The 140059-nt window shown below is 36.2% G+C and overlaps 5 protein-coding genes and 1 pseudogene across 5 annotated transcripts; 4 read left to right on the top strand and 2 right to left on the bottom strand.

The window, feature by feature from the left end:
- Positions 1-9429: 9429 nt before the first annotated feature.
- On the bottom strand, positions 9430-10401 carry LOC100029047 (olfactory receptor 11G2-like). The gene has a single exon (XM_016432190.2). It carries the CDS (start codon positions 10399-10401, stop codon positions 9430-9432), a length of 972 nt encoding a protein of 323 aa, XP_016287676.2.
- Positions 10402-25943: 15542 nt separating this feature from the next.
- Positions 25944-26932, bottom strand: LOC100029032 (olfactory receptor 11H6-like). Its single transcript, XM_016428703.2, has one exon. It carries the CDS (start codon positions 26930-26932, stop codon positions 25976-25978), a length of 957 nt encoding a protein of 318 aa, XP_016284189.2. The 3' UTR covers positions 25944-25975.
- A 26193-nt stretch (positions 26933-53125) lies between these two features.
- Positions 53126-64078, top strand: LOC100029019 (olfactory receptor 4Q3). Its single transcript, XM_007480116.2, has 5 exons — positions 53126-54051; positions 57099-57118; positions 60401-60556; positions 62837-62874; positions 64034-64078. Exons 1-5 carry the CDS (start codon positions 53126-53128, stop codon positions 64076-64078), a joined length of 1185 nt encoding a protein of 394 aa, XP_007480178.2.
- A 7171-nt stretch (positions 64079-71249) lies between these two features.
- On the top strand, positions 71250-72185 carry LOC100619599 (olfactory receptor 4S2-like). The gene has a single exon (XM_007480115.1). The coding sequence runs from the start codon at positions 71250-71252 to the stop codon at positions 72183-72185; it is 936 nt and encodes a 311-aa protein (XP_007480177.1).
- Positions 72186-85231: 13046 nt separating this feature from the next.
- On the top strand, positions 85232-86657 carry LOC100619565 (fructose-bisphosphate aldolase A-like; annotated as a pseudogene).
- Positions 86658-121746: 35089 nt separating this feature from the next.
- Positions 121747-123280, top strand: LOC100028975 (olfactory receptor 4M1). The gene has a single exon (XM_001378828.4). It carries the CDS (start codon positions 121768-121770, stop codon positions 122707-122709), a length of 942 nt encoding a protein of 313 aa, XP_001378865.3. The 5' UTR covers positions 121747-121767; the 3' UTR covers positions 122710-123280.
- The last annotated feature ends 16779 nt before the right edge of the window (positions 123281-140059 follow it).

Below are 140059 nucleotides of genomic sequence, written 5' to 3'. Positions count from 1 at the left end.
GCCAGATTTAAACCTAGAATCTCCCATCTCTAGGTCTGGATTTCAATACACTGAGCCACCCAGCTGCTCCCTCAATTTCTTTTTTCTAAGGTGAAATTATTTAAATATTTTATTTTCTGTCAGTCTGGGCAATTCATGCATTTCTTTTAGATAAATTTCTTTATTTTTTAAATCTTTTGCTTTTGCCTTTGAATTGATATTAAGTATTGGTTCCCAGACAGAAGAGTGGTAAGGAATAGGCAACTGGGGTCTGGAGACTTGCCCAGGGTCACATGACTGGAAAGCATCTGAGACCATAGTTGAACCCAAGATCTCACATCTCCAGGTCTGAATTTCTATTCACTGAGTCACTTAGCTATCTTGACAGATTTATTGTCAAAGGGCCAAATATCCTCTAACAATTATTCTAAACTTATCTTCATATGTGGTGAATTTATCTTTTTCAATTTGATACTGGTAACTTGGTTTTCTTTTTTCTTTTTAAAAATAACCAATAATATGTTATTTTTACCCTTAAAACAGCTAATAATTTTATTTATTAGTTCAATTATTTTCTTGCTTTCAATTTTATTTGTCTCTCTTTTGATTTTCATGATTTACAAATTTGGTGTTTAATTTGAGATTTTTAACTTGTTCTTTCTCTAGATTAAAAAAAATTGATTGACCAAATCTTTGGTCTGTTCTTTCTCTACTTTATTAATGTGGACATGTAGAGCTATAAATTTCCCTATAAGTACTATTTTGGCTATATCTGATAGTTTATGGTATTTTGTCATTATTTTCATTCTCTTTAATGAAATTATTGACCATATTTACTGTTTATTCTTTTACTCACTCATTCTTTAGGATAAGATTATTTAGTTTCTAATTAATTTTTAATCTGTTTCCATGGCTTTTTATTGAATATAATTTTTATTGCATTATGGTCTGAAAAAGATGCTTTTTTTTCTATTGAAAAGATGCATGAGTGGCAGGTAGGGATAGTACAGTGGATGGAGTGTATGCCTGGAGACAGGAGGACCAGGGTTCTAGCTTCAGACACTTCCTAATTGGAATTTGGTTTTTAAACCACAATGATGTCTACTTCCATTTTTTGAGTAAGTTCATCCCATTCACATTCAGAATAATGATTATGAACTGTGGATATCCCTCCATCCTATTTCTCTCATGTTTATCCTTCTCTCTTTTTACCTATTCCCTACTCAAAGATTTGCTTTACTTCTGACTACTTTAATTTACCCTCTCTTCTATCAGCTTTCCTCTACTTTTTTTATCCCTATTCTATCCTATTTCCTTATATATGTGACTGAGTATGTCATTCCATCTTTAAGTCAATTCTGATTAAGAGTGAGGTTCAAGTGTTGACCTCCTATCTCATATTCCCCTCTGTTGCAAAAGTCCTTCCTCTTGTTTTTATTTTATGTAAGATAATTTCTCAGTTCTTCCTCCCACTTTCCCCTTTCTCCAGTATATTCATCTTTTTCATCTTTTAATTTTTGTAAATCATTCTATCATAGTCATCTCAAACTCATGATCTCTGTCTATGTATACTCATTTTACTTGTCTAATAATGACAAAATTCTTAAGAGTAAGATAACATACAAACATATAAGATTACATATAGGATTATGGATAATATATCTTTATTGAATCCTTTATGATTGATTTCTATTCCTGTTTGCCTTTTTATTCTTTTCTTGAGTCTTGTATTTTAAAAATATATTTTTAAATCAGCTCTGATCTTTTTATCAGAAATATGTGAAAGTCTTTTATTTGATTAAATATCCATTCCCCTCACTGCAAAAAAAAGGATTATACTCAGTTTTGATGAATAGGTTATTCTTTTTTTTTTTTTAATGTTCAATCTCTTTTGATTACTACCTCTCCAATTCACACCCCTTCCCCCAAATCCTCCTTTATTGTCTCCCTTTTCTCTTCTGGTTCCAAATTGGTTCAACTTTCTAAGGATCTTTCCCTTGTCCTTTATCCCTTATCTTTTAATTCTTATTCTATCTACCGTTCCAAAAATCTCTTCCCTAACACTACAACTATGTTTTCTTACTTCTTGATTTGATTTCCGTTCTGAAAATTTCTTCCCTACCTTGTCCTAAAAGTCCTCCTATCCCCTCACCTTGCCCCCATTCTCTTGATATGTACTCCCCTCCCTAATCCTTCCTGTTTCCCCATCCTCCTTCTTCTAATTATGTATGTTGTTCTCTATCCCAGGTCTGATGAGAGTGGGCTTCTGGTACCACAAGTCCTCCACCTCTTCCTACTCTTTTCTGTGGCACTTCCTCCACTCATTTCTCCTCCATATGAGGTAGCCATTCCACCTTATCTCCTCCTGGTCTATTCTTCTCCCATTTTGACTCATTCATTCCATTCACCTTGACTTTGAACCTTCCCTCCATATTCAACTTTTCAAAATACCGAGGCAATAATGCTTTTCCCAAGGGCAATAAATGATATTTTCCACATAGGAACTCAACAATTTGATCTTTTGGATTGCTTATGTTTAGTCTTTTATTACTTTTTTATGTTTTTTTTAATAGATCAAATTTTCTGTAGAGTTTTGAGTTTTTCTACAGAAATACTTAAAACTCCTCTACTTCATTAAATATCCATTTCCCACCTTTTATAATGATGCTCCTCTTTGCTGAATATATTATTCTTGGTTGTAAGTTTAAGTACAGTTCTTTTGCTCTATGAAATGCTGTATTCCATGTCCTGTGCTCTTTTAATTTTGCTAGTTCTTGTGTTATTTTGATCATAGCTCCACAGTATTTAAATTATTTTTTCTCATTGCTTGTAGTATTTTTTCATTAGTCTGGGAGTTATGGAACTTAGCAATGATGTTTCTGTGCATTTTCATCTTTGTGTCTCTTTGAGATAGTGATTGATGGATTCTTTAAATTTCTATTTTACCTTCTGATTCTAGAATTTCTGGGCAGTTTTCCTTGGTGATTTCTTGGAGTATGGTGTCTAAACGTTTTTATTGTAAATTTCTGAGAGTTCAACTATTCTTATATTGTCTCTCTTTGATCTATTTTCCATGTCAGTTTTTTTTAAATTTTATGTTCTCTTTTATTATTCCATTCTTTTGATTTTGCTTTATTATTTCTTGTTGTTTTAGGAAATTATTAGCACCTCCTAATCCAGTTCTAATTTTTAATACATTATTTTCTTCCATGAGTTTCTGGATTTCTTTTTCCTTTTGAGTGATCTTTCATTAATTTCTTGCTTTTTCTCACATTGGTCTTATTTTTTCTAATTTTTCCTCAGCTACTTTCATTTGTTTTTTAAGCTCTTTCAAAAACTCTTTTTGAGCTAGTGTCTATTGTATTCTTTGCTGTTTTTGAAGTTGGTGTTTTTACTTCATTATCCTCTGAGTTTGAGCTATGATCTTCTCTGCCCTCATAATAGCTATCAATAGGCATGTTCTTTCTCCTTTGTTTGCTCATTTTTATTTATTTATTTTTAAAATTTTAGTGTTTAGGTCAATAGATTTAATTACTGGCTTTTTACTGGATCTCAGCATTCATATTATGCTGAGTCATGTTACCTCAGGTTTAAGGGTTTTTATTGTATTTGTTATTACTTGTGTCCTATTTAGTTTTTCCACTTCTTATTGTCAAAGGTCTGATGTAATCCTGGATTCCCTATTCAAGCCCATATCTGTGTGATTGATCTCTTATATCCAATCAGAACCAATGAGTAGTTTTGTCACTGCTACTGCAAGTATCCAGTCTGCTTCCCCTTGTGGCAGCAAACAGGGACTCCACTCTCTTTGGAGTGACCACAGCTGATGGGGCCTTTGTTCTTCAGTAACTACACTCACCAGTGTGTGCTCCTTCCTCACTCCTCCTCTCCACTGCCATAGACTGGGACAGAGCACATATCTCTATTCTGTATTCCTTGGGCCTTCAAAGTAGCCTGTTCACAAGTAGTAACGCCCAATTCCTTGCCCTCAGGGCCTGAGGCCCATAGACTATATGGTGTCCATTCCTTCAATTTCTAGCAATGAGCCAGTGGGGGGGGGGGGTCCTCTGGAGCTGAGACCACAGCAGACATAGTTGCTCCCAGAGACCTCTGTTTGAGGATTCCTTTACTATTTGCAGGAATGCCAGCAAATAAGGTGAGGTCTTGTCCCTAGAAGTTATCATATTGATTCCATTCTGTTTGCTCTGTTCTTTCCCTGGGGGCTTTGGCAGTGTGGTGAGGCCAGGGAAGTCAAAAACCTTCCTCCCTAGTTTTTTCCAGGCTGTTCAGCTTCATTCCAGATTCCTGTCTTTTGCTGCTTGACAGGTGGTCACTTCTCTTCCAGTCTATGCTCTGTCCTTTACTCAAGAGAGTTCCCCTATGACTACTGGTGCTAGAACTTTTTCTGATTTGGGGATTGTGACTAGGCCCTCTACTTTCTTGCAAACATCATTGCTAGCTCTTCTTTGCCTTGGAATAGAGACCTGGGTTCCTACTTCATATTGAGCAACTACAAGCACTTCTATTCATCCTGAAACCATTAGCTGGTCCCCTACTCCTTGTACCACAAGTTCTATAGCTCCCTTTCAGGCTGAGACTATCACCTGGAGCTGTGTAAAGGTAATATAGTAGGGTCCTGAACATAACAATTGCAAGGGGCCTACTGCAATCTCCTTCTGTTCTGTCTGATCTTCACCTCCATCCATTGACTGAGAACTCCCAGAGCCCTTGCTACAACTAATACAGCTCCCTCAAAGATGCTCTTTGTCTTCCACTCCTGGGGCCCCCAGCCCCTAAGCAAAACTGATCTTTGTCTCCAACCTCCTAAATTGTCTTCTCCTGGATAAAATTTTCATCTAATTTTTGTTAGTTTCACTCCTACAGAATTTAATTTGAGACATTATTTTAGAAATGTTTGGTAGGGAATTTGGGAGATCTCTGCTGAGTGCTTCTCCACCATCTTGACTTTGCCTCTTTGAATATTCAGTGAATTAAATTCAAGCACATATGAGTTTAACATATATTATCTGATTTCTGAAAGCAATTTATTCTGAGTATCTAAGAATCATAGGGTTGTATAATTATGGCTAGAAGGGACCTCATAGGCCATCTTATACCTTTTTATTTTACAGAAGACAAACAGAGGTTTAATGAGTTTAAGTAATGATCTTAATGGTCTCATGGCTAATAAATGGCATAATTGAGATTTGAATCTGGTCTTCTTTTACCAAATCCAGCATGATTTATAGCACACCATGCTGTCCCTCACCTCTGTTACTTATTCATAATCAAGGCCGATAGTTTCTTACTTACATACACTAATTACTCATTTAAAATATTTTCTTTAACACCCATTTCATGTCTGACCCAATTCTTTCTCAGGTAGACCTTTCCACTTCAAATAGGTGATAAACTGCTATTAGTGACATGACATGGGTACCCCCAGAAATCCAGGCCAACTATTATCAGGGAAAACTCCTTTGCCCTTGCATCCTTGTGACTCTTAACCTAGAAACACCCAATGACCCCACCCAGAGTCCTGAGATGTTTACCCTCTTTTGTCCTCTAGATTTAAGGCGGACAAAGAAATGAATCCTTATGCCTCCAGGCAGACCCCAGTCAGATGAGCACCTCATCCCACCAAATGCTTGAGGGACTAACATTCTGGTCATGTCCACACCAGGACATAGCATCTAAAGAGTATATAATCCCCAGAACTGATGTCGTCTGGGGGACAGCCTTTCCATCCATGCTGTCCCCATGGAGGAACAGCCTTTCCTTTCTTGCTGTCCTCCCAGGGAACTGCTCCCCACCTTGCTGTTTTACCTTGCTATCCCCCTGGTCACTCTCAACATTACTTTCTAAATTAATAAATCTCTTTTTGTTTTTAAGCTAAGTTTGGAGCCATTGCATGCTTGCAAAAGGTATCCTTCCCGAACCCCAAAGGGTATCCTTCCACACCCATAACAATTCGTACTTCTTAAATGGAAAAAAAATAAACTATTTGGAGGAGCTAAGTATTGTGAAATATTGTTAAGTGTGGGCTGATCATGAAGACATTTTGCTATGTATCATCATTCCAGTTTTTTCACCTACCATCTTATAATACCAATTAAACACACTTTTGCTCATAATGACACTTTTTAAGAATACCTGATCCATGCAAAATTGTTTTCTTTTTAGTTAATGATTTTATTGACCATACTAAAAATCCCCCATAAAATCTTTCAGAATGTCTATAAGTTCTTTGAAAATTGTAAATGAAATTTAATGTTAAAATGAATTAATTTAATGAAAAGAAATGAATTTTAAAAACTGGACCCAAATTGTTTATACATTCTTTTCCTTCAAAAAAAAAACAACCTTATGTAATTGATCTACATTATCATTTGTCTTGACATTAACTAGTAATGCCACTGGGATGATAGCATTCTTTTCACTGATTGTTTGATTTGAAATAAATTCATGATGTTTTTCAACATCATTACTTTTCTTGCTCAGTTCTTAGCATGTTGGGTAGACCATAAATATTTGAGTATATTGTCTAAATTGATGTCTGTTCAAACTATAAGTTGTCTCTTCTAATTTTTATAGGTTTTAAGTACAGTATAGGCACTCCTTTCTCTAAAATATTATTCAAAAAATAGATTGCACTTCGTGATCCAGATGGTCAATTGGCTACCAGCCAAACACATAAGCACCACATCAATCATTCCTCTGAAACTCAAGCTACTGACATACTTCATTGGTTTCCTTATGTTTACAACAATAAGAGCAACATCACTAAGTGCCTGAGTGAAACATAAAGAAAACTGCTATTTAAAAATGAGAAAGATTCCTGATTCTGATCTGTATTAAATTACTCTTTAACCTTGTAACTAGATGCAAAATGCTTTGTTACCCATCTCCTTAGTAATTATGATTTATTGTGAAAACTGATCAAAAGCAACAATGATTCTCTTAGCTGGTCATCCTGCAGATCAGGGGGAACTGACCCTCTGGATCATCCTGTCTATGTCATTTATCTCTATCACAAATTTTCCTGTTGTAGTAACATGGTAACTAATCGCAGAATGTTGATTAAGCAATTTGTTAATGTGTGACAGATCCAATTACCTGCTAGAAATCATGTATGTTGAAAAATGATTGTGTGCCAGAAAAGCATGTGCTCATTGAAGCTATATAATAAACAGGAGCTCTTTGCCTGGTGGAACAGCCTGGTGATGCCTGAGCACAAAGGTCTGAGCAAGGCAGTTGTCTCCCATCTCATCATTATTCCTCTAAACCACCACACCTAGAGAGAAAGACAACCCTTGGCTTTGAGAGACTGCTTGATCTGGCTTTCAAAACATATGCATTACTATCTAGTCACCAACAGAATACTTTAAAGTGGCTAATACTGATAAATACGAGTACTATATATATACTTAGATTATAGATAGTATACTGAGATGGGGACTGAATAGATGTTACTCCAGGAAGCATGTTGAGGTAAGGGGACTGAATTCAAAGACACACCTTCCTTCTTGTTCTCCCTGCTAGGCAGCCTAATGAAGTTTTGCTTAACAGAGGGTGAGTCACCCCTCCCCAACCTTCTTCTTTGAATATTTTAAATTCTTTCTCCTATTACAAATGTTGAAAGACAATTTCTTATAGTTGAAAGTCTAATTTATTCTCTTTTGGGAAAGGGGGGATAAGGAAATAAAAAGGATAGAGGGAAAGGAATTTCTTCAAGCTATTATCCCCTATCTCTGATAGAAGGCTTCAATTCAAAGTCCCTTCAAAAGAAATAAAGTTGACTTCCCCTGATAGAAAACAGTTTTTTATTCAGCTGGGATTTTCACTGGGCCAGACTCTTTCAATTCAGCCTGGTCAAGGAGGGTAAAAGCCAAGCACTTCTTCAGCCTTCCTCTTTCAGAGAGGTTGGCCAGAGAGAAGTGAAGTCAAGTGGTGAAGTGACCAGACAACTGAAGAAGTGTCCAGAAGGCAGTTTTGGCTAACTGCTCCTCCTTTCCAACTCTCTATAGAATCCTCTCCCTTCCCCTGCTGCATCTGGAGGATATCTATCTTTCTTGAGTTTTTCTTCTTTGCATTTCATCTCTTCTGTCTTTTGCCCATTTCTCTCAATCACAAAGGTAGAAAATAAAAGCTGCTGATGGCAATATTGTTTTAGGGATTGACAACCCTTTTTATCAACTGAAGAAGACATAGGGTCAATTTGTGTGACACAGACAAATATTTTTATTTCTGAAATTTCCTTTTAAATTGTAAAAGTAGATTGATTAGATATATACTACTTCCATTTGAGATAATTGGTTTATCTTTCCCTAAAGACCCTTTCACTCAACAATGGTCTGGAGTGTCTCAATGATAGGATAAGGAAAAATCTCTAGTCTTTCTATCTGCCTTGAATGGTTTAATTCATGTCCTTAGTTATGCTATAAAAAGGATTTTCTTTCATTTGGAAGGATTTGAATATCTTATTTTATAATTGCGTCAAGTTTCAAAACAATACTACAAAAGGATTGAGTAATAAGTCACAAAATGACAAAAAAGTCATCCTAAAAATAGTCAACATAGCACATTTATTAAACTTTACTGATTTTCTCTTTCCCCCAATTCAGTTTCTAGTATCAGACATGATTAAGAGAGATAATAAGAGTGCAATGAGGGATGAAAGTTTCTCAGAAAATAAAAAAAATAGGGTTAAGTGATCAGAAAAACATCAGCTTTTAGTGTTCTTAAATCTCTTAAGGCAGAGGGAAGAGAAATAAATAACGATATGCTTCATTTGTGGAACAGATTAAATCCCCAGTAAGAATGACATTGAAATGAATGAAAAACATTTTATTTTTCTTCTGACTAGAAGGAAAGTTAGAAGTGGTTTTTCCTCCCTTAGAATTCTTTTGAAATGAAGATATTACAGGTATCACACTTAAACATAAAACATGTTTTTTAAATTAACAAATGTTAAAGGAAAAGGGATAATTGCATGGAAATGGATAATATTAAAATAAGTTATAAAGTACTGATATAGAAATAAATTATTACATTAAAACATCTTTAATTGGAATTACATCCTTAGAAAAGAGGGATATATTCTATGAGATCCATGGTCCTTCAAATTTAACCGACCATTTTGATTACCTTTGGTACACAATACAACACAGATTATGTTTTCTATATTTTAGAAAATGAATCACATTGTGAAAAAACCTGCTCAGGGCATATTCATCAGTGAAAAAATTCTAAAATAGAAACTTATTTTACCTTAATTTTTGAAAAAAAAAACCATATTTGCCAATAAAGATGTGGTTCCTAAACTGATCAGTAGATCTAGAGTTGTATAGTTTACTAATGAATTCCACAGAGTTGTAGATATAAATCTCTATCATATCCCCCTTCATTGTAATTTCAGATTGGAGAATGAATAGGCTTTACAATAAGCTTTCATGTCTTATGAGAAGTCCTTGTGGCCACCAGAACTTTCCTCAGAGCAGCCTTCATATCCTTGTTTCTGAGGCTATAGATCAAGGGGTTGAATAGTGGAGTAATAACTGAATAAAACAGTGTCATAACTTTCTGAAATTCTACTGGCTGCTCTGATCCTGGTCCCACATACATAGTCATAACAGAACCAAAGAATAAGATTACTATAGCTAGATGTGAAGCACATGTGGAGAAGGCCTTACGTTTGCCAGCAGCAGAGGGAATCCGCAGTACAGAAAAAATGACTAAGACATAGGAGATGAGGACAAATATAAAAGTACCAACCATAAAGATAGTATTGAATGTAGAGTAAATGAATTTTGTGGTATGGGCTTTGGAACAGGAAAGGGCCATCAATGGGACAGGATCACATATGAAGTGATTAATAATGTTTGGGCCACAATAGTACAACTGTGAGATGAGGACAACTGGTATTACAAAGAGAATAAATCCACTTGACCAGCCAAAGATCACCAAATCAGTGCAGAGATGTGTAGTCATGATGTTTGGATAATGCAATGGACGACAAATAGCAAGGTACCTGTCAAATGCCATGATGCAAAGATAGAAACCTTCATCACAGCCAAAAGAGAAGAAGAAATAAAATTGTACAAAGCAACCAACAAAAGTGATGGTCTTGGTCTCAGAAAGGAAATTAGCTAACATGTTGGGAACAGTTGTGGTGACATAACAGATCTCCAAGAAGGAGAAATTCCCCAGAAGGATGTACATGGGGGTGTGGAGGTGCCGATCCCAGTGTACAGCACAGATAATAGCTGCATTTCCCATTAGTGTTAGTATATAGGTCGTTGAGAACACCACAAAGTAGACCATCTGTATCTCCCTGCTGGAGGGGAAGCCCAAGAGGATGAAGTGACTAACAGAATTGACCATGTTTTCTATATCAGAGGTGTTTCTTTCTTCAGAAGCCATGAATATGATGCTAGGTTGCAAAGCAAAGATTTAATGGAGATTACTGCTTTGGGGTTGTGGTTTTAAAAGATTTCTCTATTACAAAAAAAAATGAATATTTTGGAAATAAGTTTTGAATGATAATACATGTACAACCTAGTGGAATTGCTTGTCATCTATGGAAGGGGGGAGGTAAAAGGGGAGGGAGAACATGAGTCATGTAACCATGGAAAAATACTTAAAAAAATAAAATACACATTACTTAAAGAATCATAATTGAAGTGTTTCAGTAGATGGGTGTGGGAAATATTTTTAGACACAGGAACCTTTTCAGAGGTTATTTATTCACACCATGGTCTTTCACTCCATTTTCCACCTTTGTCTGGGTCCTAACCAGAGCTCACTGAATGACACTATGAATGTTATATATTATGTATAAAATTTGTAATTATCCCTGTTGCCATTTGTGGGGGAGGCAGAAGATACAAGAAATTAAAATATTGAATTGTATAGTAACAAAATTCATTTTGTGTATTCCACTCAAACAAATTATAATAAATGACACATTGCAGATAACAAATTAATTTTTTTTGTTAAGTGGCTGTTTGGTTTCATGTAAATAGCCACAAAACAGGGATGATTATAATGAATATTAGAAATAAGAGGGATTTAGAGATTTTTATGCTCTTTCTGATCCAATCATCTTATTTTACAGAAGAAAATGAGGATAAAGTTTAAGTAAATTTACCAAGATTACAACACTAGTGGCAGAGTTGGTATTGTCTAAACTATTATTTTTTTTTCTATTATAAGAGAGCTGGTATGGCAATCAGGAAGAACTAGATTCAAGTTTTGCTTTTGCTCTATTTGTAATCCTGGAAGTTATTTACTCCAGGGAACTCTTTAAGACTATAAATTGAAGGGCATATATGGAAGGAATTTCTGTAAACATTTTATTTTATCTGATTATTCTTCAGTTATCCTGATAATATCTTGTTCCCAGGTCTTAGCAACATATCTGAAATATGCTGTGGCTCTTTTCCTTCCTATGCTATATGAAAGAACTGTACTGAATCACAACATCTATGGATTGATGTCCTAGAAAACATTCTCCTGGGGAGAGAGTCTCCTGTTCTCCAGGGTAAAATTATATGTACAACAAATTTTGATATTTTATCTGCATTAACACTTTCCTATCACTTTTAAACTATGAGCAAAATCAACATTTCTAGCCAGCACATCCCTAGTAGCATCCAGGGACTTCTCACAAGTAGCCTCAGAGGGAGGACTTTGAATAGTTTATCCACCTGACTTCCCTTAAGTGATCTCTCCCTAATCATTGACACAAGAATTAGGCTCTTTTTTTTTTTTTAATGATTAGACTGCTTCAAACCTCTTTAGCCCTTCTCTGTCCCAATGACTCTGAACCTTAGTCCACTAATGCACAAATTTTAAGCCCTACTGTCAAATGATTGCCTCCTTATTGCTGTCCCCCACAAGGCTCTCCTCCTTGTCTGGCTCTAGATCTGCTTAATTTCTTCCAGTGTTCCCTATGGAAAACCTGTTCCATAATTTAAAATTTTCATTTCATTTTAAACTTCTTCCTCTCTCACTCCTTCAGTCTTTTGTTCCTCACTGCTACATGGTTCAATGATAATCCTACTTTTCTTAGCACCCAGTCTAGTACTGACCATACTCTTTTTTATTATCTCTTACTAATTAGAATGAACATGTAAAAATGCTCATTGCTTTATAAACCACTTGGATTCTCCCTCTTTCATTATCACTAGGCAACCTTTCCTTTGAGGACTACACTATTCAAATTTATCATTCAATTCATACCCTTGTGACTGTTATCTGTCAGCACATTCATTACTAAATGAGCTTCCTGTCTGGCTCACAGTCTTTCTATACATGACAATACCTGCCTTCATTCTAAGAGATTTAGATATACTTTGTTGATACTTCCTTAAATACCTTAACTTCCAAGTTTCTCAACTATTGATTTCCATGGCCAACTCCTCCACTTGACCTCACCTAAACATATCATTGTTCTTACTATCATCCTGAAGTGTTCCACTTCCATGTTTCTGAACTCTAAAAGTATTTTGAAATCATCTTTTATCATTTCCTTCTTTCCCTATTCATTACTTCTAACTCTATGCTTCCTCACCATCCTCATTAATTCCATCTATCCTTCATTTCTTTTCCAGACCATCACTCCTGCACTGTCTACACGTTCCTTTTCTTTGTCTCTCGTTCTCTCTTTCTCTATGTTTGTCTCTGTTTCTCTACCCATTGGTAAATCAGTTCCAACTCTAAACTATCTTCTAAAATAAAATCCCATAATCCCTTTCCTACCCTTAATCATGCCACATCTCATCCCTGGATTACTCCTACCACTTGCCTCCTTTTCTTCTATTCACATGGTGTTGAAATGAGCTGGGAAACAAATCTAAAATGCATCTAATACAAATTTACATTATTTGGTTCCATATTTGGCCCTCAATGCAGTCATGCAATTATTTTGCTCCTCTTTACTCTCCAACACAGTTATTCTTTCTGTCCTCTCAAGTCTTCCTCCACCCTCTCAGTTAATAATCTCAACTTGAAGAGATATCTGTCTAATTCATGGGACAGAGAAAAACAGCTTGGCATAGGAGAAAGAGTATTAGTCTTGGAGTCCAGAAGATCTTGGCTCAAATCGTATCTCAGACATTCATTAGCTACACACAGGTTATTTAACCTTCCTCAGTCTAGTTTCTTTATATGATAGCAATAATAGTTTCTTGACTTTACTGCAAATGGTTGCTGTAAAATCAAATGAGATATTTCTAATGTACTTTATGAATTTTTGAGAACTATTAACGAAAGTTATTATATTTAAGGTTAAGTAGAAAGAAATAGACAAAACGGTAATAATATACCTAGACCTAGGTGATTTAATAAGTGTAAGATGAAGTTTTGATTTTGCTGCTAACTAGTACCATAGATATAGATTCCAAAAGGACCTTAAAGGTAATATGATTCTATTCCCTCATTTTACAAATGAGGAATATGAAGCCCTGAGAAGATGTGAATTGCTCAATATCAATCAGGTAGAAGTGACAAAGTCAGGATTGGAAACCAAATCTTCTGAGTCCAAAGCTAGTGTTTTATGCGCTATGTCATTATATTATCACTCAAATGGCTAGGCAAGGTTTCTTCTCACTCCCCAGGGGCAAAAGAATCCCTCAAATCTTGGATTTGTAGAACTACTACAAATCTGCTTTAGTAAAGGGATATAACCGGTGATTTGCTGGAGCCAGCATATTGTTGAGAGCAAATGAAGTGAGTATTTATACCCTGGAACTTGACAAGCAATACAAACTAGGACTAGATTTATTGGGGTTTTTTTATTGTCTATATGTAAGAAAGTGATATAAAATGTTAAATAATGCAGATTAAAGGATGTCCTTCATTTTTAGTGAGTTGGTTGCTAAACATTTATCTATATATCCCTAGATATATTCCCACACAATGATATATCCAGTCTTGTGATGTCACTTAGACTCTTTCTATGGTCACTGGCACATTCCATTTTCCCTTCACTGGTTAAGTCTACATTTTCAGAATCATTTCAAATCCATATTACTATCTAAGTATTTATACTTACCCTGGTGTAAGCTTCTTTTCCAACTTCTTCTGTGATAATCAGCTGTCCAGAGTGATATACTTAAGTATAACTAAAATACAAATATTAACTAAGGGTTGCTTGTTAATTACGTGGCTGGAATGCACATGAAGACTGTGGCATGAGCATTATTCTTCAGAAAATGAGATGCAAGAAATAGAGGACAGAAACTTACAACTGAAGTAAATGACTTGCCACTTTATACTATAGCATCAATAGAAATTATTGTGGAAGTCATTTTTAAAAAGCTTATGAATTTTTACCTGACATTCTCAACTTGCTTAATAAATATCTAACAGTCTCTTAATACATAATCTCTATTTGAAGTGATAAACAAGTTAGATTAGGAAACAGTACCCCAAGGTTCCCAAAAAACTGTTGGAAATAGCAATAAATCCCTGCTTCTATTGACTTTTGAACATCTATATTCAATATTCCCGGAAATAAGGAGAGAGCACAGATTAGGCTGTCCATTGGACATATTCTGGCCCTGAACAAAGTAGCTATTGCAAGGTTATGGCATGCTTCAATTTAGTCTCTGGGTTTTCTATAAAGACACTGATCAAAGCAAGGCTATAAACCATTTCTCTAGAGCTCGATGAGTTTGAAAGAGGGATAGGATCAATAGAATTGTAGCCTGCCATGAGTTATGGATCTGGTAGGTATTTGACTCCTTAGCTTCTGAGTATTCACTACCAATTTCAAAAGCCCAGGTAAAGGTAAAATAGGTGCTTATTTCCTTCTCTAGCCTTTTGAGATTTTGGACTCTCCTCTTGAGCATTAACTTATTTGTTTATTAAGTACCCTGATTTTTGCTTATTTAGAATGAAATCCCAGGCTTCACTATTCCCAGAAGCCTCTTTCAATTGCTGTAGCTCCTCTCTTCTCCTAAATTCTCATTCTAGATATTTTATGATGTTTCCTGTGGAATAATTTAAAATTGATAAATGTGGTCACAATAATTTAAATAATTAAAACCTTTATTGATAGATTATGAATTCTTACTTTTCCAAAGAACTAAATGAGATGAAATAAATGTTTTTAAATATTTACTACACATTAAATGCTAAAGATACAAAAAAAGTCACAGTCTTAAGACCTCAAATGGTCCCTCATGGTTGATTTGTGTTTGTTTGTTTGTTTGTTTTTGTTTTTTTACTAAAACTGCAATTTTATTCCCATAGCAGAGCTCCAAGTCAGGAAATTCCCTCTACCAATGTATTTTGTCATCTGCTTTTCAATTTGAATTCTTAGTTGCTGGTACACTTTGTTCAGGTTGATGGATTAATAATATAGCTTGGATGAGATATGCATCAACAACACTATTTCTGCCAATCAGATGGGGAACTACAGCCTGTTACTGACTCTTAAGGTCCTCCAGGACTTACTATTTGCAATGATTCTATGCCTTTCAATACTCTTAGCACCATCAAATCACCTGCTTATGTAATTTAAAGACCCCTGAACTTTGTCATTTAGCTCACTGCAATCATCTTATGATATCTGGACATTTCTATTTGCTTTGTAATAATTTTTTTTAATGTGTTGTCTACCTCAAAAATAGTGTAAACTACTTGAAGTTAGACATTCTTATTTTTTTTTATTTATAGCTCCAGCATTTAGCACACTGCTTACAATAATAAGTGTTGAATAAATCTTTTCTTTTATTCATTCATTTATTGAGAGGTTATAGTACTTATTCAGGATCACTTAATTAGTATTCATAAGAGGTGATGCTTGAAGCAGGTCTCATCTCTGAACTAACTGTGGTTTTCCCATTTGAACTTCTTTTTATAGAAAAAGAAATTAAAGTCCAAATATGCTCAATGACTTGTCTACTGTCTACTTGTCTACATAGAAGTTACAAGTAGCAGTTCTCTATATGAACTTGGGTCCTCTGATGCAAAATCTAGTGGGAGTTCTACCATATCTTCCTGTCCCTTAGTGATCCCATACATTTTTTTTTATCTCCACAGACTTTAAACTCGAATAAGTATCAGAAGGCTAGAGGATGTATATAAATGAATAAGATATAAGAAGAATATGAGAGAAGCAAAGGATCTCCAGGCAAGGTAGTATAGGACATTTGTAGTGCTGTCACTTTTAACATTTGACAAAAATTGCTGCAAAAAACCCAGGAGCTATGTATAGACCAAAGTGCATATGAAGAGACCCAACATCTCACACTATATAAAAAGATAAAATCAAAATGAATAAATTACATATATACGTATATATAAAGAGTGATGTCATAAGTAAATCATTGGAGCATAGAAAAATGTATCTGTCAGTTCTATGAATAAGATAAGGGTTTATGACCAAACAAGTGATTGAGAGGATTATGGGAAATAAAACAGATAATTTTGATTACATTAAATTAAAAAAAACTTTTGCAAAAAAACCCCAAAAACAATGTAGTCAGAATTAGATGGAGAGCAGGAAGCAGGGAAAAATTTTCAGCAAATTTCTCTCATAAATACCTCATATCTCAAATATATAGTAACTGAACCAAATTTATAAAATTAAGTCATTACCAAATTGATAAAGGATATGTACAAGCAGTTTTTAGGAGCAGAAATCAAAGCTCTTTATTGTTACATGAAAAAAAATGTTCCAAATCACAATTTATTAGAGAAATGTAAATTAAAATAATGCTGAGATACTACCTCACACCTATCAGATGTTCTAACATGACAAAATGAAAATAACAAATACTGGAAGGAATGTGGAAAAACTGAGACACCAATGCACTGTTGCTGGAATTATGAACTATTTTGATCATTCTGGAGAACGATTTGGAATTATGCCAAGGAACTATAAAATTATGCATGCTCTTTGAACTAGAAATATCACTGCTAGGTCTGTATCCCAGAAAGATAAAAAGAAGGAAAAAGGACTAATTAGTCCAGAAATATTTATAGTAGCTCTTTGGTGGCAAAGAATTGGAAATCAAAGTTCTGTCCATCAGTAAGGGAATAGCTGAACAAGTTGTGGTATATGAAATTCTATTGTGCTATAAGAAATGATGAGCATGATGCTTTCAGCAATTTCTGGGAACACATATGTGCTGAAGTAAAATGAAGTGAGCAGTACCAGTAACCATAGTACAAAGGAATAGCAATATTGTAAAGACAATCAATTGTGGAGGAGTTAGCTACTCTGATCAAGATAATGATCTAAGACAATTCCAAAGGACTCATAATGAAAAATGATATCTATCTCCAGAAAAGGAACTGACAAATCCTGAATACAGATTGAATCATACTTTTAAAAAGATTTTCTTTTTATTTTGTTTTTGTGTGTTTTCTTTTGGGCCATGGTTACTATGGAAAGATGTTTTGTATGATCTCATATGTGTAATCAGAATCAAAGTGCTTGCCATCTCAAGGAGGAAAGGACAGAATTAGGACTTAAAAAGTTTACGAAAGATTGTTGAAACTTTTTATAGTAATTGGGAAATATTTAACAAAATAAATAAAATAATTCTAAAAAGAAAAATGTCATGAATTCTATTTCTAATTTATCCCCTTGGTTCTAATAGATCTGGGATGTTTTGTTTCATTTTTTAAAAACAAGATTTTAAAATTTTGAGGTGGCATCAAGGATTTAATTCAGATTTTTAAAATTCTCTTTCATTGATCTAGAGCTTCCAGTAATATACTACCTAACAGACATAGTAAAAGAAATTAATTTATCACTTCAAACTAAATGTGATATTTAAAAAATATCAATATCTTATTTTTCATATCATCTTCATTTCCTATTATGTCTTTTCTCCCGATTCCTAGATAGCCATTCCTTATAACAGACTAGAGAAAAAGGAAAAAATGTACTTCAACAAAGCAAGTAACACATCAATTGTCTCAAAGTACATGCAATGTTTCATACTCTTATTCAACTATCTCTTTAAAAAGAGGAAGGGGGACATTAATAGCAAGATTGATTATTGAAATATACATTGTTGAGTTTCAAATTTGTAGTTGTTACTTTCCTTTCTATTTATGTTATTGTATTTTTTGTGTATATTTTTCATGCCCTATGTTTCCTTGTATCTTCCATATTCATTGTTTCCAATAGCACAGTAATATTCGGCCAAATTCATGTATTGCATTTTATTTTAGCTATATTTCTGTTATTGGGCACCTTTTTTGTTTTTAGTTCTTTCTCTCCACAAAAAACAAACTAATAGAAATGTTTTGATGTAGACCTTACTTTCTATCTTGGTCTCTTTAGGGTATATATCTAACAGAGGATTTCTGGATCAAATAATATGGTCCTTTTAGGTATTGTCAGCATAATTTTAAATTATTTTCCAGAATTCTTCTTTCACGTGGTAGTCTTCAGGATATTTTAAAATGTTATCACTCCTAACTCTTCATACCATGCAGGTATCACTCCCTATCAGCATATCAAGTAAACTTGTCCATTTTATTTATTCAAATCAAATAAGTTATATATGACAAGTATTACAGATAATATGAATTAAGATTTTAGTTAGTGTTTGCATCTCATGTAAACAGCCACCAAGTCAGGAATAATTATTAAGAATATTAGATTTATATGAGATTTAGAAATATTCTATTATCATTATTGGTCCAATCTTCTAATTTTATAGATAAAAAATTGAGGATCATAGAATTTGAGTAATTTTATCAAGGTCACAAAACTAATAGAAGAATTGGCAGGTGACCTAGTTAATTTTGTTTCTAATAGAGAATTGGTCTATAATCAGGAAGAATTGGGTTCTATTATTTCTTTTGGCACATCCTGTTTCTTTACAAACCTGGGAAGATTATTTAATCTCATTTTGTTCCAAATAACTCTTTAAGGCTCTATATTAAAAAGCATTTATGGGAGTTTCTGCAACATGCCATCTCATCTGATTCTCCTACAGTTGTCCTGATAGGGTCTTGTTCCTAGATCTTGACCACATAACTGAAATATTATGTGGATCCTTTTCTTCTCATGACATTTGAAAGAACTGAACTCCTCCAAGTCTCTGTCCATGGATGTATTAACAAATGTTTAAAAATAAGCTGTCCAGGTCCACTTATCCAGCACCAGTATGAATTATTGTGGCTATTATTTTCCAATGTTTTCTGTGAATTTTTACCTGATATTCTGAACTTCCTTAATAAACATTTAATATTCTTTAATAAAAAATTCCTATTTGAAGTTATAACAAGCTTGGGGACTGGGAAATTATTCTCCAAGATGCCCAATGGGCTACTGAAAAAAAGGAAATTTTATGTTGCTGGTAGGGTATCTCTATTTCATCTTTTCATGACAGAAGATCAAAAAGAGAGCAGAAGGGCAAAAAAAGACCACAGACAGGGTTAACCTTTGTATATATTCTAGTGTCAGGCAAAGTATTTCTTGCAAGTGGTTAATTCATGCTTTTATTTGCTTTTTTTCCCCTGAAGAGACTGGCCAAAGCAAGGAAGTAAAATATTGCTATAGGGCCATGATAGTGACTCTATGTTATATGTGCCAAAAAAGAGAACACAGAGCCTTCTCTGTGGGCACATGAGTTGTTGCCAGCCAGAGTTCATTACTAGAAAGGCAAAGGGACTTAGGGGAGCTGCTCCCTTGCACTGAGGACATTTTTTTCACTTCACCTGCTCCTTTGCCTATCAACACAATGGGAGAACTTCACGTGTGGCAGAGCTAGGAGGGGAGTGGAGAATTCAGGCCATTCCCCTCCTGCTTCCCATGAATGTCCTCACTTTACCCACCCTTCTTCCCAGCAGCCCAATGGGAGTGCTTCCTCATCTGTCTGGGGTAAGTGGGTGAGGTACACAGGGCTGCATGGGGTCTCTGGGGAGGGGCATGTCACAGGGGCTCTAAAAGGTTTGCCATCACTGCTCTAGGGGATGATGGGTATGAAAGAGAGACTAGATCAGTGGCTTTGTAACCTGCCCTGGGTTGTACACTCAATTTGGAAGGAATTTCACTCTGTAGCTCCTTAGTCTTCACTCTTAATTCTGAAAGCCCAGATGAAGGCCCAATAAATGTTTATTTCCTCTCCTACTCTTGAGGTTTGGGACTCTTTTCTTGGGAATTAATGGACTCTTTTATTTAACATCCTGAATTTTGCATGTTTAGAATGAAATCCCAAGTTTCACTATTCCCAGAAGTCTTATTCAATTGCAATAATTTCTCTTTTATTCTCTTCTCTTTCTTCCAAGTATTTCCTAATGATTCTGGGGAATAATTTAAAACTCATAAAGATAGTTACAATGATTAAAATAAAATCTTTATTTGTACATTATATAGTTTTTTTCTCCTAAGGAACTAAATGAAATTCAGACATGCCCACTTTTTTTCTGGATGCTAAAGATACAAAAACAACCAAACACACAAAACAAGTTTGAATCTTCAGACCTCAAATAGATCTTAGAGAACCTCTAGTCAAGCTCCTCCCTCTCTCTTTTCCTGTCTCTTTCTCCAGTGACCTTTGAAAGATGAAAGTATAATCACTTATGAATAAACATGAAAGTCAATCCAAAAAGATAAGCCTTATTTTACTTTATGAACATGTGACAAATTAACTCAAATGGTTTATTTCACAGGTTGTTCTTTTATCTTGTCCATCATACTAAATTTCCAATTACTTTGTACTTTTCCTCAAAATCAAGTCATGCTCAAAGAATAAAGATTTGTTTTATTGAATATATTCAAATTATGTACAAGTGCCACATTCCTGTCTTTCCCAAAGAGGGTTTCTGTTTGCTTCTTTGAACAAAGATAAGTTCACTGTGATAAATGTATAGCCACCCAAAGTGGCCATCTGAAGTACAACTTACATAGAATATTTTCTAAGAAATTATTCACAATAATACTATAACCACTGACTATAAAAAAAAAAAACAGTACCCATTGTGAGAAACTGATTACCACAACAGGGACTTGCAAGCAGATGCAAGGAATGGAAGCTTGAAGGACTGTCAATCAAGGAGAGAAGGGAAGATTCCAGAGAAAAATTTAGTCAGGGAGACAGTTAAGAAAGCCACACAGATGAAACTTCATTTCTGTTCTCATGAATTGTGGGAGAGGAGCCAGCAGACCACTGCTCTGAATTCCTGACTAATAACTTAACTTTGGAAAAGATTGTGCATAGTTCTGAAGATCCTTTTAAGTTATTAACAATATCCCCTCAAAGACAAATCAACCTTATTTCCGAATATTGAATTTTATAATAGATTAGGGAACCCATAAATTCACTCTACTCTATCCCAACTCTTTGACTTCATTCCTTTAAAATAGATTCCCTTTTGACAATAAGATAGCATGAAATTAGTCTATTGAAAACTTCTGTTAACTTACCATCTCTGAAGAGCTGTTAAAATCAACAGAAAGACACAGGAAGTAGATGGGGGGGGGGGGAGGAGTGAGAATCCCAGTTTCTCCTCTAACATTATCCTAGTGTCACCATTCCAACACTTCCCTTACCTTAAATACTCTAGTGAAGGCGCCTCTATTACACCATGAAAATAAGATAGGAAAAGGCATAGAGTGAATACATTGTTATTTCTATTTTATTAATGTTAATACTTTTACTTGAAGGTAATAACATAGTTAAAGCTCCTGATTTTATATAGAATTCAATTTCTGTATGCTATTTAATTGTTGAAAATTTAATTGGTGTTGTAAAAAAATAACATAATTCTTGAGATTTAATTAGCTACAATATCTAAAAGCTTATGACTTCCTAGTTATCAGAGTACAAAGGAGCCAGACCATAAGGAACTCCAGTTTCCCTTAAGATTTTTGACTGGCAGACAAGTAGCAAAAAGAACACAGGTACAGATTTCCTTTACTCAGCTAAGTCCACGTGGTATCTTTGCTAAATATCTCTTCTCTGTTCTGATTATATATTATTCAATTAATCTTTTATTTTTGGAGTGTGTATGTATGTTAGAGAGTGAGATTTTGACACATCGATAGACTAGAACAATAAATCCTAGTAAAATAAAATTTAGTATGGGTAAATAATGTTGTAATCCCAAATTCTATATGGGGAATGTGTGCCTAAGAAAACTTCATGGGAAAAAAAACGTAGCCTGAAAGCTTAAAATGTATTAGCAATGTACAAACATCCAATGCCTTATTAGGGTAGAAAATGGTATCATATTCAGAAGAAGTGACTGTGCTCTGGCCAGAACACATCTGAAATCATATTCAGTTCTGGGAGTTGCCTTTTGGCAACATCTAGACAAGAGCAATATAAGAGGGATCATTTAGTCTGGAGAAGAGTTATGGAGACATGATAGCTAGATTTTTTTAGTTCCTCCATTAGATTGTGAGCTTCTTATGGGAAGGGATTATATTTTGCCTTTCTTTGTATTCTGTAAGAGTTAAAATGGTTGAAGATATAAATTGTGATAGATATAAAGAGTGGATGAGTAAGTTGTGACCGCAGGAAAGATATTTTCACTACAGTGTTTTGTTTTTAAATCAAATATAAGGCAGTCACGAGGGAAATATTCCCAATTATTCAAATATACCCAAGTCAGCTGGGTTTTATAGAGATTTTAATTAATACAAATGAGGAATTAAAGAAAAGGAGAGAAAGAGAGAAAACGGGGAATAATGAGAAAAGGATAAGCCCGCCCTGACCAGTCCTGGCCAACCCAGGCCTAAGCCCTAAGAGAAAAGATCAGTCAGTCCTTAATCACTCACCACAAGATCTGTCCAAGCAAGGATTCTAGTGACACCAGGCCAGCTCCATCTCAGCTGACTTCACCAGCTCAATCCTCAATCTGAATGTTTCAGAATGTTTCTTGAGCTCCTATCTGAGCTCCTATTTAAAGGGCATTTCTCCTATATCACCTCCCCTAAGTCCTTATATATCTACCAATCACAGTAGATGTTTTCCAAAGGACAGCCCATTCTGAATTCACACCTCAGTAGACTAATCCTTTTAGTAATCCACACCTGAGTAGGCTAGAATCTCTGAGTAAGTTTTCACCTCTTTGCTCCTTGTAAGTTCACAAGTTGCTTGACCTTTATAGGTACTTAGCACCTTTTTTGTATTAGTCCTAAAATAGTCATGGCTTAAGTATGGGTTTAAGTACTTTTCATTGTTCAGAAAAGAGTTTACAACTTTATCTTCCCCTAGGGTAGACTTAAGTAGGTGAAGTAGAGTTCTCACATTTCTGATCTAAGTAGAGTTCTCTGCCCAAATGGGGAATGGTCTTAATCCAATCTTATGAAGTAGGGTCTGGGAATTTTTAAGGTTCACAATTCCCAGTGTTTAGCACAATGTCTAGCACATAATAGGTGCTTAATAAATATTTATTGACTGATTGGTCCAAGAGGGCAGAACTGGGAGCAAAAGATAAAGAACCTAATAGTCAGATCTTGTTCAGATACAAGGAATAAAATTGAAGATTAATTAGAGATGTCCAAATTTGAATGAGCTGTTTTAGGAAGCAATAGTCCCCTTCTCTGCATACTTTCAAGTAAAGGAATGTTGTAGAAGGGATTCTCTTTTTGGTGTGGGCTCCCCTAGAGTATCTTTAAGGTTCTGTTGAAGTCTTAGGATCTGTGATTCTGTGAAAGTTCTTTATCAAATTTTAGCTTTAAGTGAGACAATGAATGCTGCCTCTTCCATGGAGAAATAAGGCTAGCAACCTATTCTATGACTCTAACTGAATCTCAATCTCCATAATATCCAGTGATTATCTCAATTTGATTGACTTACTTCTGTCTTGAAATGAAGTTTCTTTTCTTTATTTATATCTAGGTTCCAAGCTCATGTTTAATATAATTTGACTCAGTGTAATACAGATGCTATATCAGAAATGTAGTCAAAGTGTTCTTAACACAAAATATTCTTAATATTTTTATACGTTCTGGACTGCTTTGGTGATCTAGTGAAGTTCATGGATCCCTTCTTAGAACTATTTTTTTAAAAAAATAATAATTGAAGGAAATACTAAATTTTAGTTAGAGTCAATTAAACATGAAGATGTAAAATTTCTTCCCATTAAAGCTTGCAGATACTCTGAAATCAATATTCAGACTTCTTGTGGGTCCAGAGACTCAAGGTTAAGAACTCCTGCTCTATTAGAATTAAATAGTCTAAAGATTACTGTCTTTTCATCACAGATTCTACCTGCATGATGTGTTATAAGGGGTTAATTATAAACTAGGAGTTTGGTCTTTCAATATTGAAAGGGGGGAAAGAGTGGAGACCTCCCTCTTCTCAAAGCAGGGTTCAGGGGAGACAGCTGATGTTTAAGGTTGGGTCAGAGAGAGGAGAGGGAGTTTGAAGATTTTCCCCCTTCTGCCTTCCCTCCTTAACTAAAACTGCTCTTCCTGATTCACTCTTGTCCCCCCTCCACTACTCAAGACCAAAGGGTCTCTCCTTGATCTGTTCACTCGCACTTGTTCACAGCTTGGGGAACAGATAACTATTTTAATTTCAACTCAATCAGGTAATGCAAAAGGAATAACTAACATGGAAACAATGGGAAAGTATAGTAGGAAAAAGGGGCCCCTGTCTCTATCTAAAACCCTTTTCTTTCCTCCTCGAGTTTGGGGGGAACTCAGGCTTTGGCAGCCTGAGCCCCCTGAGAGAAAATCAGGTTGACTCACCCCTGGGCAACAGGAGCTGAGGTAAAGTCTGCTCAGGTTTTTCTTGAGAAAGACCCTTCATTTGGGAAGTGTTGGGGGAAAATATTCCCAGTCACCAGCAGGAAAAGTGGGTAACCCTCAGGAGAAAGTATTTTCCCACTTTCTGTCTTCAGCTTCTCAAGACTGAGAGAGACCAACTCCTCTACCAGTCAGAGTCTTCTCCTACTCAAGATTCCAATCTCCTGAGGCCCCTCCCCCATTGAGGTGATCAGTTTCACACACTTTTCAACCTGGCACTTTTCTTATGTGTCAGCCTCTGTCACAATGGGAATAAAGAATTCTTCCTAATACACACACATGTGTGTGTCCACATGCACACACATACACACATGAGGAGTAAGTATGAGCTGCTGCCAGGAGACACAAAATGCCTAGATAAGGAACCCAGCAAAACAAAATACACTTTACCTGTTTCCCTGATAGTACTCTTGAAAAACACATGTTTCAGGGAATCTTATTTTATGAGAACCCTAAAAAGTCTTTGGCTACTCACTTGGGTCTGACTCACATTTTAAACAACACAAACTATTTAGAGGCACTCAAATTAGTGAAGTTAGTTAAATATATTGACAACTGAAAAAATTATAGCAAAAAATTTAAAATATAAATAAATATAAAATAAAATTTAAAATATAAAATAAATTATAAAAATTATAAAATTATAAATTATAAAATATAAAAATATCTTTTCTCGCTGTTCTTTTAGTCCAGTCACTACCCAAAGCATAAATTACCTCTATATTATTTTGGACAACTTAGCATTCAGGTTCTCCTTTAAAATCTCCAGTGTTGGGGAAATAATTACTTCACTGGGCCACAAATTTTATTTCAGTTCTATTTGCAGAAAATCATTACTTATATTTAGTTAAAATTTGCATCCCTTTAATTTCTAACTGTTACTTCTATTTATTTCCTTCTGGAATCACACAATGGAAATTCTGATTCCTCTTCCCATAAAATTTTTGAAGATATTTCAAAATATAATTACTCCCAATCTCACTTTAGTTTTCTTTATCTAGTATAAACATCTTTATTTCCTTAATTTCTCACATAATACCTTTGAGTCTATTCAGAATTTTTGTTGGCTTCCATTGGACTGGTTCTGAGTCATCAATGTCCTGTTTGAAATGTGGTATGTAAAACTTAACAGAAAATACATCAATATAGTCAAATCAAACTCCAATAATTTTTGTGGCTGTCACTAATGGTAACATGAGCAGAAAGAGGGAGATAAAATGCAGGTCATGGTTTGGGGAAGAAAGGTTGTGAATTTTGTTTCTTTCATACATGTTGTCCAAATTTCATACTTCCAAAGACTTTCTTCAGGGATGCCTTCATTTCTTTATTCCGGAGACTATAGATCAATGGATTGAAGAGTGGAGTCAACACAGAGTAGAACAAGGTAACAATCTTCTGGATCCCAGCTGGATTTCCAGATGTTGGACTCACATACATTACCATGATGGAACCATAGAACAGTGACACCACTGCCAAATGGGAGCCACATGTGGAGAATGCCTTACGCCGACCTTCTGCTGAGGGGATCTTCAGCACAACTCTGATTACCAATGTATATGAACTGGTAATGAAGAGGAAGGTAGAGAAGATGAGGACTGAATTCAAGACAGAAAATATGATTTCAGTGGCAGGTGCTGGAACACAAGAGAGTCCAATAAGAGGTCCTGGGTCACAAATAAAGTGATCAATTGTATTGTGATCACAAAAAGGCAGCTGGGATATGAGGTAAACTGGAAGGAGATAACAAAAAAAACCACATACCCAACAACAGGCAACCATTTTTTTGCATTTTAGTAGAGTCATAACGGTGGGGTAATGCAAGGGCTGGCAGATAGCAAGGTACCTATCATAGGCCATGGCTGACAAGAAAAAGGTTTCTGTTGTGCCCATTGAAAAGAAGAAATAGAACTGGAGAAAGCAGCCAGTGAAGGAGATTATCTTATTCTCAGAGAAAAAGTTGGCCAACATATTGGGGACTGTGGAGGTGACATAGCAGATCTCCAGGAAAGAGAAGTTAGCCAAAAGAATGTACATTGGGGTATGGAGCTTCTGGTCCAAATTTACTGCACAGATAATAGATAGGTTACCAATCAGTGTCAGGATGTAAGTCCCAGAGAAAAATGAGAAAAGGAAGATCTGGATTTCCCAAGGTCCTGGGAAGCTTAAAAGGACAAATTCACTCACAGAACCAGAGTGATTACTCCTTTCTGAGTTTTTCATTTTTAAAAAATCTGAAATGAAAATAAATCTCTTTTTTAGAAACAACCTTACACATCATTATGTAGATATGCCATGAATAGTAATTCATTTTATAATCAGTAGCAAAGTGTAAAGATCAGGGAAGAGAATGACTGACAACATGCAGAAAATTGTTTCCCAGAGTAATATAGTGGAGAAAGCAGGGCTGTGTATGCTCCAAAATTTTTCATCATTACCATCATCATTATCATTAGCATCAGCTTCATTACTACTACCACTATTATCACCAATACCACCACTATTCTCATTAATATTAAACATTTGCTTTGGTATAGAATGCTGGATGCCATATGACAAAAATTAAACAGATATGTCCTTGCCCTCAAGAGGCTTGCAATTTAAGTCAGATAACATAAACTGGGGATTGATATATTTTAAAAAATCATGCAGAAACAGAACATCAAATAAATATAATGGCTGTTTTGTATAATAGAGTGACAGTATTGTTTAGTACTAGTGCTCATAAAAATAGTATATAATGCCTTCCAGAAAAGGAACAATGAGATAGAAAGTCAAAGTGATCTTACTTAATGAATCTATGCCAGTGTCTCTAGATAAGACCAACCACTCCAGAATCTTTGCCAAGAAAAAACCTTAAGGTAGTTGTAAAGATTTGGAAATGACTATGAAATGACAACAAAGCATATTGCAAGTTATTTATATTTATTTATATACTTCACAGATAAATATAAATATTCTAAATATAATTTAATGTATGAGATAATATAAACATTATATATAAATATTACAAATATGTCCATTATTTTTGAAATTTTAAAGTACAAAATCTAAAAAAATAGTAGAATAATTCCTAAATGTAGGATTATTGATTATTAATGTTATATCACATTAATATATTTATATTATATTACTATTTGATAATTGATATTATTTAATTAATAAGAAGGCACCATGTCATCTTCCAGGAGAGGCTATAAAGCACAATACTTTTTAATATTATACCTAAAACAGTCTAAAAAATGTCTTCTCTCACTGGAGTGGCATCTATCATTTGACATACAAGATTCTTCATCTTAGAAGGACACTCCTATGGACAATGTTTAGCACATTTATTCCCAAAAACGTGATAACAGGTGTTAATCTAATTCTGATGTTCACAACCCAAGTCAACAATTATCAATCTATGACTCAAGACTCTTCAATTTCTTTTTTTTCCTTCTCTCTCTCTGTTTCATTCCTTCTGCATCTCTCCAGGTTTACAGAATGAGTTTGGAGAACATCTAGCCTAACAATATCATTTTCCAGAAGACGAAACTGAGACATAAAAGAGGTTAACTGATTTTTTCTTGCTCACATGTCTCTCTTCCTGTGCCTCGCCTTTTGTCTCCAGTAAATCAGAGATCAGCATGCCTTTTGTTTTTATTTCTGAGGGGCTGTATGTCTTTTTGACTTTTTCTTTTTTGAATCATGCATTATCATGCCTCCTATTATATCCATTCAGTCCATTTCATCTCTTTTTGTTTCTCATCATTCCTCCCCAACCATTCCTTTTCTCTTAATTTATTCTTTCCATCTCTATTTAATTTGACAAATCATAATGCAAAACTGAAATATATTAAAATTATCTGTAGTATTTATTTTTAAATGTGTGATTTATTCCTAAATGAAATGAGTTAACAAGATAGTACTGAGAGGAAAACAAAACAAAAATGCCTTCGCTCTACAAGAATGAAAATGATCTTAATACGCTAATAAAAAGTGTCTAATGCACAAACCTCTGTAATGACATACTCTTGTTGCAGTTATTGATGGAGAATTCTTAATCAAAACATAAACTGACATGCTTATTTTAAGATTCTGGCAGTTTTCTCTGTAGACCCATTTTTCTCCTACTATACTGAATTTAAATACTAGAAGAGGGACAATGTGGAAACTTACATTAACCAATTAACATTTTAAACACATTTGACTAAAAGGGTAAATAATCTGGGTGATCACTGCTTAGAGTGTATCATGCACTCCACTTACTGACAATGATCTTGTTTGAAGGAGGCAGCAGGTATGAAACATTTGAGTAATTAAGTAACTAAGTTAAAAATGAGACAGAGGTAATGAAAGGGGAAGGTATTATGCTTTATATTTCATCTTTATTTTTTTCTCTCTTGGAGGCAGATAGGTAGCACAACAGATAGGTACAGAGAGTGGAATCAGGGAGATGAGTTCCAATCTAGTTTCATGCACTTATTTTAAAAATAAACTCTTACCTTTTGTCTTAGAATCAATATTAGGTATTGGTTCTGAGGTAAGGGCAGTAAGGACTAAGTAATGGAGGTTAAGTGACGTGCCCAGGATGATATAGGTCTGAAGTGTCAGAGGCCAAATTTTAACCCAGTACCTCCCATCTTTAGGTTTGGCTTGCAATCCACTGAACAACCCAGCTGCCCTCCTTATTTATCAGTTGCATGACCCTAGGCAAGTCAGTTAGCCTCTGTGCCAGTTTCTTCAACTGTAAAATGGAGTTAATAATAGCACTGACCTAACAGAGTTGTTATGACACCCCAAAGAGATAATATTTGTAAAGTCTTAGTAGATTACCTGACACATTGTAGGAGCTTAATGAAAACTTGTTCTCTTCCTTAATAACACATGAATAGTGTCTACAACAGTTAAAGGGGTTAATATGGTTCTTGTTTATTAATAGCTCTTTTATAAAATCAGTCAAGCTGTCTTTTGAAAAAACTATCTATGGCGGGGGGGGGGGGGGGGAGGGAGTTTGGTGGCTCAGTGGATTGAGAGCCAGGCCTAGACATGGGAGGTCCTGGGCTCAAATCTGGCCTTAGACACTTCCTAGCTGTGTGACCCTGGGCAAGTCACTTAACCCCCATTGCCTAGCCCTTACCACTCTTCTGCCTTAGAACCAATACCCAGTATTTATTCTAAGACATAAGGTAAGGGTTAAAAAAAAAACTCTCTGTGGGTAACTGGCAATTAATTTGCTCCCCACTATCATCTTCCCTTTGGTCAGTGATCCCTTGATAAAAAAAAATCTTCATTCTTACTCTAAACTCAAGGTCAGGAAAATCTAACATATAAGAGAATAATGTCTTTGGGAGTAAATTTTAAAAAATAAAGTTTTATTCATATCACACTTGTTTTTTGGCTCAATTTCCATTTTAACTTGTGATTTCTACTCTAACATTTCTTTTTAAAAAATTAATTAAGATGAAAGATATATCATTTAAAAATGAATTTTCCTGGCCATTTCTACTATCAATGACTGTCTCTTAAAATTAAGAGCCATTTGTTTAAAATAAGTCAGCTTTTCTCCAATCCATAAAATCTATATATAACAGAAATGTATGATATGTCACTTAGGCTTTTTGGTGAAAGAAAATGCTGCAGGCTGATTCTAATGTCCAAACCTTTTTATCTTCACAAAAGATAATATTGGCTAATTTCATCTCATCTTTTTAATGAATTGCAAAAATGATGTTATTTTCTACAAGCTAATCAAAGGAGATTCTGCTTTGCTACTGTAATCACTGGACTAAAAGTCAGAATATTTTGGCTTTTAGACTCAGAACTTCTAATCCCTAAATACGTTAAACTTCAGAAAATCTTTTAACTTTTCTGGGCCTCAGTTTCCTCATTTTAATTAGTTAATTATTCTATTTTTAAAAGAATGGGTCTCCCTGTCTCATTCAGACTGGAAGGGTACTCATAGCTTATTTCTACAACTGATCAGTTTGGGAGATTTCACCTACTCCTTTTCAAATGTGAACCCATTACTTCTCCTCTCTCTTCCCCCAATCCTAACCCACCCCTGCCCCTCCATGCTCAGTTGCTCACCCTATTAATACAGGTTTGGTGAGTTTAGTCAATCATTAGCCCACTCCACTCCAGAATTTCCAAGCTCAATAGAGTGGCAGCCTTAGCCTTCAGGTATAAGGGATTAAAAGTCCAACTCAAGTTTCCTTATCTTTAAAGTGATAAGATTGGACAAGATGATCTCCAAGTTTCTCCACATCACTTAGTTCAAAACTTTAACGGGAAAATAAAATGAAAGAGGGAGGAGAGAGAAAGAGAAAGAGAAAGGGAGAGAGAAAGGGGGAGAGAGGGAGAGAGGGAGAGAGAGAGAGAGAGAGAGAGAGAGAGAGAGAGAGAGAGAGAGAGAGAGAGAGAGAGAGAGAGAGAGGTTGAGAGAGAGAGAGAGAGAGAGAGAGAGAGAGAGAGAGAGAGAGAGAGAGAGAGAGGTTGAGAGAGAGAGAGAGAGAGAGAGAGAGAGAGAGAGAGAGAGAGAGGTTGAGAGAGAGAGAGAGAGAGAGAGAGAGAGAGAGAGAGAGAGGTTGAGAGAGAGAGAGAGAGAGAGAGAGAGGGAGAGAGAGTGTGTCACAGTACCTTGTGTGAATAAAGATTGGCTTCTTCTAATTTTAGACCACTTTCTCACAGGGTAAAGGTCCCAACACTGGTTTTCAGCTACATCAGGACAGTTTGCAGCAGATCCAAAGAGCTTCATGCTGTTTGCTTGGGAACACAGCTAGGATGTGCGTATGTGTATATGTATACATGCATGTAGTCCCAGTGTGTGTCAATGTGTTTGAACATTTGAAAATAATGGAAGTGGGTGAGGCTGTGAGAGTGCTGAAGGTCCTACCCAAACTGGCTTTATAACTTTTTAAAGACTGAAAAGGCAGGTTCAGAACTCCTCCAGGGATCGTAACCTCTCAATCTGGCCAGAAAACCCCAAATGGGTTCATGAAGAGTTAGACTTAACTGAAATGACCAAACAAAAATAACAAACTTATTTATTACTAAAGGTGCATTTGAGGTGAGACTTTTGAATTGCGATTACATCCCCTGAAGCCCACAGTTGGGAAGGATGGCTTTGTTGTCATCCACATGCAGATGAAGGGGTTAGTGGAGGTCTGTGGTGACGCCTGTGATTTATCTTTTGTCCCAATGTTTCCAGGATTTACCTTTCACCTGCCTTGATTGGCCAGGCTAGTCTCTGGGGCTAAGGGTAATAAAAAGAAATGGAGCCAAAGAGAATTTTTGGCCAGCAATCAGGAAGAATTTTTCTTTTAATAATTGTAACTAGAAAACTCTCTCCAGGGATAAAAGAAAACCTAAGGTCTGGAGATTAGGCCTGGACCTCAGTTAGAGAAAACATTTTTGAAGGATGAGTTGGATTATAATTTAGAGACCAGAGTACAAAAACTATTGCTCAAAAAGCATTTCCCAAATTAATTGTAGCACAAAACATTTTAAACCTTAAAAAGTATTGAAAGAAACTATAAATACTGGCCTAGGAAGTTAAGAAAATATAATACCTTCAGGACAAAAACAATAAAACAACTCAAAACATTGCTAAATTAAGTACCAACTATGTGCTGTGTGTGTGAGATTCAGAGAAATTAGATATATAAAATATCAGGCCTATTTTTAAATGGATTTCCCACTTTTAACAAGTATTTTAATATATACATATATAGTTGCATATTTATGTAGTTTATATAACATATTTATATAGTACTTTCAGATTTACAAAATGTTTTTACCACAATGACCCTGATAAATGTGATGCATGAATTATTATACCCATTTTACAGAAGAAGAAATTGATACGAAAGAAGTGAACTGATTTGTCAAAGTAACATATACTAATAATGATGATAATAATGATAATAACAACAATAATAACCAGGTTTAGATAAAGGCGATTAAATAAAATCTAGGAAGAATTTCCCCTAATTCAGTTCTCATTATTCATTATGATTATGGTGATGATGATGATAACCGAATTGATGCAAAGATAGAGAGAAAGTATAGTAAAATTAAACAAGAATCAGTTGAGTGTATGTGAGGGAACATTGAGAGCTCAGGACCTTACTGGCCCTTATTCCCCACAAGGTTGGAGGGGCAGGGGCAGAGTCAAGGTGGCTGCTTAGGAGGAGCAAAAGCCAGAACCTCTTTGACTATCCTTCTACCAATCTTTAAAAAGGCTTCAAAAAATACAGAAATCCAAACCTAACAACAAGATGGAGCCATAGGACTCTCCTGCTGAATGCGACTTGAAAGGTAGGCAGAGAGAGAGAGAGACAGACATACAGACAGACAGACAGACAGACAGACAGACAGACAGACAGAGACAGAGAGAGAGAGACAGAGACAGAGACAGAGACAGAGACAGAGACAGAGACAGAGAGAGACAGAGAGAGAGAGAGAGAGACAGAGAGAGACAGAGAGAGACAGAGAGAGAGACAGAGAGAAAGAGAGAGAGAGACAGAGAGAGAGAGAGAGAGAGACAGAGAATGAGAAAGAGAGAGTCTATTTCAATAGCATAAGGGAGAGACCTGATATCCCTTCCTCACCAGCTGATACCTGTGATCAGACAATCAGACATGGGCTGACTGTGGAATTCCTGGAGGGAGCAGCTTAGATCCACCACACAAGGTCCAAGGCTCTGACAGCAGGAGGAACTTGGTGGGGAGGAGGAGCATCTGGTTGGGTACCCTCTGCCTCCACAGCAGTAGGACACTGTGAATAGTTGGCCTCAGGGCACTGAGGTGTTTTATCTTGTGTGTAAACTGTAGGGTAAAACGATACTATCCACATAATTATCACTATTATTACCATAAACTTCACTGAATTTAATCATTTTACTCTTAGGACAAGAAAGTATTGTGGCATAGAGGAGAGTGGACTGGTATTGGCATCATTAAGGTCTGGGTTCAAGTTTTACTTTTGTCATACACTAGTTGTGTGACCTTGTGCAAATTATTTACCCTCTCCATGTCCTTAAGTGACTTTCTAAGATTTTAAGTTACAGATGAGTTGTAGATTTTTATCAATGGAGGAAAACCCCACCTGGAGAGATCTCTATAATGATGAAGGAAGTTTGGACCAGAACCAAAACTACAAAGAAGCTCCAAACTTTTAATTTGAGCAGAAAAACAACAAAGACACTAAAGTGTGCATGTTAGGAATGACTGGACAACTAAGGGCAGTATGGTGAAAGGTGAAACAGTGAATTATAAGGAGAGGAAGAGGAGCTCCCAAAAAGAAAATAAGAACAGAAATGGGCTCCTGTTCTTAAGAATGGGAAAATAAGATTCTTTTGAGTTCATGGAGGCCTTTTGCTCTCATTTGTTCTCTCTCTTTTACAAGCATAGGCTTGAATTTCAATGTGTGATATATTTATTTATGTCTGATTTAGGTGAGTGTGTGGCAGTTAAGAGTTATCAGATTTTTGACTTTGGAGTCAGAAGCTCCTGGGTTCCATTTTTGTTTCTAATACACACTTGCCATTTGACCAGGGGCAATAACTTTCCAGTTCTCCAAGTGACTTTCTAGGATTAAAAAAAATATTTCATTTTACTTTTTTAAATTTAAATTAATTTATTCAGTCAACTTAGAATATTATACTTTGGTTACAAGAATCATATTATTTCCTTCCCTCCCCTAACCCCACCCTTCACATAGCTGACATGCAATTTCACTGGGTATTACATGTGTCCTTGATAAAAACTGATTTCCATGTTGTTGGTGATTGCATTAGGATGTTCATTTAGAGTCTACATCCCCAACAATATGCCTTCAACCCATGTATTCAAGCAGTTGTTTTTCTTCTGTTTCTACTCCCACAGTTTTTCCTCTTAATGTGGATAGTGTTCTTTCTCATAGATCCCTCCCGGTTGTTCAGAATCACTGCATTGTCATTACATTCGATTGTACCACAGTGTATCAGTCTCTGTGTACAATGTTCTCCTGTTTCTGCTCCTTTTGCTCTGCATCAATTCCTGGAGGTGGTTCCAGTCTCCATGGAATTCCTCCACTTTATTATTCCTTTGAGCTCAATAGTATTCCATCACCAACATATACCACAATTTGTTCATCCATTCCCCAATTGAAGGGCAACCCCTCGTTTTCCAATTTTTTGCCACCACAAAGAGCACAGCTATGAATATTCTTGTACAAGTCTTTTTCCTTATTATCACTTTGGGGTACAAACCCAGCAGTGCCATGGCTGGATCAAAGGGCATACAGCCTTTTAGTGTCCTTTGAGCATAGTTCAAAATTGCCCTCCAGAATGGTTGGATCAATTCACAACTCCACCAGCAATGCGTTAGTATCCCGACTTTACCACATCCCCTTCAGCATTCATTACTTTCCTCTGCTGTCATGATAGCCAATCTGCTAAGTGTGAGGTGATGCCTCAGAGTTGTTTTGATTTGCATCTGATTAAAAGAGATTTGGAACACTTTTTCATGTCCTTATTAATAGTTTTAATTTCTTTAACTGAAAATTGCCTATTCATGTCCCTTGCCCATTTATCAATTGGAGAATGGCTTATTTTTTGTACAATTGGTTTAGCTCTTTGTAAATTTGAGTAATTAAACCTTTGTCAGAGGTTTTTATTAAGATTGTTTCCCAATTTGTTGCTTCCCTTCTGATTTTAGTTACATTGGTTTTGTTTGTACAAAATCTTTTTAATTTGATGTAACCAAAATTATGGATTTTACATGTTGTGATTTTTTTCTAGCTCTTGCTTGGTTTTAAAGTCTTTCCTTTCCCAAAGATCTGACATGTATACTATTATGTGTTCTCCTAATTTGCTTATAGTTTCCTTCTTTATATTCAAGTCATTCGCCCATTATGAGTTTATCTTGGTGTAGGGTGTGACCAAACCTAATCTCTCCTATACTGTCTTCCACTTTTTCCAGCAGTTTTTTATCAAATAGTGGATTTAGGTCCCAAAAGCTGCGATCTTTGGGTTTATCATAGACTGTCTTGCTGAGGTCACTTACCCCAAGTCTATTGCACTGATCCTCCTTTCTGTCTCTTAGCCAGTACAAAATTGTTTTGATGACCACTGATTTATAGTATAGTTTGAGATCTGGGACTACAAGTCCTCCTTCCTTTGATTTTTTTTTTCATGATTTCCCTGGATATCCTTGATCTTTTGTTCTTCCAAATGAACTTTGTTATGGTTTCTTTCTAATTCAGTAAAAAATATTTTTGGTAGTTCAATGGTTATAGCACTTAATAAATGAATTAATTTGGGTAGGATTGGCATTTTTATTATGTTACCTTGTCCTACCCAAGAGCAGTCAATGTTTTTCCAATTGTTTAGATCTAGTTTTAATTGTGTGGAGAGTATTTTGTAGTTGTGTTCACATAGTTCCTGTGTTTGTTTCAGCAGATAGATTCCTAAGTATTTTATATTGCCTAGGGTGATTTTAAATGGAATTTCTCTTTCTAATTCTTATGCTGAAATGGGTTGGAGATATATAGAAATGCTGTTGACTTATGTGGGTTTATTTTGTATCCTGCAACTTTTCTAATGTTGATGATTATTTCAAGTAGCTTTTTGGTTGATTCTCTAGGGTTCTTTAAGTAGACCATCATATCATCTGCAAAGCTTGGTCTCCTAATTGCCTATTTTAATACCTGCAATTTCTTTTTCTTCTCTAGCTAGTGTTTCTAGAACAATGTTAAATAGAGATGAAAATGGGCATCCTTGTTTCATTCCTGATCTTATTAGGAAGGCTAGTTTATCACCATTGCAGATGATGTTTGCTGATGGTTTGAAATATATACTGTTTATTATTTTTAGGAAAGACCCTTCTATTCCTCTGCTTTCTAGTGTTTTCAATAGGAATTATTTTTGTATTTTGCCAAAGTCTTTTTCTGCATCTATTGTGATAATCATGTGATTTTTGTCGGTTTGCTTATTAATGTGGTCAATTATGTAGATGGTTTTCCTAAAATTGAACCATCCTTACATTCCTAGTATGAACCCTACCTGGTCATAGTGAATAACCCTTGTGATGACTTACTGGAGTCTTTTTACTAGTATCCTATTTAATATTTTTGCATCTATATTCATTAAGGAGATTGGTGTATAGTTTTCTTTCTTTGTTTTTGACCTGCCTGGCTTTGGAATAAGTACCATATTTGTGTCATAAAAGGAATTTGGTAGAACTCCTTTGCTTATTCTGTCAAATAGTTTGTATAATATTGGGATTAGTTGTTCTTTGAATGTTTGAAAGAATTCATTTGTGAATCCATCTGGACCTTTCTTAGGAGTTCTTTGATGGCTTGATCAATTTCTTTTTCTGATATGGGGTTGTTTAGGTAGTCTATTTCTTCATCTGTTAGTCTAGGCAATTTATATTTTGGTAAATATTCATCCATATCACCTAGATTGCCATATTTATTGCCATATAATTGGTCCTAATAATTTTAATGATTGCCTTAATTTCCTCTTCATTAGAGGTGAGGTCTCCATTTTCATTTTGGATACTCTCAATATGGTTTTCTTCTTTCCTTTTTTTAATTAGATTGACCAGTACTTTGTCTATTTTATTTTTTTCAAAGTACCAGTTTCTAGTCTTATTTATTAAATCAATAGTTCTTTGGCTTTCAATTTTATTAATTTCTCCTTTTATTTTTAGGATCTCTAATTTAGTCTTCATCTGAGGATTTTTAATTTGTTCACTTTCTAGTTTTCTAATTTGCATGTCCAATTCATTGACCTCTGCCCTCTCCAATTTGTTAATATATGAACTCAAGGATAAAAATTCCCCCCTGAGTACTGCTTTGGCTGCATCCATAGATTTTGAAAGGATGTCTCATCATTGTCATTTCCTGCAATTAAATTATTAATTGTTTCTATGATTTGTTCTTTAACTAACCAATTTTGAAAAATCTTATTGTTTAATTTCTAATTAAATTTTTATTTTCTTCTTCATGTACCCTTACTAATTATTATTTTCATTGCATTGTGATCTGAGAAGGTTGCATTTATTATTTCTGCTCTTTTGCACTTATTTACAATGTTTTTATGCCCTAATACATGGTCAATTTTTGTGAATGTACCATGTGCAGCTGAAAAGAAGATATACTCCTTTTTGTCCCTATTTATTTTTCTCCACATGTCTACTAACTCTAATTTTTCTAAGATTTCATTCACTTCTCTTACCCTTTCTTATTTATGTTTTGGTCTGAATTATCTAGTTCAGATAGAGGAAGGTTCAGGTCTCCCACTAGTATAGTTTTTCTATCTATTTCCTCCTTGAGCTCCACTAGTTTCCCCTTTAGAAATTTGGATGGTATGCCATTTGGTGCATACATGTTGAGTACTGGCATTTCCCAATTGTCTATACTGCTTTTTATCAGGATGTAATTACCTTCCCTATCTCTTTTAACTAGATCTATTTTTACTTTGGGTTTGTCAGATATCATGATTGTGACTTCTGCCTTCTTTTTATCAGTTGATGCCCAATAGTTGGACTCTATCCTCTTACTTTTACCCTTTTTGTGTCGACCTTCCTCATGTGTGTTTCTTGTAGATAGCATCTGGTAGGATTTTGGATTCTAATCCACTCTGCTATTCGCTTGTGTTTTATGGGTGAGTTCATTCCATTCACACTCAGTTATGATTTCCAGCTGTGTATTTCCCAGCATTTTGATTTCCATTCCTACATCTAGTCCTGCCTTTTCTTCTTTCACTATTTCCTTCTACACCAATGTTTTCTTTTTAATCAGTCCCCCTAATTCCCACCCTTATTTTACTTCCCTTTCTACCCTCCCTTCTGATTCCCCCCTTATTTTCTTTACAGTCTTTTTAACCTCACCCCTCTCTTGCACTGCTTCCCTCCCCACCAGTCTATTTGTTACCCTTCTACTTCCCTATAGGGTGCAAATCAATTTGTTGCTCCAATGGATATGATTATTTTTCCTTCTTTGAGTCAATTTCAATGCACATAGGAGTTGAGTATTTCCTATCTCCAACCTCTTTACCCTTCCAGTGTATTGATGTTCTCCCCCCTCCCGCCATGAGATTCTTTGTGACATATAAATTTACCCCCTTTTGTTTCTTTTCCCATTTCTTTTAGTATTAACCTCTTTTTCTAGCTCTAGTTATACACACACACTCATATATATGTATTTATGCATACGTATATCTATATACATATTTATGTCTTGGCATTTCATCCTAGTATGTCACTGTTCCCTTTAAGTGTAATTCTTCTAGCTTCCCAGGTGATAACAATTTTTAAGAGTTACCAATTACTTCTTTTCTTATTGGGATATGTATCATTTTAAATTATTGGGCTCTTTAAAAAAAAGTCTTTTTTTCTTTTTCCCGTCTTTCTTAAGTACCTTTTGATGATTCTCTTGAGTTCTGTGCTTGGGCATCAAATTTTATGTTCAGGTATGGTCTTCTCTTTACAAATGCTTGGAATTCTATTTTGTTGAATGACCACACTTTCCCCTGTAAGAATATAGTCAGTTTTACTGGGTAATTGATTCTTGGTTTTAGACCTAGTTCCCTTGATTTCTAGAATATCATATTCTATGCCTTTCAGTCTTTCAGTGTCGATGCAGCCAGATCCTGTGTTATCCTCATTGTGATTCCATGGTATCTGAATGACTTCTTCTTAGAAGCTTGTAATATTTTTTCCTTGATCTGATAGTTCTTGAATTTGACTATAACATTACTGGGTGTTGGCAACTGGAGATTAAGTACAGGAGCTTTCAGATCTGTATTGATGAGTACACTGATTCTGATTGTGATTCCATTGGCTCACTAAATGTAGTTGGGGTATCAGGGCCACCCCTAAAGGTCCCAAATCTTTCCCCTCAAATGGTGTCTATGGGACCCCTATCAGTAGAACATTCTTTCCTTCTAATGTCTAGCTTCCCTATACATTTGCTAGGGAGAGATCTTTTATGCAAGCTTAGAGCCACAATAACTTGCTCCCCAGATGAATCTATGTCACTAGAATTGCCTGAGGAATCCTTAAATTTCCTCCCTGTACTTCTTTCAGACAGTTGGGAATTGAAGGAGCCTCCCACCTTTGAAATTCCAGCTGATATACCTAAGTCTCTTTGGGCCACTTCATCTTCCAAAGTTGGCCTACTTACATCAGTTGTTCCTCTTCAAAAGAAATGATAGTCCACCTCCTTCTATTCCTCAGTATCCTCTATCGAAAGAGGCAATTGAGGGAATTGCCTCAGTGATAGATTTATTAAATGAGTAAGGAATAATAATTCCATGCAAATCTGAATATAATACACCTATCTCACCTATAAAAAAGCCAAAATTAGATGCAAATGGAAACACTGTCTTTAGATTTGTCCTGTCTTTAAGGGCTGTAAATAGCCATATCATAAAGAGACATCCTGTGGTTCCAAACACAGTCATAAGCATCTTCCCTATTCTCAGCACAACAAAATATTTTACTGTGGTAGACCTCTGTTCAGCTTTCTTCTCAATAGCTTCATGAGAATTCCAATAATATATTTGACTTCACTTGGAAAAATTCCCAATGGACCTGGTATTGTTTGCCCCAACAGTATGTGGACAGTCCCATTTTGCCCAGTTTGAAAAGGCAAGGAAATTCCTATCACTAATTTCTATCTAAGGATCCAAGGAACTATGCCTTCATGAGAAGGGTCTTCACAGATTTGGATTGACTACTCTTATCTCCCTCTCCTCTCTCACCTAAAATCCCCAACCCTATAGTCTGGCTATCCTGTACTAATACAAAATTCTTTTGATGGTACTTTCGATATTGGTCTGTGGCAGATTAGACAGGGACCCAATGAGAAAGGTCTCAAGTCCATATGGACTCAGATCTCACACTCACTGATAGCTGCAGATGACTAGATGCTGTTTAAGCTAGCTTCAGGTTCAAAGATCTTCTTACAATGGAAACACAGATCTCAACATCAAGGATAGGTACAGGAACTCTACCACGTATATGGCAGAAAATCCTTTTAGGTGTTTACAGTTAGCAAACCCCCAGAGAGATTCCCAGCTCCTGAGTTCTCAGCTCAACCCTCCTTTCCAGCATTCCAGAATCTTTCCCTGTTGGTCTCATGCCATTGTCCTCTTCAAACCTTCATTTTCCTTATAACAGTATCCATGGCTGAAAAACTTTGAGATAATCTCCTTGACACTCCTTTAGACAATCCAGACTTCATCTTATTCATTAATGGTTCTTCTATCATGAAGGATGGCATTCACTACACTGGAACTGCTGGAGTCACAGATTTTGCCACTCTGTGGTCAACTTCATTGTCCTCAAATATAAGTGCTCAAGGTTCAGAACTTATAGTTCCGAAGCATGCCTGTATAATTGCCAAAGATAAGAAGGCAACAATTTATACAGACTCTGAATATGCATTTGGAATATGTCATGGGTATGCTATGGCTTCAAAGGGGATTTTTAACATCAGCTGGAAAATGTATAGCAAATTCAGAAATTATTAATGAAGTTCCTTCTGCCCTTCATTTCCCTGAAACCCTAATTGTAGTTCATTGCCTTGCCCATACAGGTGGCACTGACCCTATCTCTAAGGGGAATGACCAGGAAGATACTTCTGTAAAGCTAGTGACTTTAGAAGGGCCTGAGTTAATTTTAACATTGACAACTAGTAATGACTTAAATTTGTCCCTTTCTTTTAATGAAAATGAAGTGGAAAAATGGGAGCATGAATTTAAAGCAAAATTGATAAATGGAGTATTGGTATCATCTGAAGGAAAACCCCTGATCCCCAGAAGTTTTTATCACAAAATATGCCAATCCACTCACAAAAATTGTCACTTTGATACCCAGGGAATTGTGGTCTCTGTTAAAAGAGTATGGAGAGCCCCTGGTATAATTACCATAGCCTCTAAAGTATATACAGCCTGCCCTACCTGCCAAGATTTTAATCAGCACACCTTGTGTAGCAAAGTTTATAGTAGGCATCCTCTGGCTTAAACACCTTTTGAAAACCTATGAATTGATTTTAACACTATGCCAAAAGCTGGACAGTATAAGTTTTATCTGGTCATAATGAGTCAGCTGACCAGATGGCCTGAAGCATTTGCTACTTCCCAAACCCAGAAAGTGAACTGTTTGGAGAGGGCACCATGATAAACTCTGCAGAAACCAAACACTGCACCAAAATGAACTTTGGGATGTAGTGAAATTGAACTGTGGGGGGTTGAATGCATTTATTTTGAATGTATATACTCTTATGCCAAAGGGATTGCCCCCTAATTGGCTTTTTGGCAAGGCACCTAACATTTGTTTTGTTCTCTTTCTCTTTTATTTCCCTCTTATCTCCAAATTAGTATAATTTCCCCTCAGAAAGTACAATATTGTATGTACCTCTAGTTAAAGATTTTTAGAGATATAAGTTGGCTACGTGATCTGATTCATTGGGAAAACTAGGCATGCAAATCTGGGAGATTTCTACATGCTCGTTTCCTGATGGAATCACGGGGGGGGGGGGGGGGCAGGGGAATGTGTAATTAGAATTTTGAACTCCAGGATTCTCTCTCCTAGCATCCTACTTTCATTATCATGTTATATCCTTACGTTTTGGAGATAAAGTTTTTGTATGACCCCACCCTTCACTCTTTTTCCCTGATCACAGGTGGTAAAGTGGGTTTTGCTTAGGTTTTTATTTTTGTTCTTGAATTTTTTCTACTTCAAGTGATTATTAATATATTTTATAGAATACAATGTTTGGAGTTATTGGATATTAATTTTAATCTTGCAAGAGGGAAGTTTTTCTTGATAATTTTTTAAAATATGATGCCTAGGATCTTTTTTTGATCATGGCTTTCAGATAGTCCAATAACTTTTAAATGATGCCTCCTCAATTCATTTTGCAAGTTACTGTTTTTACAATGAACTATTTCACATTTTGTTTTATTTTTTTCTTTATTATGAATTTGTTTTATTGTTCCTTCATGTCTCATTTGCTTCCATTTCTCTAAATTTAATTTTTAAAAAAACCTTTAGCTTCTATCTTAGAATCAATACTATGAATTGGTTCAAAGTCAGGAGATAAGGGGTAGGCAATTGTGGTTAAGTGACTTGTCCAGGGTCACCCATTTAGGAAGTATCTGAGACCATATTTGAATCCAGGACCTCTCATTTTTAGGACTGGCTCTCAATCCACTCTGCCATCTAGCTATCCCCATCATTCTAATTTTTAAGAATTTATTTTCTTCAGTGAGATTTTGTATATCATTTTCCATTTGGCCAATTTTATTTAGTAAGTTCTTTTCTTCAAGGAATTATTGTGCCTCTTTTAATCATTAGACTTATTCTATTTTAAGATATTATTTTCTTCAATGTTTTTGTCTCTTTTCCCAAGATGTTCATTCTATTTTTCTTTAAATTTTTTTCCAATTACATGTTAAAATTTTTTTAACATATATTAAAATTCTTATTTGAGTTCCAAATTCTTCTCTCTACTTTCGTTCTTCCCTACATGAAATGGCAAACAATTTAATATAGATTTTATATGTGTAGTTATGCAAAACATAATTCCATATTAGTTATGTTGTTAAAGAAAACACAGATAAAAAAACTCTAAGAAAAATAAAGTTTAAAAAAATATGCTTCAATCTAAATTCATATTCCATCAGTTCTTTCTTTGGAGGATGATAGTAGTTTTTGTAATGAGACTTTCAGAATTATCTTATATCATTGTAATGTAGAGAATATTCAAGACATTTACAATAGATTATTATACAGCATTGCTATTATAATGTTCTCCTTTTCCTACTCACTTCATTTTGTATCAGTTCATCTCTAAGCCTTTCTACTTTTATTTAAAAGTATCCTGCTTACCATCTAACTTGTCCAGTCAGTCCCCAATTGATGGATATCTTCTCATTTTTCCAATTCTTTGCCATCACAAAAAGATTTTCTATAACTTTTTTGTTCATTTAAGTCTTTTTCTTTTGGATCTTTCTGGGAAATAGATGTAATGCTACTATTGCTGTACAGAGAGCCTTCACACCCTCACTTTCTGACATAGTTGCGTGTGGGTGCCAGAGTTGCAAGGCAACCTTCTGGAAAGATGAGACACCCATTGAACCCCCTCTATATAATTTCTCTCCCACTAACTTCTCTTACTAATGAAATTGTTATGATTATTGTTCTCTCCCCAGTTACAGGAGAAATAATGTGAGAGCAAATACTTACAGGGTTAATACACATATGCCTCACTAAGGTGGTCCTAAGGATTCATTCTAAGGATTCATTCCAAGGATCTTGTTCACAAAATTAAAACCTATAGAATTCCATGCGCCCACTACCCTACTCCTTTCCCTCTTAACAGAGTTACACTTAGATGCCCCACACCCACTGAAAGCCAAACACACAGGCACATCAATCACTCCTCTAAAACACAAGCTACTGATACACTTTACCGAATCTGATTGTGTACAATAACCTAATGAAACATAGAGAAAAAGTAACTTGGGATTTGGGATAATTCCTAATTCTGGTCTGTATTAAATTACCCTTTAACCCCTTACCTAGCTACAAAATGTTTAGTTACTCATCTCCTAAGTAATTCTGATTGATTGTGAAAGCTGATTAAAAGCAACAATGATTCTCTTAGCCAGTCATCCTGCAGATCAGGGGGAACTGACCCCCTGGTTAGCCTGCCTATACCATTTATCTTTATCTCATAATTTTCTGTTGTAGCAACATGGTATGTGATCACAGAATGTTGATTGAGCAATTTGTTAGTATGTGACATATCCAATTATCTGTAGAAGATCATGTATGATTGAAAAATGATTGTGTGCCAGAAAAGAATATATACACTGAACTATATAATAAACACGAACCCTGAACCAGGCAGAACAGCTTGGTGATGCCTGAATACCAGGTATGAGCAATCAGTTAACTCCCATCTCCTCATTATTCATCTAAACAGTCACATCTAGAAAGAAAAATAACCCATGGCTTCAAGAGACTGCTAATTGGGCTTTTGAAATATCTGAATCAAAGAGTATGCAAAGTTTCATTACCTTTGGGGCATATTTCCAAATTGTTCTCCAGAATGTTTGAATCAGTTCATGTGTCCCAGTTTTCCCACATCACTTTTAACATTTGTCCTTTTTCTAGTCTTATTAACCAATTTGCTAGTTGCTAGGTGGGCACTTCACAGTTGTTTTAACTTGTGCTTCTCTAGTCAATGGTGACTTAGAGAATTTCTTCATATGACTATAGAGAGCTTTGCTTTCTTTATATGAAAATTATCTGTTCATATCCTTTGATAATTTAACACCTGAAGAATATCTTGTATTCTTATAAATTTGATTCAGTTTTCTATAAATTTGAGAAATGAAAAGTTTATCAGAGAGATTTAATATAAAATATCCCTTCCTCATCCCAGTTTTATGATTTCCTTCTAATCTTGGTCATATTGATTTTGTTTTTACAAGAACTTTTTTTTCCTACTTTCTAATTCCAAATTTTACCAGTCTAGTTCCATGGGCAGAGCCAATATGGCAGAGTAAAGCAAAGAAACTCAGCGTTGCCATGAGAATCCTCTCCATCCAATATTAAAATTATGACACAAGATGAATTCAGGAGAGAAAAAAACAACAAGGAGACAGAGTGAAACAATTTTCAAGAAAAGAGGAACCTAAAATGTAGGCAGAGAATATCTGGGGCACTGTGGTGAAAGGGGAACACAGTCAGAAGGAGGCTAAATCAAGCAGTGAAGAGCAGCAATCAGGATCACATAGGACCTAGTGGCTTCTACATTAAAGGATCGGAAGGCATTGTAAGATTTAAATTAATGTCCAACCCTCCAAGTATTAATTTTATATAGTTTATTAATATTCACTGGAAATAGAGGGAATAAAAAGGAAATAGAAGTATTATCTAGCAAAAGTAAACCCATGTGAGTAAGTTCTCCTGGCTCTCAAAAAGCCCACATCCACAACTCCCTGCAATCACAAGAAGAGAGAGGGAGAGGTGGGGCTATACCAAATTAATATTCTTCCTATGTCAGCATGTAACATGAGAAGGAACGTGGGATTCTGGGAACTGGAGTTCTATGGTTCAGAAATTAATTATATATCATGCAATATGATATTAAGGAGGGAGAAAGATCTAGGCTTATTACCCAGAGTCACCTATCCAGCAAAACCAAGTATATTCTTTCAGGGGGAAAAATGGACACTCAATAAGATAGAAGATTTCCAAGAATTCCTGAGGAACAAGCCAGACCCAAACAAAAAACCTGATGTCCAAACATAAGATCTAGGAGAAGCCTAAAAAGGTAAACAAGAAAGAGAAAATGTAAGGGACTCATTAAGGTAAAAATGTTTGTATTTCTACATGGAAAGAGGATATTTGTAATTCTCAAAATTTACTCTTAGTAGTAGAGAAGATAGAAGGAATATACTGTGAAAGGGAATTTTTTTATCATAATTTAATCAAATACTTGGAGTGCTCCACCCTTTTAACTTAATCAGTCAGGAACTTGTGAATCCTTTTGATAAGAGTTCACGCCCCCAGAAGAGGGGAGCTGTATTCCACAGACACTGACTCCTGGGAAGTACTAGGCAAATTGAGAGACTTTGATTAGTTCCTGAGATGTGATAGACCAGCCCACAGTGAAAGGAAGGAGGAACCAGAGAGATAGGAAGTGACATGGAGAAAACTGCTTATAAAAACCAGCCAAGAGAATTCCAGATCACTTCTTCTGCTTCTACTGGGCTCCAGACCTACCTGAGGAGATACAGTAATCCAGAGACTCTATATCTGATCCCAACCCTAATCTTGATCCCATCTTAGTGCTGAGACCCTGTTTCTGGACTTTTCATCTGCGTGAGAGAAGTTGCCTGGACAGAATCTGTCTGCCATAAATGGAGCCAGACCACTCTTGGCTAAATTCCCTCCTAAACCTTTCCTTTATAGAAGGAAGAATTTGGACTTTTTAACTCACTCCATTATATCCATATGCAGCTCTGCTTTGTTTCAGCTCCATGGAACAAGATGAACCCTCCAATGTCGTTTTGTTTCTTCTCTCTTATGTAAGTTCCTTCAGGACAAGGACTAACCTTTGTACCACCAGTTTTTAGCACAGTGCCTGACATTTTGTAGACATTTAATAAATGTTTTTTGAATGGAATAATTTTAACAGCAACATTCCTCCACTGTTCTTGTTTGGAAGTAAGTCACATAACACTGAACTCTTAAGAATTGAAACTGATTATCCCCCAGAATCCTAGGGGACAATGGAAAGGATGTGGTAAAGGGGAACATGCAGCATGTTAGCAGCAAAGAATAATGAGTGAAAACTGAAGGGATGTCAAGGAAAGGAACAAAAAAGAATATGGAATCATTGCTGGCCTCTCTATTTGCTCAGGTTCTATCATTGTATTGTCAATTCAAGAAAAGGAAGGCCATAGGGTCTTTGGGGTGAACCTTCCTCAGGGAACTCAGAGGAACACAAGAAGAAGAGTGGGCAGACATGGATGGTCTGTGATTTGCATCACAGATGAGAATCACCAAGGAGATCACAGAACTTTAAGTATTATCGTGTGGCAAGAAATAAGATAAGAAATATATTTTGTATGTTTCTGCAAAACATGTCCTATAAGAAATTATTGTACTCTTGGGTTGTCAGTAACAAGATTTAGTCATTAAATGGTACCAGTCTTGCCATATCTCTCTGGGGTGGGTCTCTAGCAATTTAGTATTCATTAAATGGCTACATGATTTTGAAAGAAGAAGATTCTGCATCTCCACACATAAGAACCACATTTTAGGATTTAATGACAGACTCAGAATAGTTCTTTTATTTTTATTTTTTGAAAATTTAAGTGTCAATATTTTATTATAGATAAAGAAATGGATATATCATTCATTATTTTCATTGAAAAAGAAAACCACCATTATAGTATTATCTGATGTAGAGTGAAATGAGAAGCAAGAAAACAATATGTAAATGTAAAAGAAAACAAAAAATTAAAAACAAAGCAAAAACAAAAATTATAAATCACTTACCAGATTTATTAAGTCCTTATTATGAACCAAGCAATATGTAAATTAAATTCTATGATATTCTACTAAATAGTTGAAGAAACTGAGACAGAGATTATTAAATGACTTGCCTAGAGTCACACAATTATGTGTCTAAGGTTGGATTTGAACTCAATTCTTCCTGAGTCTACAACCAGTGCTTTCTTTATATTGTGTTACCCAGATACCAATTCCAAAATTGAATATTCTCAGCTTTTGTCATCTTTGCCAATTTTTAGGGTATGAGTTAAAAAACTAGAGTTGTTTTGATTTGCATTCTTTTATATGATTGGAGTATTTTGAAATCATTTTGAGAATTTTTTTGTTTGTATCCTTTGACCACTGATCTATCAGATAATGGCTATAACCACTCAGTTTAATTAGCATAATTGTTCCTCCTCTGAGACAGGAACCAGTCAGGTTCTGCTTGGTTATGCTCTAGACAATGCTGGGAACAGAGAGAGGTAGTTAGGCTACTCATATGCATTTAAAGTTAAAAATCAACCAATCAAATTGATGTGGAAATAAATTATACATTCTTCTGTTGAACTAACAGAATTTCCTAAACCAGGATTGTAAGGGCCCAGAGGTAAGTGTATAGACCACAACATTTGCCACCTCACCAGCCCTGTGGGAAATCCCTTGGCTCATTAAGTAGAGCACTATTGTCAGAACCATAAGAGCCCTGGATACATAGAGAACCCTGGGGGGAGATGGGGACAGTAGATCTCTCTAATTCAGAAGGTCAGCTCTCACTTCACTTCATGTAGCTCCATGAAAGATGAGAATAATTAGAAAATGTAGGAGTCACTTAAAGGAATAGTTGCAGTACAAACTGAAGCTGATCTGAAACTAGAAAGAGAGGGCTGAAGGATCAAATAAGAAGGATAAATCACCCAGCCAGCCCAGCCTAGCCCACCCCTCCCCAAGTGGACACCCCAAGGAGCTGCAGCTTTGCTGTAGGTAAGTCCTAAAGACCTCAGCACTGCTGACTTCATTTTCTTTATTCTCCTCTTCTCTTTTCTTCTCAACTCTCCCTACCACTTCCAAGGGGCTTGATTCTTAATTATATTTTTTGGATTTTGTTGGTATAGGATGATTAGAAAAATAATTCACCAGTTACATGAACAAAATATTCATGCCTGGAAATTGGAGTGGAGATGGGTGAAGTGGGGAGATGCTGGAATTAACACCTAAGAACTGATTTGAAAATTTTCATTATGAGCATTTACTCCTCAAATATTGGCAAACATACATTAATGTGTAACTTACTTATTTTTATCTTCTAGACTTATGAAAATGATAGAGAAATGCTAATAATGCAATTTAAATTTAAAAGTGTGTTAAGAAATATTATTTTTTTTGGAGGGGGGAGAGGGTTTGTTAAAACATTTACCAGCACACCACTGGCTAGAAGGGTCTCTGTTATTTATAGCATTTATAGCTAATTTATAGCATTTATATGTACATAGAATATAACATTTATAAATGCTAATTATTATTGTCACCCTTATAATAACCCTACTGAAACCTTAAGACAGTTGATCAATTTTCCAATCCAGCAAATATTTATTAAGTAACAACTGTGTGCAGTGAACTTTCCCAGGCAGAGTTTTTGTTCCTCAGCCATATTATTTGATCGCTAATTCTTCCAGTCCTTTGATTCTTGCTACATAGATCATACTTTCCATTTTTCATCAATTGTTGATATTTTCATGATGCTCTTTTTCTCTAAAAATTTTTTAAAAGTTGAGTATTTTTAGAGTAGGAAGGGGATCCCAAAATGAATTCCAAAGAACAACATCAGGTTGCCCTTTTCAACATTCCCTTTTCCCTAATTTTCCCTACAGTTATGAAGTCTGGAATTCTCTCTGTCTGGGATAGAGTCCTGGGCCTGATTCATATCTGGCCTTGGACTTTTACTATCTGTGTGAGCCTTGAAAAAGTCCCTGATTCTGTTTAACTCTTTTTTTCTCATCTATAAAATGAGCTAAAGAAGGAAATGACATACTATTCTGGTATCCTTGCCAGAAAAACACCAAATGGGTCAGAATGGGTAGGAAATGACTATAAGGACTAAACAACATATTCCTTATTTCAGTCTCCTTTGGTCAATATGGACTTGATTTGATTAAACTAGTGATTTTTTTATGTTAATGGTTATATTCTATGTTTAAGCATTGCCCTTTCTCCAGACAATGGGAAGGACAATGAATTAAAGTGTTAAATTGCATATTTTAGTTTAAATTAATTTATTAGATAAAAGGAAACAGAGAAATCCTTCTTACTAAAGACGATATCATTAGCATCTGAGTTGAACATTTCATTTTGGTTGGCACTGCATTCTCAAATTGTTGAAAAGTAGAAATCTCAGCACTAGAGACCAGTCACTTATATCCAACCAGAACTGCTCAAATAGCTAACACAAACAATGATCTAGACTTTTTTCCCCAGAGATTCACAGAAAGAGGGATATGATAAATACCGGAAGAATCAAAATGCAGAATTTTGTTGTATCACCCATTGTGTAGAACCATTCATTTTTGATGTCTTTGAAATCCATGGCAACAGTGATATCTTAGTGATAATAGAAATGTCTTTTAGCAATCACCCTTGATTTAATATCTTTGTGGTCAGGAAGCTTTCTTCTTTATGTAGATTTCTTTTACTGCTAGGTAAGACAAGTTTCCTAAACTTTATCTCTTGAATAATAGCTAAACACTAGTATTCTTACAATACATTACATTACTCAAGACAGCTAGGCCAGTCAAGTTCTTGAAAGATTAAATAAGTCTATCTCTTTGAAGCTTGCTACACAGTATATATTTTTTCATCTCTATATCATTTTGATTAATCTTCTTTAGACTCTAGTTTCTCCCAAATGTTAACTCAAAAGGTGGATTAGTATTTTTTTTAAGAATTAAAATGTCTTGACTCTTGCTCAGTAGAACAAAAAGATGGCCATAATTATGGATGTTCTGGTGTTTAAAAAAACTTTCTCTCTGGAAAAAAATACAACCAATATATTTTTAGACTTATGCTTTATTATTAGTATTTTTCCATTACATTCCTAAGTCTGGAAAATCAACAAAACAATAAATCAAGACCTGATTTGTTATGTTTGACAATTCCCAGGGTATAAATGCTCATAATGACAATTGAACAGTCAGTTCTTGCCTGTGATAAGAAATGGCTGCAAAATACTTCTGCCCAGAATCATGAGGTAAAACACCAAGGTGTTTTAAAAGTGTTTTTTTTTTTCAAGCTAAAATAGCCTACTTCTTAGTGTTTCAGGAAAACAACAACAAAAACAAGAAATCAGCCAGCCTAGGGGGCAAAATTAAATACATGCTGTACCTTGAACCAGGAGTTCATTTTCTGCCCCAGATTAGGAATTGCAATATTTTGTTCATTTCTTCTAGGAAAGGTAATGTCTACTAATTTCAAGATTTTAAAAGTCATGTCCAAATTAGTCTTGACACTTTGATCTCATTATCTTGTTTCTAAGAAGAATTACAATTTTGGATTTAACTGAAATAGGTGATAATGCCTGGAGTTATTAGAAGGCCACCAAAATACTACTCCAAAATATTTCCCCCAGCTGACTTGCAGCAATGCCTCAAATCCCATCATTAAAGCTACAAGGCAATTTTAAAAAATTCTTGTGGAAGATGATACCTTAAGACTCTAACATCTTATTATGAGCAAGTTTATGTTAACTTTATCACTTTCCCAAGGTGGTAAGGAGGATGCCAAAAGGAGAAGGATGTGGTATGGAGTGGGAGAGGGAGAGGGGAAGAAAAGGGAGACCGAGACCATCAAACTCATCATTTTCCTTGGGGAAAAATGTTTGCCCTTGACATTTATCAGTCCAGAAGATTTACAAGTTCAATCTGCTCTCAGAGACTTCAATCTAAATAATTCACCAATGTCATAATTTAAAATAGTGTTTTATCTGTTTTTATGTGTTTTTTTTTTTTAGTTGCAATTTGGGTCATATTGAGAATCACAATTCATACTGCGAACATACATTCACATGCAAGACAGGATGCCTATTGAAACAATGTTTTGATATGTCATTTATATTTCTTAAAGGGGTCCTGGTAATTGATTAAATGTCCATGAATGGCATCCTCCTGATGACTACTGTTATCTTTAGTCCAGGGAACAGGTAGCATCAGTTTATTATATTAAGGATAGTGACTTTTGTTCATATAAGAAAGTAATTATTAAGATTATGTATAAGAAAGTATGTTGGTGATGGTTCAGTGTTGCTGACAATTGTTTATATCCATAAAGTCTGGCCTTTTATCTTCTCGAATTGTGTCAAAGATGATGTATATCTCCTTTTCCAACTATTGTGATGTATGTCCACTTTGAAATTGGTTCCCTCTAATGAAGAGAGATTCAGAACTCTACCTCAGCACTGTTCTGAAGTAGTTTAGATCCTCAATCTTAGTTGGCTCATGATACATAAAAAAGGTTAAAATCCCAGTCTTGCTCCTTGGTACCTGTGAGAATGTGGGCAAGTCATGTCAAGCCAATAGGTTTCAGTTCCTTCATCAGCAAAATAAAAGTTTTACACTAAATATCATCTAAGGTCACTTTCACCTCTATGTCTATGGTGGTTATTATCTTCAGATGTATGGCATCATTGATAGTTTCCCTTCTGAATTTATTTTTGACACTATTTTAAAGAAAACATCCTAGAGACAAAAGTTGGGGGGAGTCCACCAGTAGCTCTCTATTGCTTTTCTGCTTCTAAATAGAATTGTCCCTTATCTGGCTCAGATGAAGGAATGCTTTATTAAGCAACCTTTTACTTTGTGTATTAGTATGTGGAGTGAGCTGCTTGTTAAATAAGGTTATGTCTAATCACCTGAAGATTATAAGTTGTCTGTAGGGCCAAAATGTCTTACTTTTGTCTTTATGTTCCTAGTACATGAAGTAGGTACTTAATAAATGCTTGTGAATTGATTAATTACTAGTTGCATTGAAAAGTATGCTATACATGTTATATATATATATATGTATATATATATATATATATATATATATATATAAATAACTCTTGCCTTTAATCTTAGAATCATTACTGTATACTGGGAGAAAAGTGCTAAGGATTAGGCAATGGGGGTTAAGTGACTTACCCAAGGTCACATAGCCAGAGGTGTGCAATATTTGTTTAGTTGTGTGGCACATGAAAGTAGTTGTCTAGTTAACATCTATTAACTGGAGATTCCATTACCTCTTAAGTTCAAGGATCAGATGTAATTTTTTTTCCTTGTGCATCTCACTTAAGTATTCCTTATTCCAATTTAATTTTCATTCTAGGGGTCTAAGGATGCTCAGTTCACTAAAAGGAGGAAATGACTCAAGAGTAATGGAATTTGTCCTCCTGGGTCTGTCATCCACCTGGGAGCTGCAGCTACTTCTCTTCTTGATCTTCTCCATGTTCTATATGGCTATTGTCCTAGGAAATATCTTGATAATAGTGACTGTGAAGGCTGATGGTCACCTAATTCAGTCTCCCATGTACTTTTTCTTGGCCCACCTCTCTTTCATTGACCTGTGCTTGGGCTGTGTCACAGTGCCCAAGATGCTGGGAGATTTTTTGCACCAGAGGAAGATCATATCTTTCCCTGGATGCCTGGCTCAGATTTACTTCCTGCACTTCCTGGGGGCCAGTGAGATGTTTCTACTGACAGTCATGGCCTATGACAGGTATGTTGCCATATGCAATCCTTTGCACTACTTGACGGTGATGCACCGCCAGCTCTGCTTCAACCTGGTGGCTGCCTCTTGGTTTGGAGGCTTCCTGCACTCTATTACACAGGTTTTGTTGGTGATTCAGCTGCCCTTCTGTGGTCCAAATGAATTGGATAACTTCTACTGTGACGTCCCACAGGTGATCAAACTAGCGTGTATGGATACATATGTAGTAGAGGTGCTCATGGTGTCCAATAGTGGCTTGCTTTCACTCATCTGTTTCTTGATCCTGCTATTATCTTATGCTGTCATCCTAGCCACCCTGAGGACACGTTTTCGCCAGGGTCAGAGCAAGGCACTCTCCACTTGTGCCTCCCACCTGACTGTGGTCAGTCTGATCTTTGTGCCTTGTGTCTTCATCTATTTACGGCCTTTCTGTTCTTTCCCAGTGGACAAGGTGTTCTCAGTCTTCTATACAGTCATCACTCCTTTGTTGAATCCTCTCATCTACACTCTTAGAAATTCTGAGATGAAGACGGCTATGAGGAAGATGAGGAAAAAGTATGCAGTCTCTTGCTTCTTGGCTAAAGGGTGATAATAAGACCATAGAATCATAGATCTAGACTTGGAAGGGATATCAGAGGCCAATTTATCCAGCGTATTGTTGAGGAAACAAATTCCAAGGAAAACTAAATGGTTTTCCCTAGAGCATGTGGGTAGAGGGCTTCAGATAGGAGATGCAAACATGATCATGTCTTCTTCTGACTCAGGACCCAGGCCTTTTCTTCACTGTGCAATGAACAAAAATTGTGAGAGTACATTATCTTTCTTATATTAATTCTAAACCTCATTGTGGGCTCTAAAGATGAAGGAAATGAGATGAAATTTGAAACATATGGGCAATAAAGGGGGAAAATACTCCAGGTAGTTCCGAATACTTCCTTGCTAATAACATACTTTTGTGGGAAATTATTGGTTTTGAGAGGAAGTATGACTTAAGACTATGGCTTAAGAATCAGGCTGGTAACACAGAATCCATTAATGGTACCCTTGTGCTGACAAGAGAAGTAGGTTGTATGACTAAGAAACACATTCAAATGCAATTTCATCCCTTTGTCTCTACCTAGAACTCATTAATACTGTTCATTTACCCCGTTTTCAAAGGGAAAGCACTACAAAAACCTCCCTTCTTTAAATTGCAAAGTTTAAGATAATGTATATGTTTTTTTCTTTATTACCTGTCCTACTTGATTGCTGAAAATACCATTTAAGTGCATTTCCTTTTTTTTTTTTAATCTCAAGTGAACTTGAATAAGAGGCAATAAGCATACTCTCTATAATAAATTTGTAATGTATGGTGCCAAGTCTCAGAAAAATATATGTTAAGGGTTCATTGAATATAAATATGTTCTTATATGATGCTTACATGGGAAGGAAAAAAGATATATCCACCTCTATATATCTATATCCATACCTATATATCTATATCAATAAAATGACAAAGGTTGTTAGTATTCCATACTTAGAGCCTATTTTAGACTCTAGAATGAACATTTGATCTTTATAAATCCCTACTTTTTTCCTGCTTCCAATCTGTTATGAACAGTAATGGTTTGGAGTGAGTGCATAAATGTTGATGCTAATGACTTTTTTCCACTGACAATATGAAAATGAAGATGTGTCTCACATTAAACATCTAAGTAACATTTTTCTATGTGTTTATTTGTTTGGTGGACAACCATTGGCCTAGGGAGATAGGAGACTTGCTACTTGCTAGCCTTGTTATTTCTTTACTCTTCTGAGCCTCAATTTCTCTTTCCATAAAAATGCAGATAACAATAACCGTTCTTCCTACCTCCTGGAGATGATGCTAGTATCCAGTCCTTAACAAGCATTTGTTAATATGTGCCAGGAATTGTGCTAAGTTCTGACAAGAAAAAAAGTTCATGCTCTCAAGGAAGCTATATTTGAATAGAATAAGACAACACATGAAAGAAGCTTAAAGGGGGTCTTCAGAGATGGAGAAAAGGTAAATATGTTGGAGCAGTATAGAGAATAAATCCTGTGAAATAGGAGGAGAGCCAGAAGAGTGAAGAATTGAATGTGGCTTCAAGTTTCTCCCTGTTCTAACTTATGCTCTACATGGAAAGAGATGTAAATGTATCACTTCTTTAACTCAATTAACTCTAGTGGTCCCTATTTGCATCTAAGATAAATATAAATATAAATATATATAAATAAAAATATATATATATATACATACATATATATATAAGGTTAGCTTTTAAAATACTTCACAATCCTGCCTTACCCTATTTTTCTGGTCTTACTTGAGAAGGTAGTCTATAATTGATTATGTTATTTCCTTTCCCCTCATCATTCTCTCTGTAACTCCTTAGTGTGATTTCCAAACTCGTTGAACCAAGTCTGCTCTCTCCAAAGTTAACAATGATTCTAAACTTACAAATCTAATGGCTTTTTTCTCCAATTCTCTTATAACCTCTCTGCAGTCTTTTGATATTATTGATCACCCTATTCTCCTTTTCATCCATTTCTTTCTGGATTTCTATGACACTAGCCCATCCTAATGCTCCTAATTGTCTGAATGTCCCTTCTGTCTTCTTGGCTGGATCTCCATCAATCATGACTGATAACTGTAGGTTTTCCAAAGGGCATTGTCTTGACTCTCTTCTTATTTCCCTCTCTTCCCCTTTCCCCTCATCCCATCCCCTTTTTTACTTCCCCTCCCCTCCTCTCTCCTTTTCCATCTTCTTACTCTCCTCTCCTTCCTCTATACTATTTTACTTGGTGATCTCATCAGGTCCCATGGTTTCAATGATTATTTCTATGCTGATATTTCTCAGATCTGCTTAAATAGCTCAAAAGTCTCCTAAACTATTGTGCCTTTATTTGTATGTTTTAGCACTTAGCAGAGTGCTTGTAGTAGGTATTTAATAACTGATTGATTTCAGTTTTGAATTGGAGTCAAGACCTAGATTTTCATTATTATGACAAGAGCCTTTTTACCTTTTAAACAAATTTTTTGTTAATATGTATTATATTATTTTTTCTACTTCATACATTTTGATAATTTTTTTTGTTTTTTTTTTCATCTCTATTGCCTTATCCTTCCCCTGCCCTCCAACAGCAATCTCTTATAATAAAGACTAAAAAAGAAGTTAATCAAAACTAACCAATATGTCAAAAAAGTCTGATATTATAACATGGTTCATTTCCTCCATAAAAATCTGTAGAAGGTGTTTTCTCATATCTTTCCTTGGGGCTAAATTTGATCATATTTTCATAGCATTTATTTCTATTGTTTTGTTGTTGTTCAGTTCATTTGCCATGCTGTAAACTGTCTATTTAATTCCCCTCTGGATCTGCTCATTTTACTTTCTATGTCTTTCCATGCTTCTTTCTATTCACCATAGTAGTTATTTCTATTACATTATATTCACAAACTAACTATAGCCTATCCATAATAAGTGGACATCAGATTTGTTTCTGATTCTTTGCTAGCAAAAAAAAAAAGAGCTGTTACAAATATTTTGTGTGTGTGAGGTCTTTCTCTTTGACATTAGTCTCCTTGGGGGTATATATCTAAGAAAGGAACCTTTGGGTCAAAGTGTATGACTATTTTAGTCACTGCTTTCACAATTCCAAATTGCTTTCTATAATTATTGGACCAATTTACAATTCCATCAAAAAAAAAAAGAGTGAGCTTGCCTTTCCACAACAGATTCAGCATTAACTATAGTCATGTCTTATAATGTTTGCTAATCTACTCTGAGTTTGAGATGGAATCTCAGAGTTGTTTTGATTTGTACTTCTCTTACTATTAGGCATTTTGAGTATTCTTTCAAATGGTTTTCAGTAGTTTATAATTCTCTTAAAGGATTATCATCTATTAGCAAACTGATTTTGGTAATATTTTCTGTTAGTTGTCTATACAGATCTTGGTTATTAGACCTTCATTGGAAATATTTAGTATATTTTTTCACAGTCAACCACTTTTGCTCTAATCCTGGTTACATTAATTTTGTTTATACTAAGCTTTTCAGTTTTGTATAACAAAATGATCTATTTTACCTTTTGTAATTATCTTTATCTTTTAAGAATTTGCCCCTGGTCCCTAGCTCTGAAAAGTATCATCACATACTTAGTGAATGTTTTTTTGCTATTGATATTAAATGCTTTCTTCCAAAAGCACAGTAGCTAATAATGTCTCAGAAATTTCACCTTTCTTGAGAAGGAGGAAGTATTGAAAGGAATTGTTATTCTGGACCTAATTTTTACTATCTAAGAATATAGCAGCTGCTGAAGAGAAAAAGTAATGGGACCTTGCTGGAAGTTCAGCACTGCCTCCTAGAATTCATGCTAGAGAAGGAGAGGAAAACAGAATAAATGGACACAAACACACACAGGACAAACACCTTACATGGAGCGACAGCACATTTCAAAGGGTATAGAGAAAAATTGGTAGGATCTCTTGGTCTATAATTCCACAGACAGCTTAAGATGATGAAAGTCTAGAAAAAATAAAATTATCAAAGTAAAAAAATGAAACATTCCAATGAAAAATATTTTTATAGGACATGTATGAAGAAATAATTTTAAATACAGGATACATATGTCACCTGGATTTATCTACATGTATCCAGTTGACCCAGTTTAGGTGAACTAAGGAGCCTTTGGAGCATATTCAACTTGTAGCCTTCCTTGATTTGCTGCATGTGTCTTTAAAATGCATAATACTAAGACTATTTGTACAGAGGGTGATGACCCCAGGGTGAACATTATGAATCAAAACAGTAGGAGGAGGACTCTCTTCCCCTGTGCTCTCTCTTCTGAAAAATAAGTTTGGGGGTATTTATTTTTGTTCTGTGTTGTTTTCTCTGTCAGTGACAACAACTTTTAAATTGTATAAGATGAAACAGAAAATGTTTTAAAGTGAATTAAAAGCAAAATAAGTGAGGAGATGGTAAGAGATGATCTAAGAGAGTTTAAGCTATATGGCCCAAATAAACTATTATGTTGAAAATACTGAGAAATTGTTGAACTACTGTCAATGATCTTTCAAGATAATGGATAAGTATCAGGACGATATCAGAGGTGTAACAGAAATGTGGAAAGGCAAATACTGTTCTAATTTTCTAAAGAGAAAGAATGGGTTCTTTAAATTACAGATTAGTGTATTTGACTTTGATTAGTGAAACATTTCTAGAAATTTTAATTAAAGAGCTGGTTTGTGACATGCAAAAACAATTAATTAATCACAAAGCCACAATAATTTCATTAAGAACAGAGCATTGTAGACTATTTTTGTTGGGGTTACGACATTGTTTGAACAAGGGAATTCTATAATACATAGTTTGTCTACTTTTTAGCTAATTATACAAGTCTCTTATCCACCCCTTAAAAAAAGATGTAGATTTAAATTAGATTATAATAAAATTAGGTAGATTCATAATTGACTGGACCCCCAAATAGTTATTCATGAGCATAGCTTAATACAGAGAGAGGTCTATAGTGCTGTGCTCTGGGAATTAATTCTTGGCCCTTTGTTGTTAAATATTTATTCAAATAAGTGACTTGGATGAAAGTATAGACAGCATGCAAGTCAAATTTGTAAGTGACTTAATGTTAAAAAAGATAATTAAAATGTTGGATAAGAGTTAAGATTCCACAAATTTCATGACCTACTTAAAAATCTTTATGTCTAACACACTAAATTTAAAAAGAAAAATATGAAGTCATAAATGTGGATTTTTAAAAAACCAATAATACAAGTTTAGGATAGATATCCATGTCTAGAGAATAGTTTCTATGAACATTTTCTACATATTTGTAAATTGCAAGCTTACTATCACTCTCCCCACTGTGACATGACAGCTTAACTTTCCACAAAAATTAATTAAAATTTTAAAATGAACACAATTAAATAATTAGTAATGAACAAAAATAGTTATTTTAATTAAGTGGAATTTAATTAATTGGATGATGAATAATTAATTATTGAAAATTAGGCTGATTCAATGACCCATTGTTCCCTGTCTTACTTGTCAATCAATTAGTGTTGTATTATATGATGTTTATCACATAGTAAGTCATCCCCCCCTACCTGTTTGTACCATTGGTTAATCAGGGTGAAAGCCCAAACAAATAATTTCCCTTTTAACATCTTGAATGGAAAAAATTTGATAACTGCTGATGTAGCCATATAATGGACTGACATGTTCAAGAAAGGCTTAGTTAAAAATGTAAATGATAGAGCTTGTTATTGTTGGAAAGGCCAAGCATTTTAGAGGAAGGAATGGAGTCATGTTAAAGTATTTCTGATTGTTTTTCCACTTTTGATAGCACAGGAAGGTAGGTAGGAAACTGGAAGCCTCTAGGAAGGAAGATTCCAGATACAATGGAAAAGCATGAAAGAGGGTTTACTAGGCTGCAGGAAAGGACCTGGCTGAGGCAGAAACAATGTCAGACTAACACAGAGAAAGGTTAGCACTCCCCTCACCTCCTCCTAACCAGAGTTTCTTTGGGCTACTAAACCCCTCCGATCCATCTTCCACATTCCTGCCAAAATAATCTTCTCAAGCCTGACCTTTTCACTCCCTCTGCTCTAGGATAGTCACCTCCAGTTGGATAACAAAGCCCAGTTACACTCCATCTTTTAGAATTGGTTTACCTTGGGATCAGCAGATAATTCACATAAAAAAGAGACTTTCAGGACAAATACTGATGACCCTAATTTGGGGAAAAAAATGATGAGTATTCCCTTGCTGTCTGAGGCTTTAGTAAACCTCTCCATTGCAACCGGGACAATTCATGGGATTCGGTAGAGAGACATTACTGAAAGCTGTGCTCCCTCTCCTTCTATGCCTTTGGGATCTGGACTTTCTCCGAGGTGAAGGTGGAGGAGGCACAACCAGAAGCTGCAGCATCATCTGCATGAGTGAAACGGACGTAAATACAGCAGACACTTTCTGGAAAAAAGCTAACTCTGAACTCATGGACCAGTGCAGCCTGAGGCTCCTGGAACTTCCTAGCCTGGTGGAAAAGAGTAGGAAGACATCTCTTCCTCCCTGAATTACTTTAAACCTATGAACCCAAGAGTCCAGAAGTCGAATCATTTCTCGAACTCCTTACTTTGAGCCAGGGGTATGCATGCTTCCAATTCTCGAAGTTCCTCAGAAGGTGGAAGGCAGGATGAAGCAAGTTTGTGTGTTTTCCTTGGTGTTAGTTCCCAGGTTATTAAAATCGACATAATCATAGGCTTACAAGTCTGAATCTATGAATGCATTGGGCTAAGGCCTAAAAGGGAGGGATTTCCTCAGAAGAGGAGCTCTGAATGAGATCTAGAGAGAAGATTTAAGAGTTTCACCCTATGAGTAATCATCCGTTTCATCCCCGGGAGCAAGCTGAGAATCAGGGTTGGGGTCAATCAAAGCTGTTGTAGTGTGCCAGCTTTCTCTTGGCATTGGTGAAGGCTGAGCACCCTCCAGTGGTCAGCAGAGATACTTAGGCTCTTCGAAAAGGACCCTGTTGGGCATGTGCCAGGGAGTAACATAAGACCTAGTTTTAAGTCTTAAAGAGATAGCCATCTGGTGAGCAATGACAATATTATATATGAAACTCAACTGCTAACTAATTAATATAGTAACACTATTTTTTTTTGGTAGGCTTAAGGGAGGTGGAGTAACATTCATGCCATACCCCAAAGAAGCCCTTGTGGGGGCCAGTGTCGCAATAAAATACAAATTTATTATGCTGACTTTTAAAGCGCTTTATAGTAGGTCTCTAACCTACCTTTCTAGATTCATTTCATGTTATTCCCCTTCATGCACACTACATTGAAAAAATCAATTGACAAGCATTTATTTATGAAGCATTTGCCGTGTGCTAGATACTGTGTTAAGTGATACATATAAGAAAAAAAGGGATATCATTCTTGGCTTCAATTAACTCAATAAAACTTCAATAAAATAAACACGAGGTAATTTCTGGGGATGGGAGTGGTGGAAAAGAAGAAGTACTAGGGACTGGAGTATTCAGAAAAGATTTCATAAAGATGTTGGTCCCTGTGTTGAACCTCAATGGAAATCAGGGATTCTGGGAGGCAAAAGTGAGGAGGAAGTATAATTCAGACTTGAGGTAGAGTCTCAAAAACCTTGGAGATGTAGATGGTGTGTCATGTGAAGGAAAAAAAGAAAGTCCATCTGACAACCTCAGAATGCCTGAGAGGGAGGTTAGAAAGGTAGGTTGGAGCCAAAATTATTTTTTTTTTTGTTCTGCATGCTTAACATTCTATTTTCTATTTCCACATCTGGCTAAATGATACCTTCCATTCCTAAAATATATTACCTTCTTATATCTACTTCTAAGAATCCTCAGTTTCCTTAAAGGCTGAGTTAAGATGATGCCTCATCTAGAAATTTTTTTTTTTGCTACCTGCCTCCTCAAATTATCTTGTTATTTATTTCTAGGTCATCCCTCACCACAAGTGGAATGGAAGCTCCTTAAGGGGATGGATTTAAAAAGTAGTTTTGTTTCATCTTTTTGTCTTTGCATACTCAGGGTCCAGAACAATATTGTGTATGTACATAACAGGCAGTTAATAGACATTTGGATCAATGAATGAGTGAATGAATGAACATGCTGAACTATTCTTTAACTTAAAAAAGGCATGCTGTTATAAGAAAGACATGATCAGTGTATCTGCACAGAATCTCTAAAATCAAAACATTTGGGTCAGAAATATTTTTTGGTGTTTACTGACACATTACAGAAAAAAAAGTGCTCAGGACCATTGAGCTATTTTGTATCTGATTCCATGTCATAGTCTTAGCTGCTTGTTACCTACCATCTGGTCACCAAATGAACTTACAAAGAATCGTCCATTGGGATTTACACAGCTTTGCAATTGAATTGGCCCATGACCCAATAGTTCGAGTGCCCAGTTGATTCAGAGATAGACAAACTTTCAAATCTCTGGGGCACATCAATATCTCTCCCATGTCAAGGGACAGGAATTCCTGTCTCTTAGAAATATTTCCCTAATGGGGAAGGGAAGAATCTAAGTATCTCGGAGTCTCTGCTCTTTGTGCAGATAGACTAGCTACTGCCCTTAATTTTAATACTCCCAATTCTGCATCCTCTGGGTCAAGAGCACCATGACTACAGTTGAGCGAGAATTAGGAGACAGAGTGTTATGTGTGTAGGAGGAAAATATCACCACCTTGGCAACCTTGATCACTATTTAGTATTGATAGTTCTGTGTGAATCAATTTCATTTCAAGAAGGCTTCATATCCTAAAGGCTCAAAGGTGCTTGCCTCCCACAGATATCATTTGTGGGGACCCTGTAGAAGAGGCTACCAAAGTAAGTTTCTCATGATAAAGGGCTTTTTAAACACCTCATGCCTATTTCTTTTAAAGACAGTAAAGAAAATATTTAATCCCTTATTTAAATATGAAATCTTAAACAGGAAACTAAATAACCGTTAGGGCTTTTAAAAATATGCCCCCCCCCATTTCCATTATCACAATTTTCATAACAACTCCCCTAACAGAGGAGAAAACATTCTCTCATTTCAAGATATTTTATATGTATTTTATGGTCATAGAATTTGATAAAGATTTCTAGTAGAATTTTGAGGTTTTTTTTGGTACCTTTTGGATATTGATGGGAGAAGGAGTTAATAGAGAAGGGGTGGCCAGAACAACTCACAGCACTAAGGGAACTAGTTAGAGAATTTAGGAGGCTGACTCATAGTCCTGGATTTGGTCCTTGAGTTAATTACACATCATGATAACCAAAGGTATTGGAAAGAGTGAAGGTCCTAAAGACAAGTTTTAGTGTTGTTTCTGCTATTAAGCATGATGGAATGTTTTATATAAAACCACTTACCAAGAGGAGCTATAGTTTGATTACTATGGTTTCTATAAAAACCATGCATTCAACAAATATTTAATGAGTGACAACTATATGTGAAACATCATGAGGAATTGTATAAGATAATCAACTGTTTTTTGTTGTTGAGTTATTTTCACTCATGACTTCATGACCATATTTGAGGTTTTCTTGGCAGAGCTATTTGAGTGGTTTGTCATTTCCTTCTTCAGATCATTTTAAAGATGAGGAAACTGAGGCAAACATGGCTAAGTGATTTGCCCAGAGCGACATAGCTAGTATGAGAGCAGATTGGAACTCAGGAAGATGAATTTTCCTGACTCCAGGTTGGGCCCTCTTATCTACTATGCCTCACAACTGCCCTGATTATCTGTAGGAAATATGTAGGGGTACCTCTTCTTGCTAGGTAGTCAGCAGGTAATGCTTTAAAATAATTTTTAATAGATTACTAGATTCTTTGTCAGATAATACTAATTTTATTCTAGATGGCAAAATACTATAGAAGAATGGTAAGGCAGTACAATTTGAGTCAGGACAATGTTGGTTCAAGTTCTGTCTCAGACATTTATTTATTCTGTGCATGAGAAAGGGATAATCATTAAAATTCTCTTTGTTCTTCTTTTGCAAGATAAGTGGTGACAGTGGTGAAGGAGGAGGACTCAATGACCTCTAAAGTCTCTTACAACTCTGCATATATTCTAATTGTTCTTCTCTTTGTGGATCACTGGGAAGGAGGTAGAGTAGGATGTCACATTCTCTCATAGGTAAAAGTTCATTGCTGCTGTTGGTCTGTTGGTATGTCATCAAAGTCAGTGAGTGTATATTTTATTTCGCATGTATTAAGGCTCATGAAGGCAAATATCAAAGTCTAGGCATCTTTATATAAGAAAGTCTTTGCTGTAGGTTGATGTTCTAATGAGAACTCAGAAAAAAAAATACTAACAGTGACTGCCACAGGTTTTAAAACTGTGGCCGTTAGGAGGAATCAGCAAGAAAGCATTTTAAGACCATGAAAGAGATTGCATAGATTGATTATGCTAGGATATATCTTTGAGAATGACATGGAATTTATGCTTTCTTATTCTGATTGACCCATTCTCTAAAGGATGAAACAGTCTCAGTAAGTATCATACAATAATTATAGAATATTAGACCTATCTAGTCTCAATAGTCAATAGCAGAGCTATTTTTATACTCTCATTTTACACGTTAAGGAAATTGAAGCTCAGAAAAGCTGAGAGATTTGTCCAAGATCAAAAACAATGTTTTATTCTGTTGAACCTACAGCAACAAAATAATTCAGATCCAGGCTCATATTTTATGGATCTAAACCAGATGTTAAAGGTATTATGGGTTCAAATATAGCACTCCTTTCACTAAAAATTTTCTCTTGGAAAAGGAAAAAAAAATTCAGTTCTACAAAAAAAATTTTTTTACACTAAATTGGAGACCACATTTGAGTTTTAAAGAAGCCAAATTTGAGGAAGACTTTTCTATTTAGATCAATATGGCCCTCATTTGCATGCCTGGGGTTAAGTAAAATGGGCAAATGCTTTAGAATTGAGTGTTTGGAGGAGAAAGTATACTGTTCATAGGATCTGAGAAATAGCCAAACTTTATCAAGTTAAGCAGGATAATTTCTCTGCCACTTTTGACTTGTGCTCAGGACAGAGAATAAAAATATTTACATGTATTTTATTCCATTTTTATTCAATAAAATGTGTGAGGATTCATTCTCCATAGCCCACTATTGTTCTCTAGGAAGAGAAATGGCTACCTTCCTCACCCCTCTATTATGTGTATGTTTATTTAACTTTTCAGGTATGCGGGTAGGGGAGCATCTTCCATTTCTCTGAGGTCATATACTAAGAGACTGTGGATGGAGCTTGCACAGTCTCACCATATTGTCCTCTGTATACATCTTCCAAAGGATCATCTTAACTTTCTTCTTTATAATCTCTACTTTAGGCTTTTTAATATTTAACTGCCAAGGAGCTACGGTCCTGTCTTCCCTCCTCCTAAATTTTTGTCTTAAGATTTTCTGGCTTGTTAATTAGTCATATTTCTTGTCGGAAGAGTTCTGTTGCCTGTAGTTTTGGCCTTTTCTGGCTTTGGCAAAACTTACTTCTTAAAGGAATGAAAGTACTCGTAGAGAAGATACTATGCCAAAAATATTGTCAAGCATGAAGAAGTATTATGGATTTATTTCATGTAAGGTTATATATATATATATATATATATATATATATATATATATATATTCCTTTTACTGGAGTATAAGTAGAGAATCTTTCAAATGCTAATTTTTTTCCCATAGCAGTTGCATGGAATAGAGAAAAGCTTTATTAAGCTGCAGGATGGGATAGAATGTCTATACCCATAAAGAGTTTCTATGAAATCCTAAAGGGAATTTTTTGAACTGCATTTACTAGTGAGTTACTCAAATTGTTCCTAATTCTAGTTGTCTGTTACCTTTCGGCCCACCAATCACAATGTCCTGAGAAGATAGACATCTTCCATCTGTATTTATAGTGCTGAAGTATTTTCAGACAAGATTCATTGTTGACAAACTATGTGAGAATCCTTCTGACGGGATAATGCAGATGTCTAAACATTTGTTTGCCTCTTTGTTTAAGCCCTTAAGAAGAAACTTTGCTAATCATATGTGGTTACAACATGTTGTTTGATCTGATTAAAGAAATTCACTGCCTAATGGCTGAGAAATTAAGTCAATAAAAAGACAACCCCAAAATTAGATAAATATGAAAATAAATGGGATTAGGAAGTCTGAGGAGGCTGGCTTCTATTCTGTTTAGTGACAAAGCACAGCTTCATTGTGCATTTAATTCAAGTAAAGCAGTGCAGGACACAGAGTGCATTGAGGGGGCATTTTATTGATAAAGCAAAATATTTAAAGAGAGATCAAGTCATATCTCTGTCATTTGGTGGGAGGAAGTAGTTACCTTCTTTAAGATACATTCTGAAGACTACCTACATCTGGAATCTTGGATATTAAAGTTCAACTCACAAAAAGACTTAAGATAGTTCACACTTATATGATATTTTAAGGTTTAGAAAGTGATTTGTTCATAAGGATTCTGTAAGGCAAATAGTTCAAATATTATTTTCCCTATTTTACAGATGGCAAAACTTAGACTCACAGAGATTTGTGTATTATACAAGGTCACATACGCAATAAATAGCTGAAGAAGTACTCAAATTTGTGTTGTTTCCAAATTCAGTGTTCCTTCCAATAAACTTACCTTGTATTATTCCTGATTAGACCAAAGGGGATTTTTTAGATCTGGAGATTTGAGATCTCCAAACACAATCAATTAAGTCAATAAGTATTTATTAAGTATCTACTGTTCAGGTCAAATTATCATTTTGATGAAATTGGTCAAGGAATACATAAAAATATAAAGATGATTTTGAAATCAGTTGATTATATTAGTATTTTTATTACCTTTTGATGATTAGGGAAATTTTTCTGCTGCTGGACCTATTTGTGCTCTTATAATGAATTTAGTGACTCTGTGCTTCTTCCTTCTATGCAATAATATAATGTGATATAATTAATATTTTTAAACTTTTATTTTGAGGTGATCTGTAATGGCAATTAGCATATAGATAATTGTAGTATGTTATCTCAGGCATATTTTTGAATACATGCTTTCATACTTTTCTATGTAATTGTTTTATGTCTATCTTTTCTGAGTCTCAATTTCTTCACTTATAAGCAAAGGAGTTGAACAGGATCAGCACCAACATTTTGTCCAGTGTTAAAATTCTGTGATCAGGACTATGAGTGGACATTTAGTTATCCACCTTTATTCTATTGCTATGCTCTATTAGTTTCTTATAAAAAGCTTATAAAATAGTTCTATTTTTTGCTGGAAATTTGGTGATGAAAAATGAATAATCTTTTCATTTAATGAATGTACAAAGTTAGGATATAGTTATTAGACCTGTGATTTCACTGGTATAGGAATACCTGGATGAGGAAATTTACTAGTATGGATCAGGACCATCTTTGCAACTTGGAGTCTTAGAGAGACTAGAAGAGCTGTCAGGCTCCCAGTTCTCTGCTAGAAGCAGGTGGGGAAAGCTCCTTCAACATCAAACCAAATTTAAAAAATATTAGGAAAATGTTTAACAAAACAAATAAAAACAAAATACAACATAGATATTTCTAATTTGGGGTTTCCTAAATCTATATGCCTTTACTGGAGATCACCTCAGTCAATACTTAAATTAATTCAAAATATTCACAGGAAGAACAAATACTGAACCTGAAACTTAAATACTTTGGCCACATAATGAGAAGACAGGACTCACTGGAAAGGACCCTGATGTTGGGAAAGATTGAAGGCAAAAGGAAAAGGGGGCTGGTAGAGGTTGAGATGGATAATGTCATAGAAGCAATGAGCTTAGACAGACTTTGAGAGGTAATGGGGAAAAGAAGAACCTGGCATGCCATTGTCTTTGAGGTCACAAAGAGTTGGATAGGACTGAATGACTGAACAACAACAAAGTCAATATGCAGCCCAGTAGGGATCTATTTGCATTTATAGTTGACACCAAAATAGAGCTTAACCAACTTGAGCAGAGTGGCAATGGACAGTCTGTGTTAGAGATAGGTCTATCATACTCCTTTATAGTACTGTCCTTTTCAAATATATGCATTTTATTTAGTACCTTAGACTACCTTACCAATTTACTTAATCAGATAGAACCCATAGTCCTTAGGCACTACAACCTATTTGCTTTACAAATATTATTTCATTTGAACCTCACAACAACCTTGAGAGAGGCAGGTACTATTATTATTACCATGCTACAGTTGAAGAAATGGTGTGTAAGACACTATTTGCTTATTTCTACCTGTGCCTCAGTTTCTTCTTCAGCAAAATGGAGGAGAGGGTGGACTCTGGCTTCCAAGGTCTTGGCAAGAGCAAGAAGGTCAAAAGAGGGCAATAGACTTGCTAATTAGATTCTGAAGCAGTCTGGCCAAGAAGTTTTTCTCTCAACAGGCTTCTGTCAACCAGGACTTCTCTTTTTTAAAACCCTTAACTTCTAAAAAACAATACTAAGCATCTTTTTAAGGCATTTAGAACCACGAGGGCTAGGCAACTGGGGTTAAATGATTTGCCCAAGGTCATACAGTTGGGAAATGTCTGAGGTCATATTTGAACCCAGGACTGTACTATCTCTAAGCCTGGCTCTCTATTCACTGAGCCACCCAGCTGTACCAAGAAGATACCTTTTTAACAGATCATACAAGTAAAGAAGTGGTGGCATTGAAGCAAATTTGGGTAATGACTTTGGAAATCAAGTGGTCATTTTGAAATGGATAATGGAAAGGAAGTATTTGTTAATAGAGATCATGATGTTTGGAAATTATTTCTGGAATAGGTGAATTTTTAAAACAAATTTTAGGAAGTTTAGTACTTTCTGGTCTGCTTAGGGGAGAGGAAATCCTGAGCACTATTCAAACTGCTTATTTTAATGAAATGCCAACTATTTATACATATATGTTATACACACATATACACATATACATACCTGTATACATAAAGGTGGATCAATGTATTGCTTGGAAAGATCAATATATCTTTCTATCCTTAATTTTTCTATTCCTTCCAAGGAGCTAAATGAGTTGACTGGGTGAGGAAAGACTTGTACTTTCCTTAATGTCTTGCTTCTAATTCCTGCTTCTACTTTTATGAGAGATTCCTCATTCCTCCAGCTTATGAATGCTGAGCCTTTACTCCATATCTAATATGGAATTATATCTGTGTTCTTTATAGTTTATTTTATAGTTACTCTAAATAAGATTTTTGGTTTTCCAAATTCTTCTAGTTTATATTGTTCAGCTAGCTCCTTATCACTTCAATTAAGTTAATTCTTGAGGTTTGTTGTGAAATTAAAAAATATTATTCTTAACAAAAATATGCAAAAATGTGTAATTTAGCTTTTTTGTATTGGTTACATTTTAGCCTTTAAAATTTTTGCCATTCTCAATTTAGTACAGTGAAAAGAACACTACTCCTATAATTAAAGAACCAGGGGTTCAAATCTTGCCTCTGAAGTGAACAACTTGTGTGACCTTGAACAACTTTCTTAACCTCCCTGGGCTTCAGTTTCCTCAGTTGTAAAATGAAGAAATTGGGCTAGATAGACTCTGAAGTCTTTTCTAGCTCTAACTCTATGATCCCATTATTTTATTCAAAAGTAGGGAAGCTGGATTGTTCTCACCTGGTGAGTGATCTCCAGTAGATAGAGAAAGCTGTATTTGGAGTAAGAAAGACTTGAATTTGAATTTGGCCTTACAAACTAACTGTGTGATCCTAGTCAAGTCTTTTTAGTTCTGTCACCCTCTGTTTCTTCAAATATTACACAAGTCAAGACATAACCTGATGATTTCATCGAACCTCTTAACAAATGAAAGATGGACAACTATAAAATGAAGATTACAAGAACATCTATCTTAAGGGATGTTGTGAGGATTAAATTAGATAATATTTGTGAAACACTTAATATCTAATATATGTCAAGCTGAATGCCCTGTACATAGTATATGCTTAATAAATGCTTTTTCTCTTTTCCATTTCTCTTTCCCCTTCCTGATTCCACTAATCACAATCTAGAACAGTGATGGTAGACCTTTTAGAGACTGAGTGCCTAGCTCCACACCCCCCTTACACCAGACAGGGGAGGGAGGAAGAACTCCCATTGGGCTGCTAGCCAGAGGAGCAGGTGATAAGAGGCCCAAGTGTAGAGACAGAGGGGACTGGCCTGACCACTTCACTCCCCTCCAGCTCTGCCACCTGTGAGCCTCCCACCTTACCCTCTGTGCTCTCTCATTGGGCTTCTGGGCAGAGGGATGGGGGATGTGAAAAAATGCCACTAGGTATGGTGGAGAGGGGGAGGGGAACAGCTCCACTTGAGTCCCTCTACCTTTCTAGCAATGAATTCTGGGGGAGGAATGAGGGGGAAGGCCCATGTGCCCACAAAGAGTGCTCTGCCTGGCATCTTTGGAACCCATTCCATAGGTTTGCCATCATTGATCTAGAGTCTAGACAGAACATTTTTGATTCCTAGTTTTTAGTATTTCCCCAAAACACTCAGTCTCCCTCTCCCTCTTCCTCTTCCTCTCCCTCTCCCCTGCCCCTCCCTCTTTCTCTTTGTCTATCTGTCTCTCTGTCTCTCTCTCCCTCTCTGTCTATGGCTCTGTTTATCTGCCTGTCTGTCTATCTGTCTCTCTCTGTCTCTGTCTCTCTCTCCCTGTCTCTCTCCCTCTGTCTGTCTGTCTGTGTCTCTCTCTGTCTCTCTCTGTCTGTCTCTCTCCCTCTCTTTGTCTCTCTCTGTCTCTGTCTGTCTCTCTCCCTCTGTCTGTCTATCTCTCTGTATGTCTCTCTCTGTGTCTCTGTGTCTCTCTTTCAACATTTAGAATTTGGAAAGGCCTTAAAGACTTAGATGAATGACCTGGGTTTGTAATATCAGCGAACATTTATTTAGCATTTTAAGGTTCACAAACTGCATTACATACATTATTTCATTTGATCCTCACCATCATTGAACCCCCCATTGAAGGGGGGTTGGGATATTTCCTCCCAAAGCACCTTTTACTTTTATTCAGCTTTAATTTTTAAGCAAATTGTAAGAATGATTCTTTACACTGCTCTGGATCTGTTTCTTTCAATTTCCATGAAATACTCAACATTACTTAAGCATTTATATTTGAATATGTTGTCAGTTTGGTTGTTTTCAATAATGCTTACTTTGTCTGTGACATTTTATGAATCTCCACAGGTAGTTGGAGTTTTTCTACCTGGGTCCCAATGGAAGTAGCCAACAACATCACTGAGTTTTTATTCCTAGGGCTGTCCCAGGATCCCAAGTTGCAGCTGATGTTCTTCTTCCTGTTCCTCCTCTTCTATACTGTGATTATAGTGGGGAACCTACTGATCCTATTCACAGTATGCTTTGAGTCTAAGCTCCATAGTCCCATGTATTTTTTCTTAAGTAACCTCTCCTTTGTGGACATTGCCTACTCCTCAGCCACAGCCCCTAAGATGATTGCAGACTTCATCTCAGAGGACAAGACCATCTCATATTGGGGCTGTGTTACACAAATGTTTACTTTCCACTTCTTTGGATGTGCTGAGATTTTTGTTCTGACAGTAATGGCATTTGACCGCTATGCTGCCATCTGCCAGCCGCTACGCTATAGCACCATCATGAGTGCCAACACTTGTGCTATGCTAGCCTTCTTGTCTTGGGCAGGTGCCCTGGGACACTCATTTGTGCAGACCCTTCTGACTTTCCAGCTTCCCTACTGTAGTGCTCGAGTCATTGACCATTATTTCTGCGATGTTCATCCTGTCCTCAAACTTGCCTGTGCAGATACTTCCTTAGTGAACCTGTTAGTAGTCGCCAATAGTGGTCTCATCTCCTTGGGTTGCTTCCTCATTTTACTAGCCTCTTATATAGTTATCCTACTGAGCCTCCGGAAGCGCTCTTCAGAGAGCCGTAAAAAGGCTCTCTCCACCTGTGGCTCTCACTTGACAGTGGTGACCTTCTTTTTTGTCCCATGTATCTTTATCTACCTTCGTCCATCTACTACCTTCCCACTAGACAAGGCAGTCTCTGTGTTCTATACCACTATCACTCCAATGCTAAATCCCCTCATCTACACTCTGAGGAATGAGGATGTAAAGAATGCTGTGAAACACTTTTGGAGGCATAGGGTTTTGGGGGAAGAAAAGAAAGGTTGAAATAAATCAAAATCAAAGAAACATAAAACCATTGGGGACACCCAGAGGTCAAAACATTCCATAATGGGATGAATCTATTGGGTTTAATATTTCTAGAAAATAACTATACTCTAAGGGCAAATTTAATTATCTAAAATGCTTCTTTTCTATCAAGCATGGATAGTTGTGTTTTGAGGAATCAGAAATAAGATAGTAAACCCCAAGAATTATTACCTCCCTGGGATTTATATTTTTCTCTGATTTCACTGATAATGATACATTTCTGGGAATCATTGCTTCAGAGACATAGAGAAAAGATTTTAGAATCATAGCTTAAGCAGTTTTAGAGATCTTCTAGTCTGATTTTACTTTATAGATGAAGAAATTAAGACTTAGGGGAGAAAAACTTTGTCCACATCAAAGTGGTATTGAATCACTGGATCTCGGGGTTGGAAATGACTTCAGAAATCATCTATTCCAATCCAAAAATTAAAGAAGAATTCTATTGACAATATTGTAGGTCAGTGGGCATCTAGGCTCTGAATTTCAGAACCACAGGATCTTAGTGTCCAAAGGGATCCCAGAGGTCCTTTAGTTTAACTCCCCCTAACCCTTTTTTAGTCCACATGTAGTCATCTTTCTATCATCCTCAAGAGTCATTTGGCTTCTACTTGAATACCTCCAGTGAAGGGTCATCCATGGTCTACCAAGAAGTGGATTACCTTTCACTTCTGAATATCACTATTAAGTGATTAATAAGAAAATAAATCTTATAATGAAGCTAGCTTTATCTTTTTGGGCATGGTGGTGAAAGGACAAAAGCAACTGAGCATTAGGGATTCTCTAATTTAAACTTATAGAAGAGAACAAAATAAAATTTGACATTTATAATAGTTTACATAAATTACCTTTTGATTCCCAAGGCTACCCCACCAGTTATGTAGTATAGATATTATTATTACCCCTATTTCACAGAAAAGGAAATTGAGGCCCTGAAAGGTTAAGTGACTTGGCCCAAGGTCACAGAGTTAGTAAATTTCAGGGGTGAGATAAGAATCTAATCATCTTTCTACTATGCCACAATGACTCTAGTAGAAGGAAGTGAAAAGGGGGAAGAAAGAGAAACTATTATTTAATTGAACTTCATGCATATGATATTTGAAAGGAATACTTTAGAGATTGAGAAGATTTACAACTAGCATGTTTCCTGTTATCCTAACAACTTGATGCTCTTGTAGCCCTTGCTTATTTTACTGTATTTGTGTATTAGATGATCTTTACCTCCCTGAAATGGTTAAAATAAAATACAAATTTTTACATTTGAATTTCTAAAGTCTAGAAAAAGTACTTATATTTTGGAAGGATTTTAAACAAAAATTATTTTTTGCTGTTAAACAAAATGAATCTGTTTGCAAAGCTCTTTATATCTACATTATCTCATTTGTGCTATGAATGTGCATTATCATTATGTGCTATGAATATCCACTGTGAAGCAGATACCCTTATTATCATCTCCATTTTGCAAATGAGTAAATTGAGCTTGAGAGATGTTAAATGGCCTGTCCCTAGCTAAAAAGTATGTAAGGCAGAATTGGAGTCCCATTCTTTTGAGACTCAAATTTAGCTCTCAAGCATCTCTATTACTAATAATACTAAATAACAGTTAACATATCTCTTTAATATTTACAAAGTGTCTAATAAATATTATTTAATTTTATCCTCTCAGCAATTGTGAGAGGTAGGTGTTATTATAATTCCCAGTTTACAGACGAGGGAATTTAGATAAATTGAGGATAAGTAACTTGCCCAGGGTCGGAGGTCATATTGGAAGTGACATTTTCTTGATTCCAGATCTACTGCTTTAGAATTATATCATGCTGTTCACTCAGTCAAGATGATAAACAATTGATCTCTATTCTTATTAGAAATGCCCCAGAACTAGCCTTCATTATTGCCAACCTGGACTGTTGAAATAGCCTCCCTTATATGTCATCTTGCCTCCACTCTCTTTTTTTTTTTCCAGTCTATCTTCCATGTTCTTGCTAGGGAAAAAAATTCTTATACCAAGATATCATTTCTATTTTTATTACTCCTCTGCTGTTGGAATGCTCAGTTCTTTACTTTAATTTTTTTTTCATCAAATCAATTTATTGCAAAGCTTAAAATATTTAAATTGACAACCTATAAAATACACTACAGTATAGAATCCATACTTAAGCCTTTCAGCCTCAGGTTACCTTCTCCTGAGTTTGTTTCTAGACTTTGGATCACCACCTGGGGACTGGACTAGGAGTAAGAGTATGAGGAAAAGAGAAGAGAAGAGAAGAGAAGAGAAGAGAAGAGAAGAGAAGAGAAGAGAAGAGAAGAGAAGAGAAGAGAAGAGAAGAGAAGAGAAGAGAAGAGAAGAGAAGAGAAGAGAAGAGAAGAGAAGAGAAGAGAAGAGAAGAGAAGAGAAGAGAAGAGAAGAGAAGAGAAGAGAAGAGAAGAGAAGAGAAGAGAAGAGAAGAGAAGGGAGAAAAGGATAGGAAAGGAGGGAGGGAAAGATTGAGAAAAGGAAGAACTGAGCATTCCAATAGAATAGATGGGGACTATATATGTAGACAAGAATTGTCTTTCTGGTTATGTCACCCTTCTGCTAAGAATGCTTCTCCAGTTCCTTATTGCCTACTTAGTAAAGTTTAGCCTTTCATTCAAACCTTTCCACAATCTCCATTTTATGCCTTTCCAACTTAATCTTCTGTTACTCCCCTCCACATACTTTAGGGTATAGCTTCTGTGAGTTATTGCTCTATTTCCTTCTCCTGCCCTGAACACATTCTGCTCTGTGCTTGCCTTCTTACTTTTACTTAAATTGTTCCTTAGGAATGAAATTTCTTCCCCATTCCACTTTGCCTAATAGATGCCTTCTTTTTCTTTAAAACTAAATTCAAATTCTTGTACTTTCTCAAAGCCTCAAATGGATCATCCCTGCTATTAATGACCTTTCCCTGCTGGCCTAACATATAACTCTTCTCCTTTCATGTAATCTTGTGTATTATATTTGTGAGTGTTTGAGTAATTTCCCTTTTAAAACACGATGTTTGATAAGTGCAGGGACCATGATTTAACCAAACTATATTTCCCCAAGAGCCTATAGCTCCATGATCTGCACATTTCTTGACATTTGGATTAATGTTTCTGTAAAGAGAATTTTTTTTAACTTTTAGGATATCATCTTAATAAAGTAGTTCTCAAACACCTATTCCTTCAAGAGTATTAATATTAGCATTAATGTATAATATCTAAATATACCTATTTTATAAAAAGAAGCTGAACAGACAAAAATGATCTTTTTAAATAAAAGAATAAGGAAAAGATGGGTGCATAAATGAAATAATTTCAATAATAAGTTATTTTAAATAATGAGTTTTACTAAATGTTTTTTATGAAACAAACATGGCACTGATACCTAAACCTGGATGAATAATAACAGAGAAAGAAAATTATGATTTCATTAATGAATGAGTATAAAAATCCTTACAAAATACTAGCTAAGTAGACAAAACTACATCACAAAGATTATCCATTGTGACCAAACGAGATTTACGTTGGGAATACAGAGATGATTTAATAAAAAGAAAACTATCAATATGATTTATTACATCAATAAAAAAGCAATACAATCCATATGCTTATATCAACAGATGCAGAAAAAGCATTTGATAAAATAAGCATTAATTCCTATGAAAAAACACTGGAAGGAAAAGGTATAAATGAATTTTTTCTTAAAATGATACAAAACATCTACCTAAAACTATCAGTAAGTGTTATTTTTAATGGGGATAAGCTAGAAGTCTTCCCAATATGATCAGGAATGAAAGAAGGATATTCATTATCGCCAATATTATTTAACAAAGTATTAGAAATGCTATCATTAGCAATAGAAGTAAAAGAAGTTAATGGAATCAGAATCAGTTGAAACTAAAAATAATTTTATTAAAATAGCATAATATATAACATAATTACATAAATCATTAGTATTCTTATGTGTTACTTATAAAGTCCTACAAGTAGAACTAGGAAAAAGATGCTCCATTTAATATAACATCAGACAGAATAAAATAACTGGTTATATACCTGACTAAAACAAATCCAGGAACTATCTAGATTTAATTATAAAACACTTTTAAAACAAATAGATCTACATAATTAGAAAAATATTAGTTGTTCATGGATAGGCAAAGCCAATATAATTAAAATGGCCATCTTATCCAAGCTAATATATTTATCCAATTCCATCCTAATCAAATTTCCAAAAAATTATCTTACTCCACTAAAATAAATAATAAAATTCATTTGGAAGGGTAAAAGATCAAAAGAATTAATAGAAAAGGAAGGAGTTCTAGCATTACTGGATTGTAAACTGTATTATAAAGCATAAAAGTCATCTGGTAGGGGGCAACTAGGTGGCTCAGTGGATTGAGAGTCAGACCCAGAGACAGGTGGTCCTGGGTTCAAATGTGGATGCAGACACTTCTTAGGTGTGTGACCCTGGGCAAATCACTTAACCCCTATTGCCTCACCCTTACTACTCTTCTGCCTTGGAACCAATACATGGTATTGATTCCAAGACAAAAGGTAGGATTTTAAAAACGAAAACAAACAAAATAAAAAACTATCTAGTACTAGCTAAGAAATAAAAGGCAGATCATTGGAACAGAACAGACATAAAACAAACAGTAGTAAAAGATTATAGTCACTTTTTATTTGATAAACATATAGATTCAGATTATTGGAAGAAGAACTCAGTATTTGGTAAAAATTGCTGGGATAGCTGTAAAGTAGTTTGGTAATATTTTCCATCATTCATTTAGATCCAATCAAAATATATATGTGATATAGATATAAAAAGCGATATCATATGGAAATTAAAGGAATAGGGAATATTACCTATCAGATTCATGAATAGGAGAAAAATTTATGAGCAAATGAGATGTAGAACACTGAGATTTAAAATAGATAATTTTCATTATTAAATGAAAAGTCATTAAATTGAAAAGTTTTGTACAAATAAAACAAATCTTACCAAGATTAGAAGGAAATCAGAAAATTAGAGGAACATTTTCATAAACATGTTCTTAGATAGAGTTCTCATATCTAAAATATATAGAGAACTTTTTCAGATTTATGGGATTTTAAGAGCCATCTCCCAGTTGATAAATGTGCAAAATATATGAACAGATAGTTTTTTTGATCAAGAAATCAAAGTCATACATTAATATATGAAAAAAATGCTCTAAATCACTAGTAACTAGGGAAATTCAAATCAAAACAATTCTGAAGTATCATCCAATATCTATCATATTAGCTAAAATGAGAAAAGGACAAGATAACAAATGTTGGAGGGGATGTGGAAAAGTGGGGATACATAGACCAAAGGTGGAACTGTGAACCGATCCAACCATTTTGGAGAACAACTTAGAATTATGCACAGAGAGCTACAATACTGTGCCTACTCTCAAAAAAAAATACCATTTCTAGGTCTATTTTTCAAGGAGATAAGGGGGAAAGGAAAATAATCTGTATATCCCAAAATATTTATATCAGTTCTCCTTGTGATGGCAAAGAACTAGAAATTGAGGGGATGTACACCATTTGGGAATAGAAGAACAGAATGTGGTATATGATTGTGATGGAATATCACTGCACCATAAGAAATAATGAGCAGATTAAGTTAAAAAAAACTTGGAAAGAACTACATGAAATAATGAAGAGTGAAATGAATACAGCCACACATTCAATTTTAAGAATAACTTGTGAACATTCACCTCTGGATAATGAACTACACAAAAGACATAATCTACAAATATTTAACTGTTTGCTGAATGATGCCTTCTACTGTGTGGAGAGGTGAAGAAGAGGCTGAAAAAAGAAACCTTTTTTTAATGCATGGAAGTAAAAGGAAAAAGGGCCAAAAAGAAACATAGAAAAGCAGGATAATTTTCAAAGTTACATAATAAATTTCTTATGTGCTTAAGAAAAGCAAGTTGTACATAATGGACATTAATTTTTTTGTACAAGTTTTTTTCTGTTTTGCTTTATGTGTGGAAATGCTTGTTTTATTTGATACTTGAGAAATTCAGAACAAAAATAAAGAACATTATTAAAAGAAAAAAAATTCCTATGGAAATCAAAGGAATCAATTGAACTTTTCATAAAATAAGTAATATCTAAGACCAAGAGCAAACATTATCTCTTATAGAGATAAACTTGAATTCTTTCCAAATAAACTATCCTATTACCAGCTGAGTAATAGTTTTGTTTCCCCATTGCCTATTCTAATTCCTTCAATTTCCCCCTTGTCTTTTTGCTACAACTAGCATTTTTTTCTTTTTCTTTTATTTTCTTTTATTTTTTTAAACATTATTTTATTTGGTCGTTTTCATACATTATTCACTGGAAACAAAGATCATTTTCTTTTCCTCCCCCCGCCCCCCTCGCCTTTCCCTCTCCCATAGCCGACGCATGATTCCACTGGTTATCACATGTGTTCTTGACTCGAACCCATTTCCCTGTTGTTGGAATTTGCATTATAGTGTTCATTTAGAGTCTCTCCTCAGTCTTATCTCCTCCAACCCTGTAGTCAAGCAGTTGCTTTTCATTGGTGTTTTTACTCCCACAGTTTATCCTCTGCTTGTGGGTAGTATTTTTTTTTAGATCCCTGCAGATTGTTCAGGGAAATTGCATTGATACTAATGGAGAAGTCCATCACCTTCGATTGTACCACAATGTGTCAGCATCTGTGTACAATGTTTTCCTGGTTCTGCTCCTCTCACTCTGCATCACTTCCTGGAGGTTGTTCCAGTCTCCATGGAATTCCTCTACTTTATTATTCCTTTTAGCACAATAGTATTCCATCACCAACATATACCACAATTTGTTCAGCCATTCTCCAATTGAAGGGCATCCCCTCATTTTCCAATTTTTGGCCACCACAAAGAGCACAGCTATGAATATTCATTTACAAGTCTTTTTGTCCATTATCTCTTTGGGGTACAAGCCCAGCAGTGCTATGGCTGGATCAAAGGGCAGACATTCTTTTATTGCCCTTTGGGCATAGTTCCGAATTGCCCTCCAGAATGGTTGGATCAATTCACAACTCCACCAGCAATGAATTAATGTCCCCACTTTGCCACATCCCCTCCAGCATTCATTACTTTCCATAGCTGTCATGTTAGCCAATCTGCTAGGTGTGAGGTGATACCTCAGAGTTGTTTTGATTTGCATCTCTCTGATTATAAGAGATGTAGAGCACTTTTTCATGTGCTTATTAATAGTTTTGATTTCTTTGGCTGAGAACTGCCTGTTCATGTCCCTTGCCCATTTGTCAATTGGAGAATGGCTTGATTTTTTGTACAATTGATTTAGTTCTTTATAAATTTGAGTAATTAAACCTTTGTCAGAGGTTTTTATGAAGATTGTTTCCCAATTTGTTGCTACCCTTCTGATTTTGGTTACATTGGTTTTGTTTGTACAAAAACTTTTTAATTTGATGTAATCCAGATTATTTATTTTGCATTTTGTAACTCTTTCTAACTCTTGCTTGGTTTTGAAGTATTTCCCTTCCCAAAGGTCTGACATGTATACTATTCTGTGTTCGCCTAATTTTCTTATAGTTTCCTTCTTTATGTTCAAGTCAATCACCCATTTTGAATTTATCTTGGTGTAGGCTGTGAGGTGTTGATCTAAACCTAATCTTTCCCACACTGTCCTCCAATTTTCCCAGCAGTTTTTATGAAATAGTGGATTTTTGTCCCAAAAGCTGGGATCTTTGGGTTTGTCATATACTGTCTTGCTGAGGTTGCTTGCCCCCAGTCTATTCCACTGATCCTCCTTTCTGTCTCTTAGCCAGTACCAAATTGTTTTGATGACCACTGCTTTGTAATATAGTCTGAGATCTGGGACTGCAAGACCCCCTTCCTTTGTATTTTTTTTTTCATTATTTCCCTGGATATCCTTGATCTTTTGTTCTTCCAAATGAACTTTGTTATGGTTTTTTCTAAATCAGTAAAAAAAATTTTTGGAAGTTCCATGGGTATGGCACTAAATAGATAGATGAGTTTGGGTAGGATGGTCATTTTTATTATATTGGCTCGTCCTATCCATGAGCAGTTAATGTTCTTCCAATTGTTCAAGTCTAGTTTTAGTTGTGTGGAAAGTGTTTTGTAGTTGTGTTCATATAGATCCTGTGTTTGTCTCGGGAGATAGATTCCTAAGTATTTTATTTTGTCTAGGGTAATTTTGAATGGGATTTCTCTTTCTAGTTCTTGCTGCTGAGCTGTGTTGGAATTATATAGAAATGCTGATGACTTATGTGGGTTTATTTTGTATCCTGCAACTTTGCTAAAGTTGTTGATTATTTCGATTAGCTTTTTGGTTGAATCTCTAGGATTCTTTAAGTAGACCATCATGTCATCTGCAAAGAGCGATAATTTGGTCTCCTCCTTGCCTATTTTGATGCCTTCAATTTCTTTTTCTTCTCTAATTGCTACTGCTAGTGTTTCTAATACAATGTCAAATAATAGAGGTGATAATGGGCATCCTTGTTTCACTCCTGATCTTAACGGGAATGGATTTAGTTTATCCCCATTGCAGATGATATTAGCTGATGTACAACTAGCATTTATAATATGATATTGAAGCTCTGTGGACAATAGGATGGTTTATTTGGAAAACCCTAAAGAAGTAACTAAAAAGTGTTTGAAAAATCAAAAACTTCAGCAAATTTGCAGGATATAAAATAAACCTTTAAATATATATATATATATATATACATATATATATCATCAACATTTCTAACTATCAACAAAGCTCAGCAGCAAGAGATAGAGAAATTCCAATTAAGTAACTGCAGACATTAAAAAATTCTTGGGAGCTTACCTGCCAAGATAAATCTATAGATTATGTGAATACAATTACAAAATACTTTTTACACCAATAAAATTGAATCTAAATAATTTGAGAAATATTAATTATTCAGATTAGGCAAAGCCAATATAATAAAAATGATAATTCTACAAGAGTTAATTTACATATACAGTGCCATACTGATCAATCTACCAAAAAATTATTTTATAGAGCTAGAAAAAATAACAACAATATTCATCTGAAAGAAAAAATGTTCAATAATATTAAGAGAATTGGTGAAAAAAGATTCCAAACTGTATTGCAAAGTGATAATTATCAAAACACAATATCACTGGCTAAGAAATATAGAGCAAGACTGAGGGATCATGGAAAAATGGCATAATAAGGCAGCAAATTTTATAGCTCTCCTCAATAAATTCCTACATAAATGTCTTAAAATAATGATTCAAAGTGAATTGTAGGGAGACAGAAATAGTTGGAGTAGAATAACCATGAAGCCTAAAACAACATTGGAGGACTTTGGGAAAGATTTAACCACTTGAATGGTCTGGCCTGATTGATACTCAGGTAGATCTAGACACTCAGGTAGAAACAGTTCAGTCAACAAAAAGCAAACCCTGGGAGCAGCTATGTCAGATGGAGCCTTAACTTTGAGAGCTTTCACACAAAGTGTGGGTTAAGATATAAAGAGTCATAAAGGGAGATATAAAAATTAGAAGAACAGGAAACATATCTTTAAGATTTATGGATATAATGCTGGGTTTGTACCCCAAAGAGATAATAAGGAAAGACTTGTACAAAAACATTTATAGCTGCACTCTTTGTGGTAGCAAAAAAAATTGAAAAATGAGGGGGTGTCATTAATTGGGGAATGGCTCAATAAATTATGGTATATGTTGGTGATGGAACATTATTGTGCTGAAAGGAATAAAGAACTGTAGTAATTCCATGTGAACTGGAAAGACTTCTAGAAATTGAAGCAGAGCAAAAGGAGCAGAACAAGGAGAACATTATACACAGACAGATACACTGTGGCACAATCAAATGTAATGGACTTCTCTATTAGCAGCAATGCAATGACCCAGGACAATCCAGAGAAATCTAGGAAAAAGAACTCTATCCACATCCAGAGAAAGAACTGAGGAACCAGAAATGCATTAGAAAAATTTATAATTGGGGGGGGGGTGGGCAGCTGCGTAGCTCAGTGGATTGAGAGCCAGGCCTAGACATGGGATGTTCTAGGTTCAAATCTGGACTCAGACACTTCCTAGCTGTGAGACCCTGGGAAGTCACTTAACTTCCATTGTCTAGCCCTTACCACTCTTCTGCCTTAGAACCAATACAGAATATTGATTCCAAGATGGAAGGTAAGGGTTTAAAAAAAAAAAAAAACAGAAAAATATTTTATTGACCACACAATGTGATAGGGATGTGATTAAGGTTTTCATGTTAAAGGATCATTCTTAAAATAAATATGAATAACATGGAAATAGGTTTTGAACAATGATACATGTATAACCCAGTGGAATTACTTGTCAGCTTCAGGAGGAAAGAGCGGGTGGTGGAGGTGGGGATAATGAATCATGTAACCATGGAAAGTATTCTAAATTTTTAAAAAAGGGAAAAAAAGATTTATGGATAAAAGAATTTATGAATAAGCAAGAGGTAGGGAGCATTATGAGATGTCAAATGAATAATTTTTATTACATTAAATTAACAAGTTTTTATAAAAATAAAAGCAAGCTAGCCAATTCAAAGGAAAGTAGAAAATTTGGGGAAATTTTTATTGAGTTTTTCAGATAATCACATGTCTCAAATACATAGAGAACTTTCTTAAATTTGAGAGAATTAGTCCCTCCCCAATTGATAAATGATCAAATATTATAAAAAGGCAGCTTTTGGATGAGGAAATTAAAGCTACATATAGTGATGTTGTTCTAAAACATTATTGATTACAGAAATGAAAATTAAAACAACTTTGAGATACCATCTTACCCTTATCAGATTGACTAAAATGATAAAATATGGGAAATGACAAATGTTGGAGAGAATATGGAAAAATTGACCCACTGACACACTGTTAGTGGAACTGTGAATGAATCCAAATATTTTGGAGAGAAAACTGGAATTCTGCCCCAAATGTTATAAAATTATGTATACCATTTGACCCAGGAATACCACTATTGGGCCTGTTTTCCATGGTGATCAAGGAAAAAGGAAAAGAATCTATATGTTCTAAAATATTTATAGTAGTTCTCTTTGCAGTAGCAAAGAAGAGAACATAAGGGATGACCATCAATTAGGAATATCTTAATAAATTATGCTATATAACTGTGATGGAATACTTCTATGCAATAAGAAATGATGAGTAGATTGATTTTAGAAAAACATGGAAAGACTTGCATGAAATAATGAAGAGTGAAGTGAGCAGAACCAAGAAAATGTTTTATATAGTCTCAACAATATTATTTGAAGAGTAAATGTGAATGACTAAGCTATGTAATAGAGACTCTTTCACTATGGTATTTATGGTAAGAGAAGTGTTCGAACTGTTTCATTAGGAAATAAGGTTAGAGGAGAACTGAGATTCTCACTCCTCCCCCCCCCCCACTTTCTGTGTCTTTCTGTTGATCTTAACAGCTCTTCAGAGATGGTAAATTAACAGCAACTTTCAATAGACTAATTTCACAATATAATATTGTCAAAAGGGGATTTATTTTAAAGGAAAGAAGTTAGGAAGTTGGGGTAGGGCAGAGGGAATTTATGGTTTCCCTAATCTATTATAAAGTTCAATATATGGAACTAAGGTTGATTTGTCCTTGAGGGGAAATTGTTAATTACTTGAAAAGGATCTTCAGAGTTATGCCCCAATTTTTTCCAAGATTAAATTATTGGTCAGGAATTCAGAGCAGTAGTTTGCTGGCTCCTCTCTCCCACTTCAAGAGAGCAGAAATGAAGTTTCATCTGTTGGCTTTCTTAACTGTCTCCCTGACTTTTAAATTCTTCTCTGGAATCTTCCCTTCTCTCCTTGATTGACAGTCCTTCAAGCTTCCATTCTTTGCATCTGATTGCAAGTCTCTCTGTTGTGGTAATCAGTTTCTCACAAATCCCCCTTTTCCTTTAAGCGAAATTACAAACCGCAATTTTGCCATAAACAATACTCACCTTATTATTTCACTATGAAGAATTCCTAACTACCTATACTCCAAACTCTATTTTAACATATTCCACTATCCCCCAAAATAAAATAAAATTCTAACCTGTCTTCACTATTCTAACTATTTCTATCCTAAGGTTTGGGATTAAGGAAAGAGGTGTGGGTAATAGAAATGCAATACAAGAAATATGGTTTTCAACATAATAGTAAACAATGCAACAATTCAAACAATATTTTTGACAATGTAATTTTCTTTTAGCCTAATGACTATAATGTGCTCTAAATAAAATTTTCAATAAACCACTGTTACTAATATTATTATTATTAAACTTAACTTATATTAATTATGCTATACATCTGTCCCTGAATCATCTAGCTTCTTAACAATTTCTAAATCTTGCCCTATGTGTTAGTCATTAGAACATCAGTAATTTAATCTTATAATGTTAGTATGTTAATTCTATTAGTATTTACAAACGACATATTTTTCTATACAAATTTTACATATGTACAGTTTTAATACAATTTTGTATGTGATTTCTGTGCAAAATCATGCAGAAAAGAAAATTCCCTTTGTCGGTTTGAATTTTCCACAGGAACTCACAAATATATCAGTTTGAATTTCATGTATGTGTTACTATGAAATGTTTTGTATACTTACTCAGTCCATGAGACCCCTTTCCATGTTGTGCTTATGTGTTATTTTATATGTGTATATGTACCTAGGTGTGAAGTTAACATGTATGATACATCTTTACGTGACCTCATCATCATCAGTTCAAGATTTCAGTCTTTCCATTTCTTTGGTGTTGATTGTAGAAACATACATGTCTTGGGTTTTTCATCTGTGCTGCATACATGTGTTGTCTGTTGTCTCACCTTGATTGAAGTCCCATATTCTTTAACATACAGGAACACACATGCACGTAAGCTCATCATATGTGTGTATGTAAGATTGATTTTTGTTTACTTGTGCATGAGAGTAAGTCTGAATTCTTCATGCATGCCTGTCAGTGTTCATGAGTTGATTCTTCATGCGTGGAAGCACACTTTTCTGTATGATAATCTTCAGGTGTGGTTGTATGTTGTATGTTGTACTGTATAAATATTTCTGCATGTATGGTATGATTTTGGAATATGATACTATCTTATATTATTTAATGTTTGATTTCACAAGGAGTTGTATTTTGTGTAAATTTCTTCTTTAAGATGTTCATATTGGCAGAAGTTCGGCTCCCAATCATAAGTGGTCTTCTTCTGCCAGTAAACTCACCATCAAGGCCAGCAGTTCACCTCTGAGGCCAGGAAATTACCAGTTCAGCCAAAGAAAAAACATACCTTGCCAATTCCCAGCATTGTCACCAGAGCAAAAGAAAGACCTCTCTGAAATAGCTTGAAGAATTGTTGCTCCAATCAAGGGAATCCTGGCCACAGATGAGTCCACAGGCAGCATTGCAAAGCGGCTGCAGTCCATTGGAACCGAGAACACAGGAGAAAATCGTCACCTTTATAGGCAGTTACTTCTGACAGCAGATGATTGAGTGAACAACTGCATTGGAGGTGTCATCCTTTTCCATGAGACACTCTACCAGAAAGCTGATGATGGTCGTCCCTTTCCCAAAGTCATAAAGGCCAAGGGTGGTGTTGTGGGCATCAAGGTGGACAAAGGTATAGTGCCCCTGGCAGGGACCAATGAGGAGACTACTACCCAAGGTCTGGATGGGCTAGCTGAGCGCTGTGTCCAGTATAAGAAGGATGGGGCTGACTTTGCCAAGTGGCGTTGTGTGCTGAAGATTGGGGAAAATACACCTTCTCCACTTGCCATCATGGAGAATGCCAACATGTTGGCCCAATATGCCAGCATTTGTCAGCAGAATGGCATTGTTCCCATTATGGAGACAGAGATCCTCCCTGATGGAGAACATGATCTGAAGTGTTGCCAATATGTCACTTAGAAGGTTCTGGCTGCTGTCTACAAAGCTTTGAGTGACCACCATATCTATCTGGAGGGGACCTTGCTAAAGCCTAGCATGGTCACTCCTGGCCATGCTTGTATCCAGAAATATTCCCATGAGGAGATTGCAATGGCAACTGTAACCACCCTTCGCCGGACTGTGCCTCCTGCAGTCACTGGTATCACCTTCCTGTCTGGGGATCAGAGTGAGGAGGATGCTTCCATCAATCTCAATGCCATCAATACCTGCCCCTTGCACAAGCCACGGGCCCTGACCTTTTCTTATTGCCGAGCCCTGCAGGCATCTGCCCTCAAGACCTGGGGTGGAAAGAAGGAAAATGTCCAGGCTGCCCAGGAGGAATATGTTAAGCAGGCCTTGGCTAATAGCCAGGCTACTCAAGGCAAATATACTCCATCTGGAAAGTCAGGAGCTGCGACCTGCAGGTCCCTCTATGTCTCTAATCATGACTACTAAATCAAGACCTTCCATCTGGGTATGCCCTAACACTCCAGGCCATCCCTCATAGTCCAGGAAGAGACTAAGAACCCAGAGTTTTGTGCTGACCTCTCCCATCACTCCTAACTTGTGTTGTGTTGTTGCTCTCTGGTGAATCTAGTGACCCCTCCTCGGCCCACTTTTTCCAATAAAAAACTACTTAAAGAGGAAAAAACAAAATGTTCATATTAAGAGATTCTCTTGACTTTTGAATTTTCCTTGAGATAGAATTTTCTTTTAGCCTATGGGTTTCTCTGTTCTTGTTTGTGTAGATAAAATGATACATGATATAATGTATTTTGCAGATTTGTGTCTTCTTATTTAAATAACTTTGTTTCCTTTTCATTGTTGTTGTAGGCAGAGACAATTTTTCATCAGAGCTGTAATCTTTATATATGTATGAGCTATTTCATTATTGCTTTTGCAGTGCTTATTTCTGTTGTAATTTGTACTCATGTCTTTTCTTTTGCTATTATATTGCAGTGCTTTCATATTTGTTTTTCTTGTCTTTTCATATATAGCTTTCCATTCATAGGGACTATTGTTAAATATTGCTAGGGCTGTAGACAATATTACAGATTTTCCTTATGCATTTTCTTTTTCTTGGCTGGTAATGTCATGTGTATAATGTAGTTTTACATGTGAAGCACCATCTACCTTTACCAATGTACGAGTTATCATAACAACATCCAAGGGACCTATCCATCTTGGTTCTATGGGAGATTCTCTAGTAAAATTTTTGACATATACTTTATCTCCTGGTTTTATCTTATACAATGAAAAATTCAATGGTATTCTCTGTACTAGTAGTCCTAGATTTCTTAATTTTTCCAGCCTGTTTTGTATTTCAATTAGGTATTTATGAAATACACATTCCCCTTTAAGCATCGATAGATATGGTGCTTTTGCAGTCCTACCATGCCATAATGGTTGACCATATAACATCTTGAATGGGGATATATGCAAGTCACCTATGGGTCTTGTTCTTAAATTAAACAATGCAAGAGGAATGACATCTGTCCATTTCAAGTATTAGTGTCTTTAATTCTTTGTTCATTTTGAACTTTATGGTCTATAGTCATTGTGAAAATTGCATTTAATACCCAGATTCTTATATATTTCTTGCAGTGAAATGTGACCCCCTTTCTGAGTCTATGGTATCAGGAATGCCATACCTTGGAACGTTTTCTTTTAGTAGAGCTCTCACTACTGTGGCTGTATCATTCTTCTTAGCTGGAAATGCTTCAACCCATTTCATCAGTATATCCACAATAATCAATGCATACTTGTATCCCTAGTCTTTGGGCATGTTAATGTAGTCTATCTGTAGACTTTGGAAAGGCATATAACTTAGAGGTCTGTCTCCCAATGCTATGTTCTTGAAATGTCCTTGATTGAATTTTCTACATATGTCACATGCCTGACAAGTTCTAATGGCATTTGTTGTTATCCCTGGTGCTGTCCAGAAATATTTTACTGTATCCAAAATGGCTTGTACCCCATAATGCCCTTTTGCATGGATCACAATACATAGATGTTGATATAATTTTCTGGGGAGAATTCCTTTCCCACCGTGAGCCACCCAAATGCCTTTGATTAATTTAGCACCGAATTGCTCTTTCCAGGATTGAACTTCATCTCCATGGTAAGTTTCAGTAAGATCATGCCTGTCCACCAGAGAGAAATTCAACATGTGATAGGGACTAAATCTTGTGGCGTATTTCACTGTAATGTATTATGCTCTTTTGTTCCCAAGGGATATTCTGTCTTTTCCACGAGTGTGTGCATTGAATTGGATTATAGCCAACTCTTTTGGAAGTTCTATAGCTTTTAGAAGACAATCAACAAGTTTGCCATATGCAATTGGTTTTCTAACTGATGTTATGTACCCTCTGTTCTTTCAAATAAAACCGGTAGTATGTATGGTTGTAAAAAGATAAGAGGAATCTATGTAAATGTTCACTCTTTTGTCTTTTGCCAATTCCAGGGCTTCGAGCAAAGCTTTTAAGTCAGCATACCAAAGCATTTTATCATTGTTAGGTACTGCAGCCTACGTGACCCTGTGTTCTCTATGAATGTATGAGGATCCATCATTGTATAACTCCATATCAGGATCACTAAGAGGTGTGTCTTTAAGATCTTCTCTCAGCTTATACATCATTTCCACAACTTGATTGCAGTCATGTAGTGGTTCTCCACCTAATGGCAACTCTGGAATCAGAGTAGCTGGATTTAACAGTGCACACCTGTTATGTTGTCATGGTGATGTTGTCATTTCCTAACAAAAATGATTTCATACTAAGATATTCTTGCATTTGTGAAAAAATGTATATTCTGCAATCCTAGTAGTTTTTCAATTTGATGTGCAGAATATACATGTAACTTGCATCCCAGTATAATATCATATGCTTTCTTCACCATGAGAGCAGTTGCAACAATGCTTCTCAGGCAATGCACCATTCCTTGTGTGATTGGATTGAGGATAGAACTGTAAAATGCAATAGCCCTTAAATTCAGTCCAAAATATTGTGCTAACATTCCAGAAGTGATGCCCTTAGCTTCATGGACATACAAATGGAAATCCTTTCTGTAATCAGGCATTCCTAATGCCAGAGCTATCAAAATAGCTTCTTTCAATTTTGACAATGCATGTAGATGTTCTTTAGTTAATTCCGAAGGTTCCTTAACTTCTTTCTTTGTCAAGCCAGTCAAACACTTGGAAAAATGAGAATACCCTATGATATACTGTCTTGAGAAACCAGCAACCCCTAGAAATGCCCTAAGTTGTTTCTTGGTACTAGGGATGCCTAGCTTCTGTATATCTGCTGTCCTTTTACTTGAAATTTTCCTGGTGCCTCCTTCCAGGATAAATCTGAGATAGTCAACTTTTGAGAGTACACACTGGATTTTCTTTTTAGAGACTTTAATGTCCTCTCTCATAAAGCTCTATTAATAACTTCTTTGAATCTTCCAAGCATGTCTTTGGATCAGGTGATGCTAATAATAGATCATCTACATAGTATACCAGCTTGCTATGCTTGAAAGTGATGTTAGCTAGATCTCTTTGAAGAAGTTGACAAAATATAGAGGCTGATTCCCAACATCCTTGGACTGGTCTAGTATAATGTCCCCATTGGAAAGCAAAAATATTCTCAGAGTCAGGGTTGTTACAAGGGAATCACTTTAAAAGACTGATATATATTAATTTAAGGTCGCCAAGGAATCAGCTATGTAATTCCTAAATGAAAAACTCAAGTCAGCCGTCAGCCTTTTTTGGAGTTTAATTACAATAGGAGCAAGAAAGGAATTAGAGATATATATATAGAGAGAAGGGAATAGGGCTTAAATACCCCTTCTGTTTAGGCTGGACCAAAAGGCCCAAGCCCTTAGATAGCTGGGGCAAAGAAAAGAGATCAGTCCCTATTACTCACGTGTCCAAAATGGAGAAACAGTCTCAGAGGCCCCCACCTTCAGCTTCCTTCAGACCAAGCTTCCTCAGAGCCCAGGAACCACACCGACCAAAAACTCAACCCCCCTCCAGTCTCCAGACCCTCCTATCTTTAAGGACACCATCCAAGTTGCCTCCCCTCAGTCCTCACATCTACCAATCACTCTTCATCAATTTCCCTGTCAATGGAGGCTCTCGCTTAACCCAGGACCACCCAGAGGTTTCTGGCTTTTGCACATGTCTGTTGAAGGTCATATTTTCAAATGATTAAATCTATACTCCTTTGCTACAGCCCTTTCTAAATCCTGTTAACTTGAGTATGGTAGAGATTGGAATAATTAAATTTTGATCTAGGCTGCAGCCCTTACTCAATCCTATTAGGACTGAATAGGGTGGAGATTTATTCCAAGTATCTCCATTGTATCAATTCTAAAATCAATCAAGACTCAAAGAAATTCCTGTTCTATGCTCAAGCATAGGTCAAAGTCCTTTCCATTGTTCAGCAAAGGGTTTCTGTCCTAAAGTAATCTTAAGAAGGGAAGAGAAGGAACCTCCCATGCCAATGGAGTTCCCATTCCAATAGACTATCAGTAAGAAAATTTCCAAGTATGAAATATCCCAATGGTGAAATTTTCAACAATTATAAGTCTAAGGAAATTTGAGGTTTACAATCCCCCCTGATGATCATTGGGAGACTAGTCTCCCCATTGATCATTTAACATAATCATTTTGTAGTTCTAAATTCACTTCTAACTAAAGATATACACAATATTCAATTTTCTAAGAGAAATTAGAATAGTGAGAGAGGAAATAGAAAAGAAAAGAAAGCAAAACCAATGTTTGCTAGGCGCATTGACAGAAAGCCAAATTAGGGCAGTCCCTTTTGGCATAAATGTTACAATAAATGTTCAATCAAAAGTTCAGTCCAATCAATCACATCCAAAGTTCATTCTTGATCTTCTTGATGAAGTGTAGGTTTTTGGCATCTTTCTGCAACAGTTCATTCTCTGGATATAAAAGTTTCAAGCTTCTTTCTTGAAGATCTTTTCTCAAACAAAATCAAAGTCTTTGAATTTTTTTATAAAAGTAAAATCTTAAACAAAATTCTTGGATTTTTATAAAAATACAATCTCAAACAAAAAAAAATTCAAAATTTCTTAGATTTTAAATTAAAATACAATCCCCCCTGAAGTAAGTATTAAAAAAAAATCAAGTTTAGCTCAGAATGCAATGTTCAGTTATGGGGGTGTATGTGTCAATTATCAAAAGAATAGAAAAATAATCAAAAACATAAGAAAATTCAAAATAGACCTTGTATAGGTCCAGTTTAAAGTAATTTCTATCCCACAAGTATGTAGGACAGAATGCAGTAATATTTCACTTAGCCATGTGTAGCCAAGACTACAGCAAGTTGCCATAATATAAGAAGAAAAAAATTAGAATTCTATTTTGATGGGGAAATGTCATTCCCTTGTCTGATTTTTCCTCAGGGATATAGGGAGCCAGCATGATAGTCAAGCTTTGTACTTGTTTGAGTATTTCAAAAAGAGTGTAGATACAAGGAAGTCCTACGACTTAAACATAAGTTAAGCGTCGCAACCTCGAGTCTCACTTTAATATTTCTTGTGTGCTCTATTGGCACTATTCAGGTTTTGTCTGTGCTCCTTGTTTTTATCCCTTTTCCTGGAATCAGACACAAACATTAATCACAGTCCTATAATATTTTGTCAATAAATGGCAGGTTCCCATAGTTTAAAGCTTTTAGGCATATATTGATATTATAGCAAGAGTATATATTAACTTGTATTACTGCAGGGAAAAATAATATTAATATTAATTATGTGTACCTTCAGTACAAAAAATGAGAAAAAAATCAAATATTCTGATAAAAAAATAAAAGAAAAGAAATAAGAAAAAATAAGAAAAAAAATCAGTAATTCAATATATTCTTGAAAAAAAAAACAGCATCCATTTGTCTATGGATTATTATCTCCAATTCATATGATAAGATAGAGTCACAATTCATATGATAGGATAGAGTCAATCAGTCTCAGCAGAAGATGCTTTCTTCACATGTGAGCAGTGAATCCAAGAGTCTCTTTCTCCAATCTTTATAGATGTTGGAGTAGTTAATAATATTTGGAATGGTCCTTCCCATGAAGGTTGAGTTGCTCCAGTTCGCTTGAAATTCTTGATATAAACTTTATCTCCTGGGTTCAGGTCATGCAGAGAAAAGTCTAATGGTCCAGCTTGTACTGCAGCTCCAGATTCATGAAGTTCACGTAACTTGTGCTGTAACTCCTGTATATAGGAAGCAATAGTAATATCTCCCCCTAATAGCGATGTATAAGCCGGGGAGAAAGGCTTAGCCTGTATAGGCGGATGTCCAAAAAGCATCTCAAATGGTGAAATATGTAAGTCTCCTCTAGGCCTGCTTCTAAGATAAAATAGGGCCAGAGGGAGAATTTCAGGCCATTTTAAATGGGTCTCAGTGCATAATTTGCCAATCATAGTCTTAAGTTCTTTATTCATCCTCTCCACTTGGCCTGAGCTCTGGGGGTGATATGGAACATGGAATTTTGGAGTTATCCCCAAGCAAGAATATATTTGATTTAAGACAGAATCGGTAAAATGACTCCCTCTATCGGAGTCAATACGTGCTGGTAGGCCAAAACGAGGAATAATTTCTTTTAAAAGTATCTTTGCAACAAAATCTGCTGTGGCTCGGGTCGTAGGAAATGCTTCCGGCCATCTGGTTAGTTGATCTACAATTAATAGACAAAATTTATAACGTCCAGCCTCTGGCATTGTTATGAAATCTATCTGTAGGTGTTCAAAAGGTGTGTAAGCCAGAGGACGTCCCCCAAAGGCTTTTCCACGATATGCATGTTGGTTATATGCCTGGCAAATAGGACAGGCTGAACATACTTTAGAGGCTACAGTAGTTATACCAGGGGCTATCCATACTCTCTTGACAGAGTCCACGATGCCCTGGGTGCCAAAATGACCATTTTTATGAATAGATTGGCAAATTTGGTTATAGAAACTTCTAGGGAGCAGGGGTTTTCCTTCAGATGACACCCATACTCCATTAATTTGTTTTGCTTTAAATTTTTGTTTCCATTTTTCCACTTCCTTTTCATTATAGGAGAGTGATAAATTTAAATTATCAGTGGTTGTTAATGTTAAAATTAATCCAGGTCCTTCTATGGCTGCTAGTTTTGCAGCGGCATCTGCTCGGTCATTTCCTCTAGAGACAGGGTCAGAGCCACCTGTATGGGCAGAGCAATGAACTACAGCTAGGGCTTTAGGCAGTTTGAGAGCAGAAAGAACTTCATTAATAATTTCTACATTAGCTATGGATTTTCCAGCTGAGGTTAAAAATCCTCTTTGGAGCCATAGCATCCCGACTGAGTGACAAATGCCGAAAGCATATCTAGAATCCGTATAAATTGTTGCCTTTTTATCCTTGGCAATTATACAAGCTTGTTTTAGAGCTATGAGTTCTGCTCCTTGAGCGCTAATGTTAGAAGGTAGTGAAGCTGACCATTCAGTGGCAAATTCTGAGACTACGGCAGCTCCAGTGTAACGTATGCCATCCCTCATAAAAGAGGAACCATCGGTAAATAAAATCAGATCTGCATTGTCTAAGGGAGTGTCCAAGAGATTATCTCGAGGCTTTTCTGCCATGGACACTAATGTTTCACAGTTATGTAGTGGTTCTCCTGAAGTAGGTAAATCTGGAAGCAAGGTGGCAGGGTTAAGAGTTGAACAGCGTTTCAAGGTAATATTTTCACTATTTAATAAGGTTATTTCATACCTTGTAATTCTCTGATCCAAGAATGCCTGTGTTCTATGTTTTACCAATAATGCTTCAATCTCATGTGGGCACATTATTGTTAATGGACATCCCAATACTAAATCAATGGTTTTTGTTACTAGTAAGGCTGTAGCAGCTACTCCTCTAAGGCATGGTGGTGCTCCTGCTGCTACTGGGTCTAGTTGGGCAGAATAATAAGCAATTGGGCGCTGAGAAGGTCCCAAAGTCTGAGTTAACACACCAGAGGCTACTCCTCTTCACTCATGCACATATAAAGTAAATGGCTTGTTGTAATCTGGGATGCCTAGAGCAGGGGCAGACATGATAGCCTTTTTCAAATCTGATAGAGCTGACAAGTGTTCAGGCTCTAATTTGAGGGGTTCAGGAACCGAATCCTTTGTTAATGCTATAAGGGGTTTAGTGATTTCCCCATAGCAAGGAATCCATTGTCTACAAAACCCTGTTGCTCCTAAAATTGCTCTCAGCTGTTTCTTAGTGGTAGGAGCACTCAATTTTTGAACGTTCTCAATTCGTTTTGGAGAAATATAACGAGCACCCGCAGTCAAGATGAATCCCAAATATTCTACTTTTTGGAGACACCATTGAACTTTATCCTTAGAGATTTTATGTCCTCTTTTGTGCAATTCCAAAAGAAGGTGTTTGCTATCTTCTTGACATGTTTTTGCATCTGTTGAAGCCAAGAGTAGATCATCTACATATTTGATTAATTTGCTATTTTTAAATGTTATATTGTCTGTGTCTTGGCTCAAAATTTGCTCAATAAGCTCGGACTTTCGACATAACCCTGTGGCAGCCGACACCAGGTATATTGTGATCCCTTCCAGGTGAAAGCAAAAATATGCCTGGAGTTTTCATGTATTGGTATGGAAAAGAAAGCTGAACACAAGTCTACTACTGTAAAGTATGTAGCTGTGCTAGGAATAGATGAAATAATAGTATGTATGTTAGAAACTACGGAGTGTCTCTTTATAACGTGATTATTCACTGCCCTTGGATCCTGTACGAATCTATAGATGTGCTTGCCATCGGGTCCTTTTTTTGTTTTTTTAATTGGCAGGATGGGCGTGTTGTATTCAGATTTGCAAGGGATTATTATTCCCTGTTCTATTAATGAGTTAATAACTGGTGTAATACCCTCAATTGCCTCCTTTGAGAGGGGATACTGAGGGATAGAAGGAGGTGGGCTAGATTTAGTTTTTATCTGCACAGGAACAGCAGATTTAAGTAAGCCTACGTCAGAAGAAGATGTGGCCCAAAGAGACTCCGGTATATCTTTAGGTATTTCAAAAATGGAAGGTTCTTTTGCCTCCTGGTTTTCCGAGAGAAGTACAGGGAGTAAATTTAAAGATTCCTCTGGTACTTCTAATGGTAATGAGCCATCTGGGGAGCAGGTTATTGTGGCTCTGAGTTTGCATAGAAGGTCCCTCCCCAGCAAATTTAAAGGGGAGTCAGGCATCAAAAGGAAGGAGTGTTGTACCTCTAGGGGTCCTACAGACACCATTCTAGGAGGAAGTCTTTTAACTCTTTGGGTTATTCCTGATACTCCCATTACATTCTCTGAGCCAATAGAATAACATTGTAAATCAGGTGTTCTCTTTAATACAGACCAGGAAGCTCCGGTGTCTAATAGACAATCATAATAGGTGTTACCCACTTTTAAGGTAACATGGGGTTCATTAGTATGGGGAGGGCAGTGGATAGGGACAACGGGTAGTAGGACATCAGGGTCTGGGAAATCAAAGGTTGTATCCTCTGATTCCTGTGCCCCAGCCCCCCCCCCCCGGGCACCATCATTGTGTTTGGGATATTCCTTGGGCACCCCCCTGAAGGGCACCTCTCTGAGGGTCATTAGTACCTCGAGTAATTTTTGGACGAGCGCCATTTCTCATATATTGTTGAGTATTATCATTAAAATTTTCTTCAATTTGAGCATTGTCATTAAATTCCCAATTCCTATTTCTATAATTCTGGTTTCTAAAGTTCTTATTTCTATATTCATTATAGTTATTTCCATAGTCATTATTATAATTTCTAGAATTCTGGTTTCTATAACCATTATCATAATTTCTATAGTTATTATTTCTAAAACCATTATTAAACTGTGTATTCCTTCCAAACATCTTAAGAAAGGTTCTACATTCCATCATTTTGTGGCCCTTCTTCTCACAGAAGTGGAAAGTAATGGATTGATAATTGGATTTCTGGAGAGGGGCAATTGTCGTTGGTTCATTATCATGCCCACTTTCTAATTTAGTTATCCTATCTATTACACATCTCATTTTTTTCTTCATTTCCTCCATGTCATCATTATTCTCTTTCTCCTTTTCTTCGTTTCCCTTAAAAACATATATAGCTGTTTTTCGCAATTCTTCAAGGTCCATATCTGACCATCTTGGGCATTGTGTTTTAAAATAATTTTTAATTACTTTGCAAGAATTGTTTACAAAGATTCTTCTAACTTGTCTTAAACTATTCTCTTTATTTAAGTCCCAATCTAAGTATCTGTCCCCAAACTCGATAATTCTGTCCATAAATCTGGAGGGTGTTTCGTTTTCCTTTTGCTTAATTTTTTCCAGTTCCATCCACTTATCTGTACTGTCCGCACATTCCTTCATGGCCGTGAGGATGGCCTCTCTACAACGGTATAGTTGTAGATAGTTCTCAGGATTATTATAGTCCCATTCGGGATCCTGAGATGGCCAATGTGCTGCATTACGCCCCCGGGTTTTGTTGACATGAGCAATTATTTTATTTTTTTCACGTTCACTTAAAAAAGCCTGTAGTAAGCTCTCAACGTCCTTGTAAGACGAATTATACTGAAAAAATATGTTTCCCATCTTTTTTGTTACTAGAAAAGGATCTTGTTCATATGTGGGGATATTTCGTGTAAATTCATTTATTTCTTGGGGAGTAAACGGTATCCTATGTCTTAAAGTCACCACATCCCCATTTCGTCCTATTTCAGGTACTTCTCTTAGAGGAAACAGGCCCCTAGTTGAATTTTGCACCTGTGGGTCAGTTTGACAAGGACAGGTTTCTCTAGGAGGACAAGATCTCCCTTGCATTGGAATTTGGTTTTCTGTAGGAGAAGGAACATGAGAAGCTGGGATTGCAGGGGAAGGGTTTTGGGGATTAAATTCAGACAAGATTTGCACTACACGAGAGAAGCAGTCTGTTAACTGGGCTATAGGGAAGGTGTTTTCCATCTCTATTTCAGGGAAGGAAATTTCCTCATTCAAAGGTTCAGAAACAGGTCTGTTTCTGGTAGAGTGGGTGTTTGCCCATTGATCCTGTAAGAAACATTTTAGATCTTCTAATTGGGCTTGCATTTTATCCTCAATTTTTCCTATTTTATCTTCCATATCTCCCATTTTATCCTCAATATTTCCTATTTTATTCTCAATATTTCCTATTTTATCCTCAAGTTTTTCTATTTTATTCTCAATATTTCCTATTTTATCCTCAATTTTTTCTATTGTATCCTCAATTTTTTCTATTTTATCCTCAATTTTTTCTATTTTATCCTCAATATTTTCTATTTTATCCTCAATATTTTCTATTTTATCCTCATTTTTTCTATTTTATCCTCAACATTTTCTATTTTATCCTCAATATTTTCTATTTTATCCTCATTTTGTTTTATTTTATCCTCATTTTGTTTTATTTTATCCTCATTTTGTTTTATTTTATCCTCATTTTGTTTTATTTTATCCTCAATATTTTTTATTTTTTCATCTCTAAATATAGTATTGAGGAATACAAAAATGACAGTACCTATTAATATAAAAATTTGGAGGTATCCTTCATTCCTCAATGCCCCTACTACTTCAGCTGCCATATAATTGTCAAAGAATGTAGTACTCATTTTTATATGTATATTTTGTAATTTCACAAAACACGTGGGGAGCAGGGCAAAGCAACAAACTTTCCACAGGGTTTTTTTTTTTCTAATCCAGGAAGTTGTTCCTTAAGGGAAAGGATATTTAGAAACAGTTCTTCCAGCCAGGACTTTAGAGTCCTGTTGCTGAGATTTAAAACAGCTGTTTTCTGTCTATCAGAGTCACACAGCTGGGAAGTATCTGAGGTCCGATTTGAACCCAGGACCTTCTGTCTCTAGGCCTGGCTCTCAATCCGCTGAGCTACCCAGCTGTCCCTTAAGATTAAAGGGAAGAAAAAGAAAAAAACTGCTGATTCCAATTTAACTTAAGGAGAAAAGAGAAAAAGTTTTTTATACTCACGTGTTCTAGCAGCTGTGTCTTTAAGCCAAGTTTTTTGTTAAAAAGAAAAAGGACTAAGTGGTGAGACGGTATAGTAAAAAGGCAAGGAATTTCAAAAGTTTTATTGAGAGGATTCTTTAGACTCCCGTGTGGTCAGCCACAATGTTACAAGGGAATCCCTTTAAAAGACTGATATATATTAATTTAAGGTCGCCAAGGAATCAGCTATGTAATTCCTAAATGAAAAACTCAAGTCAGCCGTCAGCCTTTTTTGGAGTTTAATTACAATAGGAGCAAGAAAGGAATTAGAGATATATATATATAGAGAGACGGGAATAGGGCTTAAATACCCCTTCTGTTTAGGCTGGGCCAAAAGGCCCAAGCCCTTAGATAGCTGGGGCAAAGAAAAGAGATCAGTCCCTATTACTCACGTGTCCAAAATGGAGAAACAGTCTCAGAGGTCCCCACCTTCAGCTTCCTTCAGACCAAGCTTCCTCAGAGCCCAGGAACCACACCGACCAAAAACTCAACCCCCCTCCAGTCTCCAGACCCTCCTATCTTTAAGGACACCATCCAAGTTGCCTCCCCTCAGTCCTCACATCTACCAATCACTCTTCATCAATTTCCCTGTCAATGGAGGCTCTCGCTTAACCCAGGACCGCCCAGAGGTTTCTGGCTTTTGCACATGTCTGTTGAAGGTCATATTTTCAAATGATTAAATCTATACTCCTTTGCTACAGCCCTTTCTAAATCCTGTTAACTTGAGTATGGTAGAGATTGGAATAATTAAATTTTGATCTAGGCTGCAGCCCTTACTCAATCCTATTAGGACTGAATAGGGTGGAGATTTATTCCAAGTATCTCCATTGTATCAATTCTAAAATCAATCAAGACTCAAAGAAATTCCTGTTCTATGCTCAAGCATAGGTCAAAGTCCTTTCCATTGTTCAGCAAAGGGTTTCTGTCCTAAAGTAATCTTAAGAAGGGAAGAGAAGGAACCTCCCATGCCAATGGAGTTCCCATTCCAATAGACTATCAGTAAGAAAATTTCCAAGTATGAAATATCCCAATGGTGAAATTTTCAACAATTATAAGTCTAAGGAAATTTGAGGTTTACAGGGTGCAATGGTTTGGTAAAATATGCATTGCTTATATCTATCACTGTGTATCACTGGGCATCTGGTGGTATCTGTGTGATAATATCGTTTGGTGAAGGTGTAACTGTGTATATCTTCTTTATAAAGCTGTTCACTGCCCTAAGATCTTGTACAAATCTCCAGCATTGTGTTCCGTCTGCATTAAGTTTGTTTTTCTTAATAGCCAGAACTGGACTATTAAATTCATACACTGTAGGTCTTAGAATGCCTTGTTCTAATAATCTTTTTATAATTAGTGTTATGCCTTCTATGGTTTCTCTGCTCAATTTGCATTGAGGTATCTTAAGAGGTACACCTGACTTCTATTTTTACTGGTGTCACTGATTTTATTCTACCCACATCATTCTGGTGTTTAGCAAAAAAACAAACAAACAAACAAAAAACCCTTGTGGAATGTCATTTGGTATCTCATACATTGATGTCAAAATTTTATTTTGCTCAGGTTTTTCTTCCAATTGTTTCAGATATAAAAGCGCCCTTGACCAGATCCCCCAAAACCACACCATTGAACAACTTGACATCCCTCCTTCAATAGAGGAAGTCCAAAAAGCCATTAAACAAATGAGTGCAGACAAGGCACCCGGTAAAGATGGGATCCCAACCGAGGTGTACAAGGCCTTAAATGGAAAGGCACTCCAGGCATTCCACATAGTGCTGACCAGCATATGGGAAGAGGAAGACATGCCCCCAGAACTCAGATACCTCCATAGTAGCTCTATACAAGAACAAAGGTGCACGAATAGCCTGTGACAACTACAGAGGCATCTCACTACTCTCCACTGCTGGAAAGATCCTTGCCCGTGTTATACTCAACAGACTCCTGTCATCTGTTTCAGAGTAGAACCTGCCTGAATCACAATGCGGCTTCCGACTAGATTGTAGCACCATCAACATGGTTTTCACGGTGAGGCAAATGCAGGAAAAATGCCATGAGCAGAACCTGAGTCTCTACATTGTCTTCATAGACCTGACAAAGGCGTTCGACACAGTGAACAGGGATGCATTGTGGGTGATCCTTAGCAAGCTCAGTTGCCCAGCAAAATTCGTCAAACTGATCCAGCTCTTTCACGTCGACATGACAGGGGAAGTCCTATCTGGTGGAGAGACTTCCGATTGCTTCAACATCTCCAATGGCGTGAAACAAGGCTGTGTCCTCACTCCATTACTATTCAACCTATACTTCACCCAAGTATTACAACATGCTGTGATGGATCTAGACCTGGGCGTCTACATCAAATACCAACTGGATGGCTCACTATTCGACCTTTGCAGCCTGACTGCAAAAACAAAGACAACAGAGAGACTCATCCTGGAAGCTCTCTTCGCAGATGACTGTGCTCTCATGGCCCACTGAGAAAATCATCTCCAAACCATTGTGGACAGGTTCTCTACAGCAACAAAACTGTTTGGCCTGACTATCAGCCTCAGCAAAACAGAGGTGCTTTTCCAACCTGCACCAGGGAGGCCAACTAACCAGCCGTGCATTACCACCAATGGCATTCAGCTTTCTAACGTCAACACTTTCAAGTACCTGGGCAGCACCATCGTCAACAACGGGTCCCTAGACCACGAGATTAATGCCAGGATCCAAAAGGCCAGCCAGGCACTCGGGTGGCTGTGCTCCAAAGTCCTCCAACACAGAGGTGTAAGCACTGCGATGAAGGTCAAAGTGTATAACGCAGTGGTCCTCAGCTCGCTCCTGTACGGTTGTGAGACATGGACACTGTACCGGAAGCATATGAAACAGCTGGAGCAATTCCACCAACACTCTCTCCGGTCAATAATGAGGATCTGATGGCAGGACTGAATCACCAACCAGGAAGTCCTTGACAGAGCCAATTCCACCAGCATCGAAGTAATGGTCCTCAAAACCCAGCTAAGATGGTCTGGACACGTCATCCATATGGACCCACAGTGAATACCAAGACAGGTATTCTATGGTGAACTGTCAGCTGGACTCAGGAAACAAGGTTGACCAAAGAAAATATTCAAGGATCAGCTAAAGTCAAACTTGAAGTGGGCTGGCATTACACCAAAGCAACTAGAACTTGCTGCCTCTGTCAGAAGCAGCTGGCGAACCCACTTTAACCATGCTGCCACTACCTTTGAAGATGAGTGATGTCAACGTCTTGCCGCTGCGCGTGAAGACCGACACCAGGCCACAACCTCACCTCCCGTAACAACTGGCGTCCCATGCCCCATGTGCCACAAACTCTGCACCTCAGTCTTTGGACTTCAAAGCCACATGAGGGTACATCAATAGATGATAATGCACAAAGACAATTGTCATTCTCAGTCACCGAGAGACTACCACTCTCTAGACAGATGCAGGTATATCTTTCCAGAATGTTCAGATTGCAGGGTTGCCCTGATCTTACATAAAAAAATCATGTCCTAAAAGATTATCTGGACATGAAGGGATCAATAGGAATGTATGATCAATGATGAGAGGACCATTTGTGCTTTTGAGCTTGCGGACCTGTTGTATCTCTCTCATAGCTCTAGCCACTGAAACCATACCCCTCTATGGTGATATCCCTGGAAATGTCTTTAGGACTGATTTCGAAGCACCAGTATCCACAAGAGCTTTGTATTGTTTCTTCCCCACCTTAATCCATGCATATGTTTCTGGGTTTTGTGTAGCTATTGAGTTAATTGCTAATGATTCATTTTGCACTGCACTATTATCTTCTACCAATTTGTATGATTGAACCAGTTAAATCTTCATGGCTTAAATCATTTCCTAATTGATCTTCATTTAAATTTTATTATATATTGTTTCCTCCTTCACTGGAATATGAATTTAAACCATAGTTATCTATAAGTTCATATAATTTTACTTGGCCAGACCTCCCCCCTCCATTTAGAATGTTAGCTTCATGGAAGTCTCTTGAACCCTTGGCTATCATGGCACTTGTTATGCCCTCCATTCTATCTGTATTTTCAAATCTAACTGCTTTTTCACTGTCAATACATTGAATATTATCATCAATATCAATTGTATTTTTAGCTCCATTTTCATTTAGATTTGAAATTTCCAAGTTATCTAATGTAGGATGAAAAATTTCAGCTTCTGAGTTCAAGCTAGATATTTTTTCTAGGGAAGTCTTTACCATAAGATTTTTGAAGTTTTAATAGATCCAAGTGGTGTTTTATGTTTGTCTGTGAGTTTATGTATCTTTACAGCTCCAGTAATTGTATTAGCTAAAGTAACTTCAGTCTGTGCTTCCATTTGGATATTATATTGCAGGGAACTGAAATTGTGTTTCATTGTTTCATTCAATAGCTCATTCCCATGTTTATGCAAGTTTTCATGAATTCTTTTTCTCTTCAATTTAATCCCTGTTCCCATTTTGCATTGAAAAAAGTTTTCCAGATATTTCTTTATCTGTTCTCTGCTTTTTTCCTAAATGGTTACTATGCCCTTTCTGTCTGAGTCTTCAATATCAGCTTGTATATGTGCTATTAGATTTTTTATCTTTTTATCTAATTCCTGTACTTGTCTCTGCTTTTCACTCAATATTTGATATGATTTATTATCATAAGTTCTCACAGACCCAATAAATTTGCTTTTATGTTTCACCCATATATTTTCTTTCCTCTTTATATGTTTTTCTTTCACTCCTGCCAATTCCTCATTGCTTGTAACATCCTGCAATTCCTTTCTTTCATTCCCATGTTTATTTCTAAGTATCTTAGATTCCTGGCTTCATAAATTTTGCCTTCCTTTTGATAGCACATTTGCATATTTTGGTTTAACTCCTGATTTATAAATAATTTCATGGATTCAATGTCTGAAGCTTCTGGATCATTTCTTAGGTGGCAATACTGACAATTTTTTGCTGACAGGAGTTTGTCTTTGCTTTATAATAGGTTTTTCTCCATGTGCCTTTATTATTAGATTCATATTTCTTCTTTAGATAACAGTCCTTAATCAGGTGTCCAACCTTGTGACACAGGAAACACTTCCTTGTTTCTCTCTATCCCCTGTTCTGTTGGTATGTGGGTCTAGAGTATGTCTTTATGTTCGGTAAACTCTTAATTTGCTAAATTTCTTTCTGCTTTAATGACTCTTCTGTGCTTTGCGATTTTTGCTTTACTCCCTCATTTCAGACTGCTGTTCTTTGTGACTTTCCCATAAGTATGTTGCTAAATCTTTAAGTTCAGATAGGGTGACATTGTCATAATTGGGAAAATAATTTCTAAAGAAAATTTTCAAATGTGAATTGCAACCCCTAAGTAATTGCCTCCTCACATGTGCTACAGACTCCTCTGAATCCTGACCTATCCCCATTATAAACTCAGCTGTCTTGGCTAAGCAATCAATGTATATGGCAGGATGTTCATTACTTTTTTGAGTTAACTTATCAAATTTACCCCATGCATTTGGTTTGGAGCAGAAAGACTTTATGGCTTGCAGGAGATCTTCCCTGCATTTTCTCAAGTAAGCCATACTAGCAGGATTTGCAAAATGGAAATCCTCTCTCTGCTCTTCAGTGGGCCAGCTTGTTAGGGTACTATCTTTCCTGGTCTTCTGCACAAATTGCCTTTGCTCATGGGGGATAAATAATTCGGATAGGAGGAACTCTGAAGCCTTAAAATCAGGTTCAAATATTTTAAATGCCTTCTTTAATTCCTTAAGCACTCGGTAGGGTTTGCAGAGAAATTTTGAGTGCCCACATTTGATAGAATCGAGTTCCTGGGTGGAAAACTATGGATCTTTGAATGAACTACCCCAGCCGAGTCAGAAATTATTGCAATGTCCCTGGTTGGTAGTATCTTTTCAGTATCATTGTTGACTTCTTTGATATTTTCCTGAGCCCCTTTCTTGTTCTTCCCTTTGGCTTTCTTATATTTCTCCTTAGTATCTTTGTCCATAAACCCTGTAACTTTTTGCCCACTTCCATCCTTTGCCTGATTTAGTCCTTGATTTTGTAGGAACTCCTCACACATTCTCTTAACCAACTGTTCCAGATTTGTGTCTACTACCAGGATTTGAGATGCCTTTCTTGGTGTCATAAACTTGATAATGTTCTTAAGGTATGCTGTATGGCAGCCATATTAAACACATATAGTTGGGTGAGGACTTGCCATAGTATAGTATTGGTTGTAAAAGGTATAGCTGTTATAAAAGCCATTGTATTTGGTATAAGACCTATAGTATCCATAATAACAGTAGTCACTACACTATACATTATAGTATACATCCAGTAACATACAATGGCTGATAGCACAACCAGACCACAGATTATCTGCCGCATCATCTGTTTCTTTTTCACTATATTCTTTCACTGTTTTGGGAAGGGTAAGACATTTTCCTGGGTGCCAAGTTGAAATAGAGGCTCTTTCACTATGGTATTTATGGTAAGAGAAGTGCTAGAACAGTTACACTAGGAAATAAGGTTAGAGGACAACTGAGATTCTCACTACTCCCCACCCACCCACTTCCTGTGTCTTTTTGTTGATTTTATCAGCTCTTCAGAGATGGTAAGTTGGTAAGTTAACAGCAACTTTCAAGAGACTAATTTCACAATATAATATAGTCAAAAGGGGATTTATTTTAAAGGAAAGAAGTTAGGAAGTTGGGGTGGGGCAGAGGGAATTTATGGTTTCCCTAATCTATTATAAAGTTCAATATATGGAACTAAGGTTGATTTTTCCTTGAAGGGAAATTGTTAATAACTTGAAAAGGATCTTCAGAGTTATGCCCTAATCTTTTTCAAGATTAAATTATTGGTCAGGAATTCAGAGCAGTGGTCTGCTGGCTCCTCTCTCCCACTTCAAGAGAGCAGAAATGAAGTTTCATTTGTTGGCTTTCTTAACTGTCTCCCTGACTAAATTCTTCTCTGGAATCTTCCCTTCTTGATTGACAGTCCTTCAAGCTTCCATTCTTTGCATCTGCTTGTGTTAAAGTCTCTCTGTTGTGGTAATCAGTTTCTCACAGCTATTCTGAATTATATGGATATTTAAATAAACTACAAAGAATCTAAGAAGGAAGACACTATCTATCTTGAGGCAAAGAACTGATATATAGAAGCATGTATAGTATAATATCATATACACAAATATATATGTATCAAATATTTGTTTTCTCTATTTCAGGGTTGAGAGGGAAGGAAGGAAACAGCTTGGAAGTCAAATGTAACAAAATATAAGATTAATATTTTTAAAATGAAGAATTGGGTTGAATCAGTGGATTAGAGACAAAATACACAGAAGTGAATGACTATAGAAACCAAATGGTGGTAACAATTCAACATCTAACAAAAGTTGCTGGGAACACTGGAAAATATTTTGGCAGAAACTAGGCATGCACCAACATCTCATACCACATACAAAGATAAGGTCAAAATGGATAAATAGTTTAGACATAAAAGGTAATATCACAAATAAATTGGGGAAGTATAGAAAATGTTCTGTCCAATTTCTGAATAACAGAAGAGTTTCTGAACAAAAAAGAGAGTAGAGAGATTATAGGAAGTAAAATAGATATTTTAATTACATAAAATTAAAAAGCTTTTGCATGAACAAAACAAATGCAACCAAATTTTAGAAGGAAAAAAGGAAACTGGGAAAACTTTTTTGCAGAATTTATTCTGATGAAAACTTTATTTCCCAAATTTATAGAATACTGAGCCAAATTTATGAAAATCAGAGTCATATGTCATTGGATGAATGCTCAAAGGATATGAAAGGCAGTTCAAAACTATGAATAGACATATGAAAAATGCTTTAAATCATTGCTGATAGAGAAATACAAATTAAAACAACTCTGAGATACCACTTCACATCCATCATATTGGTTAACATAATAAAAAAAGGAAAATTATAAATGCTGGAGGGGATGTGGGAAAAGTGGAACACTAATGCATTGTTGGTAGAGACATGAGCTGTTCTGGAAAACAATTTGAAACCATGCATAAAGGGATATAAAATTGTGTGCACCCTTTGATTCAGCACCACCACTCACTACTAAATCTGTATTTCAAAGAGATAAAAGAAAAGGGGAAAAGCATATGTGGGCAAAAAATTTTATAGGATCTCTTTTTGTTTTGGAAAACAAATGGAAATCCAAGGGACATCCATCAATTGGGGAATAGTTGAACAAGTTGTGGTATATGATTATGATGGAATATGAATGTGCTCTAAGAAATGATGAGAAGGATGGTTTCAGAAAATCCTTGGAAGACATGTATAAACTCATTTAAACTGAAGGGAAGGGTAAGGGGAGAGAGAGCATTTTGAACTCAAAACTTTAAAAATGTTAAAAAAATTTACATGTTATAGGAAAATATTTAATGAAATGAATAAAATATCAAATATTTTAAAAAGAAAATCATCATGCTATTTCACAGTGTAGGGCAGACATCAGACCCAGGGTAGTGGTCAGCTATAGAAGAGGAGCAAGGATGGTTTTATAGGTGAAGCCATTATTCTGTATAAATATTTGGAGAAGGAAACCAACCACCTATTAAGTGCCTTCTTTGTGTAAGATAACGCGAACAGTACTAATGAATTAGATGTGTCCAAACAGACAAAGATCAAAGTGTTTGAGTACTAGACTAAATATTGGGATGGCATCTTGAAAAGATAGGTTGATTGGGATAGACATAATCAGTAATTCTGTTGTCCTGGACAGGCAGCGCAAAAGGTACCCTCCAATCAACTTTGGATTCTTGGACTCCTTCAGGATATTACTTGGAGTTTAGAGAAAGGAACAGGGCAGTACCAAATTGAGAACACCTATCTTGAGTATAGAAAGAAGGCAAATAGATGGTGTTACAACATTAATATCTAAAGTAAGTTTCCTATCCCAAGACCAGGGAGAACTCAATTGTTCCCTCCCTCCTTTTTATAACTGTCATAGTCTTCTCATGTTCAAGAACTCTGAAGTTATGCTCTAGGAAGCATACATCAACTTGCTAAATTATTCCTTGGGGTATGAGATTCCTAACTGACTGGCTCCAAATCCCCAAAGAATAAACTTTCTTGGTTATAACCAATGACATTAGCTAGTTCATTGTTATTCTGGAGCAGAAGTTTCTATATATCCAGCTACAGGGAATAACAATCTTCTGCTGCAGATGGGGAAGGCTGAGTGTCCACTCTGCCTTCCCCATAGCCCACAGCTTCTCCAGGACCTTCCCAGCAGTGAATAGGTGGGAGAAATGATGTTGCTCTATTGATATGTAGAGGGACTGCAGGATCTATGAGGCAAAGGGTTGGATGTGCTTTTAATAGTGGCTGTGTAGAATTCTTAGATGGTAACAAGATAGATCCAGAAGTTTACTGGAGAAGGAGGATAGAGGGAGATGTCTGAGAGAAGGGTCATTCATTGTGTGTGCATGAATGGATGTGTTGTGAGAGTCAGAGAAAGATAAAGGAAGAGAAAAGAGAGAGAAGTAGCTTAGAGTAGTGGATAGAGAGTTGGCCTTGGAGTCTAAAGGTCTTGGATTCAAGTTCCTTCTCTGACATATACTGGCTGCAAGAGAGGGGGTAAGTCAGTTAACTTCTTAGTGCCCCCAGGAAACTCTCTAAAACTGTTTCAGAGTAGTTAATGATCATATTGGTGGAGGGAACTTTTTTTTTTTGGCCAGAGGTTCCTTAAACCACTGATATTTAAAAAAAAACATAATTATATATGTATATATGTATACATTATATATGCACACTCATTTATATACATACAAATTGTCATATTATTCTGTAGAGAAGAAATTCTGCACATGTGTATATATGTACATATATACATGTGTGCTAAATGCATTTATAAGGTTTATATTATGTATATAGATAGGTAGATATATAGATAAGAAGCTAATTTAATGTTCCCAGGCCCTTGGGTGAGTCAAATCAATTTCAATGGCTCTCTGAAAATTTGAATTCTTACTAGTTCTGAAGTAGGGTTTGGAGAAACTCACATTTCTCAGAACTTTTGGTGGTGGGTCCTCAGTAAAGCACAGTGTGTTAGAGTTGGAAAAAGGGAATGAAATACACTATTTTGAAGGAATAGGGAGAGGAATAAAGAGAGCAATTATTTGAAATATGAAAGGGGGAGAAGTTTTGAGTCATTCAAAGATGAGGAAACTTCTAATAGAATGCAAGCTATTGTAGGGGTGGACAGAAATTACAGGGTGTGGATAGGCATAAAAGATGAAAGGAACGCCAAGAAACCCAACTTTTTCTGAGGGAATAGACTTTGAGTGCCACTGGCTTAGTGGATTGAGGGATTTTCAGTGTTTTAGGAATTGTTTGGGTCAATTTGAAAAATGTTTCCTCTGGGCCATTCCTAAGGATCCTCTTGACCAAGGAGAACTTGAAATCTTTAGAGAAGGCAAATTGCCAGAGTTTCTGATGGGTTGATTCTAAACTACTACTGGTAGCAGTATCTATATGAGAGTGATGAGAATGAGACCAAAAGGGACAGATGTTATTACCTGATAATTCTTTCAATTCACCAGACTAACTGCTACCCTTCACTCAGCCAATCTGTGCTCCTTCCCTAAATTTCAGGCAGAATTATGACTGATGATAGGCTACATGTATTTGGGTTTTAAAGGAGTTTAAAAGCCCATGGAAGTGCATATTATCATGATAACTCACCCTTCCCATGTAGTTTTTTTTCCTTTTATGAGGGGAATATCTCCTCTCTCTGGCTTTAAACCAATTACATATGATTGAGTCTGGGTAACACTGAGGCACCTGCTCATTCCATAATAATCATTGAGAATTGGGTAAGACTATCAAGGTATGCTTCTCAGTATTTCTTTTCTGGAATTACAGCTTCTTGTGCTGCTGCCCCACTGTAAAAAGTCCTTGTGGAAGTCAGGAGCAGAAAAGCAATGCAGGCACGTGAAACATACAGAATATAGAGAATCATAGGCTAATATGTTCTATTACTGTCCCTAAAATTCTCAGGCATCTCAGTATCCTCATCTGTACAATAGAGCAATTTTGTATTCTTGTGGTATCTTAGCAATGAGAGATGGGGTTCCAAATTCATCTTGGACATTTACTAGTTCTGTGAAACTGGGATAGTAATACCCACTGTGGGCCTCAGTTTCCTCATATGTAAAATGAAGGCTTTGGACGTGATGACTTCTAAGGTCTTTAGAACTTCCAAATTTAAATCTATGTGATTCCATGATCAATATTTTAGTTGTGAGGAAACTAAGCCTTGGAGAATTGAAGAAATTAACCCAATGTCATTCAGTTAGTAAGCAGAGGAGGTATTCAAATCTAGGTTCTCTTATATAAAATTAAGTGACCTTTCCATGGCACTGCAAAGATTTTATAGGATAAGATTAATTAAATTATCATAGGAAAATGCTTTGTTTCCCAGAAATAAGAAAAATCAGTTCAACTTGTTTCTCAGGTCTTATTGTTTTTCTTTGTTGGGCCATGTGCCTTTGAGTATGTATCTCTTGTTTTCTCCTTTTTCTTCTATATCTCTCTTAGTTTTTCTCTGTGATTGCTTTTTGCCATCAATCTCCTTTTCTTTTCATAGATTAAAATTATTGAGCTAGCAAGTATCTAGCACCTTCAATTTAATTCAGTTAATTTCAAGTTTATTAAATTCAAGTCAAATCAATTCAAACACATTTATTCATTTTACAGTTGTCAACTAAGGCTCAAGAGGTTAAATGTCTTGCCCAAAGTCACATAGCTAATTAATGGTAGAAGCAAGACTCTAGTCTAAGCCAAGTCTCTTGGGTCATTATCTAATAAGAACATAGAATTATCTCTAAAAGGGACTTAGGAAGCCATCTATTCTATTCACCCCCCTACCCCCTTACATTATAGGAGAGAGACTGAGGATAAGAGTCTTAGTGATATTCCCAAAGTCACACAACTACTAAGTGGGAGTCAGGATTTGAACTAAAGTTCTCTTATTCCATGTCTATCAAACTTCCTTTTTTCACAACACCAAATCACCTTTTTAGTGTATTTTTTCTTCAGTTCCTTTGATATATCTAACACAAAATCTACACATTTTAATGTGTCTTCCCTTTTTTTAGAAAACCGTCTTCTCGGGGGCAGTTGGGTAGCTCAGTGGATTGAGAGCCAGGCCTAGAGACAGGAGGTCCTAGGTTCGAATCTGGCCTCAGACACTTCCCAACTGTGTCACCCTTGGTAAGTCACTTGACCCCCATTGCCTAGCCCATACCACTCTTCTGCCTTGAGTCTGTGTATTGACTCCAAGATGGAAGGTAAGGGTTTAAAAAAAAGAAAAAAGAAAAAGAAAACCCTCTTCTCAGTTTGAAGAGGGACACTAGGGTAGAGCTTAATGAGCTAAATTACTGGAAAGATTATTGAACAGAAAGTTAGGACTTACATTCAAGTCTCAGATCTGTCACTAACTGTGTGAAAGTGGCTAAATTTTATAATCTTTCTGCCCTTCATTTTCTTTATCTGACAAATTAATGTCATAAGGTTTCCAAGAGGATCAAATATGATAGAGAATGTTACTTTCTTTGTGTGCTATACATTTTAATATAAATCTCAGTTATGATTATTAAATCAAATTCAGTAATTGTGTCTATTGGAGAGTGACCTTATGTATACTAATCCTAGTCAAAGATTCAAAGCCTTTGGAACATTGGAGGAATATCAGAGATCATTTGAGTTAATACTTTCATTTTACAGATGATCAAATCTTCCTTCTCTTCACCTTTTCTTGTTTCCTGATAAACCTTTCCATGTGCCAAGGCTTAAAATCCCCATAACAGGATCATTTCTCTCAATCTCATTCTTTGAAAAAGATTTACCTCCTTCCCTCCCCACGATTAGACACTTAAAATCCTATAGAGTTGGCAGTGGTGGATACTGACCAGGAAGAAAGTGCCAAGTTTAAATTTCATTTGTTTCAGTAGGGTTGAATGCATTTTGATCAAACCATTTCAGACCAATTTGAGGAGATGTTTTCCCCCCTTATTGCCAACATCATGGCTCCAGAGACCAACTATTTTCTGTTTATTCTCAGAAGAGGTATAGGGCTGATGTTTCCTTCCTTCTTTGGTAGTCACCTTTCTGTCTGCCAAGAAAACTTATTCCTGCTCTATCCTTGCCTTATCCTCCTCCCTTTCTCTAGTTTTCCCAGAGACCCAATCACATGGTTTATTCAACATACTGACTTTCCCTATATTATTCTCAAAGGAGATACCCTTGGGATTTTCTTCAATGAGATCCTAAAGCTTTGGTCATGGAAAGGGGCCAGAATGAATGCTACTTCTGTGCCTTTTAGTTTCCCTCAGGACTTCTGGCCTCTTCATGTGTTCTTCTGAGAGTGGAAAAAGCAGAAAGTTGTTAGGTATATGACTACCAATTAACAAGTGTCCATTATGAGCATGAAGTATACTATCTTGGTTTATTTGGTTTAGTAAATTCATCTAGGGATAGGCTGTGGTGGTCTTTCTAGACTGTTGAGATTGCCAGCATCACCCCTGTATGGGTAAGAACCAAAAGCCCAGGCAGTCTCACTGGTGCATAGCTGAATTGTAAGTAAGGATGCATCTCAACACTAGTCACTAGTTTTCCCCAGTGCATTGCCTCCCATAAGGAGTATGGAGGTTGGAAGCTCACAATTATCACACTTACAAGCTTGATGTGGTCGGCAGTACTTGAAAGGCTCTTCACTATTCATCTCCAAATGCCCCAGTCAGGAAGCTTAAATATAGATTTTGAATTATCTTGGGTTCATATTGCTTTTCATCCAGAAGCTGGTGTGCTTGCTTTTTTAATGAAGTAAAAATTCTTTTCCTTAATTACTTTAGTTACTTCCATAATCAAAATAGATTGGTTTTTGCTCCCTAGCAATAGATGCATGATTTTGTTTGTGGTTTGGAAGACTTAGGAGGCACATGAAAACTTCAGTATAGTCAGATTCTATGAATGTTTTCATAGCCTGTTCACCTTCAAGAAGGAAAACATTCCAGAAGGAATATAATGAGTAAAGCTAGGATTATTCATTTTGTCTTTTGTGTATATCCCATTCCTTTAGATGGAGATGGTTATTAAAACAGAACAAATATCCAAGTTAGGGTCTTTGAAAGCAAATGAAATGATTAAAAACACCCCCCCAAGATTCTAGACTTAAGTTTAATATTAAAGACCAAGAGCTGTTAAAGATAGGAGAAAATATCAGTTGGTCTGAGGCTTTTTGATATTTGAATCTGAAAAGCATTTTTTCTTTAATACTTTAGCTCTGTAATTTTATCAGGGTAGGCTCTCCTTTGACCTAAGTAGGGAACATGTCTTTGTTCTCCAGTGATTTGTCTTCATGAGTTTCTATAGTTAAAAAAATATTCTTAATGGGCAGATTTCTAGTGTGTATGGAAATGAGGAATTTTGAATCTGAATTAAAGATACTGAAGCTCTTCCCTTTTCTCTTGGGCTCAATTTGATTGTTCCCAAGAGGGAATACTGTTGAGAGAAAAGACTGGAAGGTGTTGGGGACTAGGACCCAGCCTAAGATTTAACATGTAGGGAAAGAATAAATCTATTTTCATCTTAGGAGGAAAAAATATTTTTATTTATGATTTATTTATAAACTGCATTTATTCAAAGGAATGTTTAAGTTGGATTTTAAGTCAATGTCCTCAGAATGGTTAAATGTAGTTAATACTACAGTACATTGTTATTTGCATTCAATTAGCAATTGAAAAAGTTGTAAGCATGTTGAGAGTTGGAAAGGTGCTTAGAGATCCTACAGTCCAATCCCTTCACTTTATAGATGAGGAACCTGAAAGCTAGAAAAGAGAATCACATGAATACAAGTTAGATTTAGAATCTTTCACTCATTTACCATTTAAGTGTCTATCATGCAAAAACAAAAACACTTTTGTTGTTGTCTCTTGAAGGGGTAAAAGGAAGAAAAAGAAAAAAAAGTTACAGGATCCCTTTCCCCTTTTATCTAATAGTAAGGCATGATACATACCAACACATAGAATAGTAATTTTATTATAATATACAAATGTATAATAGTACATAAATATTTGCATTATAATAATGAGAGTATAGACTATAAAACAGGAGGCAGACATTAAGTTCTATATGAGGTCAAGGGAAGAAAAGAATATTCCTGATTCTGGACATCAGGAAAAGCTCATGGGAGGCAGTAGCATTTGAGATGTATCTGGAAGGACGGAAAGCACTTCAAAAGGATGAATGAGAGAGAAGAGAATTCCAGACATATAAACAGCATGAATAGAATGTGGAAGGCAGAAAACACTGAGTTTTGTGGAAGGGGCCCCTGAATAGGGCAAATTAACTAGAGCAGAGTACAAAGGGAGTATAGTAAAAGAAGTCAAAAAAAGGTTGATTGGAGCAGGCCTGCTGGGGGGGGGGGTGTCTTTTATATTCTACAGATCAGTGGCCTTCAAAGTAGGGATTGTAGCCTCCTGGTGTGCCATGACATGACCCTAAAGGATGTGTGATGAACAAAGTAGAAGAAAATTCTCCGTGATAAGCAAATATTTGAGCTTGTTTTAAAAACAACATCATCTACTCTTATCCTACAGAATTTCCCCTACTCTGTCTTTTCTCTTTGATACATAAGCTCCCAACTTTCTCCTTTTGGAACCAACTTGGACCTTCGGAACAATTATAAAACTGACTGCTATCCAGGTGCCCAGAGCAGCAGCTACTCAGGTACCACTGGCATTCTACTCATAAAACCATCACCCTAGTTTGAAACCTCATCACCTCCATCCTAGACTATTACAATAGCTTCTTAGTTGTTCTTCCTGTTTCACATCTCACCTTTCCTCAATCTATCTTCCATATACCTGCCAAAATGATTCTCCTTAAGTTTAGGTCTGATCATATCATTCCTATATTTGGTAAACTCCAGTGGTTCTCTATTAACTCTATCATCAGACAACATTTCATCTTTGTCTCATTATTTTAAAACACATTTTATATAAAATTTATAATGTATATACTTATCAGTACAATAATGTGCATGTATAAATTACAATGAGTAAATATAAGCATATTGGGGTTATGCTAAAAAATGTTGGTGATGGAATAAATGAGTTTAGAGATCACAACTGTAGACAATGAAGAGCCACAGAACTGACTTGGACAGACCTGTGCTTTAGGAATAAAGGAGGGAAGGAAAGAGGAGGGGAAGTTAACAAGAGGGGAAAAAAAGGAGGAAAGGGGAAGAAAAGGAAGGAAAGAAGATTTTAGGGAGAAAGAAAGAGAAGGAATAGAGACAGAAATAAAAAATGAAGGACAATGAAAGGGAAGGGAGAGGAGAGGAAAGAGAGGGAATGGAAAGAAAGAAGGGAGAGAGACAAAGGAAGAGAGGCTCCAGGAGGAATTTATGCACAAAATTCTAAGGATCATCCATCCTAAGAAGTCAGGAAGAGACTGACAAATCAGCAAAGGACACAGATAAAGAAAGAACAGTAAAAGAGGTAGGTGGAGAACCATAATAATGGGGTTTTATGTTACACTTCAAAGAACATTTTATACAGGTGTATTAGAGTATGTATATATGCATATATATATGCTTACACATGTATGTATATATGCATACATACCTTTATACACAAACACAATCATGTATGTATATATGTACATATATGCACATGCATATACACCAACACAATCTGTATTCTTAAGGGGCTTACATTCTAACAGGAAAGACCAAAAAAATCCATATTGAAGTATTCCCAGAAAGTACTTATTAGCTTTCAAAATCCTTCTCTTCTTTTAAGGCTAAGCATAGGTGCATCCTCTTTTATGAAGTCTTCTTTAATCTTCCCTCTCCCAATCCATTGCTAAAAGTGATTGCTTCCTGTTCACATTCTTATAGTACTTTGCCTGAACCTTGCCTTTATCCTTTTATGCAAAGATAAGTAAATAGGAAGTATAGGATCAAAGATTTTAAAAAATTAATATTTTATTTCTCTCCAATTACAGGGACAAACAATTTTTAACATTCATTTAAAAAACATTTTTTAAAAAAAAACCCTTACCTTCTGTCTTGGAGTCAATACTGTGTATTGGCAGAAGAGTGGTAAGGGCTAGGCAATGTGGGTCAAGTGACTTGCCCAGGGTCACATAGCTGGGAAGTGTTTGAGGCCAGATTTGAACCCAGAACCTCCATCTCTAGGCCTGGTTCTCAATCCACTCAGCTACCCAGCTGCCCCCTAAAAAAACATTTTGAGTTCTAATTCTCTCTTTCCTTCCCAACTTCCCACTCTTACACTTTCCCATCCCTCTCCCCTCCCTGAGCCAGTGAACAATCTGATTTAGGATCAAAGATGTTGAGCTGAAAGGGAAATTGTAGGTTATCTAGTACAAAACTATCATTTTACAGAAGGGGAAACTGAGACCTAAGAAAGTTAAGTTGCTTAACTAAAGTTTCACAAGTACAGAAATCCTTGCTAGCAGGACAATTCAATCCAGATCTTCCTATACTAGAGAATATCCTCTTTCTACTGCATAACAACTGGATACTGAGGGAAGGAAAGACAAAGTTGATCAACTCCAGCTTCATCAAACCCTTTCCAATCTTTTCCTGGACCTCATAGGAATCAAAAGGGATCTTCTCAACATATCTTCATCCAACTATTTTGCCTTTTTGCTAAGTGAGGCTCCTGGGATCTGTCAATGTCCTATGCTAGGGACTAAGCAATATGAGAAATGCTGGAAATAATTTTCTCAAAGTACAGAAGCAATTTGGCCAAGTAGATAGGAGATTGGTTTTGGAGTCAGGAAGATCATGGCCTCAAGTCTTGCCTCTAATATACTCAATATGTGATTATGCTTAAGTCCCTTGTCGCCTCAGTGACCTCAGGCAACTTTCTAAATTTATAATAATTGCACATAAAATCACGCATTAAGCACCTCTTATTTTCCAGACACTAAACTAGAGGGTGGAAAAACAAATACAAAAATGAGATAGCCACTGTGCTTAAGAAGCTTGTCTTCTCATAGGGAGAGACCATTTAAATATGAGAGAAAGAGAAAAATAAAGAATGTTTTTGTTCTAGGAAGGCACAGGGATTGTGAATGGAATGGTAGGGCAGTGAAATGTCATCCTTTCCAGTGCCAATGATAGAATTTAGATAGTGGCAAGGCAGATGTCCGGTTTCCTGGTGGATTGCTATGGAGCTTGATAAAGCATGCCTTGTAGCTGGCTAAATACTTTGGGTTATATAACTTTGTACTAACATTCACTAAACAGAACATGTTAGTTATCAAGTAGAAATTTCCAAAAAGGAATAGATTATTTTGAAATAATCTAATACAGAAATTTGGGTTGAAAGGGGTATGGAGGGATGATGGAGATCATCCTGACCCAAATTAGGCTGCTGCAGGTGGAGGGAGGTAGGATAGGGGCCCAGCAAAGGACAAAGTTGCCCAGGGAGGATCTAATTTCCTGGTGAACTACTGCTGGAAGGGATGTGAAGCAGGATAACAAATGACCCAGGAATGATCAATTAGCGGATCTATTTCAGTGGTAGGGCTTTCTGTATTGGGAATTTTGCACTTTACCACACTACTGAAATCACAAAAGAAATAAAAGAAAACGAACAAAAAGCCCAGAAACGAATTCAGTGTTTAGACGCAGGGCATCTGAAAGACAGCAGAGACATACCTAGAGATTGTGTTGGTGGGTTTGGTGCAGCTTGTTAGGGACAGAATTGAACTGCTCCTGGGGCGATGGATTAAACTAGGGGAATCCATTCCGAAGATGAAGACCAGCAGATGGCAGCAAAGAGAAGCTCAGCGAACGGCACCACCTGAGAACATCAGCAGTTCCATAGAAAATAGGCAGTTTCCAAGGCGGAAAGAGATTCCAGCGGAAACGTTGCTTTTGGAGAGTGAGTTGACCTGGCAATGGGTTCTTTACAGATGTGCCTCTTTATGCATATTCCTCTGCTACGTGTGTTCCCGTTGTATGTCCCCTAATAGTGTGGCCGCAGTAAAGGGGAGGAAGGGTTGGAAGCTTTCTTGTGGTTTATTTATGTATTTATTTTTGGTGTTGTTAAATTAGCTATCTTGTGATCTGAATGAACGCTTCCTGGGTTTGGCTGGTTAAAAGAAGCTCCTTTGATGGAGTTATATTCTAAGTGAATGCAGCTGTCAGGGAAATCTCTGTAATGGGAGCTCTCCCTGTCAGGTCATCTATAAAGACTCTTAGAAATATTCATGTTGTTTAAAGCAAATGGTCTGTGTTACCTATTTTGGCTTTGCAGAAGTCAGATTTGAATATGGGGGGGGTTCTTTTATCTTTTTATTTGAGCACTGAATTAAGGATAGTTGTAAAAAAGTTTCATTAATAGAATGGAATTATCTTATTTTTCTGTTCTAACCATTGAGACTAGGGTTACAAGAAACACCAACATTTATAAGACATGTGATTTTGTGTTATATAAAAATAAATTGTGAGTGACCATTACAAAAACGACTTTTTGGATACAATTTGAGAAAATGCTTTCTTTAGGGTCTGGTAGAATGGTGCCCTGGCTGTTTAAATTTTGATTTTTACCAAATATCAATCAACCAACAGCCATGTTTTAAATGAATAGTATGCACCAGATGTTGGGGATGAAAAGACAAAAGTGAAACAATACCTGGCTTCAAGAAGTTGACATTCTGTCAGAGGAAGTGATAGGCATGTAAATGCCATACAAATATATAAGCATGTACAATACAAGTAAGTAGGAAGCGAATTTGCAAGGTGGGAAGAGCTAGGTTGGGGTGATTAGTAAAGCTCAAGTAAAAGGTGATGTTTGAGCTTAAATTAGGACACTAGAGATTCTAAGGAGTAGAGACAAGGAAGGAATGCCTTTCAGCACCCTCCCTCTATTAATACTTTGTATTCAACTCTTTTGCATTTTTGAATATATTAGTTTTCAATAAACTTCTCTATTTACTTGCCCCATTAGAATGTAAGGATTGTTTCATTCTTTAGAGGACAGAGTACTAAGAACATCAGTAGGTGTTTAACGCGATTGTCGATTGGCTGATTCCAGGCATGGAGAGAGGCAGTCTGGGCAGGCACAAAGAAAGGAAATAAAAGATCTCATCCAAAAAGCATCAAGAAAGACAGTATGGCAAGTTCATAGGGTGAATGAAGGGGAATAATGCATAAATTGCCTGGATTGAAGTCAGATTGTAAAGGATTTTATATGCCGAAGAGGAAAGTTTATATTTCATCCCAGGAGCATTAGGGAACACTAGGAATTTATTAAACAGGGGAAGGGCATAGTCAGGTCTTCAATTCTGGAAAATAACTTTAGCAATTATGTAAAATGGGTTGGAGAGGAGGGAGACTTATGGTAGAAAGAACAATTAGGAAGCTACTGAAATAGTTTAGGCAATAGGTCATGAGGGTTTAAACTAGGACAAAAGCAATGCCAATGTAGAGAAAGGGATGAATTCAAGAGAAAATGCTGAAGCAAAATAAAAAAGATTTGGCAATTCATTGGATATTCAGGGTGAAGGAAAATGAGGAGTTGGGGATAACTCTTAGGTTATAAACCTGAACAATTAGGTAAATGTCTTAATAGTTTGGGATTGTTAGAAGAATCACGAATTTGGGGTGGGACAAGATATTGTGAGTTCATTTTTGGATTCACTGAGTTTGATATGTCCACCAAAATATCCAGTTTGCAATGCCGAATAGGCACTTGTGAGATTAATGTTCAAGAGAGACTGGGTCATCTGTGTAGAAATTGGGGTTTTCCTATAACAAAATGCCTGGCACTGTGCTAAGTGCTTTTTACAAATATTATTTCATTTAAATCACAAAACAACTCTTTGAGGTAGGTGCTAATATTTTACCCATTTTACAGCTAAGGAACTAAGGCAAATAAAATTTTTTAAGTGTCTTACCCATAGGATATGGAATGGAATAGAAAAAAAAATATATTTATTAAGCTCTTATTATGTGTCAAGAACTGAGTTAAGTAATGGAGATACAAATAGAAAAAAATGAGATGATCCTTGTTCTTAGGGAGCTTACATTCTGATGCAGGGTCACATGTAGGGAAATTCAGCTTGAGAAATGCCATATGAAATGTACAGTCAAAGTACTATTGGAGTTTTATGACATAAAAGATTCCTTTTTACTGGGAAGGATGAGGAGGCATAGTAGAAAAGTCTCATAAGCTAGGATTTATATGTACACATGCCACATTAACAGCGACTTAGTAATTAGCTTCTTAACTTCCAAACAATTTTTTCTTTGTATTAACTCTCTCTTTTTCTCTATATTTTTTTATTTTCATAAGTAAGCCTAAAATGTTTAATTTGAACCAATTTTTTAAACAAATTCTTTTTGATGTTTTTTACCATTTATTAGTAATATCTGCACTTTCCCTCTTTTTCATTTTTAATTTATAATACAATTTTGGTGTTATTAGTTATAATTATCTGTGTATCAAATGTAAGTTTTCAAAATATATTTCCCCTTTTAATAGCTCAATAAAACCTCACACATTCCACTAGAAGATAGCACAGCATAATAGATCCAAATTTAGCAAGACTTAACACAAACACTTTACACCAAACATTTATTGTAGATTTGGTTAGGAAGAAAAGATACATACCAGACCCTAGTAAATGACCCTATAACAGAACATAACCCTTACCAGCATAATAGCATAAACACTTAGACATTAAACACATTTGACGGATAATAAAGGAGAAGATAATATTTGCTTGGCTCATGGAACCAAGAATTGAATCCTAACAGAATCAGGCTTAATAAGAGTAGCTCTGTTAAGCTGTGATAGGTGATGCTTGTCATAAAGGCAAAAGGACCTTGAGTCTCAGTGAAAGCCATAGCAAGCCTAAAAATCCAACTAAGGCTATGTAAAAAACTCAGAGGAGATGCTTTGTTGGGGAGGCAGTCACCACCTGACTCAAAGCATAAGATCCTGAGTGGAAGCCCTCTTACTCCCCCACAAAAGCCATGGAGAAATGTCTGCCTATGACATAATACCAAGGACAGCAACACACAGCATATCCTGAGACACTCTGAAAAAAGGCCCAAATAAATGCAATTTCAAAAGCTCTATTTCCAAGCAAACAGGAATTTAGCAAAATAAAAGTTGACCTTTTAAGCTTTACACAATCTATACAAACCATACACTCACTTACTTTGCCTTCATTTGTTTAATTTAATAAAAAAAGGAGCAGATGTAGCCCCCAGTGGTGAGAGCAAGCCCCAATGAAATCAGAGTCATCAGCTACAAATCACGAAGCACGTAGTCTGCTCCCCAGCATGAGAAAAGCAAACTCTTCCCCTCCTTCAATATTAAATGTCCAACCAAGAAAATACTACAGGAGTTCTGTGAGAAGAATATACAGTATAGGGTCATACATTGATATGTTACCTGTGATTCTATAGAAAACACTGCTTAGAGCCACTAAGGCAATCTACATGCATTGTTTCCATCTTATAAATCACTGCATGCATTGCTCCTGAAAAAGGCTTATCTAATTCTTTAGCCTATGTCAATTTACCTATAAACTGTGCACCCCAAATCTATAAACTAGGTTACCACTCGGCCCTCCTGAGTCTGTCTTCATTCTTACCCCTTGGGACCTCCAACCAGGTGGCTCCTGTGGGCCTGACACTGTACTGTTTTCTGCTGTGATTATACATGGGACCATATTTTTTCTGATAATGGTAATAGCAGTTTCCCTGAAAAGTGTACCTCATACAGAAATAGGCCAGTGGGTATAAGTGAGTTTATATCATTTTTTAGAAGATGTTAATGTTACTTTGGTTAACTGGCTCAAGCTAGAAAGAAAGAGCTACAAAAAGTCCCAATAGCACAATTGTTCTACATCAAATCATATAAAAATAAAAAATATATTTCTCCAAGCAGTTTAGGTTGAAATTGCATAAAAGATCAGGCCAAGCCAATTCTTATGCTAAAAGAAAGAGATTCTAGGAAAGTAAGGCAAAATGGTAAAAATATAATATTAGATATACATATATAATATAAAAAAGCAAGTTTACCTCATATACATATATATCTCATATAGTCTATTAGCAAATGCCCAGTGTCCTTTTAAAGTTGTTTTTCTTAATATTTATAGAAACTTCTTAAAATGGAGATGAGAGAGAAAGATAAGTAAATCTATTGGTTTGGTTGAAACAAGTATATAAAATTAATAAACTGAGTGTGCATCTGTGACTCACAATGTCACCAATTCTACTATCAGGGTGGCTTTCAGACTGATTATATGCATTCTTTCTTCTTTAGCTTATCTATCTACAAAATGGGACCACTCCAAACTGTTTTCCTATAAATTCATAATGGCAGCACAGATTTAGCATTTCCTGGGGAAATGAGTGAGAGAGAGACCCAAGTTGCCCCATACTTGATATTTTGAGTAATTTTTATTTATTTGTTTTTCCTAGTCAAACTATGAAAAATAAAATGAAGAAATGGAATCTGAGAATTACACCAGAGTGACGGAATTTGTCCTCACAGGGCTGTCCCAGACCCGGGAGGTGCAACTGATCTTATTTGTTATATTTCTCTCTTTTTATTTGATCATCCTACCGGGAAATGTCCTTATTATTTTCACCATCAGGTATGATGCCCACCTGACTTCACCCATGTACTTTCTATTGGCAAACCTAGCCTTCCTTGACATCTGGTATTCCTCTATCACAGCCCCTAAGATGCTTGTGGACTTCTTTGCTGAAAGGAAGATCATCTCCTTTGGGGGCTGCATTGCTCAACTCTTCTTCCTGCACTTTGTTGGAGCCTCTGAGATGTTCCTGCTCACAGTGATGGCTTTTGATCGTTATGCCGCCATCTGCCGACCCTTGCACTATGCAACCATCATGAACAAGCGCCTGTGTTGTGTGCTGGTGGCCTGCTCCTGGTTTGGCGGTTTTATCCACTCCATAATCCAGGTGGCACTCATCATCCGTTTGCCATTTTGTGGCCCCAATGAACTGGATAGTTATTTCTGTGACATCACACAGGTGGTCCGCATTGCCTGCGCCAACACCTTCCCAGAGGAGTTGGTGATGATCTTCAGCAGCGGGCTGATCTCTGTGGTGTGTTTCATTGCACTGCTCATGTCCTATGCCTTCCTCCTGGTCATGCTCAAGAAGCACTCAGGCTCAGGTGAAAGTACCAGCCGGGCCATGTCCACCTGCTACTCCCATATGACCATTGTGGTCTTAATGTTTGGCCCATCCATCTATATTTATGCACGTCCTTTTGATGCTTTCTCCTTAGATAAGATAGTATCTGTGTTTCACACTGTGATCTTCCCCTTACTGAATCCCATTATCTATACATTACGAAACAAGGAAGTAAAAACTGCTATGAGGAAAATGACCAACAAATACATTCTATGTAAAGGGAAGTGAGTGGTCATGAGCATCCTCTCACTGAATCCCAGTGAGATTAATATTCCCAGAGAACACAGTCCTTGTTTTGATAGTATCTCTTTTGCCTTTTAATTAGCCTCTTTTATTTAATTTAGGGCCTTAAACTTATACTTGCTTCATTTCTGAAAAAGGAAAGCAGAAGCACAGAGATAGAAAGGATTTTACTTCTCAAAATAGTCTTGTAGGTTATTTCTAAAATCTGCCACAGGATAAAGAACCCACAGAATGAAATGCCATTCTCTGATATGTGCAAAGAATGAAACAGATTATTGAGGTTCTCTTTTACATCTCTCACCAATCCCAGAGTGGGAATAGAAAATAAAGCCACTCCTGTCACCAACCAACACAAAATAAAATCTCTCAGAACAAACTGAGTAACTTTTTAATTGAGTTTTCATTTTATTTTTTCTCGGTTGCATGCAAACAAAATTTTAGTGTTCAATTTAAAAAACATTAAGTTCTATATTCTTTCTCTACATTCCTTTCATCTCTCCACCTTGAGAAGGCAATCAATCTGGTATAGATAATATATAGGCAAAATATTTCCACATTAGTCATGCCACAAAATAGAGATCAAAAGAGAATAATAAAGAACAATTTAAAAATATGCTTTGATCTGCATTATCTCCATCATTTCTTTCTCTGGAGGTGGATAGCACATTTCAATATAAGATGTTCAAAAATGCCTTGTATTGTACTGCTGAGAATAGCTGATCATTGTAAAATATTCTTTTATGGTGCATAATGTTTTTCTGGTTCTGCTCACTTCACTTTGCTTCAGTTCATGTAAATCTTTCCAGGATTTTTTCTGAAAGCATCCTATTTGTCATTTCCAATAACACAATAATATCCCCTTATAATCATATACCACATCTTGTTCAGCTCTTCCCCAATAAATGCATCCCTTCAATTTCCAATAATTTGCCAATTATTTACTTTAATGAGCTTTTGTACCTCTTTTTCCAGTTGGCATATTCTACTTCGTGAGAAGTTTTTTTTTCTTCATTGAATTTTTGTAACATTTTTTCCATTTGGCTAATTCTATTAAAAACAACAACAACACAAACAACCCTTACCTTTCATCTTAGAATCAATATTTTGTATTGATTCTGAGGCAGAAGAGTGGTAAGGGTTAGGCAATGGGGGTTAAGTGACTTGCCCAGGGTCACACAGGTAGACTATATCTGAGGCCATATTTGAACTGAGTACCTCCTGTCTCTGGGTCTGATTCTCAATCCACTGATCCACCTAGCTGCTGCCCTTAATTCTACTTTTTCAGATATTCTTCTCTTTGGTGGATTTTTTTTTCCTCTTTCACTATTTTACCAAATCTGTTTTTCAAGGCATTATTTTCTTTTTGTGCCACTTTAACCAAACCATTGACTCTATTTTTATAATTTTCTTGCATTACTCATTTCTTTACCCAAATTTTCCTCTATTTCACTTATGTGATCTTGTAAATCCTTTTTGAGCTCTTCCAGAAATATTTTTGTGGCCTGTGGTTCATTTGTATTATTTTTGAGGTTCCACGTGTAGCTATTTTAACTTCATTATTTTCTTTAGGGTTTGTGTCTTGGATTTTCCTTGCCAGCACAGGAACTTTCTATAGTTAGGTTCTGGTTTTACTTTCTTTTTTTTTAATCACTTTACAGTTGATTTCTCTACTTTTTTCCCCCTTTTAAACATTATTTTATTTGCTCATTTTCAAACATTATTCCTTGGAAACAAAGATCATTTTCTTTTCCTTCCCCCCCCCTCCCCTCCCATAACAATGCGTGATTCCACTGGGTATCACATGTGTCCTTGATTCGAACCCATTTCCATGTTGTTGGTATTTGCATTAGGGTGTTCATTTAGAGTCTCTCCTCAATCATGTCTCCTCAACCCCTAGAGTCAAGCAGTTGCTTTTCCTCGGTGTTTTTACTCCCACAATTAGTCCTCTGCTTGTGGATAGTGTTTTTTTTTTCTCCTAGATCCCTGCAGAGTGTCCAGGGACATTGTATTAACACTAATGGAGAAGTCCCTTATATTCAATTGTACCACAGTATTTCAGTCTCTGTGTACAATGTTTTCCTGGTTCTGCTCCTTTCGTTCTGCATCACTTCCTGGAGGTTGTTCCAGTCTCCATGGAATTCCTCTACTTTATTATTCTTTTGAGCACAATAGTATTCCACCACCAACATATACCACAATTTGTTCAGCCATTCCCCAATTGAAGGGCATCCCCCCATTTTCCAATTTTTGACCACCACGAAGAGTGCAGTTATGAATATTCTTGTACAAGTCCTTTTCCTTATTATCTCTTTGGGGGTACAATCCCAGAGTGCTATGGCTGGATCAAAGGGCAGACAGTCTTTTATTGCCCTTTGGCCATAGTTCCAAATTGCCCTCCAGAATGGTTGGATCAATTCCCAACTCCACCAGCAATGAATTAATGTCCCCACTTTGCCACATTCCTTCCAGCATCCATTACTTTCCTTTGCTATTATGTTAGCCAATCTGCTAGGTGTGAGGTGATACCTCAGAGTTGTTTTGATTTGAATCTCTCTGATTATCAGAGATTTAGAGCATTTTTTATGTGCTTATTAGTAGTTTTGATTTATTTATTTGAAAACTGCCTATTCATGTCCCTTGCCCATTTATCAATTGGAGAATGGCTTGATTTTTTGTACAATTGATTTAGCTCTTTATAAATTTGAGTAATTAGACCTTTGTCAGAGGTTTTTGATATGAAGATTGTTTCCTAATTTGTTGCTTCCTTTCTCATTTTGGTTACGTTGGTTTTGTTTGTACAAAACCTTTTTAATTTGATGTAATCAAAATTCTTTATTTTACATTTTGTGACTCTTTCTATGTCTTGCTTGGTTTTAAAGTCTTTCCCTTCCCACAGGTCGACATGTATACTATTCTGTCTTCACCTAATTTACTTATAGTTTCCTTCTTTGTGTTCAAGTCATTCACCCATTCTGAGTTTATTTTGGTGTAGGGTGTGAGGTGTTGATCCAAATCTAATCTCTCCCACACTGTCTTCCAGTTTTCCCAGCAGTTTTTTTCAAATAGTGGGTTATTGTCCCTAAAGCTCAGGTCTTTGGGTTTGTCATAGACTGTCTTGCTGAAGTCACTTACCCCGAGTCTATTCCACTGATCCTCCTTTCTGTCTCTTAGCCAGTACCAAACTGTTTTGATGACCACTGCTATATAATAGAGTTTGAGATCTGGGACTGCAAGGCCACCTTCCTTTGTATTTTTTTTTCATTATTTCCCTGTATATCCTTGATCCTTTGTTCTTCCAAATGAATTTTGTTATGTTTTTTCCTAAATCAGTAAAAAAAATTTTTTTGGAAGTTCAATGGCTATAGCACTAAATAGATAAATAAGATTGGGTAGGATGGTCATTTTTATTATATTGGCTCGTCCTATCCATGAGCAGTTAATGTTTTTCCAATTGTTCAAGTCTAGTTTTAGTTGTGTGGAGAGTGTTTTGTGGTTGTGTTCACATAGTTCCTGTGTTTGTCTCGGGAGATAGATTCCTAAGTATTTTATTTTGTCTAAGGTGATTTTGAATGGGATTTCTCTTTCTAATTCTTGCTGCTGAGCTGTGTTGGAAATATATAGAAATGCTAATGACTTATGTGGGTTTATTTTGTATCCTGCAACTTTGCTAAGGTTGCTGATTATTTCGACTAGCTTTTTGGTTGATTCTCTAGGATTTTTTAAGTAGGCCATCATATTGTCCACAAAGAGCGATAACTTGGTCTCCTCCTTGCCTATTTTAATGCCTTCAATTTCTTTTTCTTCTCTAATTGCTACTGCTAGTGTTTCTAGTACAATGTCAAATAATAGAGGTGATAATGGGCATCCTTGTTTCACTCCTGATCTTATTGGGAATGCATCTAGTTTATCCCCATTGCAGATGATGTTGGCTGATGGTTTTAGATATATACTGCTTATTATTTTTAGGAAAGACCCTTCTATTCCTATGCTCTCTAGTATTTTTTTTTGGGGGGGGACTTTTAATTTTTATTACTAATAAACATAAAAAGCCCTTCAAAACATAAAACAAAATATGGAAACACAAAAATGTGGACTGTATATGAAACCAGGAATGCTAGCTTCATACCATTTGCTTTAAGTGTAAAATTCTTTACTTTCATTTCAAAACGTTTGTCATGCTATTTGAACTTCACTTCCTTTGTGTGAATTTACAATATTGCAATGACCATTAAGACATAATTATTGCTAAACCCAACCTCTCATTTCTCCTCCAAAATAGTGTTGAGAGGATTTGTAACACCAACAAAATTAATCCCCTTAGTGGGATTAATCCCCATAGTCTGTCAAAAAATATAGGTCTCTTTATCCATCCTGAGTCCTTCTCTTCTGTCTCAAAATTTGGTTGTCTGTTTTTTTTCATTACTTTCAGAATTATTTCTCTTTACATTGTTGATTTTAATTCTTGATTCTGTTCATTTCACTTAGCATCAGTTCACACTACCAGGATACTTTCCCTTGGAAGTATATAGTCAGTTTTGATGGATAGCTGATTCTTGGTTGAAGACCTAGATCTCTTGCCTTTCTGAATATCATGTTCCAGGCCCTAGGGTCATTCAGTGTGGAAATTGCAAGGTCTTGTGTGACCCTGGTTGGCATTCCTTTATATCTAAATTTTCTTTTTCTGGCTTCTTGTAAGATTTTTTTTTTTGCTTGAAAGCATTGGAATTTGGCAATTACATTCCTGGGAGTTGTCTTTTGGGGATTTAGTGTAGAGGGTGTTCTGTGAACTCTTTCAAAGCCCAATCCCCCCCCCCCCCCTTGTTCTAGAATCTCTGGGCAGTTTTCTTGGATGATATTATGATATTATGATATCAAGATTACTGTTTATTTCTGTTTTTTCTGGTAGACCAATGATTCTCAGATTGTCTCTCCTTCCTCCGTTTTCTAGATCTGTCTCCTTGTCAGTGAGATATTTTATGTTATCTTCTAATTCCTTAGTCTTTTGACTTTGCTTTATTAATGCATTTTTTCCTGCCAGAAGGCTTCCATCTTTTTGATAACTCCCAATTTAAATTCTTCAAGAGCTTGTGGACAATTTCCATTTCTTTTGGAAGGTTTTGGAGAATTTGTTTGTGTTTCCTCTTCTATTTCCTCTGTATTCTATATTTTCCCTCCATAAAAGGTATCCAAAAGTCACCCCCTTCTTCTTGCTTTTCTTGGTGTCGGGAGGCTGTTTCTGAGCATTGTTTGCCATCTCTATGTTTTTTTCTCCCCGTTTCCAGTTAGAAATCTGAGTGGGAAGGGCTTGCTCTCAGTGTAAGGGTATAATGATCAAGGCTTTAGCCTCTGGAAAATTCTCAGTTCTCCACAGCTGCACTGTCTTCCCGGGGGAGCCCAGGGTCTGCCCTCCCCTGCCTGCCAGTGTTTCGGGTGTTACTGCTCTCAGTTGTAGGTTTTTGGTGGTCTTAGTTAACTCCCAAGACCTGTGTCCCTTGCTCATTTCAGGGGATCCCTGAAGTTGATTGTAGCATGCTGATTCTGGGTGCCCAAGATCTGAGTTCCCCTTGCTTGCTTGCCAGGGTTTTGGGTGTTACTACTCACAGGAGTAGGTCCTTGCTGGTCTTAGTCAGATCCCTAGACCTGGGGCTGCCCGTTCTTTGGTCCTGTGGTGCCCCTCCCTCACTTGTTGATTCTGGACAGTGCTGACTTTAACTCTGGCTCCAAAGGTGTGGTGGGGTGGTGGGTGGGGGAGGGTAGGTCGGCTTTTCGTTCCCTTATTGTGGAAATGCCAGAATCCCACCTCCCTTCAGTGCTGCACCTTAGTGTGGGGTCCCTCCTTTCTTATGAGGAATGTTGATTTTTTGGGGGGGCAGGGTCCTTTGTGGTCATCTGTGCCATTGGGTCTGAGGAGAGGAAGCAAGCCGCATCTACTCTGCAGCCACGCTTACCTGGAAGTCTATTTCTCTACTTTTAACTTTATGTTAAATTTGGGTTCTGTTCCTGGAGTTGAAGGGTATTATTCTAAACTTCAGACCTTTTTTGCTGCTATTTTTAGAGCTATCTCTGGGAGTCTGTAAATTTTTTGTGCTTCCAAGGTAGTATGATCTAAGGAAATGTGTGGTTATTGCTCTCCTAGTCTTTGCCCAGGAAGGGACCTTGGTCCCCTATAGCCACCAATTCTAGTACTCTGCCTGGCCTTGGGATTGTGACCAGGTCCCCCTCCCCACTTTTGTATATATAACTGCTAGTACCCCACTCTGTCTTGGAGTTGAGACTGGGATCCTTACCTTCTCCACCTCATGCCTGTGCCCTTTGGTGAAGGACCACAAGTATTCTTCTCTACCCTGGAACTGTGACCAAGCTCCCCCTCTTCTGTATGGCTACAAGTGCTATTACTCTTGTTGGCTCTGGGACTGTGACCAAGAACTGCAGCTGGGCAATAAAACAGGGTACTAAACCAAGGATCATCAAATGGCCTTGCCATTTTCTTCTAAACAGCTGTTTAACTCCCCCATTTTTTGTGAGTTAAGAGCTTCTGAAGCTGGTGCTGCCACCAATGTAGGTACCTCCCAGATCCCTGGCTAGCCTATTCTCTAGATTCAACTACCATCTCAGTGAGATAGACCTTTCCTAGCAACTTCTTAAATTCTCTTGGTCTAGAAAATTGTTTTGACCAAACTTTTGTTGTTTTGGTTTCTCCAGAATTTTATTTGAGACATTGTTTTAGAGATTTGGAGGGATATTTGGGAGAGCTCAGTTGAGTGCTTCTCTATTCCACTATCTTGGTTCTTCTTCCTTTGAGTAATTTCTTTTAGATATGGTCCCTACATGCTATGATATTAGAAGCTGGACTTGAAATTCTGTTATATTTTAGCATATAGGTAGTTTTATCTACATAACTATAAAATAGTGGGAATGATCCCTTTCTCTCTTCATGCTTCTTTTATTTTCCACCTCCTTTGCCAGATGACAATATGTTTTATAAGAAGGTCAAAATAAGACTGGGGAAAGGACTTTGAGAGTAGGTTCCTATCTTATAGGTCTCCATCATTTTTCAAGAAATATTATACTAGAATACATTTTTATTAACTTCATTATAACATAAAAAGGATAGAAACATATATTTTTCTACTCCTTGCTTCCAAGTGAAAAGTGTAGAAGGCTGGCTTAAAGTGATTAGGATACTTTACAGAATAGTTAATTTCTTTGTGGATTTGCAAAATGTTTTAATTTATGGATTCCCATATCCCAGTGAATCATCCCACTTCCTTTTCCTTGGTCCCAAGACTAATCTAATGCTAATTGAGACTCAGAATTAGATATGTAAGTTAAAAATCTTGAGTGTTCCAATGTGTGCTGTCAAAAAACTGACTGGTAATTTTTAAAAATTTTAAACATTATTTTATTTGGTCATTTCCAAACATTATTCACTAGAAAAAAAGATCATTTTCTTTTCCTCCCCGCCCCCCCCCCTTCCACCACCTTTCCCTCTCCCATAGCAGACGCACGATTCCACTGGTTATCCCATGTGTTCTTGACTCAAACCCATTTCCCTGTTGTTGGTATTTGCATTAGAGTGTTCATTTAGAGTCTCTCCTCAGTCATATCCCCTCAACCCCTGTAGTCAAGCAGTTGCTTTTCATTGGTGTTTTTACTCCCACAGTTTATCCTCTGCTTGTGGATAGTATTTTTTAGATCCCTGCAGATTGTTCAGGGATACTGCATTGCCACTAATGGAGAAGTCCATCACCTTCGATTGTACCACAATGTGTCAGCATCTGTGTACAATGTTTTCCTGGTTCTGCTCCTTTCTCTCTGCATCACTTCCTGGAGGTTGTTCCAGTCTCCATGGAATTCCTCTACTTTATTATTCCTTTTAGCACAATAGTATTCCATCACCAACATATACCACAATTTGTTCAGCCATTCACCAATTGATGGGCATCCCCTCGTTTTCCAATTTTTGGCCACCACAAAGAGTGCAGCTATGAATATTCTTGAACAAATCTTTTTCCTTATTATCTCTTTGGGGGTACAAACCCAGCAGTACTATAGCTGGATCAAAGGGCAGACAGGATTTTATCACCCTTTGGCCATAGTTCCAAATTGCCCTCCAGAATGGCTGGATCAATTCACAACTCCACCAGCAATTAATTAGTGTCCCCACTTTGGCACATCCCCTCCAGCATTCAGTACTTTCCATAGCTGTCATGTTAGCCAATCTGCTAGGTGTGAGGTGATACCTCAGAGTTGTTTTGATTTGCATCTCTCTGATTATAAGAGATGTAGAGCACTTTTTCATGTGCTTATTAATAGTTTTGATTTCTTTGGCTGAGAACTGCCTGTTCATGTCCCTTGCCCATTTATCAATTGGAGAATGGCTTGATTTTTTGTACAATTGATTTAGCTCTTTGTAAATTTGAGTAATTAAAACTTTGTCAGAGGTTTTTATGAAGATTGTTTCCCAATTTGTTGCTACCCTTCTGATTTTGGTTACATTGCTTTTGTTTGTACAAAAACTTTTTAATTTGATGTATTCCAGATTATTTATTTTGCATTTTGTAACTCTTTCTAATTCTTGCTTGGTTTTGAAGTCTTTCCCTTCCCAAAGGTATGATATGTATGCTATTCTGTGTTCGCCTAATTTTCTTATAGTTTCCTTCTTTATGTTCAAGTCATTCACCCATTTTGAATTTATCTTGGTGTAGGGTATGAGGTGTTGATCTAAACCTAATCTTTCCCACACTGTCCTCCAATTTTCCCAGCAGTTTTTATGAAATTGTGGATTTTTGTCCCAAAAGCTGGGATCTTTAGGTTTGTTATATACTGTCTTGCTGAGGTCGCTTGCCCCCAGTCTATTCCACTGATCCTCCTTTCTGTCTCTTAGCCAGTACAAAATTGTTTTGATGACCACTGCTTTATAATATAGTCTGAGATCTGGGACTGCAAGGCCCCCTTCCTTTGTATTTTTTTTTCATTATTTCCCTGGATATCCTTGATCTTTTGTTCTTCCAAATGAACTTTGATATGGTGTTTTCTAAATCAGTAAAAAATTTTTTTGGAAGTTCCATGGGTATGGCACTAAATAGATAGATGAGTTTGGGTAGGATGGTCATTTTTATTATATTGGCTCATCCTACCCATGAGCAGTTAATGTTCTTCCAATTATTCAAGTCTAGTTTTAGTTGTGTGGAAAGTTTTTTGTAGTTGTGTTCATATAGTTCCTTTGTGTTTTCAAGAGATAGATTCCTAAGTATTTTATTTTGTCTAAGGTGATTTTGAATGGGATTTCTCTTTCTAGTTCTTGCTGCTGAGCTGTGTTGGAATTATATAGAAATGCTGATGACTTGGGGGCAGCTGGGTAGCTCAGTGGATTGAGATCCAGGCCTAGAGACGGGAGGTCCTAGGTTCAAATCTGGCCTCAGCCACTTCCTAGCTGTGTGACCCTGAGCAAGTCACTTGACCCCCATTGCCTAGCCCTTACCACTCTTCTTCCATGGAGCCAATACTGTGTATTGGCTCCAAGACAGAAGGTAAGGGTTTAAAAAAAAGAAATACTGATGACTTATGTGGGTTTATTTTGTATCTTGCATCTTTGCTAAAGTTGTTGATTATTTTGATTAGCTTTTTGGTTGAATCTCTAGGATTCTTTAAATAGACCATCATGTCATCTGCAAAGAGTGATAACTTGGTCTCCTCATTGCCAATTTTAATGCCTTAAATTTCTTTTTCTTCTCTAATTGCTACTGCTAGTGTTTCTAGTACAATGTCAAATAATAGAGGTGATAATGGGCATCCTTGTTTCACTCCTGATCTTATTGGGAATGCATCTAGTTTATCCCCATTGCAGATGATATTAGTTGATGGTTTTAGATATATACTGTTTATTATTTTTAGGAACAACCCTTCTATTCCTATGCTTTCTAGTATTTTTAGTAGGAATGGATGTTGTATTTTATCAAATGCTTTTTCTGCATCTATTGAGATAATCATGTGGTTCTTGTTGGTCTGCTTGTTGATGTGGTCAATTATGTGAATAGTTTTCCTAATATTGAACCAGCCCTGCATCCCTGGTATAAATCCTACTTGATCATGGTGGATGACCCTTCTGATCACTTGCTGGAGTCTTTTTGCTAGTATCCTATTTAAGATTTTTGCATCTATATTCATTAGGGAGATTGGTCTATAATTTTCTTTCTCTGTTTTTGGCCTGCCTGGCTTTGGAATTAGTACCATGTTTGTGTCATAAAAGAAGGTTGGTAGAACTCCCTCTTTGCTTATTATGTCAAATAGTTTGTATAGTATTGGAGTTAGCTGTTCTTTGAATGTTTGATAGAATTCACTGGTGAATCCATCAGGCCCTGGGGATTTTTTCTTAGGAAGGTCTTTGATGTCCTGTTGGATTTCTTTTTCTGATATGGGATTATTTAAGAAATTTATTTCTTCTTCTGTTAGTCTAGGCAATTTATATTTTTGTAAATATTCATCCATATTACCTATATTGGTATATTTATTGCCATATAGTTAGGCAAAGTAGTTTTTAATGATTGCCTTAATTTCCTCTTCATTGGAGGTGAGATCCCCTTTTCATCCTTGATGCTGTTAATTTGCCTTTCTTCTTTCCTTTTTTTAAAATTAGATTGACCAGTACTTTGTCTATTTTGTCTGTTTTTTCAAAGTACCAGCTTCTAGTCTTGTTGATTAGCTCAATAGTTCTTTCACTTTCGATTTTATTAATTTCTCCCTTAATTTTTAGTATCTCTAGTTTGGTTTTCTTCTGGGGGGTTTTAATTTGTTCGTTCTCAAGTTTTTTGATTTGCATTTCCAATTCCTTGATCTCTGTCCTCTCTAATTTGTTAATATATGCACTCAGGGATATGAATTTTCCTCTAAGTACTGCCTTGGCTGCATCCCATAAGGTTTGAAAGGATGTCTCACCATTGTCATTTTCTTCAACGAAATTATTAATTGTTTCTATGATATCTTCTCTAACTATCTGATTTTGGAGTATCATATTATTTAATTTCCAATTAATTTTTTATTTGGCTCTCAATGTACCCTTACAGATCAATATTTTTATTGCCTTGTGATCTGAAAAGGCTGCATTTATTATTTCTGCTTTTCTGCATTTGAGTGCCATGTTTCATTATATGATCTATTTTTGTGAATATGCCATGTGTTGCTGAAAAGAAGGTGTATTCCTTTTTGTCCCTATTTATTTTTCTCCGTATGTCTATTAACTCTAATTTTTTTAAGATTTCATTCACCTCTTTTACCTCTTTCTTGTTTATTTTTTGGTTTGATTTATCTAAATTTGATAGTGGTTGGTTCAAGTCTCCCACTAATATGGTTTTAATGTCTATTTCCTCCTTCAATTCTCCTCATTTCTCTATTAAAAATTAGGATGCTATACCATTTGGTGCATACATATTGATTAGTGATATTTCCTCATTGTCTATACTCCCTTTTAACAGAATATATTTACCTTCCCTATCTCTTTTAATCAGGTCTATTTTTGCTTTGGCTTTGTCAGATATCATGATTGCAACTCCTGCCTTCTTTCTATCAGTTGATGCCCAAAAGGTCTTACTCCAACCTTTAATTCTAACCTTGTGAGTGTCAACCCGCCTCATATGTGTTTCTTTTTTTTAATAGTATTTTATTTGATCATTTCCATGTATTATTCATTAAAGACAAAGATTATTTTCTTTTCCTCCCTCCCACCCCCCCGTAGCCGACATGTGATTCCACTGGGTATCACATGTGTTCTTGATTCGAACCCATTGCCATGTTGTTAGTATTTGCATTATAGTGTTCCTTTAGAGTCTCTCCTCTGTCATGTCCCCTCAGCCATTGTAGTCAGGCAGTTGCTTTTCCTCGGTGTTTCTACTCCCTCAGTTTGTCCTCTGCTTATGGATAGTGTTTCATATGTGTTTCTTGAAGACAACAAATGGTAGGGTTTTGGGTTCTAATCCAATCTGCTATTTGTCTACGTTTTATGGGTGAGTTCATCCCATTCACGTTCAAAGTTATGATTGTCATTTGTGGATTCGCTGGCATTTTGATATCTTCCCCTAGTTCTGACCTTTCTTCTTTAGCTATCTCCTTTTGAACCAGTGATTTACTTTGGGTCAGTCCCCCTAGTCCCCTCCCTTGAGATGCTTGACTTTCTAGCCCCTCCATTTTTATGCTCCCTTCCCCTCCCCCTCTCCTTCCCTTCCTTTTTATACTCCCTCCCCACTCCCCCTCCTTAATTTTCCTTTTGTTCTTGCCCTAATGGATAAGCTAGAATTCAGGATTCCACTGGATCTAGATGTTCTTCCCTCTCAGATTTGATTTCACTCTGAGTAAGGTTTAAATAATACCACTTCACGCTCTCTTCCTCTCCTTCTCATATGAGAGTTCTTCCCCTCCCCTTCCCATGTGTATCTTTATATGGGAAAGATTATTCTATTAAGTGCCCCCCCCCATTTCTTGAAGTAAATCTTAGTGTTATCAATGGTTCCCCCCTCCATTTTCCTTTCTTTGCCCCCACTTTCCCCAAATCTTCTTAATGCCCTAATCTTTCCCTATGCATGTTTCTTCTAAATACTCTTATGATATATACAATTTTTGAGAGTTATACAAAACATTTTCCCCACATATTAATATATATATAATTTGATGTAAATATAGTCCTTGTAGAAGAGAGTTTGACTTAAAGAAAAAGATAAGATTTACCCCCTTTTCCCTTTCTTTCATATTTACCTTTTCATGTTTCTCTTGCTTTCTGTGCTTGGATATCGAACTTTCCACAGAGCTCTGGTCTTTTCTTAGCAAATGCTTGGAAATCTTCTATTTTGTTGAATGCCCATACTTTCCCCTGGAAGTATATAGTCAGTTTTGCTGGGTAGTTGATTCTTGTTTGGAGACCCAGCTCTCTTGCCTTTCTAAATATTGTGTTCCATGCTTTGTGGTCTCTTAGTGTGTTAGCAGCTAAGTCTTGTGTGATCCTTATGGGAGCCCTCTTATATCTGAAGCTCCTCTTCTTGGCTTCTTGTAGGATTTTCTCCTTTTCTTGGAAGCTCTTGAATTTGGCAATTACATTCCTAGGGGTTGTCTTTTGGGGATTTAGTATAGAGGGTGTTCTATGAACCCTTTCTATTTCTATTTTGCCCCCTTGCTCCAGAATGTGTGGGCAATTTTCTTTTATAATCTCCTGTAGAATAATATCGAGTTTATTGTTTATCTCTGGTTTTTCTGGGAGACCGATAATTCGGAGGTTGTCTCTTCTCCCTCTGTTTTCCAAGTCTGTGACCTTCTCAGTGAGATATTTTATATTTTCTTCTAATTCATTAATTTTTTGGGTTTGCTTAATTGGTTCTTGCTGTTTTGTGATCTCACTTTCTTTGAGTTGCTTAATTCTGGTCGTTAGGGACTGGTTTTGCTTTTCAGCTTTTTCTGCCCTTCTATTGGATGCTTCAAGCTCTTTTTCCAATTGTGCAGTCTTATCTGTCAGACTGCTGATCTCTTTCTCCCATTTTTCTTTCCAGGTTTCCATCTTTTGGATAAGTTCCAGTTTGAGATCTTCCAGAGCTTGTTGACAGTTTCCATTTTGGGAGGCATGTTCTGATTTTTTTTTGGATTTCATCCTCATTTTCTTCTTTTCCTTGGGTACTTCCACCATAAAAGGTTTCAATAGTCACCTTTTTTCCCTTTCTTCCTGGAGGCTTGATTTTGGGCCATGTGAGCCATCCCTTTGTTGGTTTTATTCCCCTTTCCTTTTTGTACTGGGGTCTGGGTGATAAGGGAGGTTTTTCTGTGAATTTAGGTTGCCTCAGAGTAGTTCTTCGCAGCCTCCGAGGTTTCTTAGAGAGCTGGGCCCCTGATCACATCCAAACTGCCCAGGTGTTCAGCTCTGCCCAGATAATCAGCACGTGGTCCGCCCCTGGTATTTAGCTTCCCCCAGATGCTCAGCGCAACCACCCTGATTACAGCTCCGCGGACCCCTGTGCTCAGCGCCTGGTTCTTGGGTGAAACTGCCCTGAGACGTTTTTTCCTGGCAGTCCCCAGATCCCAAGGACCCTGGAGTGCCCCCCCCCCCCAGACAGAGACGTTCCCCACTCACTCACTGTCCCAGTGAGTGCTCCTGTAGCTCACTCTGGTTTGGTGGGGGATGTGGGGGGGAAGGGTGGCTCAGTTCACGTTTCTGTGCAAGCTTGTCCTCCTTCTTATTATAGTGTGTAAATGTTCAAACCCCACGTACCTTTGCCTCTGTGGTGTACTGGGGAGTACTGGGGAGTCCTTCTGTTCCTCCAAAGGTGATTTTTATGCTCCTTTGATGTAGTCTATTTTGTTCGGTGCCGTAGAGAGGAAGCGTGTGGTGTCTAGATTGCTGCCATGATTACCCGGAAGTCCGACTAATAATTTCAAAAGAACAATTAGTTTGCAATCCATCACTTACACACAATGGCTGGGCCAGCCTATAGCCTTAGATATATAGGTTTCCTCTTTTAGTAAGACAAAATGAACTGATTGTTCTCTGAATGGAAAATTTTCCTTCCATATAGTTATATTGTGTATATGTATATATGCATACACGATACATATTTATATAGATATAGAGTATATATATATAATGCATGTATATACACATATAAATATAAGCACATGTATATATGAAACTATGTGTATATACACACATGCATATGTGTACATGCTCACATATATAACTCATAGAGGAGATGAACTTTTAGGGAAGTATTTTCTCCTAGATGATCCTATTGCTCTGGCACAAATATTGAGCAATAGAAATGATCAGGGTCTCTGGGATTGCTTTTCTCCTGCCATTGGTTCTATGTCATCTCAAGGACTCATAAATAAGTCAGGTTGAAATGATGATAAATATTGTCTCATCTTTGATCTGGGAATTTTTCTATCAAAATAGAAATTTTAGGAGAAGATAGAAAACATATATAACTAAAAAATAAAAAAATGAGTATTATTCTTGATATATATCCTTCCTACTCATGCTTAGGAGGATGTTCTCCTGGAAACCAGATGTGAACTCTAAGATGACAAATTTCCCTCCCCCTGACCCCAGATACTATTTATCTTTGCCCCTATCTGGGAGTGCACATGATGTTCATTACTACTCCACCCAAAGGATTATTTATTACCCATACACTCTTTGTTTGGTCTCTCATAAAAAAGACGGCCTTCTCAGGATAATGACAACAGCACACATTTATACAGCCCTGAATGGTAGCAAATTGCTTAATAAATTATTTCATTTTCTTAAATTTATCACCTTCATTTGCAGTGACATCTTCAAACAATTCAGGGGCTTAATCTTTTTCTCTAAGCTGGGAAGTTTGATTGACATATTATTATTCTAGTCACTGATGAAATATTAAATCTGAAAAGAGGGATGAACCCCCAGGACACCACCAGGAATTTGAGTAAGTGTATGTACATTTCAAAAATCTAGCCCAGGTCTTTGTCAAGTGGAGATCCAACTATTATTTTAATAACTCCCTGGGTAAGTATTCTAGAAAGTTGAATTATTCCCATATGACCATAGCACATTTTCCATCATGTCATAAGAAAGTATGATGGGTTAGGAATCTGGTGGGAGGCACTACATGAGAATAAATATTTGAGAGAAAAATCATGGGCAATCAGTTGTAAGAGAGCAAAACTATGTCTTCAGAACAGAACTGATGATTTTTTATAAGAGGACAGCAGGTGACAAATGGAGGGGTGATATTTCTAGTCATCTTTCATATTTACTAGAAACACACTTGGGGGAAAGAAATAGTAAATAACCAAAATGGTTGAAATAGGAAGGGTTCTGTGTATGAGGGAATGTCTTCTAATTTAGGATGCTTTGGGATGGAGGTCAGAATTACTTCATAGAAATCCTTATATGCATGTACATAGATGTTCATATATTGAGGTGTGATCTTAGGGATCTTTTCTAGATGTCTCTATTTCTGTCAATTATTATCTTTATATCACCTGGTACTCTCAGTACCTTATTTTTATATCAGTCAGAGATAAGACACTGAATATAAAAATTGAAGAAACAGGTTTAGAGAAGTGGGACTTAACCCATGGTGATATGGTTAAGAATTATTTAATTTGGGCTCCAATTCCAATGCTTTTTCCATTATAGAAAGAGTTCTTAACATTTTTTGTATCACTTTCCCCTTTGGTTGTCTGAAGCCTATGGACACCAATTCAGAGCAATGTTTTAAAGTGCATCTAATAAAATAATGTAATAACAAAATAAATTTATTATTGAAATACAATTATCAATATAGTAAAAAAAAAATAAATCCCCAGTCCCCAACTTAAGAACCTTCACAAAACAACCAAAAATTCTGGTAGCAAAAGTGGTATCAGTGGCAGCAGCAGCAATAGAGCTATAGGTTTTCTTCTCCCATGACCATTGAAAATGTCTGATTCCCAGCTGAATTGGGGAAGAAGGGAAACGTCCACAAGAGAAGCAGACCTGGGGATAGGGGAGTGTGTTTGTCTCATCACTCTTGGGACCACACTGCAAAGACCAGTTCCAGTTGATAACTAAGCCATTGCATATTTGCCTATTCATGTAACATAACTATCTATAACATGCTTGTACTTGCAATTTGAATGGATGGAGAGGTATGTTAGCCACATTTTGAGACCCACTGCTGCAGAATAAGGTAAAGATATATGAATGGAAGAAGACAAAAATGTCAAAAAGAGATTAGAGTAAAAAAGAAATGTTAAAAGTGACAGGAAAATGGGAATGGATGAGGGTTAGAGAGGCAAAGTACAGGGGTACTAATTCTAGTTTTATCCTCTTTATAGTTCAGTTTTCTACCTTCTTCAGAGACATATTTGACTTTAGTTTCCTTATCAATGAAATAGAATTGAGCTGTAAGCCTCATATTTTGTACTTTGATAACATATTGATATTATACTTTGTTTTTTCCTTCTTACATTTCTTTCCTTCCTACCTTTCTTTCCTTTTTGTTTTTCTTCCTTCCTTCCTTCCTTCCTTCCTTCCTTCCTTCCTTCCTTCCTTCCTTCCTTCCTTCCTTCCTTCCTTCCTTCCTTCCTTCCTTCCTTCCTTCCTTCCTTTCTTCCTTCCTTCCTTTCTTCCTTCCTTCCTTTCTTCCTTTCTTTCTTTCTTTCTTTCTTTCTTTCTTTCTTTCTTTCTTTCTTTCTTTCTTTCTTTCTTTCTTTCTTTCTTTCTTTCTTTCTTTCTTTCTTTCTTTCTTTCTTTCTTTCTTTCTTTCTTTCTTTCTTTCTTTCTTTCTTTCTTTCTTTCTTTCTTTCTTTCTTTTTCTTTGACTTTGACCAATTA

The sequence above is a fragment of the Monodelphis domestica genome, chromosome 1 (assembly GCF_027887165.1).
Source record: "Monodelphis domestica isolate mMonDom1 chromosome 1, mMonDom1.pri, whole genome shotgun sequence".
Classification (NCBI taxonomy): domain Eukaryota; kingdom Metazoa; phylum Chordata; class Mammalia; order Didelphimorphia; family Didelphidae; genus Monodelphis; species Monodelphis domestica.
This window is presented reverse-complemented; position numbering and strand designations above follow the sequence as displayed.

Coding starts and splice junctions, on each gene's coding strand:
- LOC100619599 (XM_007480115.1), top strand. CDS start 71,250: ATGGAAGTAGCCAACAACATCACTGAGTTTTTATTCCTAGGGCTGTCC.
- LOC100029032 (XM_016428703.2), bottom strand. CDS start 26,932: ATGAAAAACTCAGAAAGGAGTAATCACTCTGGTTCTGTGAGTGAATTT.
- LOC100028975 (XM_001378828.4), top strand. CDS start 121,768: ATGGAATCTGAGAATTACACCAGAGTGACGGAATTTGTCCTCACAGGG.
- LOC100029047 (XM_016432190.2), bottom strand. CDS start 10,401: ATGGCTTCTGAAGAAAGAAACACCTCTGATATAGAAAACATGGTCAAT.
- LOC100029019 (XM_007480116.2), top strand. CDS start 53,126: ATGCTCAGTTCACTAAAAGGAGGAAATGACTCAAGAGTAATGGAATTT. Junction 54,052..57,098: donor ATGAGGAAGATGAGGAAAAA/GTATGCAGTCTC, acceptor TATATATCTAAG/AAAGGAACCTTTGGGTCAAA. Junction 62,875..64,033: donor CTGTAGAAGAGGCTACCAAA/GTAAGTTTCTCA, acceptor TTCTTTTGCAAG/ATAAGTGGTGACAGTGGTGA.